This window comes from Eleutherodactylus coqui, chromosome 3, assembly GCF_035609145.1.
Source record: "Eleutherodactylus coqui strain aEleCoq1 chromosome 3, aEleCoq1.hap1, whole genome shotgun sequence".
NCBI classification, from domain to species: Eukaryota; Metazoa; Chordata; class Amphibia; order Anura; family Eleutherodactylidae; genus Eleutherodactylus; species Eleutherodactylus coqui.
In genome coordinates this window covers 242525539-242669717 of record NC_089839.1, presented here as the reverse complement: position 1 = coordinate 242669717, position 144179 = coordinate 242525539, and the positions used below count along the sequence as shown (strand labels likewise).

Below are 144179 nucleotides of genomic sequence, written 5' to 3'. Positions count from 1 at the left end.
GGCTAGCAGGAAATACCACACCCAGCCAGCTCAATCAATTAACCCTGTGAGGGCTGTGCTGCTAGGAAGCTTAGAACTACAGATCCCAGCAGCACACGTAACAACCATAGCCAGGTGGATGGTGGGAGGTGGCCTTAAGAACTCTCCTCTTCCTGTCCCAACAAGATCAAGAGGGGGCAACCTCCATGTGTGCTGTCATGATGGACTCATGGAAAAGGAATTAACAGTAAGAATTATTTCAAGGTTTCTTTTTGGAGGGAGGGAGGAATCGAAAAAATTGTCATTGCTTTTTAAGTTTGTTTTTTTGCATTTTGTTTTTACATTATTCATTGTGTGGTACAGATGACTTGTTAACTTTATTCCAGAAGTCGGTACAATTCTAGCAATACCAAACTTATGTTTTTTAACTACAGTACTTTTGCACAATAAAAAAAAAATTTTAAAATTTGTTTGTGCTGCTGCATTCTGATGCCCACAACGGTTTTTTATTATTCAGTCAATAAAGCTGTATGAGGAATTGTTTTTTGCAGGATGAGCTGCATTTTAGGATATAGAGCTTATTGATTCACTTGTATTCCTTTTTTGGAGAGAGATGATTAAAAAATATGCTATTCAACACTCCTTTTTACAGCATTCACTGTGCAGGATAAATAATGCATTAGTTTTATAGTATCGCTCATTACGGCTTAATAAAGCATGTTTTACAGAAGGAAAAAACATTTGTTTAGTGTTTCTTTGCCTTGTATTTTTATATATTTTGGAATATATTATTTAACTTTTTTACATATTTCGTAGTCTCCCAAGTGCATCATTCACTATCATTAGTTGTCAATCTGAGGAGTTATCATCAATTCCAGCCAATACAACAGTTTATCCAGTGCGGATAACGTAGGCAAAAGTCCTGTTCCTGCACCATCCCCATGCCTTATGTTTGATGCTAATAACTGTACATAGTGCTAGCACCGTTAATTAATGGTGTATGGCACTGAGGGTTGAATACCAAATTACTGGTTTAAATGACATAAAATGCAACATTTTTTCAATTGGAGTCATTTTAATCCCTTAAGGACCAGGCTGTTTAATACCTTAAGGACCAGACACTTTTTAGGAATTTTAGCCATGTGGTAATTTTACTGCCCTATTTTTTTCCTTTAGCTACCAAAATTATTTTTGCAGCTTTTTTGTTTTACCTTTCTCACTGACTTTTTTTTTCCGATTTTTAGTTTTATTGGGGGTAAAAAGCTAAAAAATGTTTTGTTTTTTTAACATTTCTACTTTTTTTTTTTAATTAGTATATTTACACTAAAATGAAGTATGGGAATGGGTTTCTCATTTTGTTTCAGACGTTTTGATATATAGTATGTATGGTTTTTGATTATAGGGCGCATATAGCGACGGTATTGGTTGGCGTCAGCTTTTGGTTATTTTCTTTCTTATGTATATATTGTTGTTTAATTCTGTAATTTTTTTAAATTGATGTATGTAATTATGTGTTTTACTATCTATGTTCCACATGACGTCATATAAGACCTCTGGGGGACATTCACGTGCTTTTGTTGTTTTTTTTTATACAACACTTTTTCACTGTAACTGGAGCATCCATGGGAGCCCCAGTTACAGGGGAAAACATCCCCTTGTAGTGACACTTGTTACTGGCAGAGCTTATCAGGGTCTACTACAACCTTGCAGCTCTGCTGTAGCAGGGAATTCCGGCAGTCACATGACCCCTGGGCTCGCATGGTGGAAAAAAAAACACCTACACTTTTAGTACATATCGCTCATTGAGATGTGTACTGAAGAAAGGAGAAGGCAGAAAGAGTTAAAACCCATTTCTCCCCCCTCCTCTGGGTTATCAGCTGTGACTAACAGCTGACAACCTGTCCTGCTTCTGATTAATTACAGAAACAGAAGGCTTTAATCCCCGACATAATTTTACATACGGCTGGGCTTTAACCCCCGAACCAAGCGCCGTAAATTTATAGCGCTTGGTCCTTAATTGGTTAAAGAAATGCTCATGTACATTGCTGTTACAAACTTATTATGGTGCTCCCCTGGATTTCTTTTGATTCTCAGAATGTGCATATCATGTGTTTGATGTATTTATAAGTGGGGTGCGCTGACAAGGATTGTTGGAGCACATAACCACCCTCTTCAAACAAATCGTATCCTTGACTTGTAACCAGCAGTGCATTAACAGCTACTTCCCAACGTATGAACAATGGAGGGACAACTTTTTTCATGCTAGGCCATGCCACTTTTACACTAAGCTATGTACTTTGTATCCCATGATAGTAATAATTGCTGCTAGTGACAGTAATAGTGACTCTCTTTGATGCTCTCACAGTAATAGTGCCTCTCAGTGACCCTCTCACAATGCTAGTATACTTCTAAATAATATTGAAATGCCAGTTCTACATAGTGATAATGATTATAATGCTCCAGTGATCACAGCTAGTGTCTTCTCAGACTGGTGTAGTCTGTTCTAGTTTTTCTTTTCTATGGCTCCAGTCCACCATTAAGACTTCTTCCAGCCACAACACATCTCTGCACAATTTTACCATCTTGCCACTACCCCCAAAGAATCTGTCAGTAACCCTCCCATAATACTAGTAACCCCTTTGTGGCCCCACTAAGTAATAATGTCCCTTCTGTGGCTTTTCTTACTAGTACTACCCCTTCTATAGCCCAACTTAGTTATAATTACTTCTCTGAGGTTCCACTTAGTTATGATGTGTCCAGAGTCTCCCCAGGCTCACACTTGGGCAGACTTACTATTGAAAATTTGATAGCTTTCTGGTGCAAATTGCACCAAAAAAAACTGTCTAACATACTTCTAACACATTGATCATGCATTTTTAGACTCTGTTTGACCCTTTTTTCACCATGTCTGACAAAGGGGCTTGATTTCATGGAAAAATGGGCATGCTCTAAATATGACCAAAGAGTGTGCCAACTAAAAGGTCATTTATTATCCAGCATGATGCAGTGTGATAGATTGACACATTTTAATACTGACTAGTCGAAGTTTGCATTGTCTAATCACTAGTCAGTATTAGTAAATGTGCATCAGTATGCTCAAAGCTGGAGGGAGGGGTAGTTAATGCACAGAACGGTAGTCTGTGACTGCTAAGTTCTATGTGAGGATGAAGAAAAATGATGGACTTCTGCTATTTGACTGAGGAGGGGAAGTGGGGTCTCAGTGGGGGCACAGAACATGCTTCTTGCCTTCTGGGATAGCGGTATAGCCCCCAAAATCCAAGACTGTCATGGCAAATCTGAGACAGTTGAGAGACAGAAGTATTACGGATAAGTGCTATATAAAGTGAGTGTGCGTGGCTGTCTTCTTAAGGGCTCTGTCTTCTTAAGTGTGTGTGACTTGGGATTAGTGACTGTGGATTAGGGAATTTGGAAGAGTCACTTGTATTTAATTACTGCTTATCCATTTGACCTTTTGCATATCCCCATTTAGATTGTGCTCCATGTTTGATAATGCCGTCCAGTGTAGATCTTGTGCCATGTATGCAGTCCTTGAACAGCCGTTTGAGGGTACATACTGCTGTATGAAATGTGAGTGCATTGTACATTTGAAAGCCCAGGTCCTGGATCTAAATGCTTTCTACACTGAGATCCTGAGATGCTGTCACAGTGTTCAGTAATGAGGGGACCTTCGTAAAGCAGCTGCGCTTCTCCATGCACAGCTGCTCCAGTGAACAGGCAAAGTTTCATGCGCTGTGTGTATGAAACTTTGCCCGTTCACACGTTTTCCACTCATGTGAGCAGCATGTTTTTTTCACGCACATAGGCGTGCAAAAAAACATGCTTGTCTGACCGAGTCCTAAAGCAAAATAATATCTGCTTCAGAAATTATATAACTGGAACCACTTATAGTGTAGCAGCCTGGGGACCCCACAGCAAAGTCCAAATCCCAACTTAGGGGTGGATGGGTGAAGACAGGGTTCCTCAGATGTCGCCTCTAGATTTGGCTCAAAGCCAAACCAGTGTGTGGTACAACAAATCCGCATCCACTGACTCTGACATATTAGTGTGTGTCTCAGCGTATGATGAATACCAATCCATTGTCCAATATATCAATGAAGATCAAACATCACAACTCTAATGATGTAGCATGTGGATGTTTGTTCCCAGGGAACTGACCACTTTGCCTTCCAAGTGCAAATCCTGATGAAAGTTAGAATGGCACTCCTTCAAAGGTTTGCTTCAAGTGGATTTCATTTCACCCATAAAAATCAGTTCTAACAAACACAACTTTTATGGATAGTGCAATAGATAGTATAAAATTTTGGGTAGTTGGATTGGTTCATATACAGTATAGGGGGGTACAGTTTATCGCTCTTTATAGTATGATGTTGTCTTCTTTGTAATGTCTCTTTAGGAGGGGTGGAATAGAGAAACAGAGTTGAGCAGGAAGAAGAAATGGGTAGTCAAAAGAGGGGTTTGGTGCAAGGCGGACTTGAAGCAGGAGTCTCCCCTAATGTACCATACCTCCCAACTTTGCAGGGAAGGAAAGTGGGGCAGGCAATGTTTCCAAGCCCTGTCCCCAACCAGACACCATCTCAGCCACACCCAGTACTCACCCCTGACCATGCCAAATCTAACAGGAAGAGGTACTTTTAGGGGTGGAACTCAAAAGTTTAATAAAACCTTCCCTACCTGGGTAATTGGGTTATGGATGTAAAATGCCTGCAATGTAGCACACCGTAGAAAACTATCCCTAAACTAGTAGTACAATAAAACAATTATAATGCTCCAAACATGTATTACTGTAATCATTTGTAGAAGAACAGTTCGGTGCATAAATACAGCACCAGAACTATGCTCAGTACATAAATACAGTACCAGAACCAAGATCAATAAAAAGATAAATTGTAAAGTCAAGTCAGCCCCTGCTATTTAAATTTGTACTTCCTAGTATGATTAGTATGATGGGAGTTGTCAGATCACAAGCAAGAATCATACTACCTGTCATCACTCTACAGACAATATGGTTAATATATGACTTATCAGAGGCAGCCAGTGTTAGAATAAACAATGACATTGTGACTCACATGTGCAATCATCTCTAATTAGCATTGTGATTTTCTTCTCTATCCAGTCCAGATCAACATGACAGCTTCTCTTGAACAAAGCTTGCCGCTTCAGAGGTTTACATACATATGTCTTTGGCTCTTTGCTTTTTCATATCCGTAATACCTATTGTGAGACATTGAAGGGGTTAATAATGGATGGTTGGTATATTTCACCTGGGTTCAGGTATTATGCCCAGTAGGTATGAAGGGAGTTCGTGTCTCACTACGTGAGACACGGGAAAAACCAGGGTGTAACGTGATCTCCTGCAAAGGTAGTTGCTGGAGATGCTTTTGTAAAACATGTTCAGGCCTGTTTTTTTTTTTGGAATGGATGGCAGGCTTGGTAGTGGGGCTGTCCATTCCACTCCCTCCACTCCAGGTCTTATTATGGGGAGGCAAGCTCCTCAGGTTCAGAGGCTGGGTAATTACCTAGCCCATAAAGTCTGCAAAGCTGCAGACAGAGTAGAGGCCGGTTGCAGCTAAGTTTGCTGGAAACTGCTGGTCTCAAAAGACGCTGTGTTTCTGACCAAGGTCACAAGAAACTGGACTTTGTACAAAAGTGCTTTATGTTCGTGCGGCTGCAGCTAGCCGTGTCGTATAGTCAGGGAAATGACTCTGTTTAGTTAGTGCTGGAAAAGCAGGATTTTGTTTATGCCTAAAGTTAAGGCTGTGTTTTATTTGATTTGTGAACTTTTTAATAAACGCAGGCCAAGTCTGTATTGGACTATATCTGTGTTCTGGTCTCTGACTGCCGTTTACACTGCAATCCTGCACTCTACCTGAACTGACTCTCCCACACTATATCAAGATAAACTTTTAATAATGTCATAGATGGTTTCCCATAAATAATGTATAACAGTGTATCTCACAGCACCCCCTGAGTAAAAAATAACAAGCCATACTGTCCTCCTTCAGTAGATAAGGAACCATACTATCTCCCTGTAATAATATATAGACATATGGTTCCTCTGTAGTAATATATAGCAATACTGCCCCCTGGAGTAAAATATAGTCCTACTGTCCACTTGTAGTTATAAATAGCCATACTGCGCCCTGTAGTAATATATAACCATACTGTTCCCCTTGACATGATGAGGATATTACACTGGGCACAGGAAGATGTGGCAGTGGCCAGAGCCAAGCAAGAGACACACCCAGGATAGCAAGATACTAGTTCAAAACCGGGACTATCCTGCCTAATCCAGGATGGTTGGGAGGTGTGGTGTACTGCAGTGTCACAGATAAAGTCCTAGGGACAATTCCACCGGGAAAAAGAGATATTTTAAGTCATTGAGAAACTTGCAGAGTGTGCAGAGAAGCTAAGCTGTGGACAGAGGGGAAAGGGAGTCTTGCCCAGTTTGTGCTGCAGTGTAACAGTAACAATCCCATGGGCAGTGTCCTCCAGGAAAAGAGTAACAGGCCAGTCAAAGGAAGTCAAGATGCTGAAGGTGCAGTTCCTCTATTTCCTCCTCTGAGATGATGCTGAATTCACACCAGCAGGCCTAGAAGAGAGTCATCCTTGGTCATCCAGGTGAAGAGTTTCTACATGTATGCCATGCTAGCAGGTCTGAAGACTGGTGAGAGAATTATCATTTATCACTGATTCTGGTCACCTGGACTAGGTCTCTGATAACAACTGTTCCTATGGACTCTTGAATTTTATTAATAGATTGAGACACCCCAGATTACTGGATCACAAGTTACTGTTTTGCAATTAATAATGCGTTATTTCTTCAGCAATGGCAACTCCTGCATCCTAGGTCCATCAGACTGACATCGACCCAGAAAACTGGAAAAGTCCCTAACCTGCTCCCTACTGTCCCTTACACATAAATGTCAATCATCACTCTTGCACCAATTCAATGTGGGAGGTCTCTACAACTTTTGTCCTCACCACAAGACTCATGCTTTCTATCAAGTACCAATTCTTGTGGCTGATGAAGGGTTACACACCCGAAACGTTGCTCTACCAATTGCACTATCCATAAAAGCTGTGTTTATTGGATCTGAATTTTATAAGTGAACTAAAACTTACTGGAAAGAGACTTTTGAAGCAGTGATATTCTAGTTTTTATCTGGATTTAATTCAATTTTCAAACATGTCTCAATGATATGGCACAAGCTCAATGAGATTTTACAACAGTATTTCATAACTACTGTATTCTAATAAAAGGAGAAATTCTAGGAAATGGTTTGTAATAGAGAAATAAATGCAAAACGATAAGATAAGGCAAAAACCACAGCATGGCATCAAAATATCTAGACTGTATTCTGGCATAGAAGAGCCCCGCATGGTGCAGAGTGCTAAGGCAGCAGAAATGCAGTCCTAAGCTCTCGCTCTCAACCTGAAGGTTGTCGGTTCAATCCCCACATGGCAGCCGGCTCAAGGTTGACTCAGCCTTCCATCCTTCTGAGGTCTGTAATATGAGTACCCAGCTTGGTGGAGGGTAATAAATAAATTAGGTGAAAATGATACAGAATAAGTTGGCACCATACAAATAACATGATTTATTTTTATTGATTTTTATTTTAAGAGCATGATCATTTCAAGCTATGTTAATAACTCAGTAGACAATGTGATAGCCCTTTGGCTATTTCATGTGACCATTGCCCCATTATGGTCGAGATTGTGCTTTGCCCTATGGAAAGCAATAATTGGCTTGGTTGGCCACTGGTTAAACATAGGTTACCAGGAACAATACAAGTGTCTACACATTTTGTGGAATTGCTACATGCCCCCAAAACCTATTATGATACGAAATAGCTGAAGCATTCCTTTTAATGTTACTGTGTAGCAAGCAGGTGCTGTATGGTATAGGAGTTAAACAAACGTCTCTTCCAACTCCATATAATTAATTGAAATGAAAGAATCTTGCAGGTCATGCCCTTGAGGGGTAAGATGAACAGACTCTAATATAGCACACATGACTTGTTAACATCACATAAGCCGGCTGTAGGTGATTATTTTTGCAGCCACTAAAGCAGGTAATATGCACAATATTTCACACATGAAATGACTACATAGACTATAGAAGAAGTAATAACCTGTTTGATATACACTCCTGTTAGCGTCTCACTAATCATAAATAATACATAGCCTCACCCTCAGTCAGGTAGAAAAGAAAATCACTTTGGAAATTCGTAATTGCAATGGAGCCTTGAGCATTAATAATTTGTTAATTAGGGAGTGCGCCGCCTTAATTTAAAAGGAGGCGGTGATGGTCACAGAGGGGTTAATGAAAATCAGTTTATTTCAAAGCTGTACGAATTGGCACAAAAAAATGATATTTTACAGATAAGGAAGAAAAAAAAACAAGTATAATTTGCATATGTATTACTGCAAAAACCACCTCTCGCAGCGAGGACTCTGAGTCATGTGATATAGAGACAGGATTTACTCAGAGAAAATGAAAAAGGTTTTATTGAGAGCACAGAGGCGTCACCTTTTAAATCTGACTTGAAATTACAAGTTATTGGCCCGTGAAGGAATGGTTTTCATATGCTCAGATGCTTTCGTACACCCGGCACATCTGTGTCATTTACTTCCAAAATCAGACGCGCTCATTCAGTTTAGTTCTAGCGATAGAGATTATTACTAATACCAGCCAGTTAATTTGTCTGATGTCTACTCTGTTACTGCCACCTGCTGGTCATCTAGTGATCATGTGCAGTACTACACCGACATTCTTTTTTTCCACTGTGATACTTTGATTTAAAAGGCAAGTGTAATAGAGGCTCATTTTCTCATCCATATTGCAGTCACAAATGTCAGCCAGACCGTGTGTCTAACTAACATCGTCATAGGCCCTTATAGACCTCTTGATAATAGCTCTGTCGTTAGAGGAATCCATACGCAGAAACAGATCTTTTTGCTGCAGTGCGAATACATGTCCAGAGTGCCATGCATTAATGAGGTTCTTCTCATAGGACAGTCCCTACTTGTAAGAAGGTTCGCTTGACAATAAGCTGATCACAGTGTTCCCCAGCTAGGACCCATAGCAATCAGCTGTTACCGGTGTGGGAGTCTGGCTTGCAATTTTCCTGCAGCACCAACCACAGTGAAAAATAAGCGTTACACAGTTCTTAGCATAGTAACATAGTATATTAGGCTGAAAGAAGACAATGTCCATCCAGTTCTGCCTGTTTCCACCCCTCTTGTTGATCCAGAGGAAGGCAAAAAAAAAAACAGTGACGCAGAAGCTAATTTTACCCTCATTCTAGAGTCCTTTCCGATTCCATAATGGCTGTCGGAATAATCTCTAGATCAACATTTGGTTATTTATAGAGATGAGCGAGCATGCTCGGTAAGGGCAGTTACTTGAGAGAGCAATGCTCCCCCTTGCCCCCTGCCCCCTGCGCCCACCCTGAATTTTCTCCGACGAGCATGCAGATACTCGAAAATAGTGTTGCTCTCTCGAGTAACTGCCCTTACCGAGCATTCTCGATCATCTCCAGTTATTTAATGTCTATATCCTGTAATGTTGTAGTGCTCTAAAAAGATGTCTATTCCACCTATCAATGGGTTATCTATGTAGTACAGGACAGGTCCTCCAAAGTGAAAGAAACACTCTTTGTAACCTCTCTTCTCTCTGGCTAACAGATGGGGATCCTGAAGTGCTGACTAACCTGTATTAACTCAGGATTTAATAAAAGGAAAAATTAAAGTAGGTTTTTTAAACTGGATTCCCCATTTTAAAAGCTTTAAAACTTTATCATTAAATGGTACAACGTTAATTCCTTTAAAAGAGATCAATGGGGAAATGTAAAGTAAGGAACACCTCAAATGGTCCCTAGCTTTGCAAACAACTCGTACTTATAGATCTGTTGTCTAGTGGGTCATTGGAGAAGGGAGGATTAGTCAATGGGATCATTGAAGTGTATAAAGAGCAGAGGGAAGGGTGGGAGAGAAAGAGAAACAGACATTGCCTGCAACTAATAAGTGACTATTTACTGTGTTTTAGCTAATGAAATCACATCTCTGCAGCTTAATACTGCTGTAGTGTCCTCTATGATGATGTTATGTCTCTGCATGTGTGTTACACACTATTAAGGGTCGGGAAAGGTATCATGTCTTCTTAAGGGGAGCAGCTGGAAGGTGTATGCGGAGACACCTAGGAGGTGAGTGATGAAGCTTAAAAGGCCATCCATTCTCCTCTGGGAATATGCAAATAAGGAGGTTAGAACAATATCTCTGCAGCACCACCTATTGGAAGCCAGCATTTCTGCAAGTCAATGTCAGTCTCTTTATACAAGCCTTTATAACCATGACTTGGAATTGAAAACCAAAAGCCAGAAAACCATACACAGACAGCTGTTTTGGAGTTTTTGCCCCACATCAGTGTGCAGTATGTTTCTGGCTTTGTCTAGTGAAAGGCCTATGATGTGGGTTGGGAAATGTATCCCCTCTCTGTTAGGTTGTGCTGCTGGAGTTTGTTGTTCTACAGGGTTCCAGGAGCACACCTGAACAGGTCAGGGTTAATTTGGCTGCTGGGTGTGGTTAGCTTTGTGCAGCCAATTCCCTGGATCTGGGTGTGTGTGTATGTATATATATATATATATATATATATATATATATATATATACTTCTGCTGTATACTGAGGAAGCTGTATGTCCTCAGTCTTGTCTGCCTGTTTTGGTGTCTGGTCAGCTTCCAGCTTGCTGTGTGTGTAGTGTCTGGTCAGCTTGCTTTGCCGCTTGCAGTGTGTTCTGTTGTGTTTGGGTTTCAGGCTGTGAACTGTGTCCTGTGCTGCCTGATCTGGTGTCTTGCTAGTGTAGGTAAAGCAAGACACAAGGAGCCTTGTCGCGCCCTTGCAGCTTAAATTCATTGGTCAATGCACAAACTAATCCCTCGTATTTATATTCAGCTTTACCTTCTACTTTAGTGTGTGAAGCAAAAGTATATCTCACCAGCAGCACTTTAGAATATCCCCATAGGGGTGGGACAATCCTGAGATGCAGCAGCCACCAGGACGTGGATCTAGCCCCAAAGCTTCATCTATATATATAAAAACGAAAGCCCTCACTGACTCACTGACTGACTGACTCGCCACTAATTCTCCAACTTCCTGATGTCATAGAAACATGAAATTTGGCACGAGCATAGATTATGTCCAAAATAGGAAAAGTAAAGAGGTCCCAACTCGATTATTCAATTCTAGCACAAAAGAATTGGCGTCCAAATTTTGCATACGTAATCTAATTCTCCAACTTCCTGATGTCGAAGAAACATGAAAATTGGCACAAGCATAGATTATGTCATAAGTAGGAAGACTAAAGAGGTCCCAACTAGATTATTCAATTCTAGCGCAAAAGAATTGGCGTCCAGATTTTACATACATAATCTAATTCTCCAACTTCCCGATGTCATAGAAACATGAAATTTGGCACGAGCATTGATTGTGTCATAAGTAGGAAAAGCTAATGGTTCCCAACTAGATTATTCAATTCTAGCGCAAAAGAACTAGCGTCCAAATTTTACATACAGAATCTAATTCTCCAACTTCCCAATGCCATAGAAATTTGAAATTTGGCACGAGCATTGATTATGTCATAAATAGGAAAAGTTGATGGGTCCCAACCCGGTTATTCAATTCTAGCCCAAAAGAATTAGCATCCAAATTTTTTGTACGGAATCTAATTCTCCCACTTCCCGATGTCATAGAAACATGAAATTCGGCATGAGCATTGATTGTGTCATAAATAGGAAAAGTTATTGGGTCTCAACTCAATTATTCAATTCTAAGCGCAAAAGAATTAGCGTCCAAATTTTACATGCGTAATCTAATTCTGTAACTTCCCGATGTCATAGAAACTTGAAATTTGGCACGAGCATTGATTATGTCATAAATAGGAAAAGTTAATGGGTCCCAACTCAATTATTTAATTCTAAGTGCAAAATAATTAGCGTTCAAATTTTACGTATGGAATATAATTCTCTCATTTCCTGATGTCATTTTATATAAAGGAAACATTGCATGGTTACCTCCACGTGTTGTTTTCTGGGTAACACAAAGAACCATGCAAAATGCTGAACATATTTTTTTCCCGGTATCTCTAAAGTAACCACGACTTCATAAGATTTTCCGTGTGAACACCAGATAAATACCACTACCAAATTAACTCGGACGAAGCTGGGTATATCAGCTAGTCAATAATAAAGATGAGGTGGCAGCATCAATTAGTGCAGAAAGATTTCAAATGTATTTATTTTTCCATTACAAGTAATACAGCGACGTTTCGACCAGCGGTTTGGTCTTGATAGAGACTTGATAAAGACCAAACCGCTGTTCGAAACATCGCTGTACTACTTGTTATGGGAAAATAAATACATTTGAAATCTTTTTGCACCAATTGATGATGCCACCTCATCTTTATTATTGATGCTTTAGTGTGTACTTTTGTGTGGTAAGTGAGCTTGTGCATTGGTTTTGTCTGTACTTGTCCTGGTTCTGTGTACCACCTATTTAGGGAGAGCCAGGGACGAGGTTCCAGGCTGGGACCGCCATTATTGAGGCAATCACTCTGCTTGTTAGGTAGGGCCTTGCCATCTTTCTTTCAGCACAACATTAGTTTCCCTTTCCGTGTTTTGTATGCCAGTCTGTCGGTATGTCAGTTGTTCCAAAACCCGTGTCTTCATGTCACGCTCGTGTGGGCCTGGTGATAAGTTGCCCACATGAACGTTACACTCTCCTTAAGGAGAGCACCTAGAAGTCCATGCATGCTCCTCTGGAAAATATGCAAATAATGAAGATGGAACAATGCCTCTGCAGAACCAAATATTGGAAGGCAGCATTCCTGCAAGTCAATGTCAGTCTCTTTATGCAAGCCTTTATAACAATGACTGAGAATTGAAAAGCAAAAGCCAGAATACCATACACAGACAGCTTCAGGGGTTTTGCTCCTTGTCAGGATTTAAGCTTAAGTTTACCTATTGGTATGTTTTTGGAGTGTGGAAGGAAACCAAAGTACACAGGAAAAACCCACACAGACACAAACCTACACAAATCCCAGATGTCATCCTTAGTTGGATTTGTACACAGGACCCCAGCAATGCAAATGCAACAGTGCTTACCACTGAGCCACCATGCTGCCCTTATTATCCCTCATGTCTGTACACCACAGCTTATTCTGAAAGTTGATTTTGAAAAGTCAGGTTGGTTTTACTTCTATAGCTAGTGGTGGCATTCATTTGTTAGTAAATTCTTGGTACTATGATAGTGCCAAGCTGGCTTTGGCATGAGATTTAGCAGTAACAGACCCACATAGGAATGGCACAGAAAGACAAGGCAGAAGCCTGTCTGTGATGTAAAACTGAAGTTTACTAACTCATTAGGCCCTGAGAGCATGGCGGTTCTCAAACTGAGGCACAGTCTTATATTTCAAGAACTAACCGATGGTCTCAGGAAGAGTCTTTATAATGATGCACATCTTATCACAGGTGTCAAGATGACAGCAGTCTCAGTGTTATGTCTATGCGGCACACTAAAGGACCACTCCTCAGCACAGATGCAAGAAGGTGTCTTAACAACACAGCAACAACTCTCATAATGTTACATAGACCAATCTGCACAGACATTCAGAACACGTCGCTGTTCACACCAACACACCCGGTAATGTACATCACACAGAACAGAACTGCACGTCACCACGTCTGGCCACCTACACAGACATACAAGACTAGTCACTGTTCACACCTATGCACACAGTAATGCATACCACATAGAACAGGAACCCCACCCAGAACTCACATGCATACAGATAGTAAACTATAGCTAATCTAAGTGTCCTCATACCAAGGGAATAGAGAGTCAGCCACCGTGCTGACAGGGGATAGTCCCAGGCATCACCCATCTGACACACACATAAGACATCAGATGTCTGGAGGCCGCACCTGTAAAGGGAAGGGAGAAACCTGCAGTGCATGCACCTGTGTGGTCACCATACAACACACACTACTCGATGCACACACCCCAGAACGCAAGGAGGGGAGGAACAACAGGTGTCCAGACCGTCCTTAGGGAAGGTGAGAGAGACACTACAGACAAGCATGCATAACACAAGCTCTGAGTGGGATTAACACAGAATGCAAGACAAAATAAAATGACCAGCATCTTCTACCAAGAGATGCTGGTATTTATGTGCAGCAGACCAAAGGGAATTAGCTGGAGAAACACAACACCCAGCCAGCTCAATTAACCCTCACCTGTGAAGCTGTGCTCATGGAAACCTGTAGAACCACAGGTCCCAGATGCACAGCCTAACACTCAGTAGATTTGTGTCTAACTGTTCTGTAGCTCCTCTTGCTGACCAGAGTTGCATGGCACACCGTCTTCAAGCTGCCAAGCATAGTCCTAGTAACATAGTATGTAAGGCCAAATGAAGACAATGTCCATCTAGTCCAGCCTGTTATCCTTCTGCGTTGTTGATCCAGAGGAAGGCAAAAAACCCCAAGAGCAGGAGCCAATTAGCCCTTTTGGGGGAAAAATTCCTTCCCTACTCCCTAATGGCAATGAGGGTGGCCATCCTATTTCTCTTCCTTCTCAGGGTGGCATCCTATACAGGCGTAATTACAGTACAGGTTTCTACTCTGCCCCTTTCTCAATAGCAAAGTTTGTTTCAAGCAGCGTGTATGACTGCAAACCCATGTATGTACCGCTGGGAAAATGAGATCTCAGATCAGATCACTCGGCACTGGTATAATGGGTCACAAGAGCTTCACAGCCCATCGCTCTGAAAGGACATCTGCTCATTTATGATCTGCTCAACATACAGTATCAAGCTACAGATACGATTTTTATTATGCGCTGCAGTTATAATACACAAATTACATTTCGTCTTCCATTTCAGATTTAACAGTCTTTTTAAAGCACTCAGTATTTGTCTAAATCAAAGATATGGATCTGGTTCATCCCTAATTAACATACCATGTCATACTGTGAAGCACTTGTTTAATTAAAAGTCCCAGAATACCCCACCAGCCATTGGGATGATTAAAAAGCAACTATGGCCTACAGACACATTCTTCCTTATTAACCCATTCAGACAAAGAAGTGGCATCCCTGGCACCATAATGTTTGCTAGGATTTGGCTTCCTGAAAATTTAAATTCTCCTGCCAGTGCGATCAGAATCAGGCTAATTTAATTGAATCAGTACATTTACACAAATTAAGTCAATTGATGATGCCACCCCAGGCTCACTGCAGGTCCAGCAGCAGCAATTTAATCAATGAATACATCTAACAAGACAAGGTCTAAACACGTTTGCATTCTCTGCACAAGATGCAGCCGAGGCATAAAAGCATCTGAGAATGGGGAGCGTTTCTAAAAAGGAAGGTAGGAGTTTATCTTTATAGCAGAATATCAAGGACAGCTGAGAATAGTTTGGTCATATATCCAACTTAATTCAAATCCATGTTATCGTCTATGATACACAATGCAAAAATATAGATACACAACTTCTAAATGGTAGGGTAGTGGGGTCTACTTTTATAGCCACACCCACTGCTATTAGGTCCATAACATCCATCGTACAGCCATCCAATTTCCAAAAACAAAAATTACCAGTAAATGGGTCACACGGAAGGCTTCAGACAGACATTTTCAGAATGGCATTTTCAGGATTCCATCTTTGAAGCAATGCCAGTCAACATAAGTGAAATCATAGTGAAGAGAAATTGAGTTTGAGCACCGGCAGACCAACCACAAAGTAATCAACCAAGAAGCTAAGGATGCATCAACCCTCTATAGTACGAGTGGATCCTGTGATTGACTCGGGTTCTGACACCGTAAGGCGAGATTCACACAGTGTTTCCTTGTAAGTTCAAAATCGTATGAAACATGTTTAGGGTTTTCTAAAGTTGTACCTGTTTTTTATCTGCATTTTTAGTGATTTACATTACCATTTCATATAATAGGGGTTCACTCAGTTTACAACACAGTTTAGGATGCTTTTAGTAGTAACATAGTATGTTAGGCTGAAAGGAGACAATGTCCATCCAGTACAGCCTGTTTCCACCCCCCCCCCCCCCCCTTGTTGATCCAGAGGAAGGCAAAAAAAAAACAATGAGGCAGAAACCAATTTAGCCCATGTGGGCGAACAAATTCCTTCCCGACTCCATAATAGCAGTCAGAATAATCCCACACATGTTCTGTGCAGATTTAGCCTTTTTTCGTTGGGCAACTCCATTTGTATATTTCCCAAAACAAAGTGTGATCGTTCTCAGTAAGAGAAACCAAGTAATCTTGTAGATATGATATCTTTTAATGGAAAATACATGATTTTATAGCTAGTTTTCAAACCTCCCGGGAGAGGCTATCACAGTACTAACTACTGGCTAACACGGTACTAAACTTTTTTGGTTTTCTCAAAACAGATTCTGTGTGACGTGTCAGTCGTAGACTATGCTGCAGATTCCCAGTGAAAGTAATGGGACGAGAATTTGTTGCAAGTTTCCGTGGAATCAGCATGAAGTTTGTGTCAAATCTGCAATGGTGATCATCTATGCGTGTAACTCCCTCTATTGAAGTTTATAGGAGTTGTGAAATGCTAGACTGCTACCACAACATTCATAATTTACAATGTAGAGCACTACATGCATGCTTTATCTCCTCCTCTTTGAGGTTCTGTTTGGGTTGAAAGTGGTTCCTCCTTTCCAGATAGATGGAAGACCTGGGAGTAAAACCTGCACTTATCAGACATTTATTGCTTATACTTATTCTGCCTAGCTTTGCTGACTGTGAATGGATGAGATCAGATTTCCTCCGCCTTCTGACATCGCCCATTGACAGCGAGTGGAGGAGACCGCCTCCTTGACAGATTTACAGCACGGGGAGCTAAAACATAAGTCTATGCAGGAGCAATGGGGGTGCACACACAAAAGACAAGCTGCACTAGAGTCAGCCGAGCTACAAAGGTATGTACTGTAGCTGGCTGACCTGAGAAAATGACAGGTCGTTTTTAAGCTTTAGTGTGGCACTTTGTAATGGTTCACTAAGAAAATGTTGCCCTTGAGCCAGAAAAAGTTGTACACCCCTGGGTGGTGGAGGTCAGAAGGAAACTTTATATCAGAGTCTACAGTATCAACTCTATAGACCCTTTTCACATGGTCAGTATTCTGTATGAATATTTGTAAGCCCAAACCAGCAGGGGTTAACCTTTTGCACAAAGTGACATGCATAACAAAATGTATTCAATGTTAATGTATAAGGTTATAGAATGTTCCAAGTCTACGTTGATGCAAAATTCTGGTATTCACATACTATTGCAATGCAGCTAAGCCCAAACTATGCATCATTACATGAAAATGTTCAAGGACTCTTGAAGTTTCAACTCAATGAAACTTAGTTTTTTTCATATGGCATGCCATTAGTTTAATACGTTGGTTTCTTTTTTATCTTCATTATGTAAAAGGTCTAGTGTAGACAAATGTATTAAGGCCTCCAGCTCACATGGAAAAGGAACAATACAACACAGATGATGCCTATACACAATGCCATTAACCTAAATGACACTGCAAAACATAATACATTAAAGTACTCTAAAGAAAATGTATGAAATGTATGAAGAAGGAATATGCATTCCATTCCTACTTAAACATGGTTACATTTTAAAAAATAATATATTTCAATGTCTGAAATTTGAAGTTATTATACATTTTTTTGTTAAAGGTTTTTTTAAGGGTTAAAAACATCCAAAAAGCCCTATCCTGCCTATCGATTGTCTAGTATTGCAGCTCAGCACCGTTGGAGTGGCGGGATGCAATGCCATACTAGATACAACCTTTGGCCAGGAGTGACCTTGTTGCTAGAAGAAAGTAACCATGTTTTTCCCATGGTGGACAACCCCTTTAAGGGCTACATATTTTATATTTAAGGATGAGCGAGTATACTCGCTAAGGCACTACTCGTTCCAGTAATGTGCCTTAGCCGAGTATCTCCCTGCTCGTCCTTAAAGATTCGGGGGCCAGCACGGGGCGGGGAGCTGTGGGGGAGAGCAGGGAGGAACGGAGGGGAGATCTCTCTCTCCCTCTTTCCCACCCGCTCTCCCCTGCTCCCCGCCGCGACTCGCCTGTCAGCTGCGGCGGCCCCCGAATCTTTAGGGAAGAGCAGGGAAATACTCGGCTAAGGCACATTACTCGAACGAGTAGTGCCTTAGCGAGTATACTCGCTCATCCTTATTTATATTCTTCCAAAACTGAAGTATTTCTAAAAGTTACAATTTTGAGTTTAAGCATCTGGCTTAATCTGTCGGTTTGGAAAAGCATAACATCAAAACAGAACAATTTACAAAAGAACAACCTTTTGACTTAATTATATGGAAATGATAAACATTTTATTTCTCCAAAATGTACAGCAGAAAATAAATAACCCATGAAGACCGCTGGAAATTGCCGCAATTCCTACCTAATTTGCACCGTTGAAGTTTTGTCTAAGAGGCCGGCAAGAAAAGGAAAACATCTGAGAGCACTTAAAGGATGAACAAAGAACTCAATGGGCAGCGGAGGTTGAACAGTGTCCTCAGGTTCAGGATTTCATTTGATGCAAGCACTATACTAGTATCAGGTCTATATACTTCTGTGCTGCAGAAAAAGTAGGATGGTTTGTTATAATGGTATTTAAGAAATAATTAGTTTTAATGGGTCTCAGGGCTCCACCTGGAACATTTACTAACCCAAAGTCTCAGAACAGCCATTAGACGTTCTTTGAGTCATCACACAATTTAATGAAAGCTGAAACTTCATCTCTTGTTGTCCTTGGAGACAAATGATGAGAAAGGTCTGTTTGACCCAAACCTTTCAAGTGTTCTTTACCAAGAAGGAGATTTTTTATTTCTTATTTCTATTATGGATTTCTTGGAACATTTTTTTAATGAAGCTCTCCCTAGGTCCTTTCTTCCTAGTATATTATATACTCATAGTGTATTTGTGTCTCTTTTTCAAAAGTTGGAAAACCCTAAAGTCGAGAATTAAGGAGAGTCTGTAAATTTCTGAATGGTTTGTAAAAATAGGGGACTTTTTCCAATGGATGTGTCTGTCATATTCTTTGAAGTTGGAGAAGCTTGTACAGGTTATTGTAATGTAGTTATCATCAGTTCACAGTGAAGTTTGCTTGCTACTGTGTTTATATCGGTACCCTGGCCTGTGGATATACAGTATATCACTCATAATCTGTATGATTTATTATGGTTTTCCAATTCCATTCCAATATTGGCTATCTGTGACTTTTGATGAGTTATCCAGATTTTGTCAGACTTCCTGTTGGTACTGTAGCTGACGGAAATAGCCAAGTATAAGTATTCAGCTATGTCTGGCAGTCCCATTGAAAATTAATAGAGGGGCACCGTGCATGCGCAACTGCCACTCCATTTAATCTCCTCCTCACTTTGGGTGGTACAGAAAGCCCCAGTAGAGGAGGAGAAGGAGGGGATACATGGGACCTTTGTTCTCAGAATTGGTGGAGCAGTGAGACCTCCGCCTATCAGACTTTTATCACCTATTCTATGGATAGGTAATAAAAGTCTATTCAACCACAACACCTTTAAGCTGACTTTTTGGGCATCAATCAACCAACATATACAACGATTAGCTATAATATTACAATTACCTTTGTAATATTGTATATGTCCTGCACAGGAAAATATGTTGGTGCTATATAAATAAAGATTATTATTAAATGCCCCTTGTGTCACTAAAACAGCTTGCACCCATCAAGACCTGGAGTCTACAAAAAAACTTGAAGGTGTCATGTCGTATCTGGTATCAAAATACTTCAAGTTCTGTACATTGCAAAGTGGGTCTCCATGTGTTGGCCATATTCTTCCAGCAGATCATACAGATGCTCAATCAGACTGCTATCTTGAGAATCTGAAGAGGAAGTCAAAACCTTGAATTCTTTTTCATGTTTCTTAAACCATTTCTGAACAATTTTCCCAGCACGGCAGGATGCATTAGTTTGCTGAAAGAAGCTAAAGCCAGTAGGGAATACCAAGGCCATAAAGGCATTCCTTTGTCTGCAACAATATTTAGGAAGGTGGTACTGTATATGTCAAAGTAACATTCACATGAATGCCAAGATGCAAAGTTTCCCAGCAGAACATTGCCCAGAGCATCACACTGCCTCCCTTGGCTTGTCTTCTTGCCGTAGTACATTTTGGTGTCATCTCTTCCCATATAAGCAATGCACATGCAAACAGTTGAAAACATGATGTAAAAGAAATGGATGAATCATCAGACCAGGCTTCCTTCTTCCATTGCTCCATGGTTCAGTTCTGATGCTCACTTATCAATCATAGGCACTTTGGTTGGTGAACAGAGGTCATCATGGCCACTCTTTGGTCTGCGATAGCACAGCAAGCTTCAATGCACTGTGTGTTCTGACACCTTTCTATCATAGCCAGTGTTAAGTTGGTCAGCAATGTGTGGTACAGTAGCTCTTCTGTAGGATCAGACCAGACAGGTTAGACTTAACCACGGCACACCCAAGTCTTGCTATTTTGTAGATTAACTAAAACAGTCCACTAGCTCTCACAATTTGTCCCTTGTAAAAGTCACCCAGATCCTTATACTGGTTCATTTTTCCAGCTTCTAATAAACCAACAGACTCTTCACATGCTTCGCTCTTCACTCACTGATATATCTCACCCCTGACAGGTGCCATTGTCACAAGATAATCAATATTATTCACTTCAATGGTTTTAATGTTAGAACTGACAGCTGTACATGGTCAATCAGGTGTGTTTTGAGATACAATAACCTAGCAAATTATTTTATTAAACTACAGTATAGTACTACTTTACCAGCATATCTAGCTTACCTTTAGGTTCTTTCGTGGATGGTCTACTGAGTTCTCTAGAATTCGAAGAATAACAAGGTGTCATACGCAATACAGGTTGGTAACAAAAGACATTGGAGCATAATAGAGAATTAGACAGAAGGATGTTGGCAGTGTGAAAATCAAGACAAGTTTCGGAATGTTATACATTGTACATGGGGGTCATCAGAGGTCAAAAAAATATACTATTCTACGGCTGTGGGATGTTCCATATACGGTCGGGCACACATGAATGCATCTGATTCTACATGAGGGGGGCCCATAGCGGATTCTGGCTGTGAGACCGGCCTGTGACCCTGCGCACCTCACTTAACTGTATCGTGGATGACCACGGAGGGTCGTAGGTGGTCATGTGCAGTACAGTTTTCTTCTGTTTGTTTGTATTTCTGATTAGTGATGATGCAGATACCTGCAGCCAGTACGCAATGGGCTGTGGCTCAGATGCCTCCATTAACATTAATGGACGCCGTCCACGAGGATTCCGCAGTAAAATAGAGCATGCTGTGATTTTTCTTTTACTTGTGGAATACGCAATTTGCATCCACGAGTGTTAAGGAAAAATCAAAAATACATGCCTTTCAATGCCGGCATTTTACCACGAATCGTCTGCGCAGAAAAAGAGCGCAGAATCCTCATATCAAATCGGGTTATGTGAGACCGGCCTAAGATATCATAATCTATGGACAGGATGGTTGTCATTCACCTTTTCCAAGAAACAAATATAACTAAGGGCTCTTCTAGATGAGCTGATTATCATTTGAATCAGTGAATGAGCGAGTGTCATCATCACTAGTTGTATAAGCAAATGTGAAAGATTGAACGAGCCCTGTTTAATCTGAATGATTAGTAAATGAGTCAACAATGACTTTTATGCATAAAATGAACAATGAACGAAAAGAGAATGACTATTCATCGTTCATTTGTTGAGTCGTGCTTAGACAGAAAGATTATCATTCATTTTCACTCGTTTGAATGATTTTTTTGAACGATTTCATCTAAAAACACCTAAAGAGAAGGCTGAAAATAAATTTAAATAGCTTGGTGGAAGCAAAATAAGTTATTGGGGGAGATTAACTTAGACTTGTTTTCTATACGTCCCTCTCGTAAATCCAAAATATGTTGGTGTAAGATGAGCCAAATTTACTAAGAGGTGGATTCATCTTAGAAACTGATTGATAGCAAAAAAAGACCACATGATCGCTCTAGTCTGTCCTTATCTCCTTTTTATGTCTCTCTTGTGATAGATATATGGTTTTCTCAGGAATGCCTCAATTCATTTGCTGTTGACTTGCGAACCACATCTGCTGGTAGTTTCTTCCAAGCATCTAATACTCTTTCAATAAAGTAATATTTTCTGAGATTCATTCAGAGATCAGAAACAATCTCAGATTGTGCCCCCCTGTTCTAGTGATTAGTTTATAAATAGAGATGAGCGAGTATACTCGCTAAAGGCAATTGCTCGAGCGAGCATTGCCTTTAGCGAGTATCTCCCCCGCTCAAGACAGAAGGTTCTGGTGCCGGCGCGGGGGAGCGGTGAGTAGCGGCTGTCAGCAGGAGGGAGCGGGACGGAGAGAGAGATCTCCCCTTCGTTCCGCCCCGCTCTCCCCCGCAGCTCCATGCCTGCTGCCGGCACCCGAACCTTCTGTCTCGAGCGGGCAGGTACTCGCTAAAGGCAATGCTCGCTCGAGCAATTGCCTTTAGCGAGTATACTCGCTCATCTATATTTATAAATACACTCCTCACTCTTGAACCTTATTTAAACTCTTATCATAGTTATAGGTTTTGATTATGTCCCCTCTTTCCCTTCAGGCAACACCAATTAAGTTCTTTATGTCTTCCCTTATAGTTCTCTGGTGTAAATCATGGTAATTCGGTTGGTTCGTGAAGGACTCAAACCTCTCGCAAAACCACACCCATTTTTCTCACCACTGTAGAAAATGGCAAAAGAAATGTATAAAAGCAAAAAGTCATAGATATGGCGTATGCACCATAATTTGTAACTTTTTATTCCAAAATTGTGGCACAGATTCACTGTCAAATTTCCCTCACTACGTCTAGTTGGTTGCCTTTATTCTAGGTGGAAATACTCTTTAATATAACTTTCTCTCATCCCAGGTTAACGAAGATGTGAAATGTCTCTTATACTGTACTACAAAACATAATGACTTCATACATATCTAGTAAGCCAAGGGCAAATACCCCATTGCTATTCATTAAGATGGTCCTGTCAGCACTAAAGATGAAAGCTCCAATTCCCCGATCTCCCTATTAGTTCACCTGCCCCATTTTTCAAAATCATGGTGATGTGTTGGTGATGTAGAAGACAATAAGTCAGCAATGATGTTAGAAAAATGCCTTTGGCTTACAATAAAATTACATAGCTTTTGTTCCCCCACTCGTTCCCAGTGTTCCCCACCGGGTGTCATTGACACTCCTTGTATTCTAGTCTTGAAGGTGATGCTATGAGAACATCCTGACATTTTACACAGCTTTTTTCTTGGTTTTCTGGATAAAAGAACCTCTTGTGATGAGTGTTGGCAGGTTTTATTGTCTCCAGTGAATCATTCATAAAGTGCATGGTCTTTGGAACAAATCCTTCATTTTCCAGCTGCCAAACTGATCATTTCAAAAGAAACACATAGATCTTAAGAGGCTTTAAATAATTCACAGCTTTGAGTGTCAGACCTCTTCACTCTGTGACTGCATTTTTGCAGTGTATGTGGCAGGCTATGACTTCATCCGAATTTGGTTGTGTGAATATTTGAAAAAGTTTTAATGTTTCATGATTGAATATAATGTAACCCATTCCATTCACACTCGTGTTTCCATTTTTTTATTGTATTTTGTATTAAAAAATAAAGAAAAATCAAATATCCTTTCTATAGAATAAAAAAAAAAACAAATCTATACTTCAAAGCCTGTAGTTTTTTAAACAGCCTTAAACAGTGAAACTCGCTATATAGTTTTCTCAAGAGTTAGGTTGGGAATCTGTTATGTATCAGTATGTTGCAGGTGATAAGCTTCAACCCGTACAAACTGACATTTCCAAGTATATTGACTGTACTTTGGAGAAGTATTTCAGTCAAGACATCAAGAGGATGCCGAGATGTAAGACTCCCTAGGCCACATTCATGTGGAACCTCCAAGATTGGCAGGAATGGGGCTCTGCAGATTCTGAATAGACGCAGGGAAAAAGAGCAGACCGATGTTTGCCCACAGCTAGAGTATTCGTCTCAACACTGGTGGTGGACTAGGCTTGCTCATAATGATGGTAATGGCACATTCCCTTTTGGGCGAATTAAGAGCAGTCACTCAACTCTTGTTGAGGAACTCATTGGAAAGGAAGACATGGCCAATGCATGTTTAAAACTCTTTAATAACAGTAGGAAGGTACACAGTCTCTGTCCATGTAGGCTGTGGGTGCAGAGTGAATATGCTGTCCCGGTAGTCAACAGTAATTTGTTTCAAGATTGGTGCTCTTTCAGAGGATCACTTTGAAGGTAATGCTTGTGGCCTGGTTCTACATGGCCCACTTCCCATACTTTCTCCCTGCTTTGCACACAATCAAGACGTTAAGATAGGTCCATGATCTGTTGGTCAGGTGAGTGTAAGGTGATGCTCACGACTGTTGCAGAAGGATAAATGCCTCGCCTTTTATCCTTCTGCAACAGTTGTCAGCTCACTAACAGATCATGGACCTATCTTAAAGAATCATCATTATGTGTAAAAACATAAGATACAATGTACATCTATACAACAGCACTTTGACTTAACTCAGTAAACATGATAAACTCTTTATACCCCTGTTATTTCCACATGCTGAGCATCCTGTCAGGATTTAGATTCCAAGTCTGAATGCTGACAGAATCTGCTAACCTTTTAACAGCGATGCATTGCAATGGGGCACTTTATACTCCGTTCACTCGCTCAGGAAAATATCCATGCTGAATAATGAATACACTGCAGATTTTAAAATCTACAGCATGTTCATTATTTCTGCAGATTCCACACTGAAAAGCCGAAGATTACTGCCATGGTTTATCTAAAAAGTCCAGAACACATTTGCACATTGCAGATCCCTGCCATGCAAGCACGGCTATTACTTATTTTCTTTCAGATCACAATTTCAGTTTGTAGGACTATTTTCTAGGTTTATATCAATGCCATACAGAGCAAAAATCTAATTCCTCACCCCTTAGAGAGTAAAGTAGGGCACATATTCTTGCCAGCCAGCAGGAAAGGGAATGACATCAATCAATGCTGGGCCCTTTTTCTCTCCAAGGCAGCCATATGGTTAAAATCATTTTAGCAAATAGGTCCAATCATTATTGGACTTGCAAAGAATTTGTTCCCATTCAATCACAGTTATATCCACAATTGTAACATGGAAGTAATCAACTGCTTAGAAAAACTTATACTATGAAGAATTGTATTTATTTGCCATCATATATATATATATATATATATATATATATATATATATATATATATATATCTTTCCTTTTCTTCTTATAACAGGGCCACATTCTCCAATCGCTCTGCTGCTGGACTCATATATCTGAGATCTATTAGACACATTGGTGATATGATTAGGTCACATAATCATTATGCTAAATCCTCTGTACTGTACTTTCCATGCATTGCATGGACCTGGCTATATACAGCTTACATACAGTATGGCTGCAAGACAGAACAAATGGATCTAAATCTTGATCACATTACATTGGTAAGTGACATTATTTAAAATGCCTTGCACATTTCTGTTCATAACCTGTTCAACCCCCTTAATTCTATGGCTGTTTGAAGGAAAGAACTAGAGATGAGCGAGCATACTCGCTAAAGGACAATTGCTCGATCGAGCATTGTCCTTAGCGAGTATCTCCCCGCTCGGAAGAAAAGGTTCGGCTGCCGGCGCGGGTGACAGGTGAGTTGCGGCCATGAGCAAGGGGAGAGACGGAGAGAGATCTCCCCTCCGTTCCGCCCCGCTCTCCCCCGCCGCTCCCCGCCTGCCGCCGGCAGCTGAATCTTTCCTCCCGAGTGGGCAGGTACTCGCTAAGGGCAATGCTTGATTGAGCAATTGCCCTTAGCGAGTATTCTCGCTCATCTCTAGAAAGAACGGTTTCAAAAAAAAGTTAATGACTTGTTTACAAGTTTAGATTGTCTGCATTGCTTGAGATGCAACCTAAAATGCAAATGTTTCACAGAGAACATTATATCAAAGAAAGCCTCTCGAACTAATGTCACTCACTACAAGCAAATCAGCAAGCGTATAGTTTCTCCTTAGGGAGAGGACCAAGAAAGTTAGAGGAGACGTATAGGCTTGCATGCTCCTCTGGGAAATTTATGAAAATGTAAGCTTGGAACAATGCCTCTACAGCGGCACCCATTGGAAAGCAGCATTCCTGCAAGTCAATGTCAGACCTTTTTACAAGCCTTGTAATAATGACTGGGAATATAAGCCAAAGTCGAGTCTTCTCCAGAAGAAAAATATAAGCATGTGCAAACAGAATGTTTCACGGTTTGTACCCCTCATCAGTGTGCAGTAGGTTGCTGGCTTGGCTGGGTGAAAAGCCTATGATATGGGTCGGGAAGAGTATAGTTTCTCCTTAGAGAACCTCCCTACAGGGAAATTATATCCTTCCCGACCTTTTATTCAGGGCCTTATTATTGTGTAGCATTTTATTTAGGGGAACAGTATGGAGGCACTTTTTTTTCAGGGGCACAGTGTGAGACATAATTTATCCAGGGGGACAGTGTGGGGTGTGTTTTATTTAGGGATCAAAGTGTGAGGAGTTTATTCACTAGTACAGTGTGGAACATGCTATACTGATGCAGCACAATTAGGGCAATATTGTATTCATGGGGCAATGTATGTGAAATTGTTATTTGCAAGCTCACAGTATGGAGATGTACTGCAAAATTTAGAAGCAGAATATATCTGGGCAACATGCTTTGTAGAGATGATTTGTGCCATGGGGAAGTCATCATGATGGTCTGGACTGGATGGAGAAGAAAATGATGAGAACAATTGCAATTAAAAATGGTCACCTTTGTGTTACTGAATGTAAATGTTTGTACTCCTGCTAACTGTCTGATCAATACTGTAGTCACTCATATAGTCTACAGTGTGATTTGGTGGTAAATTTTGGATAAGATCAGAAAAACTAGCAAGGCTCTGTTCACATCTGTAGTATGACTTCTGTTTATAATGAAAACCATAATACTCTAGCAGATGCCGTGCACAGTCAATTGAATTCATTACCTTAATAAATTAATTAATAAAGTGGTCTATTGGGATTCCATCAAAGGTTCCATCATTCTGATCCAAAGAATAATGAGCTCTTCTTGAATTCAAATATGACAAAATACCTGACTGAATCTCCAACAGAAGGGACAAACATAGGTGTGGACATACCCTAACTACGACAAATATAGTGGGTAAGTGGAAGAAGGCAAATGTTTTCTCCCAGCACTATACCAATATGGACTGGGTTGGATGGTTATCCCAGCTCTTCATTCCTGTGATACATGCTACATAATTTTTCTCAGCAGTGACACATTTATTAATATCTTTCTCGTAAATTTTGGCGTGGTCCATAAAATCACTGCTTCCACAAGACATGCATTTAATATGAAATCTATTAATTTATTTCATTTGTAAAAAATATGGTTCTAGAATTTATTTGTATTTCAACATTATCAGATTTCATGTTTTTCACTTAGTTTCATTTTACATGAGCTGCGCAAATGTTTCCAAATCAATTAATAAATGAGATGTTTCGCCACGCTTCTCGTAAACAGATTTATTAATGCAACTTCTTGCTTCAGTAAATTAATACAACATCGTGCTCTAAAATGAGATAATGATTTGCCTCCTGGGTAATATTTAACTCTTCCAAAGACAGAGTCAAAATTGTTTCCAGGGCTCAGCCTATACGGCTGTAGTAGCTACAACCATAAAATACTTCTTCTTGCTAACTAATAGGCTCGATTTAAAGCTAATGAGATACTAGATAATGAGAATATGATTATGTAATTTATTTTGCTACCAGTACTACTGAATGTTGGGGTGGCTTCACACGGGCCACTATCAGCCAAAAAGGAATTGACAATGGGCAATTTTCTGCAAAAGTTGGTATAAATGTGGTACCCAACAGTATACTGAATGAGAAGTCGCTCAGTATGTCGTGAATGGTGGTGCGACACAAGTTCAGGATGGCGCAGCACATGACAAACGGAAACGGAGGCCAGATTTTGTTTTTATAAAAGGAACTTTACTGAACTGTAACCGGATGAGCAACACTTTCGTTCCATAGTAAGGCTCTTTATAGTTTAACGTCATGAAAGTTCAACCAGAATCTCACAATAACAATATGTCTCCATCTCGGTCCGACTAGACACTTCAATCCCTCTTGTAACTGTCCTTCTTTATCATAGTACTGCATATTTCATCTCAGGAGGTCAGCGGCATTACAATATCATTGTGGCCTCAATGCACCATAGGTGACAGAGTACATTTTTCAAACCGCACAGAATGTGAATCCCAATTTCTTTCCATTTATTGTAACTTCTCCTTGTGCATCGCACCTTTGTAAAGTGCTTGGCTACCCTGGTACATGCATGTTACAAAATACATCATTTACTATTTCTAGTACTTCGACCCCGCATACCCAGTGTAACTTATCAACCCATATCACCTATCATCTCAATTTACCCAATGTGTCTTAAATTAATACTCAGGTCCATCTGTCATAGTCCGTAAAGTGTGCGCACACTTAGTCATCAGAGGCTGGCCTAACATGTCTGGCAGCTCTATCGCCATCCCAGGTCCATAGTGCCATTGAGCCCCATGTGGGAAGGCAGCCTCCCTCCACATGTAGTGATGTCAACTTCAGTCTAGGGGTCATCAAGGCTCCATTGGTTGTTTGGTGACTTGAGTCTAGGTTGCTCTCCAGCATGTTGAAGTGCTCGCTTCTACGGCTTGGCCATTTTCAGTCTGTTTAGGTAGCCTCTAGCCAACTCCTTACAAGGGCTGCAAGCCTATCCGAGGATTATCCCATTCCTGATAATGGCCACCACCATGTCTCAAGCTCTGTTGCTGGCTGCTACAGATATACTACAGGCTGCAGCTTTCCTCAGCTCTCTGCTGCTGCATCACTGCTGCTCTGCCAGTGACACAGTTCCAATTCTTTTAATGGCCAACATGGTTGCTGACTGCATCTCCATGGGTGGAGATCAGGAAGGGCCTAGCCCGGGATCATACATTATTCCTACTTAGACCGAATCTTCCCAGCAGTGATGTGCTAGCCACATCACCGCTGACCTCACTAGTAGGCAGAGCCTCCTCTCCTAATGCTTACTAGACTTTCAGTTTTCCTCTTCCCGGCTACCTCACTGACCAGAGGAAGGTGGGACAGTATTGGTGTTCAGAGTGCCTGATCCTCCTGGTGCCACCCCGGTCATAAAACAAGCCGAAACTCGGACCTTTTCACATCTAGTGCTATAAGTGCTCCAGTGCTAGTGCTAACAAGTGCCTTTCTTCCAATCTCCCCTCTCCTTGCTGAGTACCAGGCCAAAGGACTGTAGCATATGGCGCAGCCTCCTGGGTTGCATCAGACAGCAGCTAAGCCACTACTTACTGTAAAATGGGGTGTGAGGCACCGCTTCCCCCCTTACAAGTAGTCACTAGTCACTTTGTTTCAGCTTTCAGAAATGAAACAACTAGTAAGTTCGCACTCAGTGTAACCAGGCAGTCGTTCATCTTTGAACAACTGCCTGTTCAGAGCAAATGGAGGTGGGTGACTGATCAAGATCTCTGACTAGCCCAACAGTCATTCCATGTAAAACCAAACATAAAAAGTGACACTCTCAAACTAGTAGCCACCCCTCCTGGTTCCAGTCAACTTGTTGGAACAATTGGATGAATAAAAAGGATGATGTACATTTTTATGAAGAGAAAGAATATCAAAGTCATAAAAGTCCATAGAAATCAAATTTGCTGAAATCATATAAAATTACATACATATTTGTCTGGCTGTGAGCACTAGTCTGAGTAAATAAATATAGTACTGTGTAAAGGTTTTAGGCAGGTTTGGATGAATTCTGTAAAGTAAGAATTTTTTTCAAAAATACAGGGTGTCTGAATGACTTCACATGTATTCTGCAGCAGGACAACGACCCCCAAACATCCAGCCAATGTCATTAAGAACTATCTTCAGCATAAATAAGAACAAAGAGTCCTGGAAGTGAAGATTTGGACCCCGCAGAGCCCTGATCTCAACATTATCAAGTCAGTCAAAGACAGAAGGGTTTGAGCAAGCCGACCTCCACAGAAGACCTGTGGTTAGTTCTTCAAGGTTTTTGAAAAAAAAACCAGACGAGTTCCTTCAAAAAAACTGTAGGCAAGTGTACCTAGAAGAATTGATGGTGTCTTGAAGGCAAAGAATTGTCACACCAAATATTGATTTGATGTACATTTCTCTTTTGTTCATTCACTTTGCATTTTGTTAACTGACAAAAAAAAAACAAATATCACTATTTTTTTTAAAGCTTTTCTACTTTGTAGCATTTTTTCTATTCCTGACAAACACTTTTACACAGTACTACTATATATAATATTTTTATGATTTCTGCAAATTTTATTTCTTCTGTGGATTTATATGAATTTCCTTTCATTTTTTCTTAGATATGTGCATCTCAAAAAGTCTTCGGCATCACAAGGTTAGTATCTGGTGTGTTGGGCCCTGAAAAACCTAAGTTTAACATCTGACCTAAGAACAATGTAAGATCAGGCCAGGCATCTGGAGTGAATTTCAGCACCGAACCTGTTTGTAGGTCTCTGAATTTTAGTGATCTGATCGCACATTGTCCGAATACACTGTTAGAACATTTGGACACCGCTATTATGTTAAGAAACCATCCACATTAACAAAACTTCAGAAGACATTAATTTGTGTGTGGCATCACAAATTAAAGCAAGGGTACATCCAAAACCTTGTTCTCGTAATGACCAGTCAATGCAATGTCATCTTAAAGGCTAGAGAGGGGCCTACTAAATACTAAGAACCAGAAGCAGCTACTGTATCACTGTCTACCCTTTACATTGCCTGTTACAAAATGGATAGAATATATAAATTATTGCACAATATGCAATTTTGTAATCATTTTTTCATAGTCCGATAGGAGCTGGGTGCATATGCAGTTGTGTGTAATTTCAGAATATTCATTGTCTAATGAATTAATATTAGGCAGAATACCTCTATATTTATTCTTTCATTATCAAGTAAGGAACAAGATATTTGTTAACTATGTTTGGTTAATGCCACTTAATAGCTTATGCTAACATGACGTAATATTTTAGGGTTTTTTGGACCACCATATTTCTATTCCATCCTTCCATGAATGGGTCGTTTTTCTTGTGAGTAATATATGCTGCCTTTTTTATTTGTCATGACTAATCTCAATAAAGATTTATATTTTTGGCGTTGCTGTGGTATATACTGTACTTATTTTATAGGTGATATTTCTTTTATGGGTATATAATTCTCTCTCATTATTAATGAATAAAGCCCAATTTTGATAGGTGCAATATCTCTGGCTCTTGCAGTGTCCTTCTTGATGACAGTAATACTGTATTCTAGAGATGAGCGAACACCAAAATGTTCGGGTGTTCGTTATTCGGAACGAACTTCCCGCGATGCTCGAGGGTTCGTTTCGAACAACGAACCCCATTGAAGTCAATGGGCGACCAGAGCATTTTTGTATTTCGCCGATGCTCGCTAAGGTTTTCATGTGTGAAAATCTGGGCAATTCAACAAAGTGATGGGAATGACACAGAAACGGATAGGGCAGGCGAGGGGCTACATGTTGGGCTGCATCTCAAGTTCACAGGTCCCACTATTAAGCCACAATACCGGCAGGAGTGCCCCCCCCCCCCTCCCAACAACTTTTACTTCTGAAAAGCCCTCATTAGCATGGCATACCTTTGCTAAGCACCACACTAGCTACAACAAAGCACAATCACTGCCTGGATGACACTCCGCTGCCACTTCTCCTGGGTTACATGCTGCCCAACCGCCCCCCCTCCCCCCCTCAGCGCACACCAAAGTGTCCCTGCGCAGCCTTCAGCTGCCCTCATGCCACGCCACACTCATGTCTATTTAGAAGTGCGTCTGCCATGAGGAGAAACCGCAGGCACACACTGCAGAGGGTTGGCACGGCTAGGCAGCGACCCTCTTTAATAGGGGCGGGGCGATAGCCCACAATGCTGTACAGAAGCAATGAGAAATAGAATCCTGTGCCACCGCCATCAGGAGCTGCACACGTGGGCATAGCAATGGGGAAGCTATGTGCCACACACTATTCATTCTGTCAAGGTGTCTGCATGCCCCAGTCAGACTGGTAATATGCACCTTAACAGTAACCGCGTTGGTGGTAATGTGGTGGTGACTGCGGACCTAGTAGCACGGTTGTATTTTGTTGGTTTTCGGAATGTGGCCAGGATTAAGTGGGCCGTGGCGGGGGGATGGTGTGGGGGCTCTCTTGTTGTGTCGGTAAAGGTGAAATTCTTGGACTGCCACCAGACGAACCAATGCAAAGGCATTTGCCAACAATGTTTTCCCTGTTGGAGGAGGAGGGGGATGTTTTTGAGGCACTACGTGTCCTCTCCACGTGTCCGTGGTTATATGCACCTTAACAGTAACCGCGTTGGTGGTAATGTGGTGGTGACTGCGGACCTAGTAGCACGGTTGTATTTTGTTGGTTTTCGGAATGTGGCCAGGATTAAGTGGGCCGTGGCGGGGGGATGGTGTGGGGGCTCTCTTGTTGTGTCGGTAAAGGTGAAATTCTTGGACTGCCACCAGACGAACCAATGCAAAGGCATTTGCCAACAATGTTTTCCCTGTTGGAGGAGGAGGGGGATGTTTTTGAGGCACTACGTGTCCTCTCCACGTGTCCGTGGTTATATGCACCTTAACAGTAACCGCGTTGGTGGTAATGTGGTGGTGACTGCGGACCTAGTAGCACGGTTGTATTTTGTTGGTTTTCGGAATGTGGCCAGGATTAAGTGGGCCGTGGCGGGGGGATGGTGTGGGGGCTCTCTTGTTGTGTCGGTAAAGGTGAAATTCTTGGACTGCCACCAGACGAACCAATGCAAAGGCATTTGCCAACAATGTTTTCCCTGTTGGAGGAGGAGGGGGATGTTTTTGAGGCACTACGTGTCCTCTCCACGTGTCCGTTCCATGTCAGCAATAGTAGCACTCAGGACAGGCCCCATTAACAATTCTGAAGCAGCAGTATAGCGGGAGCGCAGTCTTCGTTCCATGTAAGCAATAGTAGCACTCAGGACAGGCCCCATTAACAATTCTGAAGCAGCAGTATAGCGGGAGCGCAGTCTTCATTCCATGTAAGCAATAGTAGCACTCAGGACAGGCCCCATTAACAATTCTGAAGCAGCAGTATAGCGGGAGCGCAGTCTTCGTTCCATTTCAGTAGCCTTAGTATAGCCAAGGCACAAGTTACATTTATGTAGCTAAACTGTAGGCCAACCCCACACACCTTTCTGTACCATGAGTGCAGGCGAAGAACATAGAAATTACTATGATTACACTGTAGGTGAGGGCCCCAAAAAATTGGTGTACCAACAGTACTAATGTACCTCAGTAAAAATTGGCCATGCCCAACCAAGATGGCAGGTGAATCGCTTTGGTTAATGTGGCTTAAGTGGTAACTAGGCCTGGAGGCAGCCCAGTGTAACGAAAAATTGGTTCAAGTTAAAGTTCCAACGCTTTTAAGCGCATTGAAACTTATAAAAATTGTTCTGAAAAATTATTTGAGTGAGCCTTGTGGCCCTAAGAAAAATTGCCCGTTCAGCGTGATTACGTGAGGTTTCAGGAGGAGGAGCAGGAGGAGGAGGAGGAGGAATATTAGACACAGATTGATGAAACAGAAATGTCCCCGTTTTGGATGGTGAGAGAGAACGTAGCTTCCATCCGCGGGTGCAGCCTACGTATTGCTTACGTATCGCTGCTGTCCGCTGGTGGAGAACAGAAGTCTGGGGAAATCCAGCCTTTGTTCATCTTAATGAGTGTTAGCCTGTCGGCACTGTCGGTTGACAAGCGGCTACGCTTATCTGTGATGATTCCCCCAGCCGCACTAAACACCCTCTCCGACAAGACGCTAGCCGCAGGACAAGCAAGCACCTCCAGGGCATACAGCGCTAGTTCAGGCCACGTGTCCAGCTTCGACACCCAGTAGTTGTAGGGGGCAGAGGCGTCACCAAGGATGGTCGTGCGATCCGCTACGTACTCCCTCACCATCCTTTTACAGTGCTCCCGCCGACTCAGCCGTGACTGGGGAGCGGTGACACAGTCTTGGTGGGGAGCCATAAAGCTGGCCAGGCCCTTAAAGACTGTTGCACTGCCTGGGATGTACATGCTGCTCGATCTACGCACATCCCCTGCTACCTTGCCCTCGGTACTGCGCCTTCTGCCACTAGCGCTGTCGGCTGGGAATTTTACCATCAGCTTGTCCGCAAGGGTCCTGTGGTATAGCAACACTCTCGAACCCCTTTCCTCTTCGGGAATCAGAGTGGGCAGGTTCTCCTTATACCGTGGATCGAGCAGTGTGTACACCCAGTAATCCGTCGTGGCCAGAATGCGTGAAACGCGAGGGTCACGAGAAAGGCATCCTAACATGAAGTCAGCCATGTGTGCCAGGGTACCTGTACGCAACACATGGCTGTCGTCACTAGGAAGATCACTTTCAGGATCCTCCTCCTCCTCCTCCTCCTCCTCAGGCCATACACGCTGAAAGGATGACAGGCAATCAGCCGGTGTACCGTCAGCAGCGGCCCAAGCTGTCTCTTCCCCCTCCTCCTCATCCTCCTCATGCTCCTCCTCCTCCTCCTGTACGCGCTGAGAAATAGACAGGAGGGTGCCCTGACTATCCAGCGGCATACTGTCTTCCCCCGCCCCCCGTTTCCGAGCGCAAAGCAGCTGCCTTTATGGTTTGCAGGGAATTTCTCAAGATGCATAGCAGAGGAATGGTGACGCTAATGATTGTAGCATCGCCGCTCACCACCTGGGTAGACTCCTCAAAATTACCAAGGACATGGCAGATGTCTGCCAACCAGGCCCACTCTGCTGAAAGGAATTGAGGAGGCTGACTCCCACTGCGCCGCCCATGTTGGAGTTGGTATTCGACTATAGCTCTACGCTGTTCATAGAGCCTGGCCAACATGTGGAGCGTAGAGTTCCACCGTGTGGGCACGTCGCACAGCAGTCAGTGCACTGGCAGCTTAAAGTGATGTTGCAGGGTGCGCAGGGTGGCAGCGTCCGTGTGGGACTTGCGGAAATGTGCGCAGAGCCGGCGCGCCTTTACGAGCAGGTCTGACAAGCGTGGGTAGCTTTTCAGAAACCGCTGAACCACCAAATTAAAGACGTGGGCCAGGCATGGCACGTGCGTGAGGCTGCCGAGCTGCAGAGCCGCCACCAGGTTACGCCCGTTGTCACACACGACCATGCCCGGTTGGAGGCTCAGCGGCGCAAGCCAGCGGTCGGTCTGCTGTGTCAGACCCTGCAGCAGTTCGTGGGCCGTGTGCCTCTTATCGCCTAAGCTGAGTAGTTTCAGCACGGCCTGCTGACGCTTGCCCACCGCTGTGCTGCCACACCGCGCGACACCGACTGCTGGCGACATGCTGCTGCTAACACATCTTGATTGCGAGACAGAGGAGGAGGAGGAGGAGGAGGGTGCTTTAGTGGAGGAAGCATACACCTCCGCAGATACCAGCACCGAGCTGGGGCCCGCAATTCTGGGGGTGGGTAGGACGTGAGCGGTCCCAGGCTCTGACTCTGTCCCAGCCTCCACTAAATTCACCCAATGTGCCGTCAGGGAGATGTAGTGGCCCTGCCCGCCTGTGCTTGTCCACGTGTCCGTAGTTAAGTGGACCGTGGCAGTAACCGCGTTGGTGAGGGCGCGCACAATGTTGCGGGAGACGTGGTCGTGCAGGGCTGGGACGGCACATCGGGAAAAGTAGTGGCGACTGGGAACTGAGTAGCGCGGGGCCGCCGCCTCCATGATACTTTTGAAGGACTCCGTTTCCACAACCCTATACGGCAGCATCTCAAGGCTGATGAATTTTGCTATGCGGACGGTTAACGTTTGAGCGTGCGGGTGCGTGGCGGCGTACTTGCGCTTGCGCTCCAACAGTTGCGCAAGCGACGGCTGGACGGTGCGCTGAACTACACTGCTGGATGGGGCCGAGGACAGCGGAGGTGAGGGTGTGGGTGCAGGCCAGGAGACGGTAGTGCCTGTGTCCTGAGAGGGGGGTTGCATCTCAGTGGCAGGTTGGGGCACAGGGGGAGAGGCAGGGGTGCAAACCGGAGGCGCTGAACGGCCTTCGTCCCACCTTGCGGGGTGCTTGGCCATCATATGTCTGCGCATGGTGGTGGTGGTGAGGCTGTTGGTGTTGGCTCCCCGGCTGAGCTTTGCGCGACAAAGGTTGCACACCACTGTTCGTCGGTCGTCAGGCGTCTCTGTGAAAAACTGCCAGACCTTAGAGCACCTCGGCCTCTGCAGGGTGGCATGGCGCGAGGGGGCGCTTTGGGAAACACTTGGTGGATTATTCGGTCTGGCCCTGCCTCTACCCCTGGCCACCGCACTGCCTCTTGCAACCTGCCCTGCTGATGCCCTTGACTCCCCCTCTGAAGACCTGTCCTCCTGAGTAAGCGTTGCACACCAGGTGGGGTCAGTCACCTCATCGTCCTGCTGCTCTTCCTCCGAATCCTCTGTGCGCTGCTCCCTCGGACTTACTGCCCTTACTACTACCTCACTGCAAGACAACTGTGTCTGATCGTCATCGTCCTCCTCACCCACAGAAAGTTGTTGAGACAGTTGGCGGAAGTCCCCAGCCTCTTCCCCCGGACCCCGGGAACTTTCGAATGGTTGGGCATCAGTGACGATAAACTTCTCAGGTGGGAGAGGAACCGCTGCTGCCCAATCTAAGCAGGGGCCCGAGAACAGTTCCTGGGAGTGTTCCCGCTCCTGAGCAGGTGTTATTGTAGTGGAGTGAGGAGGCTGGGAGGAAGGAGGAGCAGCAGACAGAGGATTCGGATTGGCAGCAGTGGACGGCGCAGAACTGCGGGTAGACGATAGGTTGCTCGAAGCACTTTCTGCCATCCAGGACAGGACCTGCTCACACTGCTCATTTTCTAATAACCGTCTCCCGCGTGGACCCATTAATTGGGCGATGAATGTGGGGACGCCAGAAACGTGCCTCTCTCCTAATCGCGCAGCAGTCGGCTGCGACACACCGGGATCAGGAGCTCGGGCTGTGCCCACACCCTGACTTGGCCCTCCGCGTCCTCGGCCGCGTCCACGTCCTCTAGGCCTACCCCTACCCCTCAGCATGCTGTATTACCAGTGATTTGATTTCACAGGCAGGAAATAAATTGGCGCAAGACTGCAGGCCAAATATAATTTTTGCCCTTTTTGGAAAACGAAAGGCCCCACTGCCTCTAGTGAATGAATTATCTAAGTTTAATAACTGTGCTGTGTCCCTGCTAATGTGTCACAGAACGTGAAGGTAGCAGAGTTATTATAACTCTTGGAGAGCAGGTATTTTTTTCCCAATTAAGGAAAGCAAATGGCGAAGCCAGCAGTAAAGCGTAGCTGGGTGCGTCTGATTTAGCAATGTTGTTCACGCAGCTCACACGTGTCCACCGCCCTTAGGACGGACAGAGGCTGGACAAATAGATTTGTTTTCAGTTTTTTTCCACCAAAAGGCAGCACTGCGTATATTCAATGAACATGAGAAGTTTAATAACTGTGCTGTGTCCCTGCTTATGTGTCACAGAACGTGAGGGTAGCAGAGTTATTATAACTCTTGGAGAGCAGGTATTTTTTTCCCAATTAAGGAAAGCAAATGGCGAAGCCAGCAGTAAAGCGTAGCTGGGTGCGTCTGATTTAGCAATGTTGTTCACGCAGCTCACACGTGTCCACCGCCCTTAGGACGGACAGAGGCTGGACAAATAGATTTGTTTTCAGTTTTTTTCCACCAAAAGGCAGCACTGCGTATATTCAATGAACATGAGAAGTTTAATAACTGTGCTGTGTCCCTGCTTATGTGTCACAGAACGTGAGGGTAGCAGAGTTATTATAACTCTTGGAGAGCAGGTATTTTTTTCCCAATTAAGGAAAGCAAATGGCGAAGACAGCAGTAAAGCGTAGCTGGGTGCGTCTGATTTAGCAATGTTGTTCACGCAGCTCACACGTGTCCACCGCCCTTAGGACGGACAGAGGCTGGACAAATAGATTTGTTTTCAGTTTTTTTCCACCAAAAGGCAGCACTGCGTATATTCAATGAACATGAGAAGTTTAATAACTGTGCTGTGTCCCTGCTTATGTGTCACAGAACGTGAGGGTAGCAGAGTTATTATAACTCTTGGAGAGCAGGTATTTTTTTCCCAATTAAGGAAAGCAAATGGTGAAGCCAGCAGTAAAGCGTAGCTGGGTGCGTCTGATTTAGCAATGTTGTTCACGCAGCTCACACGTGTCCACAGCCCTTAGGACGGACAGAGGCTGGACAAATAGATTTGTTTTCAGTTTTTTGGCACCAAAAGGCAGCACTGCGTATATTCAATGAATAACAACTGTGTTGTCGCCCTGCCTATACAATTCTTTCCCTGCAGTATCAATGGAGGGTGCAATGGTCTGCAGAGGCGATTTTGAGAAGCAAAAAAAAATGCAGCACAGCTAACAGCAGCCTGGACAGTACTGCACACGGATAAATATGGCCCTAGAAAGGACCGTTGAGGTTCTTGAAGGCTACACTCACTCCTAACACTCTCCCTGCCTATGCAGCACTTCTGTCCCTAATGCCAGGTGCAACGGTCTGCAGAGGCGATTTTGAGAAAAAAAAATTTGCCACTGCTAACAGCAGCCAACACACAGCTATCAGTGGCCCTAATAAGGACCTTTGGGGGGTCTTGAAGCCTACACTAACTACCAATTCTTTCCCTACAGCAGCTCCGGTACAAACAGCACTGTCCCTCATCTAACTCACACCGCATCTGAGGCGAACCGCGGGAGGGGCCGACTTTTATGTTCGGGTGACACCTGATCTTCCCAGCCACTCACAGCAGGGGGGTGGTATAGGGCTTGAACGTCACAGGGGGAAGTTGTAATGCCTTCCCTGTCTTTCAATTGGCCAGAAAAGCGCGCTAACGTCTCAGGGAAGGAAGTGAAAATAACCAGAACACCGCATGGTGTTCGTTACGAATAACGAACATCCCGAACACCCTAATATTCGCACGAATATCAAGCTCGGAAGAACACGTTCGCTCATCTCTACTGTATTCCATGTTCAGTTCTAGTTTCAGTGAAGGTCTTTTTTGTCAGTTTGGACTTGTTCCTCTAGTCGTGTCTAGTAGGTTTGCTATTCTCTGGTTTGTCTGCTCATTGCCCCTTTGTATCTGCCTTGATAAGTTTCATTATTCACTTGCTTGTTTGGCTGCTTTTCTGGGTCCTACTGACCAGTTGTTCTCAGGGACAGTATTTCATATAGGAATAACAGAGGGCTACTTAGGGACAGTGGTGTCTGGTGTTATGGTCAGTATCAGGGAGATATTAAGGAGAGTTAGCAATAGGGAAAGTTTTTTTTCTGATTGGAGCAGATGGTCTGGAACAGATATAACAATCTCTACTGCCAGTTTCATCACCATCTTCATTCTCATCATCAAGCTATCATCAGCTTATGCTCCTGTCATCTAATGGGTAGTCCTTAGTTTTCGATTAGTTTTACTATTGTATTGAGACATGTGTTTATTCTTGCTATGGTCCAGTTACACTGTTTGGCTCTATTGAAAGCCCTGGAGTTATCTGAATACTGGGAGACACTGATAGTACCAAGGAAAGGCAACTGCTAAAGATGAAGTTAAGTTCTACTGTTTAGTGTTCAGCCAGCGTTGTTACACATTATTAAGCTAAAATTATAGTTACTTTGGCTTTTGCATTACATTTTCTTCTTGGTAGATTAACTCTGATTAATATTGCCTTTCTCCAGTGAAAATTAATTGACTGGAGGACAATGTAAAATGTTATCTTTAGGGTTTGAATAGATTCTCCAGGTTTGAGATTCACTGCAAATCAGAGTAATTTAAATAAGTGGAGAGCACAATTTTTAAAGATTTGTTCATCTAAGGAGATGGCAAAATCAATGTGTCAAATTTGAAATGTGAAGCAAGTCTGCTATGCAGCAAATGTGACAAAGACACATGCAAAAACACAGATCATGGCACAGACGCATCTACTCAAAGAAACAGCACAACATTCAGTGCAACTCTATTGCCGTGATATCACCTATGAAGTAGCGGTACTATTTACTTCCACACCATCACCAGTCCTTGTGATCATACCCTTAAAAATAATTCAAAACCCCCATGCACCTATCCCCTCCAGTCCTCTGAAAGAGGGCATAACTTCTTCTTGATGGCGGTATATATAGTACAAGCTGCAGTTTTTTAGCTCTTTGCTATTTCTGCTGCCTTAGAACGGAGCTTTCCGAAGGTATAGTAGAGAACAAATCCCTCCGGGAGACCACTGCCTAAAAAGAATGCGAATTACTACACTAAGGCTACATTCAGTTTTGTGTTTTGCGGGACGTATAAAAATAGCGTGAATATGAACTCCATTCTTATGAACGGAGTCATACACATGAGCGTTTTTTTTCTCACAGCGATGCTGCGAGGTAAAATGTTGCTGCATGTCCTATTTTTTCACGGCCGTCTGGAAACATCGCCCATTGTGTTCAATGGGATAGTCATATTGCATGACGTGCGATGTGCAAGCTAGTGCGATGTGATGTTTGCCGATCATCCGATGCGTGTAAAACAAGCGCCGGACGATTGCAATTTCAGAGAAGTGATTCACGGGTAAAATGCAGATTTACAAGTTCATTATCGGACAGGTAGCCTTAACCCCTTAATGACACGGCCTATTTTGGGCTTAAGGACGCAACAATTTTTGGCGGATTTTCTTCTCCGTTTATCAAAAGCCATAACGTTTTTATTTTCCGTCGACGCGGCCGTATAAGGGCTTGTTTTTTGCGTGGCGAACTGTAGTTTTTATCGGCGTCATTTTCGGGTACATTAACTATATTGTAAAACTTTTATTTTTTTTTTTATGATAGCAGGGAGAGAAAACGCATCAATTCTGCCATAGATTTTTTAAATTTTTTTTACAGCGTTAATCATGCAGCATAAATGAGACATTCCATTTTTTCTGCGGGTCGGTACGGTTACAACGATACCAAAATGCTTACATTTTTTTTTTTTTTTTTACACTTTTCTGCAATAAAAACCCTATTTTTGGAAATCTTTTTTTTTTTTCTAAATTGCTGCATTCAAAGTCCTGTAACTTTTTTATTTTTTGATGTATGGAGCTTTGTGAGGGCTTATTTTTTGCAAGACGAGCTGTAGTTTTTACTGGTACCATTTTGGGGTACATACGGCTTTTTTGATCACTTTTATTGCATTTTTAGTGAGGCAAAATGCTAAAAATTAGCATTTTGCCTCAGTTTTTTAGCGTTTTTTTAAGCGTTTTTTTCCGTGCACAGTCAAAAGCATGTGCATTTTATTGTACGCGTCGTTACGGACGTGACAAAATACCAAGTATGTGGGGTTTTATTTTTTTTTTTACCTTTTTTTATGCTAATCTGAGAAAAAGCATAAAAAAATGGTTTTTTTACTCTTTTTTTACATTTTTTTTTTTTTCATTTTTTTAATCTTTGTTTTTTTTACACTGTTTGTGTCCCCCTGGGGGACTTTGACCACTGCCCTGATGATCGCTGTCATAAGGCATGGCAGAGCCACTGCTCTGCCATGCCTTATCGCTTATACAGCGATCATAGGCATAGGCAATACAGGACGCCAGTGTCTACTTAGATCGCGGCAGGGAAGGGGTTAACAGCGGGGGGCGCATCTCCGATCCCCCCCGGCTGTTGCAGCGGGACGCCGGCTGTGACTGACAGCCGTCTCCCGCTGCGGGATAGCGCGGGATCATATGTGATTGCGGGAGGTACCCGGCTCCCAGGACGTAAACTTACGCCCTGCAGCGGGATCGGGTTAAAGAATGTTATCAGTGCTGCCTGCAGATAACTCAGCATGCGGTCTCTCTTATCAGGGGCAACGGATTTGAAGCTAAGCTGAACTCAGCAATGGACGAAAAGTGCACGGAAAGTACACGATGGGCACACATTTACAAAGGAACGATTATCGCTCAAAAGATGGCTTTTGAAAGAATATTAAACGATAATTGTGTGTAAAAGGGCCTTTAGATTAGGCTGATAAAACATTCAGATTCCTGCATCCAGTGGAAATCTGAACGATTATCCTTCAGGGTAAATGCATGCCCCGACTGAACAATCAACGAGAATTTGTTCGCTTGTCATTTGTCATTCAGTTTCTGCATGCATGATACTGAGCGGCGGATCGGCCAATGCAAACAGGCAGTCGTCCATTGATAAATGACTGCCTGTTTACTGTGAATGGAGGATTCCCTGCCCGCTCTGCCTCCATTTACTGATGATGATTGTTCCAGTGTAAAAGTATTGGATGGATTATTTTTGTGATGAACTGTTAGACATTTGCCCCTGACAGGTCATCAAAGGCACCCTACAGTTTATGGAATGTGATTTCAGCCTTACAATATAGGATTGTAAAAAAGGAGGGGTCTTGGAGTCAAAACTTTCCATTCACTCTTTATTCATTGAAACCTGTTGATGGTCATGATGTGTTATTATTTAACACTGGCTACTGCTATATGTTGTGGTTTTTGTGTATTGTATGATAGTATTATTTATTCATTTTATAATATAGACATCGATTGTATCTTTCCATGAGTTGCATCTACTTGTAAGTATGTACAAAGTCATACTGCTGAATACTCACAATGCAACCTCCTCCTCTAAATATTTTGAGGTTTTTACCACTAGTGAAAATAACGGTCTGTAATGACTTTATATGGCAGTGGTGGTGAACTTGCGGCGTGCAGACTCCTCCCTGCTGGCTATCGTGAATACTAGCCAGGGTGCCATGGCTCCCACTCCGGTATTCATTCAGCGGTGCTGATCCCAAGCGCACACTGTGACAGCACATACTGACATCACAGTGTGCACCTGGGATCAGCAGCAGAGCCGAGCAGAGGAGCAGCGGCGATTCGATGAGGAGAAAGGGATAAGTATATGGATCTCAGGGGGACACTATTACTATTGGGGCTGATATAGGGGATACTATTAGTAATAGTGTCCCCTATATCGGTCCCAGTAGTAATAGCATTAGTACTGGGGCTACTGTGGAGGTCACTATTACTGCTAGGGCCACTGCGGAGGTCACTATTACTACTGGGGCCGCTACGGGATATCACTATTACTACTGGGGCCCCTGTGGAATGTCACTATTACTGCTTGGGCCGCTGTGGAATGTCACTATTACTGCTGGGGCCACTGTGGGGTGTCACTATTACTGCTGGGGGCCGCAGTGGGATGTCACTATTACTGCTGGGGCCACTGTGGGATGTCACTATTACTGCTGGGGCCACTGTGGGGTGTCACTATTACTGCTGGGGCCACTGTGGGATGTCACTATTACTGCTGGGGCCATTGTGGGGTGTCACTATTACTGCTGCGGCCGCTGTGGGGTGTCACTATTACTGCTGGGGGCCGCTGTGCGGTGTCACTATTACTGCTGGGGGCCGCTGTGGGGTGTCACTATTACTGCTGGGGCCGCTGTGGGATGTCACTATAACTGCTGGGGCCACTGTTTGATGTCACTATTACTGCTGGGGCCACTGTGGGATGTCACTATTACTGCTGGGACCACTGTGGGGTGTCACTATTACTGCTGGGGGCCGCTGTGGAGTGTCACTATTACTGCTGGGGGCCGCTGTGGGGTGTCACTATTACTGCTGGGGCCGCTGTGGGATGTCACTATAACTGCTGGGGCCACTGTTTGATGTAACTATTACTGCTGGGACCACTGTGGGGTGTCACTATTACTGCTGGGGCAACTGTGGGATGTCACTATTACAGCTAGGAGCCGCTGTGGGATGTCACTATTACTGCTAGGGGCCGCTGTGGGGTGTCACTATTACTACTGGGGCCACTGTGGGATGTCACTATTACTGCTGGGGCCACTGTGTGATGTCACTATTACTGCTGGGGCCACTGTGGGGTGTCACTATTACTACTGGGGTCCCTGTGGGGTGCCACTATTACTAGTGGGGTGTCACTATTACTACTGTGGTAGCGGTGTGGTGTCACTATTACTGCTGGGGCCACTCTGTGGGGTCACTATTACTGCTGGGGCCACTCTGGGTCACTATTGCTGATGGGGTAGGTTTACTCATGGCAAAAATGCTGCAGAATGTCCTCAGCGGAAATTTCCGTGGCAAATTTTGCTGCATGTCCCCAAACAAAAAGCAGTCAAAATCTGCACCCTGTCTATTTTGAAGCGGCCCTGCCCTTTTTATAATGACGGAGGTAAAATGCTAAGTCATGATAAGCCCCGCCCCTTGACATGTTGCCACTTTGCGATAAACAAGTGGGCTTTGGTTTGCAGTTCGGGCACTGGGGTCTCTCAAAGGTTCACCATCACTGTTATATGGTCTACAGCACATGTGTCAAACACAAGGCCCGCAGGCCGAGTCTGGCCCGCTGCCTCATGTTATGTGGCCCGCAGCGTGCCAACGCCACTCACCACTGCAGCGATTACCAGCTGGGGTGCTACAGTTCCCCGCTGGTAATCACGCTGTTACTGCTGATCCCGGAGCACACTGACGTCAGTGTGCAGCCGGGATCCTCCTCCCTGTGTTCTCTGCTCATCAGTTCCGCAGGAGAGGACTCAGTGAGGAAGCGTGCCAGGCTACACACTGACGTCAGTGTGCATCCGGGCTCAGCGCGAGCAGAGAGGGAGCGACGCTGACAGGAAGGAAGAGGTAAGTATATGGGTTGGGGGGGGGAGCTGCTCATTATTATTACGGGGAGGGACTTATTATTACCGAGGGGGCTTATTACTGAAGTGGGCTAATTATTACTACTAAGGGGGATTTATTACTGAGGGGTGGGCTTATTACTGAGTAGGGACTTATTATTACTGAGGGGGGGCTTATTACTGAGTGGGGGCTTATTATTATTACTGAGGGGGTGGTTAATGTTGCTATGGGGGTATTACTACTGAGGGGGTTAATATTACTAATTGGGCCACTGTGGGGGTCGTTATTTTTACTGGGGCCACTATCAGGGTCACTATTAGGGCTCGTTCACATGGGTGTAATTGTATTTCGGTCGCACAAATACGCTGCGTATTTGCGCAATCGAAAATCGCGTATTCCTTTATATTTGCGCATGCAAAAAGGAATGCAGATGGGCCCACTGAAATGGTGCGCAAATATGCAGTAAATACACAGGTTTCCCGCGCATTCGCCACGTATTTGCGCGGCCCATTCACTTCAATGGACTATTGGGGTGCGTAGTACACAACAAAATAGGTCATGCTCTGTGAAAATATACATTATGTGAACGAACTCATTTAAATCAATGGCTTCTATTCAAGGCATATTATGTACCCAAATACGCCTGTGTGAACAGGCCCTTACTGTACTGTCTTAGGCCCTGCACACGGGCGGAAATTCTGCGGCGGGATTTTCTGCAGAATTTCTGCCCATGGAAGCTGCCATAGGATTGCGTTAGAAAACGCAATCCTATGCAGACGGCCGCGATTTGTCTGCGCGGCATGCTCTATTTCTGTGCGGGGCTCACAGAGCCCCGCACAAAAATGTCACTCCCCGGTAGCTGGCTCCACTCTGCGCATGCGCCGGCTGGGCGGCAGCCGGTACATCACATAGCCAGAGCAGCGGGAGCAGGTGGGTGCCGCGATGGTCCCTGTAGGGGCTCGGGTCGGGTCCCGCTGTGAGAATTCTCACAGTGGGATCCGACCCGGCCGTCTGCAGGCAACCTTACAATCGGCCCTTTGAAGGTCACCATAAGCCTGATGTGGCCCTCGGTGAAAATGAGTTTGACACCCCTGGTATACAGCATTTAGTATGTTATTACTATAGCTACAGCTACTGAAGTCGTCATCAAAAACAGTTGAAAATGTTGAGCCCGCTTGACATATGGGGTGCACGGCTTCACCTTACAGGATATCTTATTATTACCCATATTAAACATGCAGTTACAAATCTAATTTAAATATTAATGAAGTTGACTGTAATATAAAAAGGTCAAAAGCGTACTAGAGGATGGATAACAGTCCACTATGGCCATTAAGGGATATTTTCAGTTATTTGTTCAGCTCCTTGTAGAAATGTGCAATGAATTGACTACTGAAAGACTTTCTCTACAGAACAAGGAACTGTCAGCCTATTATTGGGTTTAGCAGACAGGGTTAAAAAATGAAGGATTTTAGGATTATTTTTAAATATAGATTGTGATATTGAAAATTTGAAAACATCCAAAATGACTTTATCTAAATTATGTTTAATGGAAAAACTTAATTGATACAGTGGGACAATTTATGATGACACATTCCCTTTAAGGAGGATGAAAGACCTCTGGGCACATTGGAAGCACCACAGGAGTAGCATACATCAGTCAACATAAAGGGTCAGTCCTGCAAAAGATTCATCTGTTAGGGCTGAAAACCATATGATAGCACAAGCAAGAATGGGAGATACGGGCTACACAAGACAATCTGAATAGCTGGCATCAAGCAGAGCCATTGAATCCAAACAGTAGTGGGACCAAACTAATTAAAGGGGTTACATAGGGAACGAAATACTATCACATTTCCTCAAAATAATACAGCCCCTCTATGCCCCTCCCAGGTAAAAGTGCCCCTAATGTGGCCCCACAAAGTTACAAAGTATCTTCAGAAAGATTCTCTGTGCTCCCCAAGCAAAAGTGCTCCCGCAAAGTAACAGACACCTCCGTGCCCCCACAAAATAATACAGACCCTTCAAAGGAACAGAGCCCCCTCAGTGCCCCAAGTAAAAGCGCCTCCTTAAAGTAATAGAACTCCTCAAATAATAGAACGCCTATGAGTCTCCTCAAGTGGAGGCCCCTCAAAATACCCTCTGTGCTTCCCAGTAAAAGTGCCACATGAGCCTCCCTAAAGTTAATTTAGACCCCTGTGCTACCCCTCCCCATCAAGTAAAAGTACCGCACCTGAGCCCCTTTAAAGTAATAATGATGCGCACCTGCAAATATTGTATGCACCTCAAATGGATTACAACAGCAGTCAGCACTTAAATGTAGTCATGCAGTCTAGACTGCAGTTGATTTCGACTAAAGGGATGCCAGACTGCCTACCAGTATAGACTCCAGAGCTCAGACACAGGCTAGTAGGAGGTAAGGGTGCACCCAAACCTAAAATCGGTCCAGTTATCCGAGTCAGAGGGTGTTCTTATTCTATGTATAATCCTAGTCTGCTTGAGGAGTTTGAAAAGACTCTGCCCTTATACTGTATAATAAAGAACACAGACTGCACATAAGCTTGGGCTCTATCACCCTCTAGTGATAAAATATGGAACTACAAGTCCAGATGTTGCATTTGACTGGAAGGCTAGAATCACAGTCATTTCATTTTATGGCAGTTTTTGATGCAGTTTGAGTCAAAGCCAGGAGTAAATCCAAAAAGAAAAAGAGAGGGATATTTTTGTCTTTTGCATCCACTCCTGTCTTTGGTTCTAAAAGACTATTCCAAAATCTACCTGTGTGGTTACAGCCTTAGAATTGGAACATAAGCTTTCTGTAATTTTCTATTATTTAATCCAAACTGGTCCAGAATTCTGTGTTAAGGTCATAGTCAATTCTTATAGTGGTCAGAACCCTGTCTTTCAGATAAATAGTTGCCAATGACTTTGAGGAAGGGTCATTTCCAGAAGTACTGGAGGCTCTCTCAGGCAGGATGGGATCAGGGTTGAAATATTTTATAATTTGGGATTCAAATGTTAGTATGTTAATTTGGAGCTCTGCATACCCTGATTTAGTTTCCATAGGATAAAAGGGTGCTATAGACCGGGGATGTACAACCTGCGGCCCTGGATAGCCAACAGGAACGGATTGACCGCTTACTGCATCAGGAAAATTCACAATGGGCTGATTTCTCTATGATGTAGCCACTTTGCTTCATTATACACAGGGCCGGCTACTGTCAGTGACAACCTAACTGCATGCAGCCGGCCCTGTGTATAACAGCAGCAGTCCACCTGCCCAATTACTACTATGTGGGACTGTGAAGTAAAGAAGTACGGAGACACTGGCAGACAAGGGGGATGAGCCCAAGGGTGGGCACTTACAGTTCAACCACTGCTGTTGATGCTCTAAGTTGTAGAAGAGTCACTGTGGAAAGAGCCAAGAGAACCATGCATATCGAGTATAAATCAGCAAGCCCTCTCATTGGTCCAGCGCTCTCGAGCTGCAGCTAGGCCAGTGCGCCGTGCCCGACAGCAGTACTGCAAGTGAGTTTCTATGAGTTAATGAGCAGACAGCAGAATTTGTCTTTGTGTATTTAATGTATGACTCAAGACAACTCCCCTTCTTTCAGTGTGGCCCAGAGATGCTAAAAAGGTTGGACACCCCTGGTATTGATGTTGCAGAGAGCTCAGCAGATGTGACAGTTGAAGAGGCAACCTCAAACAGTCATTCCTAAAGCTATTCTTCAACCAAATCGTCATCTTCGTTGTCAACTTAAGGGTCATCTAGGGCATTGACATGCAGAAGGGCACATGTCTGCGAAAAGCGTCATTATCTTCCAGTCTGGGATGCAACCAATGGGCCATCATGAAGAGCCTCACCAGGTCCAGGTGTTGCCTAAGTGGACAACCTTCAGTTCCAGCCACAAAGGTGTGCCTACTGTTGACGGCAAATAGGTGGGATGGGGAGTTATTTTGCCTTGCAGCTTTGTCTAAACCTTCTGCTTCTATTTAGTCCCTTGTCTTGATTAGGCACATGACGGTCGACAAGGAGCTTACCTTTGAGAGGAGAGTGGATAAGAAGTCAAAAGGTAGCCAAGATCCTTAGTAATTAGTTGCAAGTATTCTTGGTGTTGCCTTATATTTTATGCCAATGCTTTTCTGAGAAAGAGCCGCAGCTTTTTTTTTTTTACATCGTGCGCAAAAGTGGCACAAAAGTTCTGCTTGGCGGTACAACAACATGGAAGAATTCCACTGTCGGTTGTCCACTAGCCAATTTGTTTGATTAGTCTTAAAGGCAACTGGGGTGCAGATTCAACTGATTCCAGCACAGCATCCTACCTAACTCCTTCAAGGGGGTAGGTCTCAGGATCTGCATCCAGGTCCTTAAGCCCAACAGATCATGTTGCTCGTACAAGGAGGGCTACTGCCATTTTTACGCTACATACAAGATTCAGGCAACCTTCTAAAAGTAGAGTTATCCAGCAGGTCAGTGAACCCCAGTGAGGGGCAGCACGATGCAGCAGTGGCTTGAACTGTATCCAAGATAAGAGAAGCAAGGTTAGTCAGTGAGATTTTTGATTTGGTTTTTATGTACCACATGAGCAATCTTCACTATGGCAGTTGTGTTCTAAGTCAGTGCAGGAAATGGTTGATTTGGCGATGGAAAAACTAAAGAAAGAAGTAGCTTGGGGAACAGATGACTAGGCCCTTTAGTTTGCAATGACCTCCAAATGTGAGGGTTTCCCCATTGGGTTTGGACATAAAAAGGAGATATGCAAGTTCTGTTTGATACACACTGTATTTTCCCTTCTGGGGTCTTGGTCAACGGCAGCATCACAAAGCAAAATGCAGTGGTTCTTTGTACCTTGTTTGACAGAATTTTTCGTGTGGTCCAGTGCGAGGTACTAGATGCAAAACTAACCAAATACAGTAAAATAGAGCCAGCTTTTAGACTTCTGCAAACAAATCGATGTTTTTATTTAGGCTTTATTTGGGAGGGACAATATTTCTGGGACACGCATTTGACTTTGACGAGCTTTTAACTTTTCAGTTCCATTCTGTGTAATCCATATCCCCATGTGCGGTATACCAAGGCAATACAAATGCATTGATTTTTGTTGTTACACTCACACTAACATTTTTTATTGTGTATAATATGCTTGTAGAAAAGAACGCATGTTCTATTTTACCGTGTATTACGCATGATAGAGCCCTATTGCTCTCTATGGGTATGTACAAAAATTACATTGCGTATATACTGCGTTTATACGCAATGTCACTAAGTGATACAACGGGAAATTAAAAAAACAAAATCAAACAGTAAATTTGTGCATGGCAGTGTGCGTGAGATACGCTGTCATGCACAGGCAAAAATTACTGCCATACGCGGGTCCACACCGCGGTAAAAGCCTGCATTATATACAAAGCATTTTACCACAAGCTCATGTGTGCCTGGCCTTACAAACAGATTGGAATTGTAAATATCTGAGAGTCAGAATATAACGAAGCACAAGAAATCCTCATTCTAATGACCCTATCTATGCAATTACAGTTGTACAAATAAAGGAAAACATACAGATGAAAAGAATCTGCAGATCCCACAGTGAAAAAAGAAAAAACAGAAAAGAGTGAAGAGCACACACATCTACCCACACATACACATAAACAAATACATATTGTCAGCTACACCCCCCGACCCCAACAGCATCACATACCGATTCCTTCCTAATGCAAAACAAGCGGTGACTCCACATCAAGGTTACTACTTAAACAGCTTTCACAGTGGAGTTGATCTATGTGGACCATATCTTCTCAAATTTTTGAGGACACTTCCGGTTTATATATAAAAGTTTGTACAGTTGGATATACGAATTAACCAAGCTGAGTCAATGGAGTAAAGTAGTCCAATTTGTGCTAAAATCTAAAATTAAAAAAAATGTAAAAAAGAGATTTTCGGGCTTCTTCTGTATTCCCTCTTCCCACTTTTCCAATGGGGCACATAACAGAGGGAAACCAAATTGCACTTGCAGAAAACTGAGGACGTTCAACCAAAAAGAAATTAGTACAGGGCAGGACCAAACGGAATGGAAGAGAAAACCACTATCTGCTTGACATGTGAAACAGATGTAGTGGCCCAGAACACCATCCTGGTCCTTTCCATAAATGTCATGCATGTTTCTCTGTAGATGTACCGTTCAAAGCTTGTCTTGTCATATTCAGTATGTGTGTTGCACAGCTGCGGCACTTGAGAGGTTAACAGTAATAAAATCGTTGCATGCATGTAAATGTATCAGTTTGTCATGTCATGTGGTGTGAGTGAAGGTATAAATAGGAATGCTTGAGAGCGGGAAGAGGTCTTCCATCTTGTCTTCAACCTGAGAGAGTGCTAATACAGAGCCACATGGCAGCACCTTCAGCTTCCATGTAGGTGAAGATGGAAGAGCAGGAGAGATATCCCATAGCGTTTGGAGTCTGGATGGGAATGAAGTGCGTCCCAAGATCCTAGAGAGAAAGAGCAATTCCCAATAGTTCTGTATAGAGGAACCACTGTACAGGTACAAATTCATACTACTCGGTTTTCCTGTGCAGCCGTCCAGAGTCAGGATCACCACACAGAGGTACACTACTAAGACGCACTCACGTGCCTGCCGTGTGGGGTGTTATTGCTAAGTCTTTCAAGTAAATAATTGTCTGCCAGAGAGTCTTCAGAGTGACCCCTACCCCCTTCCTCCTCTGGAGTGCTCCCAGTCGAGGAGCGGTACCGTACAGATAACATGGACTGTAGAACCAGTGTCATCCTGTGCATCCTCCCTGAACTCTGAGGTGTAGTCTACATAAGAGAATTGTACCTGCATGGCCTTGAATATTTGTTTATGAAAGTTTATTCTTCCAAGTAAAGTTATACCAGGCCTAGGGTATACCTGTTCCTCGGGACCCGAGGTACTATACACAAGCCTCTGTGTTTTATTCTCCGTCGAGTATTCTACTGGTGCGTGGGAACGGTGGCGTCACAAGTGATAACTACTACCCCCCTCATCCCATTTATTGGCATTCCCTATCCTAGGGGTGTCGAAGGTGGACTGCAATCCTGCTCTGGCCTTGGCTGCGTATCATCCCTCTAGGACCAGAGCCTAGTAAATGCAGTCATGACAAGCCAACACTTAACCCTGCTCTTCACGTTAGTCAAGTGTCTGGAGTACCCCTCTGGGGTGTTGCACAGATGTCAGGAAAGATTTTTAACTTAACAGATGTGTAATAAATGTGATGTAGGAATTTTATCTGAATCAGAAGGTCCCTAGCACTTACTACAGAAGAAAAGAAGGCATCTCCAACCTCTTCCCATTCCTCCTCAGAAAAATCTGGAAATCTACTTTCTGTCATTAGACTTGGTAAAGAGCCGAAGAGTTGTTGTTTGGAGAGGACAAGTGGCTTACACAGATTTGGAGTACTCGATAGGCTCTAGTTCACCAGGAGAGGAGGACAGGTATAAAGTACCTAATTGTGACTACAGACTAGAGCATGGCAGAGTTGAAAATACTGGAAGAAAGCATTTCCCAGGACTCCATAGCTGTCCGGTAGATGACCAAGAGAAAGAAATGTAATTGGGATAAACATGTGACAGAAAGTTTATTCCCTTCCATGCCTAGAACACTGCCTCAGGGTGATTCAGTAAGTGAGGTAAATAGGAGTTAGATCAGAGGAGCATCCTGGGGAAAAAGCCATTCTTTCTTTTCATGTTCACCCTCAACCTCCATCCTCTTTGCCCTTACCCATGTCAGTGCAAGAATTCTGAGATGGACCAAGTCTAAACCCCGAGATCTATATAATTGGTAGAGCAAACTAGTCAGACTTCCATAAGATCTCATCAACACTCCTGCCAGTGCCATAGCCACATTACTTAGTATATGCCCACTGGTGGCTAGACATATGTCTAACTGAAATGCCAAAAAATAAAAAGACATATTTAGAGCATCCAGAAACCCATGCTGGCTGGATGCTTGAAGAGTTGTGAGACTAAACTGAGCAGTTTTCCACTGCCAAAAAAGTACCTAAGAAGGCCATCTGGCATCGTAAAGAATTTTTTTGGATCACAACTGTTGAGATGTGGAAAATATAAGGATTTTGGAAGGTATATCACCTTAAAAATGTTTATATGTCCAAGTTACGATAGCAGGAACTCAATTTTGTTTGGGTGGAAAATAGCACAGTTGCAAATTAAGAGCAACAAATTGTCCCCACCTGGGTGATACTACCACCCTCCAACTATTTCATTTTTAGGCTTGTCTGCACACTGGCACACTTGTCTCCATTTCGTACTTAGGTCTCCGGGTTAACTGGAATAAATCAATTTTATTACAAGTGAGTCCTGAGAAGCTGCCAAATTCATCAACTAGATAAAGTAGTGAAGCCAGATAAGGACCAGCATTTGCCAAACAGACCAGTGTATCATCAACATATAGTGAAACTTTTTTCTGAAAGAATGCTGGTTAGACCAGTTATAATCAGCAGACTGACGGATTGCCAGAGCCAAAGACTCTATAAACCCAGGCAAACAGAAAAGAAGAAAGTTGGCATCCTCGCCTCATGCCCCTCCCTAATGAAATGGGTTCGGAGATGTCTAAATTAGTCCTAATCCAGCCACACAGAAGGAGGACCCATCTCTGGAAACGAGGACCGAAATTTAGTCTAGAAATGAGGTCCTGTAAGTATGTCCACTCTACTAAATCAAAAGCCTTACATATATTGGGGAGCCTGGGGAGATGTCAGAACAGGTTGCATGCGCCACACCCTTGATGTAGCTGTAGGGGCCAGTACAAATGGGGAGTTTAAGAGTTGAGTAATAGGATATTCCTGTAGCAGTTAACCCTATATTTTTAATGCGTGGGAGAATATCAGGTGAGGAGTTTATACATTTTATCAAAATTGGGGATGAAATGCAGAGGCTTAACCTAAATTTTGTGGATAGTGTTGAGAGTTTGTCGCTCTCTAAGTTTGCATGCCAAGAGTCTATCTGGTTTGTTAGGTTGGATGCAAGCACCTTATTTCCATTTAGCTATCACCTTTTTGACATTATGCATTACTATAGCATTCAATGCTAATCTGGCATCTCTAAATTGTTTTCTGCAAGTACAGTGATGGGTGTCCTGTATGAGTGGATTCTAATATCGCTATTTTGCATTCTAAGTTGGTTTGTGCCCATGTCCTTGCTTTCTTTAATCGTGAGGCAAGGAAAATGAAGACACCTCGGATCACTGGTTTGTGCGCTAGCCAGCGAATGTACGCGGTTGTCGTGTTAGAATCGTTCATGTAAAAATACTCCCCTAACTTATCTTTTACAGTGCTGGTCTAGGCAAGATTAGTAAGCAACCATCAAGTCTGCAAGAGTATGGAATCCCGGCATGGGGGTTAAACAGGAATTCTGTGAATACAACATCCGGATCTGATCAGGTACAAACCACGTGATGGGAATAGCTTAAGGCCCCGGGCGGGTTTCATGTGCAGAAGATCCGCAAATCAAGCCACCCATAGGGAAACATGGTCATCTGCAAACGAAATAAAGCATGCGGATTTGATTTGCAGACCTTTTGGTTCAGAAAACAATCGCGGCATGCTCCATTTCAGAGCTGATCCCACATGGACAACTTCCATTGAAGTCAATGGAAGCCATCCAATCAGAGGCCCAGGCCAGGGATTCCACAGGAAAGCAGGAGTTTAAAAAAAAAAGAAATACTGCGCATTCGCAGACCAAGAAATAGAAGACCTGAACAGGTAACACAGTGTCCTCGGCCACATGCAGGGTTGGATTCCACTGCGGGCTCCCACATGTGGAATCTGATCCCCCCCGTGGACATTGGGTCTAATAGTGGTAGCAAAACAATATTATTGAGATTCCAGTCTAGCCTGGACCCATGCCCATGTGCTGGAGAAAAATAAACTTAACTTTTTGTTAGACAGTTGAATTCCCTCCAAATATCAGCTAAAGAGAGAGTACAGAATAGTTTAGTGATCTCATCAGTCTGAATCTTCCCCCGAAGTGGGGAGGTAGTGGAAGTAGAGTAAACAGGAAGATAGTAGGTGAAGATGAAATCACGAGACCACACCAGTTTAGTATAATCTAGAGTAGTGAGAATATCCCATATTGAGTGGAAAAATAGCAATACGTGACTCATTTGGGGCATGCGTTTTAACTGAGAAAATCATATAAGTATATAATAGCGGCCTTGATCATCTGTGATGGTTTGCATAACATATAGGATTAAAGAGAAATATTAAAACTCCTGCTTTTGGGGGGAAAAAAAAAACCAGTGATAAGTGAAGTGAAAGCGTGAATTAATAAATTTGGGATGCGAGGTAGTAAAATGTGATTCTTGAATACAAATTAGGTCAGGTTTATGTCTTTCATATCCTGGAAGGCTTTCCTTCATTTTTGTAGTGAATTAAAGCTCATAACATTAAGACTCAAAATACGGCACATGACAACAGGTTTAGAATAACTAAGGGAAAACCAATTGTCTGCATTGTCCAGTAAAGCAGTATAGGACTAGTTGAGCCCATATTTATCGAAAACGAGAGAGTCTACACACACCAGGGATCCACTAAGCAAGAGCGTGTGCCTGCCATCTTTTAACTTATAGCTAATAAATATGGTTAACAGAACCATTGAAATATTAGGAAATTGATCTCTTTTTACCCCGATCCTTGGAGCGTGGAGTGTGTTATATTTTTCTTATATTGGGTTTTTGATTTAAGGCCATTGAAGACCAGTGAGCGGTTTTTCCTGGAGGTCTCTCCAGACAACCTGGACTAGGATGGGAAAAGTGTGATCAGCAATCTGGGACACGTAGCTGTTGGCGGGTTTTAACCCTTACAGAGATTTCCCACCCAGCACCAGGTAAGTGCATTTCTTTTTAATACACTTATGCACTATTCTATGCACTTTTATATAAAGAGACGAGGAGCTGTTCATCTATTCTCTGTATAGTATTGAAACTCTGAGGTTGAATCTGCATATTCAAAGGCCAGAGCGGAGGAGCTTACATCAGGGTTCATCGTATTCAGGGAGGATTGTACATGGAATAAATCTGAAATGATCTAGGAAGAGCTTAATGCTCTATGCTGTTTCCCGTATTTTGGCATACCATTACATATCAGGTCAGCTGGAGGGTGTTTATTATTATACAGTGTATCTGGAAGGTATCACGTCACCATTGGAATGGAGTGTAACGACTAGACCTAACGCCCAAATGTAACACCTGAGCAGGACAGGTGTGCTGCGTCTGAAGTATGCTGTGAGCGCTGCTCCCAGGTGATTCAGCATGCCTTCGCAAAGAGGAAGCTTCCTGTGCTGGTGAAGAGGGCTGCTGCGGATATCAGTGCCACAGGGTATGAGTGTAGCAGAGGTCCAGGGCAGCTGAAGGCTTTATTCACACAAGCGTTTTAATTGCGGCAATTTTGCCGCAATAAAACGCTGGCCGAAAATCGCGAGCATCTGATGCATTATATTCCAATGCATCTGTTCAGATGAGCGATTTTCCGGTGCGTAAAAACAGCTGTCCAGAAAAGATAGTGCATACGGAGCACATTTCAGCTGGCCACTTTTATGCCAGACGGAAAAGATAGGTCTGGACCCATCTTCTGGCCGGAATACACCAACCGGTCCCATAAACTCCTATGGGAGCAGCTGGAATAAGGAGGTGAGAGGGGGTTTAGCAGCGGCTCTGCTAGACTCCCTCACCTTCTTCGCCCCTTGCCGGCTGCTGAAAAGGGAGGGGGTGGGAGGTTAGCACACTAACTCCTGTCCCGTCCCCTCCCATTGCCGTCAGCCGGCAAGAGGCGGAGAGGGGGAGGCAGTTTATCAGAGTATACTCGTCCCAGCCGGCCATCTGAACGGGCGACAGAATGGAAGATGCAGCAGTGACTTGGTCACGGCTGCCTCCAATTTATGCCATTTCCTGCAAAACGCATCTCTTAAAAGCCTCAATAATATTTGCAATGAACTTAAAACTAAACATAGATTTTTCCTTTAAATCTGTATGAAAAATCTCTTACCAAGGCCACCATCTGACTCTAAGTACTGCAGAATTACTTAAAAAATACTTCTTAATATTCAGTTTATGCACATATGTGTTCACTGACACACACCAATGTCTGGGGTAAATTAGAGCTTGCATTTAATACAACTCTGTAGATCGACAAGATTCATTATACTCAAAAATTTCATCGAATTTAAAAATCAGGTTTCTTTGGGCTTATTGGTCTGAACCCCCCCCCCCCCCCCCCCTTCCTCTAGAAGGCCAAAAAACCTACCTACATTTAATGTGTTATATTATTAAATACATACACACAAATATATACACACAGCATATATAATCATGTAGGATTAGAGAATTATACCCCAATACTGAGATTATAAATGTGACCCCCTGCCCTCCTTTATAACCCTCTAACACATTGTTAGGAGCTAACTGAACGGATTCAGGTACAATCATAAAGGTTGACAGTTGCAGAGGATTTGCTGTGAACCTGAGACGGTTTCCATTCCAATAGTTCATCCTTGTCCTGGATATGTGTAATTCAATCATCAGGAGCTGCGCAGAGTCAGATAGGGTAATGGACTGCCCCCTCCTGTCTGTCAATTTCCGATCCCTTGCATTTAGAGAAGCAGCCATGCAGTCAGCCAAAAACCATTCTGCTTGGAATGTAACAATTTAGTAGTCTTCTTACCTTCTATATTACGCCTATTAAAGGTCCACTACTGATAGCATCTTTTATTATTAACATGGGCTAAGACACTGACGTATGCAGCAGGGAGATGCTATTATTCTGGTGTGTGCAGCCTATTTTAGGGAGAGGGCTACATAGTCACATTGGACAGTTTTAAATGGTCCCAATATAGCTAATAGTCACTGACAAGGATACATCCATAGTGATCAATAAACAGTGACAGCTAGTGTCCGTTTAGCAGTGCAACCCATCACAGTGACAGCCACAGAGCAGCAAATTGATGCTGCTCAGAGTAACCCTTGCCACAGACCGCCACCCGCACACGTAAATCCCAGCTCCCTTTCAAGACTTCGCAAAATAATATTCCACAAATGGCCGTTTGGCTAATAGGATTGGTCAAAGACTATACCTCCCATCCCTCTGCACAGGGATTGAAAGACTGCTATGTATAGGAGGTGCAAGCAGGGTCAGGTGAAGCGCTCCCTAGGAGTTCCCTGTATTCATCCAGCGCAATTTTTCTGGCGAATAGAATTCTGGACTGACAACTGGAACATGCTGCCATTACACGCACAGATCTGCCTCTAGTACAGCCTCTAGAAACATTTCAGTAGCCATCTCCTTACAAGTATGATTACCATGAAATATGTCATACAGGGGCGTAACTATAGGGGATGCAGTTGCACCCGGGCCCATGAGCCTTAGGGGGCCCATAAGGCCTCTCTTCTCCATATAGGGAGCCAAGTACTATGAATAAAGCATTATAGTTGGGGGCCTTGTTACAGGTTTTGCATTGGGGCCCAGGAGCTTCAAGTTACGCTTCTGCATATATAGGTAGCATAGGATCCATCATTTACAATAGGCGTTTGAGACCACTCACCTCCTCCTCCCTCCCTGCACAATGAACTTCACATAAGTCGCAGACTATGCCTAAAACAGCAGAGAATTCCATGCAGGAAAAAGTGTAATCCACGCTTGCTTGCAGAATAAAATATATAATCTTCCTTTATTTAGACATATTTAAGCAGTGGATCGTGAGATACATGAAGTGAGCAAGCTGACAGCACAGCACACCATTTTCAAGTGTCTATGCCTAAAACAGTCTCCTATAGACGTCAATAGGTCAGGTTCTGTCTACTGTGTGAATGGCCCAAGAGGCTACTGTAAGGTACATCTCTAATTTCAGCTCAGGCAAGATGGCCACCCCATAGTCATGCACTAAAGTTCCCATTTTCTCCGCATACACAGAGGAGTTATAGAAGATTAGCCCCATGTATGATCAGTTCTGTGGTATACTTACACACAATATAGTTCTATCGTTTTCTGTAAATACCTATGTTCTGGAACTTTTTCCCCTGCAGGGTTACACCAGTGGGACACGCAAGATACATTACACTTCACTTTCCAGGAGGCTGAAAAATTACAACATAAGGGTTATGTGATCCAAACAACTCTTGTAACCCAGGACACACATGCTGGGCTAGCGGTATGAACAAGAAACTACTGGCAGCATATTTATTGATGAACATGATTGAGGTATCTAGATCTATTCTAGTGCTCTTCAAAGAGAAGCCATATTGAACTACATCTAAGAAGTGTGTGGAGGTACTCCCCCGTGCAGGTGGAGTATGAGACAGATGATTCATTGTACAGTCACTTAATCAGGTTTTCCAGGACTATACTGCTGATGACCTATATTAAGCATAGGCCAATAACGGATTGATGGTGTGTCCACCATCGAGATCTGTCGATCAGCTGATTGAAGAGGCTGCGTTCTCGAGTAAGTGTCTTAGCATCTTCTCAGATCTGACATCACATACATTGTTACATGACCTGGCTACAGCTCAAGTGAATGGAATTGAGTTACAATACCAGGTACAGCTGCTATACAATATACGGCACTGTGCAGTGCAATCCTGCACTGAGCAGGGGGTTGGACCCAATGACCCTGGAGGACCTTTCCAACTCTACCATTCTATGACTCTATGCCCGGTATGGACTACCGTGATAGGCTAAAACCAAAGTGCTGTTGTCACTTCAATCAGCTGATCATCAGGGATTCCAAGCTGCAGACCCCCACGATCAACTATTGATGTCTGGTAATGACTAGTTCAGTCCCAGAAACCCCTTCAATAGAAACCTAGAACTCTTTAGCTTGTCCTGGCGAAGGCCACCTGAGCCTTTACAAAGTGGCTGAAGTCCACTTCACAAACATAGGCCCACTGCAAATTGGTATGTTTCTCAGATATGAAGTCAGTTATATCGCAGTCCACTTTATCTACAGTCTATTAAACACTATCAGGCCTCTCTTGGCTCCATGAGCGTTCAACACATCACATTGTACTTGAATACTCCTACTCATGGTTGGAAGCGTTCTAATCAGCAAAACAGTGGAAATGACCGCGACACTCACTTCTACAGTCATCCATCAAAAGCATTTATATAACAATTCCCTTTAGCCATCACACAACACTAAAACTGTAGTAGCTATCCCATCATGCATAACCTCTACATAATCAAGTATGACGGCATGTCCTTATATTACACTTTTCAAACAAGAACACTTTTACTTAAACTCTAAAGTATTACTCTTAACACGCTTTAGTGCTAGAATATTCTTGATGCTGCGAGATAGAAGAATTGCAGGATGTCCCATTTTTGGGTGATGTTACCCATTATTTCCTATGGGATGCAAAAAGTGCATCGCACTCGCGTGTCATGTGCGAGTGCAATGCGATTCTTACCATTATAAGTACTAGAGCAACATTAATTCTTTTTCACATGCATGAAACTCGCATAAACAGTGATGCAATTTTATTTTTCTCAGAAAACACATCAAATTCACAGAAAAATCGCAAGTTTGCAGTTGCGATATTGGTCCAAATTTCTCAAACATATATGGTGTTCGCCCATGTAACCCCCTTCCAAGTGTGCCCATCTCTTATAGAACACACAAACGGGCAATACATATGTGTAAAGAATGGACACCAAGGACTCATGAAAAAGAAATTTTATTTAGAAATTCTCCGTTGATACTTTTTTCTGTTGATACTTTGCAAACTATTTCATTTAGTTGATTTTTTTTCATTGTAAACAAAAACCAGTAGGTCAGATATACAGACTTCAATGCCTGATCAACGAGTGGCAATAAATGAGGCACAAAAGTTTCACAAGCTGTCACATTGGAAGAAATGCAAAATAAAATAACTACGTACCATCTCTAAAGGTCTTCATAAGGCCGGCCACAGATGACAGAAGAGGGTATTACATTTTCATTTCCGAGTCCGTAATACGAATGTGTATCGGCCTGATCGCGGGTTTACGGACCCGAACTACTAGTTTACGGACACTCGTCTGTGACCGGCCTAAGGCACGGGCAGCCTTCCAGTGAAGCCGAATTCTAGGCAATGGATTCCCATATGCAACCCCCCACTCACAATGGGTCCACTCACCTTTTTTCGTGTTGGGCACGACACCTCTGTAAACATAGATCATGTCTGCTTCAGCAGCTTGTATTCTGAGGCTCTCTGGTCCATTCACATGCAAACTGGGAGTATAGAAATAAAGGGCAATGGCTTTATGAAAAGATTCCAACAGGTCTGATGTTAAGTTCCAATAACTTAGTGTAAGAACCACCAGCACATTATGTGACCATACCGGTCTGCTCATCAGGATAATACACCAAAGTACATTGGTGTCCCCTATCCTGATGAAGACACTGTTATGGTCTCATAATTCGTTGGTTATTCTTACACCTAGTAAAGTTCTTGGGATTTGACACCAGAGCTATTGAAGTCTTTCCATGGAGCTGGGGGTATAGATCATTGGTTCTATACCCCCCGGATTGACTAGGCTGCGATGAAATCTGACTGTCATCCAATCACGGTCACTGGAGCCAGAGTGTGATGCACAGAAGAAGGCTTTTAAGAGGAACTACATTCAAATTGTTATAGGATTAAGAACTTTGAGGAAATCTATCAATTATTTCACATTATAGAACACATAAAAGAAAGAGGCACTGATGGTTTGGTGGTTTCATATCAAATATATGAATAGATTGTTTTGTTCTTATCACAAAGAGCAAACCAAAAAAAAGCATACATGTATATTGGAAACTCTTTTTTTTTGGTTTCTTATGCAACCCATGAGGAAAAAAGTACTTTTGTAATTTGGCTTTTAACTTCATAATTTGTTCAGTTTTGTTATTACAGCCATACTTACAAAAAGGACAACAGGAAGTGCAGCCATATTAGTTGATATTTTTGAGTGTGCTTCTCCACCACCGACGGTAATCTATGATTTTGTTATTGGTAGTATGGCACATGCTGACAAAATGACACTTTGCCATCATTTTCTGAGAAGCTAATGAAAAAAATCATCACCCAAGATCCCTACACTTCCTGCCATACAGGTGGCTCTTGTAACTTCCTTATCGCTAAACTACTTGGCCAGCATAACATTTGTAAAGTGCTGCTAGATACAGTAATTCCACTCTAAACATAAATGGATACAGCATGGAATGAACCTCTAACAGAAGAGGAAGTCTGGAAGACTGATGAGTGTCTCAAAGGCAATTTCAACACTTTTATGTACGTCATAATTAGTAAACATAATATAGCCGACATATAAACCATAGAATGTATCCTCCATACATACACTGATTATATGCCATAGTGAAACCAAACCGGTCTTGTATGCTGTAAATGTAATATAACAGCCCATGAAGTAATCATTACCATGTTGTGGACTGTGTGCTATACGCTATGTTCTGTATTCTCCATTATTCATAAGGAAGAATTGCTGTGACCTCTGAACAACCAATGACAGATTAAACAGGTGATAACATTGAAAATCATGCCTGCATGGGGATACAAAAGCTTCACAATTCTGTCTATAAGTTACTCAATCCGGCTGGTCCAATGGACATGGATGGTAGACCAACAGGCTGACTACTAACAATATACTGTAGGATCACAGTGGTTCCTTGCCTGCTCTTTTGAAATAAGGGACTAGCACAGGCCAACAATTATGATTTATGTGGATCGTTAAGGTGCTCATTTCCCAGAACATTGTCACATTGACAATATTCGCCTATATTGTATGTTGAGGAACTACAATATAGGATAATCTCTGCCTACTCTGGATTTAGGAGTCCAAGGGGTGGTCCTAGTTCTTGGAATAGAACCGGCTAGTGCAGTGTTCTCCAACTCCAGTCCTCAGGAACTTCCAACAGGTCATGCTTTCAGGATTTCCTCAGTGTTGCACAGGTGATGTAATTATCATCAGTGCCTCAGACATTGCCACAGGTGTTCTAACCATAGGATATCCTGAAAACATGACCTGTTGGTGGTCCCTGAGGACTGGAGTTGGGGACCCATGGGCTAGTGGACTCAGTAGCTTAGAATGAGCAAGAATCAGCTACCCCTCCAGTCCTTCCCACCGGGCTTAGATTATTTACTTGGCTATAGCAGCAATAATGTCCTACATGACTGATGGCACAAAACCACTGAGGCCAGTGATTGGCTACAGAGGTCACATGGAGTATATGGACACATTGTTGCTGCAGCCACATAAAGCCTGGTGGACAGGACAGTCTCTTGTTTTGACAATCTTTTAAAAGGGTAGAATTGAGATTAACAAGGAAACGACTGTTTTTACATCAAGAATGGAGATGCGTTTCCATGTCAAGAAATGACATCAGAATTCTGCATGCGGATTTTGCCTACCGGCAGAACTACAGCCACATGGAGATCCACGCCACAAACTTCGCCATAGCTTTTAGAAGTTGAATTCACGTAGAAAATTCTGCAGCATATTCCATCGTGTAAAAATACCCTTCGTATAATTTTTGGTAAATTTGATATTTTGAAAAAGATGTCCCTTGATTATTATAAAGTCTCTTTTTGGCATTGGTAATGGATATTGCAGTTCTCTTACTACATAATAAAATGCATATGTACTGTAGTTTACAACATAAAAAATTCATTAAAACCCTTAAACCAAATAAAAAAGAACAAAAAGAAAAAACAAAACTTTGGTTTGAAACTTTTGCATAATCTTCAACAAATTGGCTGACACAAAAATAGAAGTTGCCAGACTGAAATACAGCTGCCATAATCTTGATCTAGACTGGCAATGGCTCCATAGGTCCAGTGGGTCTTATCACATAGAAATGTGACAGCAGCCAAATTCATAGCCTGCTCTTCTCCAAGGAAATCACACAAGCACACTTATACGCACAATGGAGTTCCTGAGTGGAAATCTTGGCAGTTCAATATTTCTAGATCCCAAGTTGCACCTTCATCTTCTCATACACCACGTAGCTGATACTGACAGCAGGAAGAACTTTCAAAAAATTGGGAGCAATTCCTCTGTACAGCCCTAGAAAACCTTCCTTGGCTACAATCTTGCGGAAAAGGCCTCCCATGCTTAGTTGAGGAGCGCCCTCTATTGAAGCTGAAAGAGAAAGAGGATACCATGAACACTTAAGGATGGCTAACAATCGTAAAACTAAAAAAAGCGACTCCAAAAAGACAGAAGCATTTTAGGGACGTGCTATACGTATAATTCTATCACACACAAGGGCAGCGGATCCTAAACTAGAAGACCGTGAAGAACATGTTGATCAACAAGCTCATGTGAACACTAGGGAAAGGTATGTGCCATTAAATTAGAATTCAGCTTTCTTGTACAATAGACACCTTTGAGGCAGCTTACCTTGCGCTTGCATCCTAGTCCTGATAAGGGCTAATGGATAACTAGCCAGTTGGCCACAAGTACTAGAAACTGTGCCACAGCCTAGAAGGACCAAGACCCCTGGATTGGCTGAGTCTGTTGCGTATTTCTGAAGCCAAGCATTCTTAAGGGTCTGCCGGAGGAGAGAGAAGCATCCAAACTGTTACTTCCAAGCAAAACCAACAAGCCTCAATAACACAAATTTCATCCTAGTGATGGAAAGCCGTAATAATACTCATCTTTACGCTCTTTGCACACAGCTATATTACTGCGGCCTTATAAAAAATATATGCTCAAGGATGAAATCAGAGCACCTCTTGTAACTTGCTTGCTTATGGCTGTGAGCAAAGACTTAGACAAAAAATAAGGAAAACTAGGCAACATTGTAATGATCCACAGTGTTATATTAACCCCTTAGTGACCGGCCTATCGTGTTTTTACATCTCTCGCTCCATATATCACGGCTGCCGGCTGTTTCTTAGAGCTGACACCCGGTGGCAACAGCTCTGATAACAGCTCAGATGAACCACCCAGCTTAACGATTTAAATGCTGCTGTCAATTCTGACAGCAGCATTTAAATCCCCCGAACAATGTTTGGGGCCCTGTACGGCCCCCCCAATGATGAGATTGCAGAGAGCTATGCGGGTGTCATGGCAACCGGGGGCCTTCTGAAAGGTTCCAGGGATGTCATGGCAGAATACCTATCAAGCCATGCCCGTGGGATGGCTTGATAGAATGCCTGTCCGACTGCAGTATGATGTAATGCTATGGCATTACATCATACTACAGGAGCGATCAAAGCATCGCAAATTGTTGTCTCTTCCAGGGGCCAGAAAAAAAAAAAAAAAAGTAAAAATAAGATCAATAAAGTTTTACTAATTATTAAAAATAAAAGTTAAGAAAAAAAATAAAAATTACTTTCGCCATATTTATCTAAATAATATAACTAAAACAGATATTTTTGGTATAACTTACCGTAAAATCTCTTTCTCGTCGCGTTCATTGGGGGCCACAGCCTAGACCATGGGATATAGCCACTGCCCTAGGAGGCGACACTAAGCAAAAAAGTGTTAGCTCCTCCCCATCTGGCTATATCCCCCCTGCAGGCACTCAGCTAATTAGTCTGTCTGCAAGCAGTAGGAAGCCAGTGGGAGTAAAATTATACATATTATGTTTTATACATACCAAAACGAACTCTTTGGCACAATTTTCTGCCGAACCATGACCGAAGAACAGAAAGTTCCAGCAACCGCCTAAATAAATAAGGGGTGGGTGCTGTGGCCCCCAATGAACGCGACGAGAAAGAGATTTTACGGTAAGTTATACCAAAAATATCTGTTTCTCGTCCGTATCATTGGGGGCCACAGCCTAGACCATGGGACGTCCACAAGCAGTCCCGAAAACAATATATTGGGTGGGCATTCAAAGTTCGGCTGTGCGGTCAACGACCGCCGTCTGCAAGCTCTTCAGGCCAAGAGCGGCGTCAGATGATGCAGCTGTGTGGACCTTATAAAATTTTGAGAACATATGTAAGGAAGTCCAGGTGGCTGCCTTACCCTCCTGAAGGGCTGAGGCTCCGTGACGGACTGCCCGGTAGGCCCCTACCGCCCGTGTGGAGCGGGCCGTAACCCGACATGGCGGCAAGCGCCCTGAGGTGCGATACGTCTCTGTTATCAAGGACCTTATCCATTTGGATAGGGTGACTTTTGAGGCTGCCAAGCCCCCTCGGGTCCCCTTCGGAATAACGAAGAGGGTGTCGGTCCTTACGAAACGTCTTTGTTCTTTTCACATAGATCCTCAGCGCCCTTACCACGACCAAGGTGGTGCAGCATTTTTTAATTTTTTTTTTTTTTTTTCCTTTTTGCGTACTGGATCTGGACAAAAAGAAGGCAAGACAATTTTCTTCATTAGTCTGAAAACTGAGATACCACCTTTGGTAGTAACTCGGGTGATGGCCTCAGCACCACTTTATCCTGGTGGACGGTCCTATATGGCGCCTGTATAGACAAAGCCGCCAGCTCCGAGACCCTACGGATTGACGTAATGGCGACGAGGAATACCACCTTCCAGGTCAGTAGTCGCATAGAAATCTCCTTCAGCGGCTCAAACGGCTGGCCCGTCATAGTGTCCAACACGAGATTAAGGTCCCAAGTTTGGACCGGGGGTTTAAACGGGGGTGTCGTATGGGCGACTCCTTGCAGGAATGTACGTACTGCCATCCTCTTTGCGATTGGCTTTTGGAACAGTACCGTTAATGCCGACACCTGTCCCCTTAACGAGCCTACCCTCAATCCTACCTCGAGGCCTGATTGTAGGAATGCCCGAATTCTGGCCACCGACAATTGTATCGGTTGTACCCGCCCCTCCTCACACAGGTGAAGAAGCGCTTCTCAGACTCTACAATAAATTGCAGATGAGGCTGGTTTTCCGGCCCGTATCATAGTCTGGCTAACCTTCTCCGAATAGTCCTTCCTCCTCCACACCTCGGTCTCAACGGCCAAGCCGTCAAATGTAGAGACTTGGAATTTGGGTGTAGAAAAAAAGGCCCCTGAGATAGCAGGTCTCCTTGCTCTGGAGGATGCCACGGTGTGTCGAACCGCATTTCTATGATGGTCGCGTACCAGCTTCTTCTTGGCCAGTCTGGTGCTGTTAATATTGCTGATCATCCTTCCTGCTTGATTTTCCCTAGGATCCTCGGTATGAGAGGAATGGGTGGAAATAAGTATGAGCTTGTACTCCTCCCACGAAATGGTCAGCGCCTCTGCTGCCACTGCTTGTGGATCCCGCGCTCGGGACATAAACGAGCGTCGCTAGTAATTTAGTCGGGACGCCCTGAGGTCCACGTCTGGCGAGCCCCACTTCCGGCATATCGTCCGAATACTTCTGGGTGCAGCCCCCATTCGCCGGGATCCACTGTTTCTCGTCTTAGGTAATCCGCCACCCAGTTATCTCTATTCCGGGCAATGTAGACTGCGGACATCGAGCTCAGATGCTTCTCCGCCCACGTTAGTATGCCTGTTACCTCGCTCATTACCGACACGCTCCTTGTTCCTCCTTGTCGGTTGACATAGGCCACCGCTGTGGTGTTGTCCGTTTGAACGCGTACCTTTTTTCTCTTGAGATTGGGCCCGAAGTGTCGGAGAGTCAGGTAGATGGCCCGCAACTCTAGGATGTTCATATGTAGCCTTGTCTCTTTTTGAGACCACACTCCTTGAACAGACTGGTCCCCTAGTGTTCCGCCCCAACCTGAAAGGCTGGCGTCCGTTGTCACTACTGTCCAGCGACTTGGGCTCAAAGGCCATCCCGCCTGAAGCCTCCCAGGCTCCCGGCACCACTTCAGTGACTTTTGGACTTGAGGGGTTATCTGGATTCGCTGTTCCAGGGTCATCCGGAACCCCTTCCAGCGTGCCGATATCAAGTGTTGTAGTTTCCTTGACTGGAACTGGGCGAACGGAACCGCCTCGAATGCTGCCCCATCTGGCCCAGGGTAGCCATTCTGAGGGTTAACGGTTTCCCCTGTATTAGGGACCGGACCCCCTGCCGGAGCTTGTCTACCTTTGCTTGAGGTAGTCGGACCCGGTGCTGGCTGGTATCGAATATCATGCCCAATACTCCAAGTGTTGCGTCGGTATTCGGCATGATTTTTCGCGGTTCACTATCCAGCCGAATTCTTCTAGAATCTTCATCGTGACGTGTAAGCTTTTGATGTTGCCGTCCCCGACGGTGCCTTTATTAGTATATCGTCCAGGTATGGAATGGCTGATATACCTTCCGCCTGGAGCGGCGCCATCACTGCTGCTAGTACCTTCGTAAAGACCCTTTGAGAGGTAGACAGGCCGAATGGCAGCGCCGTAAACTGAAAATGCCTTCCCTGTGTTTCAAAACGAAGGAATTTTTGATGTGTTTCCCGAATCGGGATATGGAGATAAGCGTCCTTGATATCTATTGAGGACAGCAATTCGCCCGGTTGCATGGAGGTTATCACGGACTTGATTGGCTCCATCCGGAAATGTTTTGTTCTGATGAATTGGTTCAACCTCCTAACATCCAGCACCGGCCTTACTCTGCCGTCCTTTTTGGGTACAAGAAAAAAGATTCGAATAGAACCCTTGCCTCTCTTGTGCCCCCGGTACTGGTTTCACAACCCCCTGTGCCAGAAGGTTCCGCACTGCCTGCTGTCGGTTGGCTACTCCTTCCGGGGTGGTAGGCACTCCGGACCTGCAGAATGAATTCCGTGGGAGAGTCGTGAACTCGATTGCGTAACCGGATGTCACAATTTCCTGCACCCACTTGTTGCTCACGCGCCTCCCCTATGTCTCCCGAAATTGGGAGAGCCTGCCCCTCCCCCGTGGTGACACTGGGTGGGGGCAGCATCTCATGCCGCGCTCTCTGATCCCGCTGTTTTAGATGTTCCGGGTCGGGATCGCCAAGTTTGCCTTGTTTTTGAAAGAGGGGCCCCTCTTTGCGTCCGTCGGGGCTCTTGTAGACTGGGACCACTGCCCCGACCCTGGGCGGGATGAAAAAACGCCGAAAGGATCTACAACAACCGGTTTCCTTTTTAGTGGAACCTTCTCCTTTCTTGCCGGCATTTGTGGTAACGACGTGCTCTTGCCGCCTGTAGCGTCCTTTATCATGTCATCCAGTTTAGGTCCAAACAGCCTGTTTCCTTCGAATGGCAATTTGGTTAGGGCCATCTTGGATGCTGTATCTGCTGACCAGCTTTTTCAGCCAGAGAGTTCTCCTTGCCGCAACCGATGCAGCGGATGCCCGGGCGACGAACTTGGCTGCATCTAGTTCTGCTGCGCATACAGATTTGTTTGCCTGTATGACGTTGTCTGTCAGTTTGAGCAACTCATTTGGTGGAGCGCCTGCTACAGTGTCTCTCCGTAGCTGCTTGGCCCAGGCTATGGATGCCTTGCTGACCATGCGGCCGCAAACATCGTCTGTAAGGCGGTGCCTGTGGCTTAAAACACGGTTTTTGCCCACTCATCCAGCTTCCTGTCTTGAGAATTAGCCAGCATTGCTACCTCGGCTGTTGGCAGCGCTGAACTTCTAGACAGTCGCGACACTGGCGGGTCAACTACCGGAGGTACCGCCCAACCCTTTTTCAGGCCCCCTGGGAATGGATATGTACTTCCCTGAGTCTTCCCGGGTTGCCTAAATTTCTTATCCGGGTTCTGCCATTCCTTGTTTAAGGACCTCCGAAAAATCCGGATGGTCTGGGAAGACCTGTCGCTGTCTAAATGACACCGCGGAAGGAGGCGTCTCCACTGTTTCCTCCATTACTTGGAGGATTTCTCTTATGGATATTACCAGACCGTACATTAGGCTGGCTAGGCGCGACACCTGTTCCTCGTCTAGTTCCGAAACCGACGAGCCTGCAGAGTGGTCGTAGTCTTCAGACCCACTGCCCTTGCCTGCCGCTTGCGCCGTATCCCGGGGCGCCCATGAGCAAGATGCTCGAGGGGCCTCATGGCGAGCCCGGGCTGGTCTCGCAGAATACCGGGACCGTGAAGAATGCCTTAATCTATGATTAGTATGCACGGACTCCCTGGACCCATGAGAGCCATGATAGTCCCTGGATTGTCTGGACTTTGAGTGTCCAGACGACCTCCCGGTGTGGCGCGATCTATGGGGAGTGTCCTCGCTGCTACGGGACCTCCTCCTCTTGTGTGCCCTCCCTCGTGGATATTCCGAGGAGGACGCGTCTGAGCTGGATTCTGACCAGCGTAAAATCGCCGCAGAGAATGTGGCCCAGCCAGAAACGGCAGCGGCCAGGGACCTCGCCCGTTGGGGTTCGGGCCCTGGCTCCACAGGGGCGGCGGGGGGCACCGGGGTCCCTGGAGCTGCACGCACCATGGCACATCTAGCGCAGCGGGGGTCGACTTGACCGCAAGCGAACTTAACGCTGCAGGTAGTGCAAGCGTAACGCTTCACCCTCCCCTCGGCCGGGCTGGAACCCTCTGATCCAGGGTCAGACATGGCAACAGAAAAAAATTCCCAGGTAGCGGGTAAGCTAAGTACCGTTACAGGAATGCCTGCAGGGGGGACGGGGAGGGCAAGGGGAGAACACCGCAAAGTGCTGCCTTGGGCAGGGCTTACCCGGTCTAGCAGCTGTTTCTGCGGTTCCCCCGGTCCAGCTCGAGCCTCTGGTCCTGACGCTTGGATGCTGTCGGAAGTCGACGCTGGTGTACCATACGATCTCGCGGCGTTGGTGACCCGGCAGGTGCTGTGGCAGGGACTGCTGCGGAGTTGTTACTGCTGCTGGTGCCCGAGACAGGAGGTGCTGCTGCTGTCCGGGTGCTTTCTCCGTTGCAGAAGGAAACTGCAGAGGAAAACTGCAGGGCTGCAGGGCTGCACGGCTGGAAAGGCTGCTGTGTGCTTCAGAGAGCTGCAGGTGCTGGGCTCAGAGGTGTAGCAACTGAAGTGTCCCAGGAGCGCGGCCATTTCTCTGTCCGGCGGACTTTTTAACTCACCCCGGTCGGAGGGGGCGTGGCCTGGCCCGGAAGCGTCCCCGCGACCCGGAAGTGACGCTTTCCGGCCGTGACGACGGCGCTCCGCCCCCCGGAGCGCCGTGCCCGGAAGTGGTCTGCCGGCCGGCGCCCCGGCGTCCTGCAACACGCAAGCTTCTATCCCTGGGCGGGAGAGCTGCCGCTGCCGCCGCCTTTGCCGCTGCCATCGTCGCTGCCATCGCCGCTGCCGCTGCCACCGCCGTTGCCACCGCCGGCGTCCTGATGCTCCTTAAGGTATGCGCTGTCTGCGCCGGAATACTTGCCGCGCCGTCCATAGTCCCAAGGGGGGTGTCTTCCTGGGAGCCACAGCCTGCCTTGCGTCGACCACTCCAGCAGTGCTGCCCCCTACGCGTCACCGTTAGACAGTGCGCTACTCCAGGGAGGGGGAGCCCTATGGCTGGCGGGTAACCGACTCAGATGCGCATTGCATGGTCGGGCCCCTTTTTCTTCTCTGGGTGAGACGCCGCAGTAGTGGTGGAGACACCCCCTGCCTGCGTCTCCCCCGGGAGGCCAGTAGAGCCAGGGAAAAGCCCCGACTCCCCGGATTCCCGCGAATAGCTCTTTCCACGTCTGCCTCCTAGCAGACACTAAGCTAAAGACTAATTAGCTGAGTGCCTGCAGGGGGGATATAGCCAGATGGGGAGGAGCTAACACTTTTTTGCTTAGTGTCGCCTCCTAGGGCAGTGGCTATATCCCATGGTCTAGGCTGTGGCCCCCAATGATACGGACGAGAAATGCATATTTGGTATCGCTGCATCTGTAAAAGTCCAGTCTATCAAAGTAATGCATTACTTACTCCGCACGGTGAACATTGTCAGATTTTTTTTAAAAAAGCGCCAGAAATGCACTTTTTGGGTCACCCTGTCTCCAAGAACAAAATGCAACAAAAAGTGATCAAAAAGTCGTATGTAGAGACGAGCGAGCATACTCACTAAGGACAATTGCTCAAGCGAGTACCTGCCCGCTCGGAAGAAAAGGTTTGGGTGCCGGCTCGGGTGAGCGGTGAGTTGCGGTAGCGAGCAGGGGGAAGCGGGGGAAGAGGGAGAGAGAGATCTCCCCTCCATTCCCCCCTGCTCTTCCCCGCCGGCACCCGAACCTTTTCTTACGAGCGGGCAGGTACTCGCTAAGGACAATGCTCGCTCGAGCCATGGTCCTTAGCGAGTATGTTCGCTCATCTCTAGTTGTATGTATTCCAAAATGGTACCAAATAAAAACTACAGGAAGTCCCAGAAAAATGAGCCCTTGTACAACTATGTCGATGAAAAAATTAAAAAAAGCTATTGTCCACAGAAAATGGTGGCAGAAAATAATTACAAAATTTTAAATTAAATATATTCGGAAAAAAAAATAAAAATACAAGTAGTACAGCAGAAAAAAAAATTATACAAGTTTGGTATCGTAGTAATTGTACTGACCCATAGAATAAAGTTATCATGTCATTTTTGTTGGTTGAAATTTTTTTAAAGTTTTTCAGTACATTAAATAGTGCCCTTGAAAAATACAACTCGTCCCGCAAAAAAACAAGCCCTCATACAGCGACGTCGATGGAAAAATAAAGGAGTTCCGATTTTTTAAAAAGGGGGATGAAAAAAGACGAAAATATAAAAAAAATAAATAAAAAGGGCCTCATCATTAAGGGGTTAAGCATGGGATATAAAAATAATAATAAATTTATATACACGCACTAATATATATATTATATATTTTCCTTTGCAATATCCATATATAACCATTTTATTCTCCAGACTTGCGCAGAGCTGTGGAACTAGTTGCTGCTTGGTTAAAGGGGGAAACAAAAGAGAATATACAAGTCCGTAACAATGTGACAGCAAAAAGACAAGAGAAAAAAAATTAAATTACCTCATAGATGGCGAGGTCAATGCCAGCATAAGGAATAATACCCAGTATGTTGGGTACATAGCCTTTATAAAAGGCCAGCAGGCCTTCTTTTTTAAGAATCTGTTTTGCACAGTCAAACATCCCATGATATTGTCCAGTCTTTGATACAGCCAAACGAGTCTTCATAACCTAAAAAACACCACAAAGCATATAAAAGAGAAGTCAAGTCATTGTGCAGGAAGTTACAGCCATGAAGAGCTACCAACAATTAGTCTATTTTAATGATAAAATATACTAAAATATTAGATTTCAATCATTTTCATTCCAATTCCGGCAATAGAAATATGTTCAATAAAGGGGGAAAAAAACTAAATACATTGAATAAATAACTAGATTATAATTAGAGATGAGCGAGCATACTCGTTAAGGCGATTTACTGGAGAGAGCACCGCCTTTTTCAAGTACCTGCTGGCTCGTCCGTGAAGATTCGGGGGGGTTGCAGGGTGAAGAGTGATCTCTCCCTCTCCCCTCCCCCCTCCGGCAGCACCCCCCTTCCCCCCCGTATCTTCAGGGACGAGCCAGCAGGTACTCGAAAAAGGCGGTGCTCTCTCGAGTAAATCGCCTTAACGAGTATGCTTGCTCATCTCTAATTATAATTTATAAATCTTTATTATATCATTCCAAGTTGCTATTTTGCCTTGTGAAATACAGCAGCGTTTTTTCTTTGTTACATTTTGGAGATCCGCATTTCTTGTATCTTCATATTTACATGTGATGGATGTGAAATGTTGTGTGATAAATCTACATTTGTTTCTTTTAATACAGAAATACTTAAAGGTATAACTACACAGACCGCTGCTGACTGCTTCCCTTTAATAACCGGCTCAGTAAATATATGACACTCTGGTATAAGAAGAGACTTTAATACCTCCATAGGGTATATTGACGTCTGTGCTGTTGCTCCAGCCAGAGACCCAGCAATAAATCGTTCTGCTGTACCCAACTTGCCTCCCTCGGAGGTGAACATCTTCTTGTACTGAAAGATAAATAAGAACATGACATTATGAAAAACTGTTACATTGGAATGGGTAATAATATCTTGTAGAAAATGCATTCTATACAAATGACAAAGCCCAGAGACAGAACGTATATGGATCATCAGCTGTTCATGTAGCTGCAGTTACTGGCGTACAGTTAGGGGTCGCTGGGGTCGCAATGGCGACCCCGCCCTTGCATTTCCGGCTAGTCTCACTGCCAGCCACGTGATTGCTGTAGTGCGGCTGCCAGAGTGAGACGGAGAGCAGCAGAGAAGAGGAGGTGGGGGGGGGGGGGGAGGAGAGAACAGGCAGGCAGACACACACGGACTAGAGCAAGTTGATGAGGATGTAATCTCCCTGCGCTTCTGCACAGTGTACAGTGTCTCGTGCCCTGCTGGTCTCCTCACACAGAAGTGGTTCAGGGTATGCATGTATCTATTTTATCTCATATCTATATTATGCTATATCCATCTTCATATCTATCTATTTCTTATATCTATAAGATAGATATCTAATATCTGTCTCTGTCACAAATCTATATATGCTATATCCATTTTCATATCTATCCATGCTGGTATAAGTTATTAATCTCCCTGTAAATACTGTATATAATTGCACACTTTACTCAAAATTAAACAGGTAAAAATGCGCTAGTCAGACATAATACTGTATTACAGTGGTGGCGAACCTATGGCACGCGTGCCAGAGGCGGCACGCATAGCCCTTCCTGCTGGCACACGCCGCCTTCAGCTGCTCACCACTTTAGTGAATTCTGGCAGGGGCCACGGCTCCCCTGCCAGTATTCACTCAGCAGCACTGATCCCAGCGTACACTGTGACGTCAGTGCGCACCTGGGATCCTCCTCCCCCTTACACCCTCCTACCTGGTTCCGCGAGAGCAGGGGAGGAGGCAACTGGCAGCACACACTGACGTCACAATGTGCACCCGGGATCAGCGCCAGCAGCAGTGCCGAGCAGAGGAGGAGAGGGTAAGTATATGGGTTACGGGGGGGGGGGGGGGGGGGGCATTACTACTGGGGGTCGCTGTGGGATGTCACTATTACTACTGGGGCCACTGTGGGATGTCCCTAATGCTGCTATGGGATGTCACTATTATTGCTGCGGCCGCTGTGGGATGTCATTATTATCACTGGGGCTGCTCTACGGGGTCACCGTTACAGCTGGGGCTGCTCTAGGGGGTCACCATTACAGCTAGGTCCACTGTGGGGTGTCACTATTACCGCTGGGATATGTTTACACATGGTGGAAATACTGCAGAATGTCCTCAGCGGAAATCTCCGTGGCAAACTCTGCAGCATTTCCGCATCTAAAAAGCAGTAAAAATTTGCACCCTGTCTATTTTGAAACAGCCCTGTCCTTTTTAGAACTACAGGGGTAAAAATCATACGTCGTGATAAGCCCCGCCCCCTGACATGTTGGCACTTTGCAAAAAATAAGTGAGTTTTGGGCTGCAGTTTGGGCACTCGGTCTCTAAAAGGTTCGCCATAACTGCTGTATAACATCTATCTGGGATGATTTAGTGATCCTGCATTGAGCAGGGGGTTGGACCAGATGACCCTGGAGGTCCCTTCCAACTCTACCATTCTAGGATTGTATAACAGAATAGAGAGGTGCACTATGTGCCATATTTGGTGGGGCTGCTCAACCATCAAGGCATTTTGGATCTAGATTTGGTATGTCCGTCTTTGGTGCCTTCGTAAGGACATGGATTCGAAATAGCCCTCAAATAACTCTGCTCTCTATTTTACCTAGACCTCCAGCAATTGTTAGGATGGCACTCGCTTGCAGCGGCAGGATTAGTCATACCTAGACACAGGAAGACAAAAACAGTGCCCACTGTCTATGAATGGCTCTGAATTCTATTTAATTCTTTGAATGGAGGAACTAATAGTAGAAAGACAAAATTGGTTGGATGCTTCTCTCCCATTATGGTTTGCTTGGAAAGATTTTGAGGAAACTCCAAAGTTTTTCACTTTGGGTTCTTGCTGGCAAGTTGGCGTAGAGATACATATGCCCTCTCCCCTTCATTCCGACCCACTTCTCTTTATACTCTCCCTATTCTATCTATTCTCTTTTCTCCTTCTCTGTGTATTTATACAGATTATTTCCTTTGTTTGCTCCCTATTGTCCATTTGTATAGTTTAGGCATTTATTGTCCCTGGCATGGGAGCTAGTTTTATACTCATGCATAGGTTGATTTGCACTAGCTTTATGCCAAGAAAGTTACTGGTCCCGTTTGGGCATTATTTGATTTAGGGAGTCCGATGTTTGTTCTCTTTATACGATATAGCTTGGATTGGTTAGCAGTCATATATATTATATATATATGGTTTTGCATTGTATGAAGCAATACTGTATTTGTGACTTCTTATCGTGTGTTATAAATGTTGAAAACCTCAATAAAAAATGGATTATAAATAAAACCAAATACCAGAAGTCCTATAAGGACCAGGAGCACAACGATAGCAGATACAGAAACTGCAAGTGCAACTGGGCCCCATTATCAAAATGGCCCATTGGACCTCCTGCCACATAAAAATGCCGCAAGGCAAATCTCAATTGACAGTTGGGGAGTCATGGTACAGAATTTGTATCAGGGTTTAGGAGCTACAAGTTACACCTCTGACTGGGATCCCGCTAAGTATCTCAAATGATAGGAGAAGTGACCATCAATAATTAGAATCTGACACTTTGTAACAACATAATCCATTACCTGCTCGTATGCCCAGAACTTCATGGCTGTCTCAGGGGCAATTTTGATGACGTTCACTCCATTTCCTCTCCACAGGGAGCGCATGCCTCCTTCCTTCACCATTTGCTTCAGACCAGTGATGATATTTGTGTCTCCTTTGGATCCATGAACCTGGCGGATCGAGGAATTTAGTCATCAGGACACAATAAAAAATAACATTAATTTCATGTCACAAACTACATGTTGAGAAAAATCAGGGCAATCAGGAAACTTCTACAAAAAGAAAATCTGAATATATGTGACCCCTATAATAGGAAAAAAAAAATTAGCAAAAATTGAAACTAGTATGGATATTACCCGCTATTTGTTACCTTTGTCCTGCCCGAGGTTGATAGCTATAAAATACAAATCAATTAAATAAATCTGTTGACATTACTCAATCATTGTTAAAGGGGTTTTCCAGGCATTTACTATTGATGACATTGATGACCTATCCTCAAGATAAGTCATCAATAGTTGATAGGTAGGGATCCACGACTCAGGATTCCTACAAATCAGTTGATCATCAGTGCAGCCGAGGTGGAGGTTTGCATTGTCCACAATTGCTTCTTTCCAAAAAAAAAAGGAGGAGTCAAAATGATGTTCTTCAATCTTCCTTTATTATCTGTCCTTTTCTAATGTCTAATGTACAGTTTTAACCATATAGTATTAGACTCACTACTGAAACATCCTATACGAGTGAACCCACAGAGGCTAGACCCAATGCGTTTAAAGATACCTGCATCATGACTTTCAAACGATCGAGGGGAGCAGTTCCTGTACGGGACACAGCTCCAGCCATCCCCCCAGACAACAGTTGTTTCCACCATTGGCCAGTCTTCTTCTCTTCTTCAGTGAACTCATCAGGGATAGTAAGGCTGTCACCAATATCCAAGACCTAAGACATTCATATATTGCATGAGTTAAATTAGACACTCTATAAACAGGCGCTGCGGAATAAGTTGGCGCTATACAAATAAAGATTATTATATTATTATTATAAAACTTTAGAACTAGAGTTTTATATTAGTTTTATTCTTACGGTTGAATGTTTCCAGTAACGGACAATTTCTTCAATGTTATCAGCTGGGTTAAAAAGAAAATGGTCCCTCCACTCATTCCAGTCTACGGTAAGCGTTCCATCTGCATCCATACTATCAGAATAAGAAAAAATAAATTACTGCTGTGTATTTAATTACAAACGACATAATGGGGCAAATTTACTCAGTGATGTAAAATTAGAGCCCTTTTATAGAGCCAGATCATTGTTCAGACTCACTGGAATGCAGAAATCTGAATGATAATCATTCAGTGGAAATGCCTGTAATGACTGAACGACAAACAATAGCTCGTTCCTCGTTCAGTTGATGCAAGCATAAAGATCAATCAGTGATCAGCCTATGTAAAACAGACCGTCATTCATTTGTGAACAGCCCGATTACTGTGAATGGAGGCAGACAGTCTGGAGATCATTCCGACCTGCCACCTTCATTCACTGAGCGATCCTCAGTCCAATGGGAAAGCACAGGTGTGATAGTCAGTAGTGCCCGACGGTAGTCCCAAATAGAAATGTCCCTTAGACCTGATAAAACTAGGAGTATAGTGAACCGACACACATTGGCTATATATGTTGCAGTCCATGGCAAATGTAGAATAATACACTTGGTCAACTACTTAGAGGTATAAGGGTGGATAAGCACATAGTGGACATTTTCCGCATGTAAAGCCGAACAATATTCCCCAGATGATTCCACTGCAGATTTTGGTGCCGATTTTCACCATCAATTTCACAGCGAATCACTTTTGTCAATGTTGTACAAGTTATAGTAGTACATATGGAACTCTCCTAGGATTTAGGAGTTCGAGTGCACCAGACCTATGCAAGGCGAATTAATGAAGAACAGATAGGACTAGGGTAATCTTCGATGAATAGCTCTAGCGAGCCACTTTCCAAACTTGTCATATTCAAAATGACTGACTCTTTTCACAGCCGGCCGATATACGTTACCCATCTGATGCATTGGTTTCCAATGCATCAGTTCGGATGGGCGTATTCCCGATGCGAAAAAACTGACAGCTGGCAAAAATAGCGCATACGACATTCCATATAGACGTTTTTATGCCGGCCAGGAAAGATAATTCAGGAACCATCTTAGTCTGGAATACGTCGGCCGCTGCCATAGATTCCTATGATAGCTGCCAGAGAAGGGAGGTTGGAGGAAGTTTAGTAGTGTGACTGCTAAACTCTGTCCCCCTTCCCTTCCCCTCTCCAACTCTTGCTAATTGTCTGCAATGAGAGGGGTCAGGATGAGGCAGGAACTAGTAGACTGGAGCGGAGAGGGGGAGGGACTAGCTCTGCTGAGCTCCTGCCCCCTCCCCTTCCCATAAGCCATCAAGATGGGGAGAGGGGCTGGGACTTTGGCTTATATACAGGGTTTTTTCAAATGCGTTTGTTGCCACAAATAGACTATTACGTTGTAGCATTTTTAACGGTTTGATACTATCAAAGGGTTCGGCTGACTTTCATCTAATGGTTGAGGGCACCTTTTAACTACAATAGGTAAGATAGCAGCACAAATACCTGTAAAAACTAATGCTAAGGCCATTAGGTGCCCATACAGCTACAGCCAAGGTAACTGCACACAGATAACAGCCAATTGCCACAGTTTCAAGTTGCAAATCCAGGTGAAGCAGGGAAATTAGAGAAACCCAGGTATGATTAATGTGGCTTGACCGCCACTTGTGCAGACACCGTAATGCCAAAGGATAAAGTTGAGCATATCTGGTTTTATCCTCTGGCTACCCTTGAGATCTACTTTCAGCACATCCCTCAATAAACATGGCTGATCTGTATGCAAGCACGCTATACATCCTCTTACTAAATATTTATGAAAATTAACTGAACTTCAACAAAAAAACAGAAACTGAACGAAACAAATCACTAACTGCGCTGGGCTTGTAAATTCACATTACAACACACTTTTACTGACCTTTTAAGGATTTTATCTGCATGATCCAATGAAATGTTTATGCCCAAAGTTTTAAGTGAATTCATGATCTCAGCTGACTCGATCTTCCCTACAAAAGAAGAAAAAAAATTGAGAAAAATTGTAGTCATGATCAATGGGGTTCCAGAGGGTTAACATTCATCACTAGAGATGAGCGAACGTGCTCGTTTAGGGTGATTTCGCCATCGAGCACCGCTTTTTTAGAGTAACTGACTACTCGGGCGAAAAGATTCGGGGGGCGGCGTGGTGGAGTGGGGGTAGCAGTGGGGAACAGGGGGAGCTCTCCCCCCCCCTCCCGTCTGCAACCCCCTGCTCCCCCCGAATCTTTTCGCCCGAGTAGTCAGTTACTTGAAAAAAAGCAGTGCTCGATTGCAAAAATCGCCCTAAGCGAGTAGGTTCGCTCATCTCTATTCATCACTCATCCTATCAATAGGTGATAAACATTGCTGGAAAAGTCCTTTAATGTAGACTGAATAAATAAGGGTTTAGATGCAAGAGCTCTGCAAGGTTCCAATAATTATGATGATCACTAATGACTACAGCAGAAGACTATGGTCTGATACTGGGAGACCAGACACCTCTGGCAGCAGCTAATCTCCCGCGGAAATACCTGAGAGGCTCCTGTACAAATAAGATTGTTAGTTGAGAAATTGGTGGGTTTGGATGACTCAAGTGTATGACTAGCTTAAGAAAAGGTAATATAGCATCAGTGGTCCTACTGATTTCTTCTACCCGATATACTGCTGTTTTTTGAAGTCACAAACGAGTGGTTTACTTTCCCTGGACAAGGAGGAGCATCAAAGTGCTAATGATGACTTGTCCGTGTGTGAGTGCTTCTCATGCTCCGCCCTTGATCACATGATGGTGAGGTCATTGCAGGTTCTACAGCATAAAAAATGCAAAATGTGTTTTCACAGGACTTTTGATGATGTCCCAGTCATGTGATCATATACTAGAAAAAAAATTGTTCCCAGCAGCACACTTTAATCACTGAATCGGGTAGGATCACAGAAATGCATCAGCCACAACAGAACATGAACAGTGTCCACAAAATCAATCCAGAGCAAGGTAGCACAGCAGCATAAGTAGGTGCAAAAAGTTGTAAAAAAAAAAACTTTATTCTCCCATAACAAGCTTGACAAAGACCAATAGGTCAAAACGCAGCTGCAATTTTTGTTATGGGAGAATAAAGTTTTTTGGTTTTTTTTACAGCTTTTTGCACCTACGTATGTTGTTGTGCTAACTTTGCCCGTCATGTGATCATCACCTTGGCTCTGACCTCCATCCCTGATCACAGGATGCTGAGGTCATCACTGCTACTTCACTTTATTAAAAACCTGCACAGCCGGACAGCATCTGCGATGATGTTACCATCATGTGATCAGTCACCTGTTTGGGAGGAGGGCTTCACATGATCATCATCACAAATCCCAAACCAGCACAGGCTGACGAAATGTATGTAGCAGAGCTGTGTGTCTGTGACATTCCCATTTAACCCCTTCCCACTCCAGGACGTACATTTACTTCTTGGAGCGTCAGGGTATGTATGAAGAGAGGTCACGGGGTGACCTCTCTTCATACAGCGCAGGCGTCAGCTGTTTACTACAGCTGACACCCGCGGGCAATAGCGGCAATCAGCCATGCCGCCGATCGTGGCTATTAACCCTTTAAATGCTGCTGTCAATTGTGACAGCGGCATTTAAATCCCCCGTTACTATTGGGACAGCGGTCTTTAAAAGCTGCACACAATGCAAGATACCAATGATTGCTCAAGCTACAATGGTCTGAGGATACGACAATTTCAACATACTATAGTCTTTCTTGGACAATTGTAACTTGAAACCGGATTCAACATACAATCTCACAGACAGTCCAGATGTCTAGCACACACTTTTTTTCTTGTGTGTCCCCATGAAGTATAATGGCCATTTACATGGGATGAGTGTCGGGCAAACAATGCCCAACACTCATCCCAGTGTGTACTCACTCCTGTGCTCTTACACAGGAGCGAGTATCCCTGGATCACTCACAGCACGGCCAGCAGGGGGCGGCTAGAGGACAGTTCTATCCCCGCCCCTCTCCAATCACTGTCAGCAGCGGCCGTTCAGTACTGTACGGCTACTGTTTACACCGAATGATGTCGTTAAGGATTTTAAACATGCTTAAAACTGAACGACTAGACGATTCTCATCCAATCTTTCAGTTTCTGCATGCTTTTACATGGGCCGGTAATGATTGAAAACCCTGTGGGAGCGCAGGAGCCTGGACAACCAGAACGATAATCACACCGTGTAAAAGGGCCTTAAGGGCACACCATAAGGTCTATTACCATGTCAGGATAACAAATTATGGGGGAGGGGGGAGAACCCAAATTGTGTGTACAGCTGAGGATCCAAGACTTGGAACACATTCTGAAGGTCTCACCATCTTTATTTTTGTCCAGGCTTGTAAATGCAATTCTCATTTTTTTCTCATGGTCTTCCAAATATTTCATAAATTCTCCAAAATCCAGCTGTCCATCCTTGTTTGTATCACCAGCTGCAACAATTCTCTATTGGAAAAAACGATAGCCCTCAATTAAGAACAAAAAAAAAATTGTGCACAATTCATTGACATTTTAAAATATAAGACGTCAAATTACTGTGAGGGATCTACACAGGGCACAAAAGGGAGAATACAATTACTGTTCAGGGCACCAATAGGGGCATTATTAAAATCTTGGGCACTACAGTTGGGGAGATTGTTTTGAAAAGGCGGGTGCTGGAACAATCAAGAAGGAGGTTTAACAAAAAATAAATAAAAAACACTCCACTGCGCATGTGCATTGGTCGGCACTTCTGCACAGAAAGTGGAAGACCTGGACAGACGCGCAGAAGATCCGGTTAGGTAAGCAGCGTCCTCGCCATGGGCAGGGTTGGATTCTGCTGCGGACACCCACATGCAGAATCTGATCCGCCCATGGACAATGGGCCTTTAGACAAAGAGATTATCGTTCAAACGAAAGAAAGTGATGAGGGTTTCACATAGTGAATGTTAAACGCTGAACAAGAAGCAAACCATTCAACGATGAATCTGCCTATATAAACACGCTGCGCGAGAACGAACGGGCCGGCGAGGATGCCACCAGCTCAGATGCTAGTGCAAACGAGATTGTGCTGTCTAAAAGGAGCTTTAGGGTCCAATTTATTGTGATGTACTCTAGACAGGCAGACACATCCAAATGAGAAATCATTCAGTCTGTCACATTCATTGTATAAACCGAGGACTGAATATGCACTCCAAACGACCAGTGAATGAGCGAATGATTATCGTTTGTCATTCGGTCAGTTTAGGTTACCTGCAACATTATGCGGAGTCATTTAAAGGTTGTCTGCACATGAATCGTCGGATTCTGTATGTGGGGGCCCACAGTGGAATCAGTTCCTGTGCCCAGCTGGCGACCATGCGTACCCGTTTCTTGTCATTTCTCCCTGTACTGCGGATGGTCCGCACGGCTCCTCCTCGGACATGCGCAGTGCAGTTTGATTTTTTTTTTTTAAATCACTGCTTTTCCTGTGCCGTTGCTAGACGATGACGCAGGTATCCATAATATTTCCGCAATGTCATGGAGGTAGGGCCGCGGGTCATTGAGTTCAATGGAAGCCGTTGGTGCAGAGCCCTCACAAAAATGGAACATGCTGTGATTCTTCCTACACTCGCAGAAATTGCAATAGGTTTCCGCGAGTGTGCAGGAAGCAGCGGTTTTCCATAGGCTGTAATGAACGGTACTTGCTGCGGATCTGCGGTGCAGACAGACCACGGATTCTGCAATGCAAATCCATCCGTGTGCAGCTTGCCTTAGCCTTATGTGTCCACCATGTGTCTTTCACATAAAAGACTCGTGCACACTCCATCCAACTGTGTGCATGCAGATATTCTCTACTATAAGGAATCCCATGACCGCAGGTTAGGGACTTTTAGAAGAGCCAGTTTATCATTTGAATGAGTAACTAACGTCTTTGTTAGCTTGTTTACTCTGTTTATACAGGCAGATACATCGTTGGCTTGTTCACACAAGAAATCATTCAGCCTTTTACATTCGCTGCATAAGTGAATGTTGCATAAAATGAACGACGAGCAAAAAGTGACAGATTATACTTCGTTACTCGGTCAGTGTCTCGCATTTAGAGTGAAGGATTACCGATCCCTTTCGCTTATTTGAATGCGTTCCCTCTAAAAGCACCCTTCGTATACCACAATTTCTATAGTCAGATTCACACAGAGTCCAACAGACAAAAAAAACCTTTGTATGCGGTTATGAAATCTGAGGCATTAGAAAAAGCCAAACTTAAAGGGGTTGTCCGGCCATAAACATTAGGTCTCATTACTTCTGTTTGCCCAATACAATGCACTTTGTAATATACATTGTGCATTGTAAATTAGGCAAACAGAAGTTATTCACTTACCTCTTGGGCTGCCCCCCCCTGTGTTGCTCCTCGGTTGCCATGGGTTCCGACAAGTCTCTTGTCCTCTTCTTGTCGGGACGACGGGGACAAGCTTCTCCAGCACAGCTCTGCGCATGTGCAGAAGAACTTCAGCCGCTGGGAAGCTCAGTTCTGCCTGCAGGGGAGGCGTGGCTGCTGGCTCTTCATCTCCAAGGTAAGAATGAGTGGAGGGGTGGACTCTCGCGGGGGGGTGGGGGTGGGGGAGGGGGTGGAGAGGGAGAGATGGATGGATGTGTGGAGGGGGGGGGGGGGGGGGTGCAGTGATGTGTGTGTGTGTTAGTGGTGTCTGGAGACCCGGCTGTCAAAAGTCCCGGGGGAAGGGGGGGGGGGTGGAGAGGGAGAGATGGATGGATGTGTGCAAGGGGGGGGGGGGGTGCAGTGATGTGTGTGTGTGTGTGTGTGTGCAGGGACCCGGCTGACAGAAGTCGGGGGGGGGGGGGGGGGACATTGTGAGAGGGGTCGCTGTGGGAGGGGCACTATGAGGGCATGTGTGTGTGGGGAAATGTTTTGTTTTACTTTCCTTTAGCAGGGGGGGGGGGGCAGTAGGTAGCTTTGCAGTGGGGGGCTGCAGGAGAGTTCTCTCTCGGCTCTCCCCTGCCCCTCTCCATTCACTATACACTGTGCTGCTGCTTACACTCATGGTAGGATTTTATCGTGAACCATGAGAGTATAACAGTCTCCCCTGGCCACACCCCTTCTGATTATAATATGCAGCAGGGGGCAGGGCCTGGGCGGGGAGAGACTGTAGATCAGTTCAATAGAGGTGGGCGTGTCGTGGGCGGGGCTAGGACGTGAGCTGAGGGAAATCCTGCCTTTTCATGTCTTTTACTACCATCGAGAGCGCACACACAGAAGAGGGAGAGCGCAGAGCATTGTGGGAAGGCAGCACAGAGGCGCCATCTTTGAAAGCTGCAGTGAAGATCAGATTCTAAGGTAAGAAGCTGACATTCCAGCTGATCTGCTGGCCGGTTTGAGCCCCTGTATGCTGTCTGTTACTATCCTTACTGAAAGGAAAGCAGCAGCATTATAAAAAATTTTACCCTGTGTGGCCGGACAACCCCTTTAAGTGATTGCCACACACATACAGAGTCAAATGAGGCATAATATGAGAGTTTAAAGTTAGCCTTTATAAAAGGGTTGTCCCATTAGTTCACTAATATTTCACTCCATTAAGTATATTAAGAACATCCCGCCATTGGATTCTTCCTACAGTCTTCACTAAAATATGAGTTAACTAAAATCTGTCTTTCTGAAATCCAACCTTGAGGTCTGGGTCTTCTCAGGTCTTCCTCCCTTTTTATTCAGAATTCAATGATAACATGATCACTGCCTCCTAAGGTCCTAGCCACCCTTACTTCCTCAACCATTCTTGTTGGTAAGAATTAGGTCCAAGATTCCCTTGTTTTCTCTTCGACCTTTTTGGAAGATAAAATTGTCAGCAAGTGCAGATAAGAATTTGTTGGACCCATTACTTTTACCTGAAAGAGATTCCCAACAAATGTCTGGATAGTTAAAATCTCCCATGATCACTATGTTGTGCTTTTTTTGAGAGCTCGGCCATCTGATGTAAAAAGAGTTCATCAATATCTTCTGCTTGTCCAGGCAGCCTATAGTAAATGCCTACAATAGTGTCCTTTCTGATGTTCTCTCCTTGTATTCTTACCCAAACAGTTTCTACAGAACTACCACGCTCTGAAGCTTGAATCTCTGAGGAGATGAATGTTTTCCTAACATACAACGCAATACTTCCTCCACTTTTTTTTAGGTCTGTTTCTTATAAATACATTGTATCCTTCAAGCCTTGTATTCCAATCATGTGTATCATCCCACCAAGTTTCCGTGATGCCTATGACAACATATTTCTCTTCCTGTGTTAGGAGCTCCAATTCTCCTTGTTTGTTTCCCATGCTCTGTACATTTGTGTAAAAACATTTTAGTTTGTGATCGCTGTCTCTTGCTCCTCTACTTTCCTTTTGAATTCTTTGTACTTTAATTCTAATAGCAAGGTTGTCAAATTGCATTCATTATGTGTATATTTTTACCTGGCCTTTCACTTCCCTCCCATATTGTTCTAGTTTAAAGCTCTCCTAATGAGTAAAGCAAGGCGCCCACCAAATATATGCTTTCCTGTTTTTGTAAGGTGCAACCCATCTCTAGCAAGCAGTCCATCATATAGGAAATTCACTCCATGGTTTAGGAATCCAAATCTTTGCTGATGGCACCAACAATATAACTAGTAGTTCACCTCTAGAATCCTTTTCAATCTCCTTATTCCATGGCCATCCACTGGGAAGATGGATGAGAAAACTGCGTGTGCTCCTAGTTCCTTCACCTTCTTTCCGAGGTCTTCAAAATATCTGCAGATAGTGGCAAGGTCCTGATTTGCAGTGTCGTTGGTCCCTACATGTATTAGTAGAAATGGAACTGAAGAGTCATGATATCCTAATCGGACACATTCTTCATTTGTGCACCTGGAAGACAGCACACCTCTTGTGAAGCTATGTCAGGTCTACAGATAGCAGTCTCTGCTGCTTTCAATAAGGAATCCCCCACAACCACCACCTTCCTTTTCTTCTGCACAACGCCACTTCTTTTTATCCATCCTTGAGGACTCTGAGTGCTTACTAGACCGTTTGTGGTGGGCAGTCATTTCTTGATGTACCTTTTCATTGTTCTTCTGCGTGAGAACCTTGCTCCTGAGGAGTATGGGTGCTGACTGATTCCTGATCCTCCTGCTTCTTTGGGTCAATATGCTTCCATTCCTTTGCAGGTACAATGAAAATTACTTTTCTTTCAAACACTCTGAAGATTTACTTCTGCTCTGTCAAGGAAAGCCTCATCTTCCTTAATGTAGCTATTCTCTCCTGAAGACTTTGCATCTTTTCCTCCAATAAAGGCACGAGCTTGCATTTCTGGCAGGTGAAGTTTGGCTTTTCCTCTGCTAGTTCTGTAAACATATTGCCTTCTTTGCAACTCACCGTATCACTACTCTCTCTTTCCATGTTACATGTAATCAGTTGATGTCCACTTTGAGACTTCTAATAGCTGCTTTATTGGCCAAAAGGATACTGCTCTCTCCTAGTTCTTCTCCTACCTCTCTGACCACTCTTTCAGTGTCTCCTTTGCTGGCTCTATCTCCTCTCCACTTCCTCTCACTGTTGGGGTACCCCAGGGCCCGGTCCCCTTCTCTTCTCTATCTATACAGCCCCAACTGGACAAACCACCCTCAAATTCGGCCTCCAATACCATCTCTACGCTGCTGACACCCAACTATACACCTCTTCCCATGAGATCTCTGAACCATTCCTCCAAAATATCACCGACTGTCTGTCCACTGTCTCTAATACTATGTCCTCCTATTTTCTCAAACTTGACCTCTCGAAAACTGACCTTCTCGTATTTCCACCTTCCAACCAACCTCCTCGCAACATCTTCCAGTGTCTGGCACCATCATAACCCCCAGACAACACGCCCACTGCCTTGGGGGGGGGGGGTCACACTGGACTCTGACCTCTTCTTTACCCCTCACATCCAATCTCTGGCCCAAACATGCCACATGCACCTCAGAAATATTGCTAAAATCCGGCCATTCCTCACCATGGATATGCTAAAGACACTCGTTGTCACCCTCATCCACTCCCGACTCAACTACTGCAACTCGCTATTCATTGGCCTCCCCCACACCAGACTTGCTCCATTCCAATCCATACTAGATGCTCATTTTCTTATCCATTTATTACTCAGATGCCTCTGCACTATGCCCGTCGCTGCAGAACTAAATTTAAACTCCTCACCCTCAAAGCTCTCCATGGCACCGCGCCACTGTACATCGCCTCCTTCAATTCCATACAAACTTTCCATACAAGCCCACAAACTCCAATCCGCTAGCACACTCAAACGAAACACCCCTCTAGTACGAACATCACATGCTCACCTACAGGACTTCAGAGCAGCACCCATCCCCTGGAACACTCTACCCCAAGGCATCTGAACAATTCCCGATGCACAAAATTTCAGAAGCACCTTAAAAACTCACCTCTTCAAGGAGGCATACCAAATCTCCTGACCTAGTCTCCCTGCCCTCTTTATGGCTCCCCAAACCTTCCACCCTGCTTATCTCATTCGACCTCTACTCCTTCACCTCTATATCGCCCCCACACAGTTTACTTTCTAATAACCGATTTCCACATGTGATTCCCGTATTGCCTGTGTTCCCCCATGCCTCATCGCCCCCCCTTGTAGCTCCTGTACCACCCCTACCCTGTTTGTTTCAAACTGATAATATATATCACATATACTTGTTGCATGGTCCGTGTTTCTCCGATGCTTGAAAGTGCTGCAGAATAAGTTGGCGCTATACAAATAAAGATTGATATTATTAATTCTTGTAATTATATTTAACCTATAAGATGTTATGAAGTGTAAAAGTTTGCACACCTCGTAGGAGGAATATGCAAATTTTTGCTGGAGCTCCAATCCCTGGTCCATGCAAATGAGTGATGGAATAGTCCTCTACAGCGCCATCTATTGAAATGGTAGCTATCAAAAAGAACATAGGAATAACGAGGCAAAGAGGAGATGTATAGAGAACCATCAATACTGTATAAGGAAGGGAGTAAACCGTAGCAGTAGATAATTGGAAGAGTTCATCTGCTCCCTGGTTGAGATGCCCTCACAAGGTCTGAGGAGTACATTCTTTACGTGATGTAGAACAACATAAATTCACATGACTTGTTCCTCTTCAGAGCGTGTCAAAGGTTGTCATTAATTTGTACCAGTGATGGGAGAATCTGGGAGCAGAAATTAATTACAACCTTTGACTCTCAGAACAGATATGTACGTGTCACATAGATTTATGCCATTCTGTCCTCCTCAGGCCTCGTGAGGCCGTGACAACCATCTAAAACTATCTCAATCAACACCATCAAATTCAACTGCCCGATCCTTATCTCTTCCTGCATCTCTGGAGAGGTGGGAGGCCGCAAAACACAGAGGATCAGCTGGTGCCATCAAAGCTGGCAGGTTCGGCCCATCAATATGTAATGTGTATGGCCATCCTAACAGGCGTGCAAAATAGATTTTTAGGTTGTGAGCCCCATTGGGGACGGAGACGTCAGTGATAATCCCTGTACATCGTTATGGAATAAGTTAGCACTATAAGCAGCAGGAAAAATAAAAGTAAAGTGACTACAAAGTAAATGGAGTAAGAATTAGTCAGAACGTGGAGCATTTTCTATTTTTGTAATTAACAAATTTTAAAAAAACACTACCAACCATGAAATACGGCACATTTTTGAAGGTGCTAAAAAATGCCACCATCATATTCACTGATGGGCAGGATCTTGCTGACAGACTGTTAGGCCTCATGTCCACGGGCATAATACAGCTCGCATGGATATTTGATGCGGATTTTCGCAGCAGATGATCTTTACATTGTATTGTTTTCGGAGAGAGAGAGAGACCCCCCTGTTCCCCACTGCTACCCCCCACTCCACCACGCCGCCCCCCGAATCTTTTCGTCCGAGTAGTCAGTTACTCGGAAAAAGCGGTGCTCGAGTGCAAAAACACCCGAACCGAGTAGATTCGCTCATCTCTAATTATAATCGTACCGTGTAATACCACCTTTACGGTACATTCACACAGTCTCAGTTTACAGGAATTCATTCAGATCATGAAGATCGACAGTGAAAACAGAGGCTCATCAGTCCCACATCATAGCCAATGTATGTCCGCAGCGCAAGAACAAAAGCTTCTGTTCTGTCAACACAGACACACTGGCTGGAATAGAAGCATTAGCTTTATAATTTATACGCCCCCACCCAATTCATTAATAGACTCTACCATGACGTCTATGGCTTCAGAGCTGATAATCGGTTATTGGACATACCAGACGCAGCCGTCACCTACAAATCACAGGGATCTTGCAAGTTTGTCATCCTTTAATTAGAATGTCCATTGAGAGTTGCTGAAGGACCATTGAAAAGCTTTTAGCACTGACCAATATGCATTTAATAAATAATAAACTATAGTTTGGCATGACTGATGTATAGGATATCATCAACATTAAACACATACAACACTTTAAAAGCAAATGGTCCTTTGTCCTTTTTCCCCAAGGTTGCCATATCAGGCTCACCTACTCAGCCTGCCACTTGTCCCACACGTATAACCCCTTCTACTTTCCAGAATGTGATTATTAATGTCCGTTACCTTAAATTCATTCAAACCTTTCACAGGGTTTTCACTTTGGGGTTAGCAATAACACATCCTATAAAGCATCGCTCCTCTACCAGTGACCCACAAGATCCATGTGTGCCTCAGGCTTCCTACACGTGGCTCCTCAGCAGCTGGCAGCCTCAGATAGAGTATGCTAGTGGCACCAGATAGGTCATAGCATTACTAGCACTTGGTACCAGAAACAGGACTGGCAGTTAGTAGCAGTGTAATAAAGCTATATTACATGGTCATTAATTTAATAGACCATTCGCCTTTTAAAAAGTTAGCTCAACACCGCCTGCCCAGTAAAAGTGGCTGCAACCTACAAGAAGGTTGGGACCAGAGGCATAACTTGAAACTTCTGGTCCTCAATGCAAACTCTGTAACAGGGCCCTTCAATACAATGCTTTATTCATAGTACTGGGTGAGAAGAGAGGCCTTATGGGCCCGCTAAGGCTCCTGGGCCCGGGTGCAACCACATCCCCTGCATCCCCTATAGTTACGCCCCTGGTTGAGACCTCTGCTATAGGGAGTAGAATGGTAAAGAAAAAAAAAAAAAAGCTTCATCCCCACCCTTCCTGTATGTGATCTGTTCTCACTTGGTAAACATGAGCTACACATGAATGTACCAGTATATCTCTACAACAGGATTGGTGCCAGTTATCTGCAATTTGTACAAAACAAGAGCATTGTCCCATAGGAGGAAGATTGTCAAGAGGAAAAACCGTCACCGTCACCTAGTTTTCAGAAGAATGCTAGCAGAAACTATGAGGGGTTCACACAGGGCAGATTTGCCGCGGCTTTGCCGCAGATTGCCGTTGCATATCCGCACTGCAGCAAAACCACTGCGTTTGCAGTGCAATGCAGCACAAATGAGATTTGCCAAAAAGCTGTTTTCAGGGTGGATTTTTACCGCACAGCCGCAGTGCGGAAATGCAACTGCGGCGCGGTTTTAAAAGATGCAGCATGTTCATTCTTTGGTCTTTTCTGCAGCGCTTTTTTGTCCATAGACCTCTATGGACGCAGCCAAAACCGCACCAAATACGCGACAAAAAGTAAAAAAGCGCTGCGGAAAAAAACACGTGCGGATTTTTCCGCAGCAAAATCCGCAAGCCCAAATTAACCTTTGAAGTGGTTTTGCCGCAGAAGTAGTTCTTCTGCGGCAAAACCGCGACGGAAAAACCGCAGCAAATCTGCCCTGTGTGAACCCTGCCTAAGAGGTTCAAACAGGGACATGGAGTGGGGGGGGGGGGGGGTCTCCAAGATAATAGCATGCCATCCAGAGGTTACAGGTACAACAGGGGTACATTTCAGCTTCTAAAAAGCAAAATGCAAAGAACCATTGTGCCAGAAATGTGCTTTATATACTTGAGTTATAATGTCGGATTGTTTATCTTTGATGGCTGGGGTATTTACTAAACACAATCTCGGAGTGATCTCAGCCGAACTGTCAAACTCTCTCAGATCCATTTCTGCCTGTGATGAGGCGGTTCACACCTTTAAAATAAAAGTATCTCTTTGTAGATGTGGACTTGATACATTGCTGTTTGTGTAACGCCTCGCTCTGCTGAGTGGAAGCTTTCCTTACACATAGCAGCTCGTTAAATCAACAGGTTATTACAGAACTAGAAAGGCTACACACGCTAATGAAACATTCTGCAACAGATCTGCCACACGTCAATATAGTCTAATGGCTCCTTTCCGTGAACGTGTGGCGACCGCGTATTACACATGTAATCCGGTGCACCAATCTGCCATAGGCTCCCACGTTGCTGCTCACACATCTTGGCGTGTATTACATGAGCACACACGTCATGGTACTGCATGGCGGTTGGCGGTGCGCATCAAGCACTTGTTGTGGAGTCACACAACTGTCTTATGCATGTCGGACACAAATAACGCTTGTGTGAAGCCACCCCTAGGATTCACACAAAAGTATGCGTATTTGTGCCGGGGGCGTTGCGTATTTGTGCCCAGAGCAGTGTTTTTTTACTGTACTTTTTGCACATGCAAATAGTGTGTGTTTGCACACACAAAATCACTGAGCCGTCCATTGAAATGTAGTTTTAAATCTGCAGGAAAATAGAACTTCCTGCATATTTTTTTTTGCGCAAACAAAGTAAGCGCTTGTGAACGAAACCATTGTAATAAATGGGTTCTATTAACTGTATATTGCATGCGCAAATACAGTCGTGCTAATCCAACCTAAAAAGCTAGAAACCACTTTTTATGCATGTACTGATATTATTGTACGGCCTCAGACATGTATATTTAGCCTGCGTATTACATGCAGTTTTTACGTGAGTAATACGCAGTAAATACGTATGCAATATGTGTATTTACTGCGCATGTTATGCACCGGACTATGATAATGGTGTGTAATGCACAAAGTAGGACACTACTGTATTTCTGTACATCCCAGCCTGACCATCATACATTCCTATGACGCCGGAGTTCGGGTCAGGAGACCTGCGGTCAGGTGGGAACACAGTTCTTTATTATGGATGCAGAAACATGGCCGAAATACTCCTGGCCCAGTAAATGTAAATGTAAAAAATGTTTATAAAGTTATGGGCTGGATTCACCGAGAAGCAATGTTTTTGTGGGATGACCCCTTAAACACCAGAGTTAAGGCCCTCTTACAGGTGCAAAAATTGCCCAATTTGAATAATTCTTCACAATCACCGGGTAATTGTGTGCAGGGAGTGAAAGACGAACAGTTCATTCACCGCATCTTTTATGCTGGCTTCAAAAATATTGTTTGTCAGCAGTACATCCAATTGTGTAAAACAGACTATCATCAGAGGAGGAAAGATAAGCAACCGCCCCACCTGCCAGTCCACTCACTCTCCTCGTCACTGCGGGTGGGTGCAGCGAGCCTGCAGGGAGAAGAAGAGGGGGGACATGGGAGTCCAGTTCTCAGGATCAGGTGAAGTCTCAGTTGTGAGACCTACGGACAGTATATAAGAGTATCTTGGGATAAGCCCTTTAAGGCTCCCATAGATACATTTTTGGCCGAATCTGTAGTCAATTTAAAGAGGTTTTCCCAGGCAAAAAAGTATTGATGACCTATCCTCAGGACAGATCATCAATAATCACTGGGGACCCCCTGCTCAAGATCCACGGTGATCGGCTGATTGCCAGACTCGCTGTCAGTGCAGGTGGGTCGGACATAATCAAGGGGGACGGGAGAGAAAGTGTCATAGAGGGCTTCACTCCCATTGAAATCCTACTTTAACTACTTCCACTTCCAACATGGGGTCAGACACGAAAGTGTAATAGGAGACTTTAGCTCCCATTGATTTCAAGGGAAGTGAAGCCAACTTTTGCACTATCACCCCTGACGGGCGTCCCCGCAGACATCGGGCAGCCCACGGACGGGCGTCCCCGCAGACATCGGGCAGCCCACGGACGGGCGTCCCCGCAGACATCGGGCAGCCCACGGACGGGCGTCCCCGCAGACATCGGGCAGCCCACGGACGGGCGTCCCCGCAGACATCGGGCAGCCCACGGACGGGCGTCCCCGCAGACATCGGGCAGCCCACGGACGGGCGTCCCCGCAGACATCGGGCAGCCCACGGACGGGCGTCCCCGCAGACATCGGGCAGCCCACGGACGGGCGTCCATGGTTTGTCTGATGCAAGTTGCGGACGATAATCAGGCGACATTCAGCTGACTCAAAGTGGCCTGTGTGCTTTATTATTGTTGGGAAGGTGGGACCACCAGTCCGGGTATAAGATAAGACTTTATAAAGCCAAGATGAGGGCAGAGCAGCCAGCAGTGTACTTAGGGAATGTATTTACTTAAAGGTGTGCGAGGCGGCAGGTTGCTGCTTGCAGGTACAAGCGGCTCGTCTCCTGAGGCGGAGGGGCTGAACAGAAGAATGTCCTAAAGGGATTATGTAAGAAGGACCACAGTCCATTACTATTTAAAGGTGCAGACATATTAGTCTCTATAGTAATTAGTGTGCAGCATTTGGGTATTTATCCTCCCAGCATTTTACCAGGTTTTTCTTTTAATCGGGATACAATAGATTTAATTAACTGTAGGCTATAACGATGTCAAGAATTTCCTACTCTCTTGATTGACTAATAAAACGTATGTGCAGCAAGTTGTGTAGTAGTAAGTTTACTAACATACCTCATGACTACATGTAGAATGTGAAAAAGTAACTTTTCCCTAATAACTCAAACAAATGAAAATGCAGCATTTTGGGATCTCACGGGCAATGATCATTTTACAGACCCAATATGAATCTCACTGTAAAAAAAGACAATTCTCATCTAGTCTGCTTTATGTCACTGCACCAACCCTGTACGCAGTCTGGCGGTATGGTTTGTTGAGTTGGTAAAACTCTGAGGGCAGGATTGTTAACGTGGGACACTCTGATAGCACTATTTTATCGGGGGCACTCCATGGGGTGACTGTGATGGTGGCGTTAATGGAGGCATACAGGCTGTTGGGAAAGGGAATGCCGGATCCAATTTAAAAACACAAACAAATGGTGCCAAATCCCATTGGCTATAATGAGGTCTATCTGGCTTCCATCATATAGTCTGGTAAACCAACAAACAATAGAAATCGCAGAAAACGCTGCACTGTCTGGCATCTTGTGCCGGATCTACATCAAGGGCTAATGCAGATAAGACCATAGACTTCAAAGTAAGCATATATGAGTGAAGCTTGTAGAAATCGTTGCCGCAATCATTTACATATACGTATATGTGGAATTTATATAATAAGTATATTCTGGAGTTTTCAGAACTGTATACATGTCAGATGGAAGTACTGAGTGCAGAAGTTTTTTTATGACTTCTCACTAATTCCACTGAGAAGCACAATATTCCCTACACAAAGTGCCAATATGTAGCATTCACAAAGTAAATAGAAGTTGCCATACACTTTCATTTGCTACGAGTCCAACTTCACCAACAGCTATTCCTTCTAACTTCCCCATACACAATCGACTCGGCCAAGCAGGCATGGAAAAATGTGTAAAGATACCTTTATATAGGGCGCTGTGAACAGATATTTTTGGTGATAGCCACCAGAGAACTCGCTCAGTAGTCACAAGTCATTTTGTTTCAGACTAAATGACTAGCAAGCGACTCATATATGGGGGTTCATATATGAACAGGTATGAGCCTCGCTGGATTCATCTCCGGTACAGCGCTGCAAAGTTTCAAAAGTAACAAAGTATCTAGAGATGAGCGCGCATACTCGCTAAGGCACATTACTCGAGCGAGTAGTGCCTTAGTCGAGTATCTGCCCGCTCATCTCTAAAGATTCGGCTGCCGGCGGGGGACGGGGAAGAGCAGGGAGGAACGGAGGGGAGATCCCTCTCTCCCCCCGCTCCCCCCTGCTCACCGCCGCAACTCACCCGTCACCCGCTCCGGCAGCTGAATCTTTAGAGACGAGCGGGCAGGTACTCGCTTAGGGCAATGCTCGATTGAGTAATTGCCCTTAGCGAGTATGCGCGCTCATCTCTAATAGTATGTAAGACTGAAAAAAGACATCTGTCCATCCAGTTGAACCTATTACCCCCCAATGTTGATCCAGAAGAAAGCAATGAGGTAGTATGGTTTAGTAGTTTTGCAATCTATCGGTGGAGGCGACGGGCCACTGCAATCCGTGTGTCCATGACCGTACTGCCTGCAGCTTAGGGAACCCCATAAGTAACCTTTAGGCTAGGGTCACACAGGGCGGATTTTCGTCGGAAATCTCGCGGTTTGGCCGCAGCAAAAAACGCGAGATTTCCGCCGGGAGAACCGCCGCGGTTTAAGCCGCGGCGGCTGTGAAGCGGCCCGGCCGCGCGGCGGCCGGCGCTCCCATAGAGGAGAGCGCGGCCGCAGCGAAGAATGGACATGCTGCTTCTTTTGAAACTGCTGCTGCGGCCGCCGCAGCCGCGGTTTCAACCGGATTTACCGCAGTGGATTAGCCGTCCCGTGTGGACGAGATTTCTGAGAAATCTCATCCACATGGCTGGCTAATCCCGGGATTAGCGGCCGCGGGCGGTTTTGCCGCGGGTGGATCTGCTGCGGCAAAACCGCGGCAAATCCGCCCTGTGTGACCCTAGCCTTAAGGAGACTGCAGAGCCATACACCCTCCAGCCCAATTTTTTGCCTGTCGAATTCAGACATAATGTGAAAGTTGGATGGACATAGAAAAGCCCCAAACAACTTCTATAGCCGTCATATTACCACACTGTACAGCAGGAATAGTTTTACTGTATATGGATATCTGGGTGATCACACTGTGTAAGTCTGAGTATATAGAGAGTCCAGTCCCCTACCAAATCTTACAGGCCTTAAGCAACTTTGCCCTAGTAAAACCTGCAAAAGTCGCCACAAAGAATGCAAGTCTGGTCTCAATTACAGAGTGAGTCAGTAGTGAGCAGCGGGTCAGAATATGCAGCGGGATGTGGAATACGGCTGGGTCAAGGCTCTGGGTTCTATGAAGTGTATGGAAACAGGTCGTATGTCCGCATACACAAGAAGAGCACAGCATACCAATGTGTGATGTATAGCCAGTCAGTCCGTATACAGGGAGTATGCAAGTCCTACATAAGCAGAATTGTCTGACATGCAGGCTATACATGTGTATGAAAGATACCGCAAGCATACATTAAGTAACAAAAAAAATATCATCCCAATAAAACACTTCTCAAAAATGCATGAAAATTAATGTCTGTCTTTGCGAGCTTCAAAAAAAAAAAAAAGGGGGGCATAAGACGACTGGAAAAGATGCCTTTAACATTTTTTAAAAGTGTGTGCATATACAGCGCTTAAATTTACTTTAGGAAGTGAAAAACAAAATGTGCAGAAACAAAAAAAAAAAAAAAAAGATGAAGCCGTTCCTCTAATAAAGAAAAACGGAAAAGTTCTAAATATAGAGAGGAGCTCATTTACTCATTTCACGTGCGCCTGGCTACAAGCGATAAATGTATTAGGAGGCAGAAGCGATGACTAAGGCCTCATGCACACGGGCAGATCTCTGCTGCGGAATCCAAGCAGGGCTCCCGCCTCCAGATTCCGCAGCAATAACCCTCCATAGCATGCAATGCAAAAAAGATTCTTCATGCACACGAGCGGAAGCCAATTGCGGTTTGCGCTTGCGGATTTTAAAAAAAATAAAAAATAAAAAAAAAAGACGGACGGCTTCTAATGAAGTCATTCGCCCAGCGAATGTGTGGACCATCCACAGTACAGAGAAGCCAGAAGAAAAAAGGGCTGCATGGATGACGCCGCCTGTGCACACAGGTACGCAGAATCAACCGCCGGTCAGGGCCAGATTCCGGACCTGCCGTGTGCATGAGGCCTAAAGGCAGAATATAACTTTTTGAGCCTCATTTAGCAAAACTGTCTAACAGTAAGACTGTACTTGCTACCCATACCAACCAATCGCAGTGCAGCTTTCATTTTACATCAGCAACTTGAGAAATGAAAGCTGGGCTGTGATTGGCTGTTAGACAGTTTTGCTCTAGGACAATTTTTGACTTTGCTTCCATTGATATCACATTTATATATCGGAGTTTATGACATGTTGAGTTATGAGAGTATTAGGAACTGGGGTTGGTTTTTTTCTATAATCTACAGTAGTTTCTGGTGTAGATTATAGAAATGTGATTGGCTGTGCATGACCACGCCCCCTAAAGATGTGCTCCACTTTCGGACACCATAAAATAAATAAGCTCCAGTGTGTATAAAAAAATCAAGTTTCCTTGTAAAGGTGTGCGTAAGATCCGCAGCAGACGCTACATACGGCTCTTACTGCCGATTTGCCACAAAATTCTCCCCTATCCATTGCAAAACGGTGAAACCCGCAACATAGGTTACCAAGCGGCGGATCTGAAATCCCAGATGGTACGGTAAAATGCTGCGGATTTGAAAATCTACTGCGTATTCTCCACATCTAAACATCGTCTTAGGCCGGGCTCACACGCGTGTATCTGGCAGCGCGCAGATTTACATGAGCATCACACACTTAGTATGCAATTACATTGGCTGCGTGTCACTCCTCGCCATATGCTATCATGGCATCTATGCTCACCAGGGGCGTAACTATAGAGGATGCAGTTGCACCCGGGCCCACGGGCCTTGGGGGGCGCATAAGGCCTCTCTTCTCCATATAGGGAGCCCAGTACTATGAATAAAGCATTATAGTTGGGGGCCCCGATCCAGGTTGTGCTTTGGGGCCCAGGAGCTTCAAGTTACGCCTCTGATGCTCACGTAATACGCACATACGATAAGACATGCTGCGACTTTTCTTGTGCAATATGTGTAAGCGGTAGCATGACCGCCTAGGGCAGATTGGTACAGAGCATTACATGCGTAAGATCTGCACGTGGAATACGCAGTACCGACACGCTCATGTGAGCTGGGCCTTAAAGGAAGTCTGTTAGCTCAAACATACTGTCCAAACTGCGGTCCTATTGTATATACAAAGATAGCCGTCAATCACTGATGGCTCCGCCCATTGGACTGTTCAGGTCAGGATGTGCAGAGATATAAATGAATAAAGTACAAGTCCTACTGAATCTTTCCTATAAGAGTATATACCAATCTGCTCGGCTCCTCCTGTAGATTGGAGAGTATGTTTAAAGGAGATGTCCCGAGGCAGCAAGTGGGGTTATACACTTCTGTATGGCCATAATAATGCACTTTGTAATATACATTGTGCATTAATTATGAGCCATACAGAAGTTATAAAAAGTTTTTTACTTACCTGCTCCGTTGCTAGCGTCCTGGTCTCCATGGTGCCGACTAATTTTTGGCCTCCGATGGCCAAATTAGCCGCGCTTGCGCAGTCCGGGTCTTCTGCTGTTCTCTATGGGGCTCCGTGTAGCTCCGTGTAGCTCCGCCCCGTCACGTGCCGATTCCAGCCAATCAGGAGGCTGGAATCGGCAGTGGACCGCACAGAAGAGCTGCGGTCCACGAAGATAGAGGATCCCGGCGGCCATCTTCAGCGGTAAGTATTGAAGTCACCGGACCGCCGGGATTCAGGTAAGCGCTGTGCGGGTGGTTTTTTTAACCCCTGCATCGGGGTTGTCTCGCGCCGAACGGGGGGGGGGGTTTAAAAAAAAAAAAACCCGTTTCGGCGCGGGACATCTCCTTTAAGCTGACAGACTCCCTTTAACGAGCAGAGAGGGACTTGGGTCAAAACAGGAAAAGTCCATCCACAAGAGCGACACTTGGGAGCTACTGCTAATCCAATGCATATGCTTCTAAGCATGAGGCCTACATAACTAGAATGTCCACAAAGTCCCTGAGAAGCCACGTCACGCATGCTATACAATACACACTTATCAGTACAGTCTGCCGGGCTGGATTTATAGCCTGACAGGTTTAATACAGGGAGCAAAGTAACAAACTGGTTATCCTCATGACAGGCGTCACCACTACCTGCAGATATTGATCCTGGGAGGGTAAACCAACAGCTATGGGGGACACGGCGGAAAGAAAATGTTACATAATGTAGACGACAAACCCCAAGAGAAACCATGATCAAGGTCCGGAAAGTCTGTGGGTCCCTTCTACAATGGAAGCAGAATTTACAATGTTCAAGGGGTATTCAGATGATTGTGGGGGTCCCAGTGGTCGAACTCCCACCAATCTAGCATTTATTACTTTGTAGTGAACTAGAACACCCCTTTAATACATGTAACACGTTAAACCTGGCAAAGGGTCACCGGCATGGGGACAAGTGATGGGTACCATGATCCTTTGGCAGCACGTTTCCCTGTTTGCATGGATAGACGTGGCGCCAACGACCAAAAGACACAATCAGTCAACAAGCAAGCATTTGCTAGTTTGTCGGATGATCATGTGTATATTCAGACAGGCCAACGATTGGGGTACATGAACTCTCTCTCTGTAGAAGGGCCTTAAGCCTCCGTCCATGTTGGCATCATGGCTTCCATTCATACCAAGGTTTTTTAAGCTGACAGATCCTTTTGAATACATTTCCATCAGGGTGAGCTATTTTTGACAGCAGGAATAGTGCTGTACAGAGGCGTAACTTGAAGCTCCTGGGCCCCAATGCAAAACCTGTAATGGGGCCCCCAACTATAACGCTTTATTCATAGTACTGGGCTCCCTGTATGGAGAAGAGAGGCCTTATGGGCCCCCCAAGGCTCCTGGGCCCGGGTGCAACCGCATCCCCTGCATCCTCTATAGTTACGCCCCTGGTGCTGTAAATTTGCATACCATCCACATTAATGAATCCCTGATGGAACATGACAAATGCTGAGCCTTTAACCACTTAGTGGCATGGCCTACTGTGGGCCTAATGACGCAACACTTTTGTTGGGGATTTTCATCCCCACTTTTCAAAAGCCATAACCATTATTTTTCCGTTGACATGGCCATATGAGAGCTTGTTTCTGCGTGGCGAGCTGCAGTTTTCACTGGTATCAATTTTTTGGGTGCACAGAGTGCAGTGCTTAATTTTTATTAATTAAAGGGGTTGTCCCGCAAAAGCAAGTGGGGTTAAGCAGCCCCATTCAACTGGACAGAGAGGCAGACTGCGCAAGCGCTTCCAATCCAGGCAGAAGAAGGCTTCGGTCAGCGCCATGGAGACGGGGTGTATTACTTCTGTATGGCCAATATTTAATGCACGATGTATATTACAAACTGCATTAATATGGCCATACAGAAGTGTATAACCCCACTTGCTTTCGCGGGACAACCCCTTTAAGAAAAAAAAAATGTCAAGTCTGCCATTTTTTTTAATGACATGATAATGTTTCTTTGTCGGTTCGTACAATTATGACAATACCATCATATGGTATTTTTTTCGCGTTTTTCCACAATTAAAACCCTTTTTTTTTTTTAAATGTTTTGTTGCTTCTCTGCATTCAAAAGTACCATAACTAGAGATGAGTGAGTATACTCGCTAAGGCACATTGCTCGAGCGAGTAGTGCCTTAGCCGAGTATCTCCCCACTCGTCTCTAAAGATTCGGCTGCCGGCGCGGGTGACAGGCGAGTTGCGAGAGAGAGATCTCCCCTCCGTTCCTCCCCGCTCTCCCCCACCGCTCCCCGCCCCCCGAATCTTTAGAGACGAGCGGGGAGATACTCGGCTAAGGCACTACTCGCTCGAGTAATGTGCCTTAGCGAGTATACTCGCTCATCTCTAACCATAACCTATTTGGCTTTCCATGGACAAGCTCTGTGATGGCCTTTATTGTGTGACAAGCTATATTTTTTCTTTGTACTATTTTATTGCGCTTTTTTGGGGGGGGGGGGGGGGGCGAAATAAATTTTTTTTAAAGCGTTTTGGTTCTTTTTAAAAAAATTCTAAATAGTGTTCAACTTACTATATCGGTCGTTACAGACATGGCGATACCACACACACGTGGGTTTTTTTGCTTTAGTATTCAAGTTTCTACATTTTTGTTATGTCCCTGCAGGGGACTTGAACCTGTAATCCTATGATTGCATTGATAACACATTATCACTATTGGTACCGATCACAGGCCATGGCAACCCATCGGCTGTCTGCAATTTCATAGTGAAGGGCTGATGATGTCACAGAGGGAGCGCCCTCCTTATGTGAATCCTTTACATACCACAATCAATTTTGATTACAACACGTAAAGGGTTGACAGCGGGGTGTTGAGCCGGCACCATCCATAGGGTGTAAATGTATGGCCATTTATGGGAACTGCTTCTCACACTGAGTGTACATTTACACGTTGCGAGGGAAGGGGTCAAGGTTTTATATAAAATTATAATATAATCAGAAGTTATGTAAACTTTCTAATAATCAGGAACAGACAGTGAATGACATTTTAGCTCATCTCACATACACGGTGTAGAAACATCAGTGTGCTGCAGAGTTTAAGTTCACAGCTAGAGATGAGCGAGCGTACTCGTTAAGGCAAAATACTCAAGCGAGTATTACCGTTTTCGAGTACATGCCCGCTCGTGAGAAAAGATTTGGGGGGTGAGCGGTGAGTTGCGGAAGTGAGCATGGGGGAGCGAGAGATCTTCCCCCTGTTCCTCCCCGCTCTCCCCTGCAGCCCCCGAATCTTTTGGGACGAGCGGGCATGTACTCGAAAATGGCAATACTCACTCGAGTAATTTGCCTTAACGAGTACACTCGCTCATCTCTATTCACAGCATATCAATTGTTTGCGTGGCCCAATATCGCACTTTCCACCATGTGAAAGTCCCATGGATGCGAGGGAGTTCTCCCATTGCTTTCAATGGGGCCGGCGCTGCTGCCGACCCCATCGAAAACAATGGGCAACAATAACGCAAAAAGAGGTTTACAGTGAGTTTTTTCCCTGCTGCACCATGCGGTGCTTCCACATGAGACAAACCCCGTAAAACACAGCGGTGAGACTTGTAGCGTAATACTGATACGGCCGTGGGCATGATGCTTTACATTTTTCACACAAACGTAACAGGCAGCACTAAGGCTCCATGCATTTCAATAGGGTCTCTCACACGAGCGTTCTTGAGCAGCATGTTTAACGCGTGCAGAATTTTGCACTGCATGTTCTATTTTCGGCATTGTAGCGCCTATTTTACACACTACATGGCCCGTTGAAATGGATAGCTTGCGTAAAAAACCCAGTAAATACGCAATCATATGCGTAATACTGCTTTTTTTTAATTCTATGCAAGTTACTATGTCACCGGGAAAGGTAAAAAAAAAAAATTCTGACATCATCTGCTCGCTTGCGTTGTTACAGCACAAATATGCTGCAGGTAAATGCGAACAAAAACGCAATAAAATGCAGTTCTGCATGTAGTAAAACGCTGCATTTTTAATGCAGCATTTTTACAACTGCTTGTGCAAGAATGGCCCGAGGGTGGCAGCGCACTACAGTATCTCGGCTGCCATTTTGCGTCTGCAATACGGGAGAATATCCTGGCTCCTGATCCAAACTCCGAGCACCATAGGAAAGTATGACGCTCCCAGTTTAGGGCAGGAGAGCTGCGGTCAGGTCAGGACGCACTTCCGTATCGCAGATGCTAAAATGGCGCCAAAACATTGTTAGTGTGCACTTAGCCTTAGGTCAGTGGCAAACTAGTCATAGCTGCGAGTTGCACCAAAGCGACTGACAGCAGTCTGTGCGCCATCCGATATACACGGGCACAGCACATTCGCATGTGAGACTTCATGTCCGTGAGACACACAAGAATAGGACACGCTGTGAGTTTTTTCTCCCCGTGGGCTCTAATGGGGCTGTGCGGTCTGTGGAATTACGTGAGCGTCACATGACTACGTGCCAGAGGCTTATACGAACAGACTGCGGATTTAAAATGTGCGCTGCAGACCACATTTTTACCCCAATGTGTGGATGGCGTTTCTGGATTTTTCATCCCCTTGGCCCGTACTGTATATTCTCGCACACGCAAATCCGCAGCAGAAAACACGCAGCACGTGTGAACATACCCAACATGCCCGCAGTGCAGAGACGTGTGCCATGTGTAATCAGACTGACAGATATGCGCAGCGTTAACGAGACCACCGTGGGATTGACATCTAATATACTAACGATGGCGGAACAGATGATTGCGCTCCACATACATTCGTACATATTACTGTTCCTCAAAGCTTACCATCAAACAAGCTTACCTCTTCAGCGCCCACCCCGACCGCCATGCCCATCGCCTTGAGGCCCTGCTGCAGCTCCAGGATGTCTATCTTGCCATCTTTATTAACATCCAGTTTATTGAAGAGCTCGGCATACTTGGTGTTGGATCCGTCACAGGCAGCGCCGCTCAGCTTCTTCATGACTTCATACATCGTGGAGGTGCAGCACTTGGGAGAGAAGAGAAGGAATACGTTAAGGAAAGGCGAAGACTCTAGCAAGGAGCTGAAGACTGGAGGCCAAAATAAAAAAATGTAGAAAAGCAAGTAATGGATCAGTGACAGGACACCGCCCAGACTCAGGGAGGACTCCCCCACCGCTGGGAGGGGATTCCCTGCGCTGTGGGATGGGAGGGGGGGCAGCACTTTCTGCTTGTCTCCTCCCTGGCACTGCCTGCCTGCCTTCCTCTTCCTCCTCCACCCTTAGCAATTAGCTTGGATACTGTCTCTCAGTTTACTCTTTAACCCTTCCTACACCAGAGCACTGCTGGATTCATGCTGATGGCTGCGGGGCCATGTTTTGCAGCTGAGTTACATATAACAATTCTGCAACGTTCTAATCATATAAAGAATATACAATGTGAACGATTCCTTCAGGGGGGGGAAACCAAAAAGTTTTTGTTGAAGTTTTTGAGGCTGTTTTTTTTAGCCAAAGCCAGAAGTGGATTCAAATGGAATGGGAACTATAAATGAAGGGCTTCTACTTCTGCTTCTGCCGGACCCACTTCTGGCTTTGGCGCAGAAAACTGCAGCTTTAAAAGAAATTAGGAATAAAAACTGCGTATGAAATCACCCTCATTAGCGTTTTTTTATGGACTCCATGTGGACAGCATATGGACTACATTAGGTTGCAACACACCACACAGTGTTTTCCACGCAGGAAGAAATTGCATGAAAAACCTCATTGCATGCGCTATTCCAATCTGTTTAACAGACATTAAAGGCAATGGGGATAGGAAAATAATGGGCAGCACTCAAATGCCATCTGTGTGCAGTGCGTGCGCTGTCTCTCTTCTTGAGAGACGCAGAAAAAAAAAATGTGATCTGTTTCATGGGGGTTTTTTTGCAGACGTGAAAAACGGATGGCGTATGGAAGTAAAAAAAACTGATATACGGATGGAATATGGAGCTGTACTTGAAAGAACGGTGTTTTTTTCTAGACGTAATAGAGATGATGTTTTAACACAAGTGTGCACTTGATCTTGGGCCGGCTTCACACGGGAGTCAAAATTGCGCAAGATTTATGCGTTGCGAGCTGCACAAATATGAACCCCATTCTTTTGTATACATAAGCGATGTTTTACTGCATCGGAGGAGGATCCCTGCATACCCGCAGTGATGCAAGGCTGTTCTCATATGAAAACCCCTTGAATCCACAGGGCTTTTACATAAATGGCGAGCGCGATATGGGGGCGGGATTCACGGTGCCATATCGTGCTCGCCCATGTGAAGTTAGCATTAGGCCCAATGCACATGGGTGGATTTGCATCGCAGAATTCGGAGCGGGCATCCACCGCAAATACTATCCATAGCATGCTATGGAAAACCGAGCAGAAATCAATTGCGATTTTCCACCCGCGGAGGGGGGGGGGGAGGGGGATGCATCATGGTCAATTTTTAGGCGGATTCCGTGCAGACGGCTTGTATTGAAATCAATGAAAGTCATCTGACCCGCAGCCCTTCCGCAATCATCATTGCAGAAAGGTCGTGGAATGCGTATTATCGCCTAGCGAATGTGCGGCATACTATGTACAGTGCGTGTGCGCCGGCGTGACAGCCAGCACATCGCAGTACAGAAGGAAGAAGAAGCCGGACAACTACGCAGGGTCAATGGCGGGGCACGGGGTCAGATTCCGCTGCGGGATCCCACATGGAATCCGGCCTTGTGGTGTGCAGGCAGCCTTAATACATGCTCACTAGTGTATTTTCAGGCCATGTGCCGTCCGTGTAATTCTGCAGACAGCACATCGCCCTATTATAGCCTATGAGGCTCTACACACTGACTTCTCACATGCAAACCCATGATCGGCGTGATAGAAGCATGCTATGGAAAAGTGATTCTTCATGCACACAAGCGGAAACCAATTGCATGCTCCATTTTTGCGTGGATTCTGCGCGGATGGCTTCCATTGAATGGAAGCCGTCCGATCTGTGGCCCTTCCATAACTGACATTGTGGAAAGGTCATTTGCAGTACAAATGAAATACAGAAAGTCAACCAATCACAGCGCAGCTTTCATTACTTATACTACTGAGGTAAAATGAAAGCTGTGCTGTGATTGGTTGCTATGGGCAACACAGATTTTCTTTTGGACAGCTTTCATAAGACTGCGGTGCTGGCCTCCTTTTTGTGACCCACTTCCAGGACGCTATTTATAAAATCACGGTACAACACACGGGTATATCACATAGTAAGTGATAAACTACTAAACCGTGATAAGAGTACGTAACGTCAGCCACCTACGGATAACTGCAATTTATCATTTTGTCCACTGGATGTCGCTGTGGCGAAGACCTCCTCTTGCTCGGTTTTAATCCTCTGCAATACCCAGGGTGGTCACTAGATGTCGGTGTATGACAGATATACGAAACACTTGAACGGATGGGGAAAAAATGTAACATTTGTACTTTGCAACCCTACATCTCTCCAGCAGAGGTCACTAGTGAGACAACGCCTTCTATATGACACACAGACAGGTACGGAAGCCGAGGAAGGACAGAAGGAGAAGAGGGCGATACGGGTGGGACACGGAGAAAACGTCTTCGGCAAGGACGGGGTGCCGCAGAGACTATAAAATCCCGGGGAACTGGGGAGCTACTGGATGCCACGTGCAGAGTGCCGCCATTGTAGCGGGGAGGGTGCCGGCAGGGCTGCGGAACGAGGCACCATATAAACAGCTGGAGCTCCACGGCATAGAAATAGTGCAGAGAGCCGGGGCCACAGGTACCGTGCCAGGAGTGGTTGTAGAGGGTCCTCCCAGAGTCTACATCCTGATCTGTGAAGGGGCTTGTGCCTGCAGCCGGACTGGGAAGAAGGGCGGATTAGCGGTGGTCCCCGCGGGACGGGGGCTGCGCTGCGCTGGAATACCGCTAGTCTTCGGGGGAAATACTGGAATTTCATTTATTTTATTTTTTTTCCCTCTTTTTGGTTGAAGCTTTTTCTTTTTCCTCCTTGCCCGGACCTCCGGAGCTGCGCTCCCTGCAGCGGACTAGTCCTTCTAAGGCGTTGATGACTGCGGACCCCTCGGGGATATTTGTATGACCCCCGTCCCCCGCCATCACCCTGCGGAGCCCCGTTTATGGCTTTCATGATGATGAAGAAGAAGAAGTTTAAGTTCCGGGTGGACTTTGAGTTGGATGAACTTTCGTCGGTCCCCTTTGTGAACGGGATCTTGTTCTGTAAGATCCGCCTGCTGGACGGCGGCAGCTTCAGCGTGGAGTCCACCAGGTAAGATGGCGTGTCATGGCGGCCGGCGCTGGAAGGTGTCCTCCCCTTCCTGATGGAGGGGCTGTCCTTATACATGGTGGACCACAGAAGTAGTCCTCTCCAGTTCTAGCCCTGCACTCCTGGGGAGCGTTGCTAGGTAACCGTTTGTGGCTGAGACTCCTCCTCATTGTCCACGCAGACACTGCTTTGCCGATAATGTTGGCAGGTCTGTGCGGCTGTTGACCGCCATGATGCCTGGCAGAGTCTCGGCTCCAAGGAGCTTTGGTTACGGGGGAACGCACCCTTATATAAGCTAATAGAAAATGTGTGTTGCCCCTAGCAACCAATCGCAGCGCAGCTTTCATCTTACCTCAGCAGTATAAGAAATGTGATTGGTTGCTATGGGCAACACAGATCTTCTTTCAGACATTGGTCTGGATTCACACGGGTGAGTGCGATAGCGGGCATACAATCTTGGCATATCATGGCGGGGGGGGGGGGTCGCTCATGTAAAGAAGTCCATTCAAAAGTCTCAACACAAAACCCGTGTGCGGTTCTCGCCCGTGTGAATGTAACCTGAGTGCGGTGCCTACTTATCCGTGGCCGCCATGTATAGCAGATACTCCCAGTCATCTTCTAGGGGTCCACCCATAAGTAGTCCGCTCCTGGGGACTATCTTGTATCCTGGCAAGCTCTCCCACCTTATCTGGCACAGGCCGGGGGAGACTCAACCGGTGCCTAGGCAACCGCCCAACGAGTGTCGAACACGGACCCTATTAATTGGGACAAGACTTGCCAGGCGTCATAGGATTGTACCACCCAGCATGCATTTGTCTCCATGCCCAATGTTGGCTTGAACAAGTGGTATTCCTGGACAGCCCCTGTAAAAACTGCCAAAGACAAAATGGCCTCGTCAACAAGTGTGGGGTCACCACTGGGAATACTTGGCCTGATATTTGGGGTCCTCTGAACGCCGCCCAATAGAAGTAGTCTCTCTGTGCTGGCAATAATATGACTTTATAGACCTCTGGGGTCCGTGCCACAGACTTGGTTGTCTGTCAAGAGGGGATAGAAGATCTAATGTGGCCTCTGAAATTAATGGGCCTCACGGCTGCATGACATAAAGGTAATGAGCCAATATACGGGGGACAGACTAGTGGAGGACACTTTGGGACTCCTTACTGTGGAGGACCAGCTACATGAGGATTGAAGTAGTCATAGAAGTGCTTCGGCAGAGGATTAATAATGCCTCTTTCCTCCATACTGCGCCTTAATCTGCCTTACTAATGGCGGAGGGGTTGGTGGCATTGTTCTTGAAGCTGATGGGAAAGACAGTCCAGAATTCTCCAACTCAAGATCTTGGGGTTGAAGAGTTTTACCTTTTTGTTGAGTTTTGTCCTGAAGGGGTGTGACACATAACTTTACCTTTGGACTATTCCAGCACAAAGGATTTCCATATCTCAGTACCGTTTCATTCATTGTCCACAGGTGTGTTTGACATAAGTCAGCTGCTCCCCACATATGTCGGCACTACACCGAGACCAGAGGAGGGCAGGTTGTTAGCGGTTATGCAATTCTTCCTATCAGCCTGCATTATTAATGGGGTTGTGTTGCAAGAAAGACTTTATCCTCTAGGCACAGAATAGGGACTGAATGTTGGGGATCCGATTGCTGGGATCCCTCATCGATCACAGGGGTCCTGAGTATCTCCCCAATATGTATAGAATGCTTCAATCATTTCAATGAACTGATGGCGCCAGTGACGAGGTGACTGACTACATGTTTGGCCTGGCCACCATGTGAGCGGTCTTGGTGCATCGGATTGCCCTGTTTTGATTAGTTTATGGTGAGCCTGCACTTGTGTCCCCTAAATGTAGGATTGAAGGAGGTAGTTTAGCCAGGGGCCCACTACTGGCTTTTGTCAGGTATGGCCAGTAAGCAAGTAGTCTTAAAGGGAGCCTGACATAAGGGTTTAGGCCCCCAGACTACCACCGATCAGCTATCCAGCATGCTAACAGGCTCTCATTGATCTACATTCTGGGAAGTTCTGTATACAGAAATGAGTTTGACCGCTGTATTCATATGTATGGGGCCATAGGGTCGCCACCCGTCCTCAGAAGGGTCAGGCTGGCCAGTCCGCCTCTGGCTTGGCTGATGGTCCACCAGTCGGGTATAATATTAGCCAGCAGCATCCGGTTACATGCAGAGGAATTCAAGGCCAGTACATTGCATATGCACCAAATGCTACTGGAGGCAGGATGTCAATTAAGCCAGGAGGCGGGCCAACCATCATGACTCTTCAGAGGAGCAGCTCCACCTCTCGGACTCCTTACAGGTATTTGAATAATGGATTCAAATATTACTTTTCTGCATTTTCTTAACTCTCCAAGAACATAGGACATCGTTGTGCGCACTCTGGGTGCTTAGATCCTTATAACTGGTATCTTTTAACAAAGCCCAGCTATCCTGCCTTCCAGGAGATAATAGAAAGACGGCTGGGCGAGTTTAAAGGAAACCTGTGAAGTCTGTGGGGGAAGCATGCAAGAGGCAATCTAAAGAGTCAGATGTGCGTGCCGCACACAGACTTCACAGATGCACGCCACGGGAACGAATGAGCGAAGGATTATTAAAAAATACATTTACCGTATAAGCCAACCTGAATATAAGCTGAGGCACTGAAGTTTACCACAAAAAACTGGAAAACCTTAGTGACTCACGTATAAGCCTAGGGTGGGAAATGCAGCAGCTACTGGTACTGCATATGTGGGAATATTCCCAGCAGGGGGGGTCCCCTTGTTACTGAACACTGATGGCACTGTCAGTGTTCAGTGCCAAGGGTAATCCCCGCGAGGAGTAAAGAATCCCCTGCCACAGCTGTGGCAGAGGATCACAAAGCTCTCCCATTGATTTTAATGAGGATGCCGCTGCCGGTGGCCCCATTGAAAGCACTAGGATGTCAGCACCCCCCACAGTGATTTTCGAGGGAAGGGCTTTAAACATAAGCCCTTCCCTGAAAATCATCCCTAGCTGTAGTAAGAAATAAAAAAAACATATATACTCGCCTGTCTGCTGCTGCCGGGGCTCAGGTGTGTCTGGCCGCTTGTCATCCCGTCACTGTAATGAAGTTCTTTCAGAAGGTGGGAATTTTAAATCCCCGCTTGCTCAAAAGGACTGCGCCTGATTGGCTGAGTACTCGGCCATTCATTGAATTACGGCTGAGCGCTGCTTGTGATTGGTCACAGCACTCAAACAATCACAACCAGCACTCGGCCATTTAGTTAATTCAATGAATGGCCAAGTGCGGCCTGTGATTGGCTGAGAGCTGTGACCAGTCACAGGCAGTGCTTAGCTGTCATTTAATGAATGGCTGAGCTCTGCCTGTGATTGGCTGAGCGCTCAGCCAATCAGATGCAGCCCTATTTGAACCCTTTCCTGTAAATCACTGCAGGGGTTGCCGGCAGACTATTGCTTTCAATAGGGCTGCCGCCAACAGCCGCGGCCCCATTGAAAGCAATGGTGCATGGGAACCTCACTCGAGGATAAGCCGAGGGGGGGGGGGGGGGGGCTTTTTCAGCATAAAAATTGTGCTGAAAAGGTCATCTTATACTCGAGTATATACGGTATTCCCTGGCATGTTTTTGTGTTTGTGCGGTCCTGTTCACTTCATGTAACTGAAAAACACGTGGAAAACACGCATGTAAATATCTACTGATATCAATGAGCTCTAGCCACTCCGTATTATGCGCATATCTTCTATGCATGTAATATGGTGTGATTGGTCATAAATCTGTCCCTTTGGGTCTTCGCAGAGGAGCAAGACGTCTCAGCCATATTCGTGATGAAGCCTATGGGTAAAGGAGTAGAACCCCCTGTACGTCACTGGCAGGACTTGTGGCACGGGGCCCACAGTAGGGTGATTAGTCAGCCTGATGATCTCAAGCCCAGCTCTGACTATTAAGAAGGAACCAATCTGCTCCGGTCTGAGGAAGCGTTGAGTCAGATTGTCAGGAAGCGATGGTCTGCGGCGAGCCGTTCTGTTTAGTTGTCATGGGCAACCAAAGCTGCCAAAACCTCACATGTAACCAGCATACATGTATGTGAGCGCCGACCCTGATCACTAGTGGCCTAGAAGACCTCTTCTACTGAAGGAGTCAGCAGGAAGTCTCAAGAAGTCCAACTTGTCACTTCCCGGCTTTGTCACTGGGGTGAAAAAAACCCAGACTGCAATTACAAGTTTTCTGAGGCCTCTGAAAACTTCCTATCAAGAGGGCTTCATAATCTAAAAAAAACCAAGTGATCTTCATTAAAAACGGAGGAAATAGAAGCCATATCCCTTTAAGCCATCAGTGGAAAGGTGTTGTCTGAGATCAGAGAAAAGGGTCTTCTAGAAATGGCGCCACTTCATATATATTGTACCGTCCAACATTGTAGCGGAGGGCCGCTTCCTTTAAAGTATCAATTTTGCTTCTTTGTGTTTGTAGTAACTTTTTTTTTTTTTTTCTTTTGTAGGGAGGTTGTCCAAGCGAACAGCGTTCACTGGAGGAAATGTTTTTCTTTCATGTGCAAGATGAGTGCAAGTGCGGCCTCTGGTATCCTGGATCCATGTGTGTGCAGAGTGTCTGTGCGCAAGGTAAGCCTACAGGGAAGGACGGAACGGAACATGGAAAGCTGAAAAGACTCACTCAGCCTATAACACCCCACCACCACCACCACTCCTCCAATGTTGATCCAGAGGAAGGCAAAAAAAAACCATGAGGGAAGAGCAGATTCTTATTTAATCCCTAAATCACCGACCCTTCTGGAATAATCGGTGATCTAACATGTAATATTGTATCGCCCAAGAAAGCCATCCAGGCCCCTCTTGTACTCTGTAACCTGTCACTGAGACCTTCCTGACTTAATAAGATCTGCCAAGATTCCATTGTGGTTTCTGTCGTTCAAACGGCAAGAATGCTGAACAATCTTGTTTCTCTGAAAATAAGACACTGTCTTATATTTTTTTGCCCCCAAAAGAAGCAGTGTCCTATTTTAGGGGGTGGTCTTGTACTTTTCACCTAGTAGACAGCGTTCGGTTCCCTTGCACTGGTCTCCAGCGCTGCTGTGGACTTCCATGTACTCCTAAACGCCGAGAGAGCATTTCTTCCTGATAGCAGGGCTTGAATATTCCGCCTCCAGCAAGCGATTGCTCTGATTGGCTGATGCAGCACTCAATTAACCAATCGGAGCCGGTGCTCAATTAAATAAAATAATGTTTCAAGCCCCCACACACTGAAAAACAGCGTAGGGCCTATTATCAGGGTGGGGTTTATTTTCAGAGAAACACTGTAGTACTTACATCAGAGGTGACAGATCCCCAGCAGAATGTGCTGATACACGTGTCAATAAGGCCTTGCTACACCCACATGGAATATATTTTTTTGCAAAAATTGTTTGCATTAATTTGGATTTTGATGCAAATTTTCCTGGGGCCTCACTGAGCATTGTAAAGGGTGGAATCCATAGATCAATTCACGCTGCAGATTGTTTTTGCAGCCTGCGGATGAGGTTTAGTAACCCTCCTGCGCTGTTAATGCTGCAGATGTTCTGCACAGGAGTCCGCAGCATTCCCACCCAGTGACATCTTACTGCCCCCTGCAATGTGTTGGTAAAGAGTTTACATCACTGATGCTTCTCTTATCTGTTTTAGGAGCTGAAAGGCGGGAAAGCTTTTGCTAAGGTAAAAACCTTTACTAACAATCAAAAATTGCATTGTGTATATGGATGTAGAAACAAAGGCAGAGAGATCTCATCTATGTATGCCTAGGAGCAGGCATGTAACTATAGTAGGGTCAGAGGCTGTAGTTACACCTGAGCCCTGAAGCTCAAGGGGGTGCAAAAGATCCCTTTGCAACATGGAAGGACACCAATACTATAAATTATGTTTGTTTGCAGAGCCCCGGACAGATGTTGCATTGGAGGAGTTTCAAGTCTCTCCTTTTATATAGCAGCAATGTGTTTAGAACTTTGCTGGTATTTAAATTTTTAATTTTTGTGTGTTTTTTGTTAGTTTTGCTAACCCTTTTTGGTTATTGCAGCTCGGCTTTGCAGACTTGAACCTTGCAGAGTTTGCTGGATCTGGCAACACCGTGCGGAGATGTCTCTTGGAAGGATATGACACCAAAAACACAAGACAAGATAACTCTATCTTAAAGGTCAGAACAAGTCTGTTGTCATGGTAATTGTACTATTCTGCTGGTTGAATGGATGAAGGACTGGACAAACTGCAGGAGACGGCCAATAAACCTTGAAACCTGCTGTACGTACTTTATGGAATTAGCATAAACAAAGGCTAAGAAAAATCCTCATATATTCTACCTATGAAGAAACCTATTTAACATCAGTTCTCTTATAACCGATTTTGTCAGGTTTTAATGAGTACCCTACACAAAAAATGTGGACCCCCATAGAAGTATAATCTGCTCCAAACATTTTCTAGAGCAAAGGAATTTCTCAATGTAGGGCAAACAATGCCACATGTGCCTACCATGCCAATGAAGAAGAGTGGTGGACATCAGTAAAGTGCAGTACCAATATCTGGGTGTGGTACTCATGGTTACCATGTATCATCTTGTGTTACCACCATGCCAGTAGGACAGGGGTGTGAATGGAATGATCGCCCTGAAGAGGGTCACTCCCACAATTGATGACTGTCCACTGTTAAATTCCTATTACGTCTGATAGAGAAGACCTAGAGGCATCCACCATAATAGTCCAAAACATCCCAACTGTCCAAATGCCCCTAGCCCAATGGTGACGAACCTATGGCACGCATGCCAGAGGCGGCACTCAGAGCCCTCCCTACTGGCACGCGCCGCCATCGGCCGCCCACCACTTGTAAATACCAGCACGGGCCGCGGCTCCACTGCCGGCATTCACTCAGCTACTGTGCTAACATTGCCGATCCCGGGACGTCGCTTTTATGCGCTGGGGGGGCCGCTGTGGGGTGTCGCTTTTATGCGCTGGGGGGGCCGCTGTGGGGTGCCGCTTTCATGCACTGGGGTGGGGATCACTATTATTGCTGGGGTCGGTGATGGGTGTCACTATTACTGCCGGGGGGGTGTCACTATTACCACTGGCGTATGTTTACATTTGGCGGAAATGGGCAGGGCCGCTTCAAGGGTGCAGATTTTTGGATGTGGAAATGCTGCAAAATTTGCAACAGAAATTTTCGCTGAGGACATTTTCGCTGAGGACATTCTGCAGTATTTCCGCATCCAAAAAGCAGTTAAAATCTGCACCCCGTCTATTTTGAAGCGGCCCGGTCCTTTTTAGAACGGAGGTAAAATCATATGCCGTGATAAGCCCTGCCCCCCTGGCGTGTTGGCACTTCGCGATAAATATGTGGGTTTTGGATTGCAGTTTGGGCACTTGGGCTCTAAAAGGTTCGCCATCACTGCCCTAGCCTAACACAAGTATTGTACCTCAGATATGGTAAGTGCACAATGTCAAGCATTTTAGTGAGGCTAAAATACCCAAGATGGCTCACTTCTGTCCGTGTGTCTGCACACTTTTTACACTGGGAACCGCCGCTGGCATTGTCTGCCCTGATGCTTCTTATTGGATGATCCGTGATGCTCTGGAACACATTCAGAAGGATCACAATGCTGAAAATATACTGCAACCTTCTAAGGTGACACAGCATTGTAATAAGATGCCCTTCAAGATCCTCACCCACTTAGTAGCTAAATACAATTTTGGCATAGACTGACTGACTAGCCCTAAATCTGAGAGCTGTTCTGTATTTGCTGCAGCCCAAACCTCCTGTAGCATATTTTCCATCATCACTGGGATAGTAATCGCAGCCGTCAGAGGAGGTCGTGGTGAATTATTAAATCTGCTTCTTCCTGGCTAATGCACTCCCTCCAGCTCTGGGATATAAACACGTTTGCGGCGGCTGATGTCTCGCTGCTGCCGCTGTTATAGATCTCACTGCCAGGAAGGATTGGATCAGAAGGTATTATTCCTGAAAGCTCTGGGCGGACAGCGAGAGAATACAGCGGTTTTCCATTGTTTCATCGCCTTGTTTTCATTCCATTTACTAGAAGAATAACAGGATGTGAGGCCGTTCATAGATAGCACTGGATTTTATAGAGAAAGCTGAACCTCTGGTGAACCTATGAAAAAATAGAATTCTGTAATTCCCAACAGCTGCCCTTTTTGTTTGACAGGTGGAAGATTCTAACTAACTTTTTTTTTTGTTTTGTTTTTTTTGGGGGGTGGAGGGTTAGTAAGAATTAGGGCAGCGATGGCTATGCATAGGAGTTGCAAATACAAAGATTGGAGATTTACATCACCTGGTCCTGGGCTTTAATCCTGACCGATTGCAGAAATACAGTGCAGGAGCAGGTCAGGTTGTCAGCTGTTCACAGATGAGAACCCAGAGGAGAAGCTGTCTTTAACTGCTTCTGCCTTCCTACTTCCCTGGTACATAGCGCTATGTACTAAAAAATGGAAGTGATTCTTCCACTATGCAAGCCGGCAGTCATGTGACCACCAGGATACCCTGGTACAGCAGAGCTGCAAGGTCCAAGTAGACCCTGATCAGCTCTGTTAGTGACTATTGTTACTACAGGGGGATCTACAACAAAACCCCGTCCACCTGCTCAGCCCAGCCAAAAAAAATAAGACAAACTCTACTGTCCTGACGCAGCTGAGAGCCGGTACCAGCAGCGACTTCCGGGTTGACGGCCTGGCAGAGGTCAGGTGTTGTCTGCTGCCAGTCATAGGCTGCAGCAGCGGCGCATCAGCGGTTTTATTGTAATGACAAAACCCCTTTAAGGGGTTTTCCAGGGAGGCAAAATTTTTACCCAGATCTGTGGTGTCATACCTTCCACTGCTAAAAGAAGAAAAAAAAAAAGGTTCCGACACTGGGTAATGTGGTATGGACCCACTCTGCACCCATCTCATCACAGGGGCTCATCTTAATATCTAAGCCAACCCCCTTCTGTAACAGCTAGTGAAGAGACTGGAAAAGGACTGGCTTAGTTGTTAAGATGAGCTAAACGGCCCCCCCCCCCCCCCCCCCCTGTGGTTACATGACTGCAAAAGAGGGTCCATAACACCCAGAGTCAGAACTGGGCCTGGAAGGGGGTTTGATACTGCAGGCCCCAATAAGGATTTAGCCTCCCTGGGCAACTATTGGATTATTTGCAAAGTTCTCCCCACTCCCTCCCAAATTGATATGTTAGAAAAAAATGAGAAGGTGAACCCCTCCCTTAAAACAATTCTTATTAGGGCATTCTTGGTTACTAGAGTCGATCACCTGCTTGGTCCCCCCCCCCCCCCCTCTATTAGCCAGAGAGTACAGAAATGTGTCTTATACTAATCTTGACACATGAAGATGATTGTGTGTTTTCACTTATCTTTTGTTTACTGAAGTTAAATCCGTCACACTCTTGTGGAGTTTACATGATTTTATAAGGAATCTTTTTTTGTCTTTAGGTGGGGATCAGTATGCAGCTCATGTCAGGAGACCCCTGCTTTAAAACGTGAGTGACTTGTTACTTGGCTCCACCCCATAACCTCCCTTTGCAAACAGCAGCAAGGGGCAGAGAGGAGAGGGAATGGAGTTTAGCAGTCACACTGCTAAGCTCCCTCCCACCTCCCTGCTCCAGCCGCTGTCATAGGCTCCCATAGGGATTTCATGGGAGTGATGCACATCTGTGGGTAAAATGCGCGCTATCTGTCTGGGTTTCTCAGTCTGATAGACTACAGTTGCACTAGTGAGTGCACTAAGTTGGGTACCCTGATAATAAACTGATTACAGGCTGTCTTGTTGTGGGGATCCTCAGCAATCGCCTGTAATCAGTTGGGGATCTGGTAGTTCTTCTGCAGGGTCACCGCAGACAAAGGGGCAGAAAACAGATCCCATTAAAACCAGTGAACTGACGGTGTAATGCCTGGGTGTGTTGGGCTCTCCACAATGAGAGATGCTGCGTCTGCCTACGCTCTACTCTGGCTGAATGATGAGGATCCTGATTTTCAGGTCCACCTTTATGAGCAATCGATCCCTGTTTTAAGAGGGTATTTAAAAAAAAAAAAATCTCCATTCCCTACTTGTATACTAGTCTGTCTAGCAGTGCTAAACCACTAAGGCGTCTCCCTCTGCTCCCAGGGCGCCCTCCACGGCCACCTCTATTGCATTCCCTGGAGATCCTGACTCATTGCATGAAGACCGGAAAGGACGTGAGACCGTGAAGCTGCACTTGGGAGTTGCTGGTAGGTACACTTGTTCTTCTAATATCCGCTCACTAATATTCTCTGACTACATGGCTTGTGTGCACGGTGTATTCTCTTTAATGGAATGTATATCTATTATTTTTGAGACCTTTCATCGAAGAGCGCCTCCGTCCCTGATGAGCTTGGAGCGTGTGGACATTCCAGGACGTCAAGTTACGCCAGTCAGCAGTCTAAAGCATCAGGTATGAGTTCTGTAACTCCTGACAAGGAAGCTTCTGCCTTATATGCTAAGGAATACATTAAACGTGTTCAACCTGCTGATTCTGTGGTTGAGCCTGTAGGGTGGGTGTGAGATGACTAGGAGAACAGTAGGCGGCTGATAAGAGGCATCCCTTTAGGCTAGGGCTACACTGACTTCTCATAGCTGTACTGATTGGTTTTAACTAATAAGCTATAGCTGTAGTCTCAAGGAGTACATTGAGATAAATACAATCTGTAGATCTACGAGCTGTCTTGGTGTAGCCTTGAGATGGCAAGGATAGAATCCAGCGCTCAAAGTGTGGGTCTTAAAAATCAATTAAATGAACTTAGAAGTATCCCCCCCGACATACACATTTTCCCATACAGACATGATGGTCTACAGGTTGAGCTGAAATTGACCAGTTCAGATACCTTTTTTTTCATGTGTATGGAGGCCTAAAGTTGCATCCAATTGATAAGGTTGTTCACCCTTAGGGCTCATGTCCATGGGCAGGTTGGATTCTGCATGCGGGAGCCCACAATGAAACCTCACCCTGCCCATGGACGAGGACCCTGCTTACCTGTCCGGGTCTTCTCTCAAAATCTTTATTATCCACAGCAACCAATCGCAGCGCAGCTTTTATATTAGCTCAGCAGTATAACAAATGAAAGCTGTGCTGTGATTGTTTATGGGCAACAAAGAGGGGTTTCAATAGGACACTCTGTCAAAAATCAAGCACCTACTAAAAGTTGTTAGAATGGAATGAAACTTTGATAGAAGTGATTACAATATCCGAGAGAAGGATAATTTATTGCAGAAAACCTGAGGGGAGGCTCTAGTACACTGGTGGTCTGCCTCTAGCTTGGATACAAGATGATGTGTGGGCATTGAGGCATACAGGTTCCATATGGTATCCTGTGGCATATCTGTCCATATTTGCTGTAACCGAGCCTCAAGGTTGTGCACAACCATAGGCTGTTAAGGTTGACGTCACAGGTTGTTCCAAGCATGTTCTATTGGTGATAAGGTAGACCACAAAAGTGTTGCAATGTTGTGGGGGCATTCCTGTGATGATCCTCACTCTGGATGGCAGACAATGAAATGGTAGCTGCTCGTGCCTTTCAGGCAATCCTCTCTGCTAGAGATCTGTCGAGGGTATCCTGAGCCCAGTGGCCCTCTTGCATGCCCTCACGCATCCACTATCCCAACACCTCCTAACAGCCTGGTCAGAATGGTACAGGTGGTTGGTACTTGGTCGATCCAGCTTCTCACATTCCAATAATGCACCCCTCTCAGACTGAGTTGTGGTCAACAAGCTCTACACACATGGGAAAAAGAGATCTACTGCACACCAGTAGCCTCTGAGAGCCTTTTATAGACCAAGAGGGGAACCACTTTTGGGGCCTCAGGTGGCAAGACCGTTCATCTAATCATTTGCATATCTCCTTGAGATGTAACTGCATGCTGAGTTTTGCAACAAAATGACAAAAAAAAATCAAGCTCCCAGAAGTTATCTTTTTTGAAAGTGTATAAAACTCAGACCAAAAGTGCATATTTTCAGCCACAAAAAACCTCAAAAATTCGTCTTGTATGATTGTGTGATGCCCAAGGTGCCAGCTCGTCGATGTGCCAGTTATCACCACTTGTTGCAAACTGAGAGGGAAGGAATCCCGAGAGACCTTTGTCTATCAGTCCGGCAGATCGCTATGTATATAGGCCAAAGTGTCAGCACTGTTTAACACTGTGTCCCAGTGGTTGGGAGAACAAGGATTAACTGGAACACTACGAAGAGGTGCAGAGGAAAACCTGCACAGGTGAATTGTCAGACTAGAAGAATGGCACAGTTAACTTTTGCAAGTAAAATTGTGAATGAGACACCAGCGACCGGTGTTACATTGACTTCAGGCCAGTCTATCATGGTGCAGAGCAAGATTGCAATAGAGGTCTATGGCCTTCAGCGATGAGCCCTGCTTAGGGGAGACACCATATAAAATGCTGTAAAATTACCATGCAGTAAATTTTATAGAAGTGGGGGGAGGGGGGGGGATGCCCAGCATAAAGGAACTGCAACAAAAATGGTAACTTCGTGAACTCTGCACAAAATCCGGCCACGTAGAGCATTTAATTATCCGATTTGGCTCTTATCTCTTATGCAGAAAGTGAAGGAGTGTCCCGTATGAAGGCTCCTTGCTACACATTTCTTGGGCAACAAGTCTGCATTCCGATGACTCATGGCTTAACATCGCAGTAGCTCCGCCAAATATTGTGGCAGGTTGCTAATGACCAGTAATTCTATATCTGTATTCCATAGACCAAATGAGCCGAGCACCAAAGACTGACATAAAAGACCTTTCTCTTAGTGTATTACTGTATATAAACGAAATCTGCCCAAATGACAGCGCTCCGAGGCTTTCCTGTGGTCCCATACTTGCTCCAGGACTGGCGCCTTTGTTCTGCCACGTGCTGGAACACAATTGCCTCGAGCTTATACTTCTTACAGATTACACATAACATATTTAGACAGTTTATGCCAATGGCAAGTGCCAACTACTGCTGGACTTGATCGCCTCTAGCACTTTTTAAATGCCCATGAAAGGACCAATCTGTTTATCATAACTTTCTACCAAGGTGTTAATATACAAAAGCCGATTCCAGTATTACCAAATATGCTTGACTTTGATCGCATTGCAATATATAACATGACAGGCGAAAGTGTTTGTTTTTCTATTGCCCAAATAGTGTGTTAAAAAGCCTGGCTGGCTTCACACAGGGCGGATTTGCAGCGCAAATTCCATCTCCAATTTTGCTGCAGCGAATCCGCCGGCAGCCTCTAATCCCAGAGTTAGCCAGCCATGTGGGCGAGATTTGTCAAAAATCTCATCCACACGGGACGGCCAATCTCTCGCGGCAAAGCCGGCGCGGATTCCACAGCATGTCCAGTTTTTTTTGGTTTTCCGTTGCCGCCGCGCTCTCCTCTACGGGAGCGCCAGCCGCAACGGAAAAGCATGTGGCTAAGCTGCTCCAAAACCCACGCCTAAGTGCCGCGGGTTCTGAAGCAGTGCTTTCCCAGCGGAAATCTGTTTTTCGCTGCGGCCAAACCGTGAGATTTCCGCCAGGATTCCGCCCTGTGGGAACCCAGCCTTGGTGATTCTCTGGCTTTCAACAGATGGCCACACCGCTTCTGACTACCTGATACATACTGTATTAGTATACATCATTGGTCTAACACTACACCTGCTGTGATTGATCAGTGGACTACCGATGCATACTAATACACAGCGTGCATCAGGTAGGCAGAGAAGCGGCAAGGCCATCTTCTGTTTGTCCATGCCCGGTGGGTCGCTTTAACGATATTGTGAATGAAGCCTGGCTTCTTCTACAAAGGGGCTTTAAGTATCTGGACCACAACTGGCCTGTCGCTTCTTCCCACCTGAGAATCGCACTTCTGAACACCTAGCAGATCTCTGCTGTAGAAGGCTGCAGTCTTCAGAAGATACTTGTGTGCGGACATCCGGAAGGAGCGCAGTCCTCAGTAGTGAGTTATGTCTGACTTTTAGGAATGTCTCTCCTATATTTTTATTTTCCCATAATTCTTCATTGTAACAGTCCCAGCTATTTGTATGTGTCAGAAAGCAAACCTTTGCTCCTTACCTTGTACATACCAGGCCGGTGGCTAATGCCTGTGTAAACCTTCTTAAACACAGACCAATACATGTATTAGAACAGTTATAGCCGAAACACTCTGGTTGCAAAATATTTCCCATGCTGACATGTGTGTTTGTACCCATGAGGTTCACACAGAGGTTATGGCACGGCTGCCTGTTTTTCTGGTTTTCTATTGCTAATGTTGTATTCCTCTCAAATAAAAGAACAGCTCTCCCTTAGGCTTCCTACACACGGGCGTGCCAACTTACCGTTTACCCACGAATGCAAGGTGTGTTTTTTTTGTTTTTTTTTTTGTTTTGTCAGACTCCTTCCACCACTTCAGATAAAGTAGCGCTCCTCTGGTGATGCGGGAAGAAATTGTTCCTGTATATGACCTCATTCGAAAGAATGGGGTTCACGTTCGTGAGTGTTTTCTTTTGGCAATGTGAATGCTGCTTTAGGCTGCCTGTCCACGGATGCTACTGCATTGGGTTCCCCGCGGCAATAATCCGGCCGTAAGGAACGCAGTGCACGTTTTTCATAGCTTTTGCTATGGAAAGCGCATATCCCACCCCCCTTGCAGATTGCCGTGATTCTCCGCGGTGAGCCTGTCTGCTGACTCCTGGGCGGCGTATCCGCCACAGGATTTCGCAACGACCGTGGACAGGCAGCCTTAGGTCGGGCTCTTATGTTGCCTAAAGCTGCACCTTTGGATGCAAAAAACAAACCCTCTTAACCCTTTGCAATCCAATTTTGAATTCAGTGTTTCCTAGGGGGCTTTCTTTCTGCCATTTTACAATGGCACCATCTGCTGGCTAGAGCCAGTACTGCAGTATGGGACATGCTGGAGAGGCCCCCCCCCCCGACAACAGAGCAGCCAGTAATACAGTAAGAATACCCTGCCGGACGGGCGCGTAGCTAGAGGCTCATGGGCCCGGGTGCAAAAGTTTAGCTTGGGGGGGGCCCCCCTACAGACCCCTCCAACCCCCACTCCTTTTCACAGCTACTACTTCATCACTTTTAGCTACATTACTATTTTATTTTTTTTTTAAATGGCCCATCAATAGATCATTAGTAATCAGGGGTTTTAGCAGAGTTTTAAAACATCCAGAACACAAGCCTCAAGGCATGCTTTGCCTCCTCAGGAAAGAAAGGAGAGAAAAAAAAAAAAAATTATATATATATATATACTGGAGACAGCATAATAATAATACATACAATAGAGACAACATAAGCTAACTTTATATAACATGTTAGGGCTCATGTCCACGGCCAGGTTTTCACCACCTATTATGCGTGCGTTGCGCACACACACGTGGTGCGCAGTGAACGGAGTCAATGAAAGTCAATGGACTGCGTGTAGATATGCAAGAGAAATAAATCCCAGCATGCTCTTTCTTTGTGTACCATACAACGTGAGCGCTATACACTTGTATGGGCTGCATGTGATACACCGCCCATACGCAATACATTGTTTCAATACGCATTGACACTCTAAACACTCCCCATCACATGGAATACCCCTTGTCGTTGTATCCCCCACTCCCCATTACACAGAACGCCCCTTGTTTTCCCCCCACACACTCCCCATCACACAGGATCCCTCTCGTTCTCCCCCCTCCCCCCATCACACAGGGTGCCCCTCGTGCTCCCCACCCCCGTCACACAGGGTCCCGCACACTGACCGCAGTTTCAGCCCCCTTCAGTAGCCTTGAGTACTTCCAGCAACCTCATTGGTTGTTGGGGACACACCTTCCTTTCAGATGTGCCCGAGGATACATTTACATAGAGCTGTGCACGAGAAGCAGGTGCTGACAGGAGTACAGTACACAGATCTGCGGTGTATTCAGAGCTGTGGAAGCACGAGAAGCAGTGAATACACCGCAGATCTGTGGACTGTACTCCTGTCAGCACCTGCTTCTCGTGCACAGCTCTGTGTAACTGTATCCTTGGGCACATCTGAAAGGAAGGTGTGTCCCCAACAACCAATGAGGTTGCTGGAAGTACTCAAGGCTACTGAAGTGGGGCTGAAAAGAAACATGCGCGTGGGCCGGCAGCTTCGCCTGCAGAGGGGAGGATACTGAGCGGAGGTCCGGGAGGAAGCGCCGGCGTGCAGGAGAAGCTGCCGGCCGGCGCAGAGACCTTAATGAAAGTAACTGCGGTCAGTCCATGTGAAAGAGGGCCCCCTGGGGCTCAGGGGCCGGGTCGCAACTGCGACCCCAGCACCCCCTATATGTACGCCTATGCTGCTGGACGTCTTTCAACATCAGAAGCTTTACAGCCTTCAATCAGAATGTCTTCAGATGTCAGACAGTGGATTGGAAAGGGTTCAATTGACATTGTTCATTTGGTGGATCTGAGACTGACACACTGTATAAGACCCCTTTTACACTGATGGATCGCTCAAAACTGTCACTCACTGTTTGAGTGACCATCTTTGCATAGTCTATAGATCCTACTTAAGAGCTATCAAGGCAGAGTGGGACACCACTGCTATCACTCAGCAAACAATACAGCTTTCTGCATAAGCAAACAGCTGTATTGTTTGCGATTACAGCTCGCATCCCGCTGTGAACTACCAGCGGGACACAAGCTGTAAGAATCTTATCAGTGCTGCCAACTGTGATAAGTCTGTACCGCTGATGAGTTCATTGCTCAATTCAAGAAAACTAGAATTGAGCGTGAAACAACTCATGCATGAAAACTGCACTATTTCCGTGCATTTAGACCCAACGATTCACACTCAAAATATGGCTTTAAGCGAATTTTGAGCCAGAAACGTTGGGTCTAAATGGGCCTTAACATAAGCTTGAATGTCCTGTATATGATGCTGCTAACATTCACCTTTTTATTGCTTCTTTGAAAAACCGTATTTGAGTACCACCTGTTAGACCGGGATTACTGTGTCATTGACCTTCTAGGCGAAAAACCGTATGTGAAAATAAAGTGAGAAGCGCTAACTCGACTCGTACGTGCATTGGTGTGGGAGTGACTGCCTGCATCTCATGTGCTCCATTCACCCATCTGTCCCAGGTCCTCTAGTGACAGTGAAAACTGGATACTTGGCTATATACTGAGATCATTTAGAGGCTTTGACCCAAAGGGAGGTGTCTTTAAAGATAGGAACCCATCCGATAAGGTTCGTGTGGACATGGCGGGTGGGCCCATATGTTTTTATAAAAATGAGCTAAGAAGCCTACATTGTTGGTGTGGTCAGTATGAGCAGTTGTGTACCTTTATTCAGATACTGTGTGAGTGCTGAGGCTCGTTGCTGTAAAAATTGGGACTGAGGGACGCAACGTGGCTCGCTTTTTTTTCTTTCTATTGATGACCGACAGCTCATCAATAGATTGGCTCAGATCCACACAAATCAGCTGCGCCCCTGCCATTACAGTCGGGAGGAAACCAAGCGCTGACCATAGCGCAGCGGTCCGATAGGTTTTGCAGTGCAGTTCATGGCGAATTCAACCATAAAGGTAACAGCGCTTGATGTCAGCTGATCAGCAGGGGTCCGAACTGAGGGTCCCTGTTGGTTGATAGAAAAGATAACAACATCTCAGAATAACCCTTTTTAACCTTGTTTAAACATGGCCGTACTATGAAGCCGAGCTTACTGGAGGTGCGTGTGTTGGCAGATTCCATCTTTTATCAGGAAGCTTCAGATTTAATGTTTGCGGATTACCCAATAAGCCGCTTACATTTCTGTCAAGTGAACAACTAAAGACGTGTTTTTATGCAGCATCACCGACCATCTGCGGAATGTCTTCATTGTATGTTAAAGGGCTGATCCCATCTCAGGGTTTATGGTATATCCATAGGATAAGTGGTACGTTAGATGGGTGCAGGACCTGCACCCGCCTCTAGTTCTGGCCCCCACTGCTCTTGGCCCTACAGCACAAAGTGTCACAGATTGTGGAAACAGCTATGTATGAAAGCTCTGCCCATATGCAATGTATTGTCCGCTGCCTTTACCAATGTACAGGGCTTACGCAGCATGATATACGCAGAGAAATGGCGCATGCTGCGATTATTCTCATGCGTATCGACATGCAGTGTCTACCCACTCGTGTGCATAGATTGGTGATAATCCATCGACTCCATTTACTGCATATTGCATGCCCTGGCAACACGTGTAATATGCGGTGAACCGCCCGTGGACACGAGCTCTCGCTGTGCGACGCTGTTTGCACAACTCCTATTTGATTTATTTTGGAGTTACAGAAACTGCATGGCCCAACTGCTTGTAGTGGTTATCTCCGTCCTCCTATCAAATGGTGTTTCCATCACCACCATTTACAGTAGGTGATGATCACAGTTCACCTCTTCCCCTACCCTGCACAAGTCACACAGCATACCTAGAACACTCTCCCATAGAAGTCAGTGGGTCCCTTCTTCCTATTGTGTCTATGGCCCATGATTTAACAGATCTTTAAATGCTGCTAACTGCAGCTCTGGCAAGATGGCCGCTCCATAGTCCTATGCAGACAATGGAATAAAAAAACTAATCCGGAAATAAAACCTTATAAAATAGAACACTTTCACAATGTGTTTTAATTGGATGGGGGTATAAATGATGCATATGGAGCAGTAAGTCGCTGTCCACGTGTCGTCCAAGCCGTTCTGTATAGTCGGGTGATGCACAATGCTCTCATCTGACAGCAGTCGGCACTTATAAGCAGATGAAGCCTGAAGACTGCAGTGTGTTAATTGCCTAAAACCTCTTAGTATCTAGCGAATGAACCTTTTTCTGGCTAATGTTATGGCCATGTAGTAAATGCCTGATATTCGGGCCGTGGTGTCGGCACGCTCGCTGATTGCGTAAGGGACATGTCTGATGGCCACCTGTCACACTTGTGCCGTACCTGTCATCAGGTAGAAGTGTCCTGTGCCATCCTACAGCTGCACCAATGTGACTTCTGTACCTTTCCATCCAGCCCTCATTTACATGATTTTGACTGGAAAATGGGCTGCCAAGCCAACAAGCAGCGTAGTGATGTCTCCGTAGTAAAATTACTGAACGCTACGGATTATCTGTTTCTCTGAAGCCTCATATAACAAGGCTGCAGTATTGTTGGCCTTGCCCACCTCTTACCCTGTAGTGGAGGAAGCCATCCGCAAAACTGAATGGTGTGACCGTCTCTATCCATAACGAATCCCGGCACCATTAATCCTGTGACTAGGGAACATGGGCATTAGCCAAGTGCTGAGTCACTATAGACCCTCCACTCTTACATATCACAGCCCCTAAGGCCGGCTGCACACTCGGGATCCAGCTGTGAGCCCGGCCGGCGACCTTGCATACCTGCATTATTTGCTCCCCATCGGTCATGCGCAGTACAGATTTTTTTTTTTTCTTAAATATTTTGTTTCCCACCCTGTTGCTAGACAATGACGTGGGTACCCGGCCCATATGCAATGTTAATTGTGTATGGGCTGCAAGTCGGATGGCCTCTGACTTCAATGGAGGCCGTCCATGCGGAGTCTGTAGCAAAATGGAGCATGCAATTTTTGTTTTCCCTCCACTCGTGGAATACGTGATTCATATCAGAGTGTAAAGGAAAGAACGTAACTCTTCAATGTGGATCCTCTGCGTAGAAGCTGATCACAGATTCTGCACAAGGAATCTGGTCGTGTGAAGCCGGCCTAATATCGGTGAGGGGGGCAGTTTAGTGGTTTTCTGTGATTGCTCAAAATCCCTGCAAAACTGCTGCAGCTTGTAATTTTGAAACAGAAAGGTACAACTTGACTACAATGTAGGTATATATCCCACAACTAGTTGGTGACTAGTTCCAAAAAATGGTTCCAAATTAGTTTTGGATACCAAAATGCCTTTTATTTAAAAAATCTGGGGGTCCAACTCCATAAGCAAGTAGCTATCGCCCCTGCACAGGTAGGTTGTTCTGTAGTGTATCTAGTTCAGTACACTGTAATGTAAATGGGGGGGGGGGGGGGGAGATGAGCGCACACAATTTGCTGAAACGGTCTCCTTAGAACATCCCACTCATGTAGCAGATATATATTCTGTGTATCTCTGCAGGATTTGTTATATTTTTAATGCTATTTTTTTTCTCCTGTGTATTACATTTCGGGTGAAGTAGATGAAATTTCAATAAGTCTCATTCTCACAGAACAGAAATAATCTGCTGCACAAGTTGACCCATGCTCCAGTTTTTAACTTCCCCAGCATATGGATTTATGCCACAGATCTCACCTTGTCACTTGAGGGTGTGAAACTTGTGGCAAATCCACCCCACGGCCTGATATAGCCCTCACGATGCATGTGAAAGCCCCAGGCATTTTCATCTGAAAACAGCCTCTCATCACTTCGGGGATGGAGGGAATCCCCCGCCATGACTGTCAGAGCTGCTGTAGAGGATCGCAGAGTTTTCCCATTGCTTTCAATGAGGTTGGCGCTGCTGCTGCTGGCCCCATTGACAGCAATGGGCGATATTGCAGGAAGACAGAACGTGCTGCGATGTGTTTCCCGCATAGCTTCGCATCACAGTCATGCAGGAAAACCTCGCTGAGATGTAGAACTACCAGAGGAACCCATCCTATATTTTTTTTATTTTTTTTTTTTTCAGATGACTATTGTGTATGGAGAACTTTTTGAAGCAAAAAGTTAAAGGGGTTTTCCAGGGAGAATACTACTGATGACATATCCTCAGCATAGGTCTTCAATAGTCGATCGTCCAGGGTCCATCGCTTGGGACCCCGACCAATCAGCTGAGCAGGCGCTTGCTGTTGGAGCCGAAGCAGCAGAACTCTTCACGCCCTCCTCTAAAGTGGCCTGACTTCAATGAGAGCCATGCCTGCAGTTGCAAGCGCCGGCCACTACATGGAGGTCGGTGCAGAGACTTCTGCTCCGACGTCTGTATGTACAGCGCTGACAGCATGCACCGGCTCAGCTGACCCCAAGCAACAGACCCCAGCCAATCAGCTGATAGGTCAGCAGTGGTATTTTCCACAGAAAACCCCCTTAAACTGGGGAAGAAAAAAAACTGTCACCCAAGCAACCACCAATCGCATTGCAGCTTTCATTTTTTTTGTAGAAAGCTTGTAAATGAAAAAGAATTGATATCTTCTACTGTTAGTTTTACTTTCCTCCTTTATTGGCTGGTCAATGTTCCACAACAGCGTGTACAAAGGGAGAGCTTTCACTACTGAAAACTCAGGTTTTCATGGCACAAATTGCGGCACCACTGTTGCACATGGTTTCTATCACATTTACCATGTGCTTTAGACCCTTTCGGATACCTCTTTTATGACTTGTCTAACAAAATTCCTTTGTGGAGAAGGGGGCGTAGTCTAAATAGAATGTTGGGCTTCAAAGTTTATGCCAAATGTAGGTATAAACTGAGCCAACTGATAGGTGGTATAAAGCCCTTTTACGTGGGATGATCAGGTGCAGAAGAGCCCAACAATCGTCCCTACAATTGGGTCTCCTGTGTTTTTATGCAGGAGCAATGATCACTCAGCGAACACAGGCGGAGTTGCCGGGGATCTCTTCAGCTGCCGCCTCCGTTCACAGTAAACAGGCAGGCGTTCATAGACTAACAGCTACCTGTTCACACAGGCAGATTGTCTGCAGAAACTGAGTAACGATAAGTGAACAAATTCATCGTTCAGTCGCTGCCGGCATTTACACTCAACAATTGTCCATATTCCCGTGATCCAGCGAGGATCGGAATGATTGGCGTCTGTAAAAGGTCCCGTATACTAGATGGTCTAGAGATTCCGTTTTTTTTTTTGTTTTTTTTTTATCTTTTAGGATATGTTACACTTTTTTCCCTCTAGTTTTAAATTTGACTTAGAGGAAAAACCCTAAAATATTTATATAGGAATTTCCATTTTAATTGCAACCTTGGTGTAACTCATGAGTCAGATTCCTAGAAGTGCAACTATTTCACAATTATATTTTTTTTACCATGAATATCTATTGAAGTCTGAGAAGTTACAACATGTGACTTGGCTCATGTGACTACATGGTTGTAGCGCTGGGCTTCTGCCTCTAATCCACTACTATAGAGCAGTGTTCCCCAACTCCAGTCCTCAGGGACCGCCAACAGGTCATGTTTTCAGGATTTCCTCAGTGTTGCACAGGTGATGTAATTACTGTCAGTGCCTCAGACATTGCTACAGGTGGTCTTACTATAGGATATCCTGAAAACATGACCTGTTGGTGGTCCCTGAGGACTGGAGTTGGGGACCCCTGCTATAGAGTGTAGCGCACATCTCTAGAGTTTTGTGAACTTTGCCAGATATAATGCAACATGTGAGAAGAGCTTCTCTGATAGAACCTTTGTATTGTGTGATGGTCTACAAGTAGCATCAACCCTATAGTAAAGCATTTTGTTATACTTTAGAATGCTATCTTATGTTGCTTCCGGTTTGAACAAACGGCAAATTCGATTAGAAGGATTCACTTATTAGGACACTTTTGGCTTATGTCAACAAATGTGGCATCTGTTATGTGTATCAGGTCATAAACTCTGATCTCTGAATTTTATTTATTTTTTTTTCTGACTGAAAATCCCCAAAAATTCATATTGCACATTTTCCTTTAATTCAGGATATAGCACAGGGCACTCGCGGTCTTCCAGTCTGTCTGAGTTGAGCCATCGGAGGAACACCTCAGTAGGCAGCGCTTCCACTGGTATTGGGAGTATTCCAGAACCAATCGAAGACGGCAGCAAGACTCTGACCTTCAACCAGGATATAAAGGAAGAGGGATCTTCCTCTGAAAAGCTGAGCAGGTACAGTATGAGACGTTCTTATGATGGGACTGCTTATTGCAAGCTGTACACATGATAGATGTAAAACCAATTAGCACTGCGTCTACATAGAAAATAGGAGCAAGCCGCAGAGACCTCGTCCCAGCCATCTCCTCTGCAGGAAGTCTAAAAGGAAGTGGGTAGCACTCCGACATCTAAATAAAGGCTGGTTCCATTAGTTCCTCATGTTGTAATGTGTCAGCGACTAAATAAAACCCTAATATATATAATGGCGCGCTGCCTGCTTCCCTTTTTTAACATTCAATTAAATACATTAATAGCGGTGTTCAGTAATACCATCTCTTCGGCTGTAGGCCTCCGGTGAAACAAGACTCTGTTGAGTCTCAGTTGAAAAGGGTGGATGCTACCCGAGTCAATGCAGATGATGTAATAGAAACCATTCTCCAAAGCCAGGACTTTACCCTTGACTCAAGTGCAGAAGGTAAGTGTTACCAAGTACCACTTAGAGGGGTTACAGTTTTTCTCCGTTGCACTCTAAATATCATAACTTTTGCTCCCTCTACTGTGATAACTTAGATAGGGCATTGTTTTTTGTGAGACTAGGTGTATCTTATGTAGCTGACCTTTTTGTTACACATACATTAGCATTTATATTCACTTTTAGTTTGGCCAAAAAAAATCCCTTTTTAATTTTTAAGCCTTGCATTGGTTGCTATGGCCATGGCAGTACTAAATAACCTAATGAATGGGTCATGCTAATGGGTCTGAATTTGGCACAGAGAGCATGACTCGACGAACCCTTGTCATTTGTACCTCCATCTAATCTGTGACAATGGCAAGAAGCTTCTTATCCACATGAAATCCTTTTGTAGGCATGGCAGCCCAACACCTGGTGGAATCTATGCCTCAGTGAATTGCTGTAGTTCTTAAGGCCAACAGAGGTCCAATGTGGTACTAGCTGGAGCATCTCTAAAGTGGCCATTTCTGTGTATGCATCTACATGCCATTACATTACCCCATGTACTAATAGGGCAGGTTTAGGTATTGTACTAACAAGTGACAATATGACCAGAAAACACTAACGTTTTTCAGTGGGCCATGACCATATCACAGGGAATTCTTATCGTGATCGAAAGGGTTAAACCTGGTGATCGAAGGCTCCTCTTGATCCCTGCCGTTAGCACGGGGCGGTGACTATTAGTGTTTCCACATTCCTGATATTTGCTATGCCCATGCGATCAACATGACAAGTCTGCTTATCAGAATGCAGCATCTGCCTGCCACTCGTGACCAGCAGACTCGCTGGTTCTTAATGTGGTCAAATCACTACTTTCTGTTTGTATTAATATCCCTCCTCTTGGTTTCTTGTAGAAGAAGGTCTAAGGCTGTTTGTAGGACCCGGAGGGAGCACTGCTTTTGGAAGTCATCACTTACCAAACAGGTAAATGCTGCGTGACTCGATCAGGATGTCAGGGGGTAGAAAGCCTCTGTTTATGTAGACTCATTTGCCTCGGTAGATGTGGCGATCACTCACTGTTACAATACACTCTATCACTGGTGATGGAGATGTTGTTCTCCACCAGTCCCATGGATTAAGAATGGATCAGCAATGTGCATGCTCGACTGCCTCTCCATATAAACTCCTCATTGCCGTCACCCCCACTTTAGTGTTTGGTGAAGCCCCCAATGATCACCGATCCTGTTCCAGATTATAAGTGTTTGGTGGAAAGCCCTTTAATGTCTTCCCACTATATGATGTACATTTACGTAATGCAGCGTCGGGGCATGTATGAAGAGAGATCACAGGGCGACCTCTCTTCATACAGCATGGACATTAGCTGTTTACTACAGCTGACACCCGCGGGCAATAACTGCAATCAGCTGCACGGCCGATCACTACTAATAACCCTTTTAAATGACACTGTCAATTCTGACAGCGGCATTTAAATCCCCCCCCCCCCCCCCCCCCCATTTCCCCTGCGATGAGATTGCAGAGAGATGTGCGGGTGTCATGGCAGCCGGAGGCCCTCTGAAATGCTCCAGGACTGTCTTAGCAGACTGCCTATAAAGCCATCCCATGGGGTGGCTTGATAGACGGCTTGTCAGATTGCAGTATGATGTAATGCTATTGCATTATATCATACTGTAGGAGTGATCAAAGCATTGCTAGTTGGGGTCCCTTAGTGGGGGCTAAAAAAAAAAGTAAAAAATAAGATCAATCGAGTTTTTACTATTTGTGAAAAGAAAGTAAGCTTTTAAATCACCCCCCCCCCCCCCCCACTGCCATATCTATAGTGAAAAAATAAATCTAAATCGTGAAACAAAACTACAAATTTGGTATCGCTGCTTCCATAAAAGTCCGATCTAAGTCACCAATTGTTGATCGGCAGGCGTCTGCTGTCCAAAGCCCCCACAATCTGCTGATCGCTGGACAATACGGTGCCATTGTGTTGCTGACGGCACACAACTGTGTGCACACTGCAGTGAATGGAGACTGCCTGCAATACCATCCCAGGCCACTACAGTGTACTCCGGCAGGGATACACTGCATAGAATCTCCACCTATCAACTATTGACTTGCCCTGAGGATAGATCATAAATGGTTCAGTGCTGGAAAACCCCTTTAACGAATAAGAGGACTGACTTTCTTTAATCTCCTTGCTATTGCCTTAACATGAAGATCAAAAAGTTCTTGCGTTGTCCATGTCTCACCACCTCCTCTACATTCCTTTTTAGGGTTGGTGCCGGACCATATGAACAGGTTGTCATAAAGCGCTGAGAAGACAAGACTGGATTGTGGGTGGCATATTTCTGCCCAGCCTGTATGGTTTAAATATTTGCAGACTTTTATGGAAAGAATAAACAGGTTTTTAATTTTCCAGCTGAGGATGCATGCTGTGCTGCGCAGGTCCAGGAGGGGTTCTTAGGTCTTCGTGAATATGAACATTCATTGTTTTCTTGGCAGAGGTCGAGCCTACACAACATCCTGTAGCATCCCAGTAATCAGATCTGCCACCAATCTCCGCAGTACATGGATTGTAAGGGCACTTGTACTGATGTACACTTCTTCTCTTTGACTGGGATGGACATCTTAATTAAATTAGCCGCATTCGTTGCAGAGACTTGCTGCAAAGGACATAGAAGGCCAAGTCTTATCAAATGCATTGTGTTCAAGCGCTAGTGTCAGTTCCACAGATAGGATGGGCTATGATGTATTGTAGCTATAAGGCACATATTAGATGGCTGTCTAAAATACTTACTCAACCATCAGCTAACATGATCACTCCCATACATGTGTGCGCCTGGATCGGCATGCATGTGTATGGGGAGAAAGACGCTGCCAGACTCGCCACAGCGCTCGATTATTTTTTTGGGGAAAAAAAAAGGATTGGGCAGTTAAAGTCCAACTGTCCGATCTTCATGTTCCTGGATATCCTCCATTAGGTGAAATCGGTAGGTATGGCCAATCTACATCTAGTGTGTCTGAGACCAACAAGGGTTATTTGTTTTAGATATGACTTATGATAGATTAATGAGAAGTAACCAAACTAGAGTAAAACTCATAAGCCACATCAGCTGTGCAACTAAATATAATATAGCATAAAAGCTGAGATATAATTATATGCGCAGTGCTGTTGAGATGCCTATAGTATGTAGTTTTTACAGCTCAGTTGGTCGCATCTACCGAAGTCTACAATAAGCCTACAGCAGTTGGCGTGGCTGCAGCTTGGGCCCCCTACCCATCAGCCGTTCTCTGGCCACTGCACTCTGGCATGGAGCTGACTTCTGCTGAAGCAGACAACTCCTTCCCTATTGCAATGGCCCAACTTGCTGATGCAGACCAAAATCCAACTGTAATGAATGGGAACTTGAAATGCACTACCCACGCCTGAGTGCCACAGCCTGACAAACATCTGGACCCCCACCGGTCTGCTATTGCTGGCCCTTCCTGAGACTGGGTCATCAATAGCTCATAACTGCTGCCAAAAGTCTAACTTTAACGGGAGTCGAGCGGGCAGTTTTTCTGATGCAAACTGCTGACCCCATTGTGTAGATGTATGGGAACAGGGCTAAAGCATAGCTTTAACACCACCATCACTGATGAAATCAGCCTTGATTCTCTGGCATGCACCGACACTCAGGAGGTGGGACAGCCTTATGAAAGGCGCTCTCCTGTCCAATGAGCTCCTCTGCAACATCCAATGAAGAAACTAACACAACTCTCCATTGGAGCTGTCCAGTAGCTCATTGGATAGAAAAGCCCCGCGTCAAGAGCATTTGTGGCTGCATGCACTGAGGAATAAAAGTTGACTAATCAGTGATGGGCATCACATCCTTAATAAAGCCCTACACCATGCAGTGACAAAACTGCTGCCAAACTCTCTTAACTCCCCAGCCAGTCTGCTTACTGCATCTTCTCCAGCCCTCTGGGTCACCTCATCTAAAGCAGTTTTTTTTTTTTTACTGATCCCCTTCAAGTGCTCGTTTGCAGATTCACAGACCGAAATCTGCAATGTATTGATGGGTCCATTGTTTGGCCCTATTGGCCAAATAGGCAGATGGGCCCATTGTTTTTGATGTGCAAATATGCAGTGAATACCTTTCATGTCTGTTCACGGTGTACTTGTACTGGCCTGTTCACTTCTATGGCTTATTTTGGTGAGTAAGGCGCACCCAACTAGGACACGCTGTGTATTTTTTCGCATGCCATAAAATCGTGTGAAAATGCACTCATCTGAATACTCCAATGTACATGAATGCGGATATAGCACAGTGTAATATGCTGTGTAACTATCCCCATGTGAGTGAAACCTAAGGCACCTTGCAAAAAGTTGTGGAAAGAATGAATCTTGCCAAAGAGTTTACTGTTTTATTTAGCATTATTAAAGCTCTGTGCACAAAGCCTGTATGACTCTAGTATGGAGTCACAGCTTCCATATAGCGCCGTACCCACTGAGCCTGCTGCTCTACGACATCTGATAGAGCATTGGCTTCATGTGGACAAAAATAACCCTCCCTGCTGCCATAGGCCCACAGCTATACCGTAGATGCTCCTTCCACATCTGGAGCCCTCCTATGTAACGGAGCTGTCATAGTTATCTGCATGAGGCCTAAAATTACTGTTCTTGGAATTGGGTGGGAAACCTTTTCACCAGCCACTCTTGTAGAAGACCAAGAAGAGATTATCGGTGCCAACTGCCCCGTGAAAGGTGGTTGTGCTGTAGAGAATATTACTACCCTTATTAACGCCGTCACCTCAGTGACTTTTGACCAAAAAAATTAAATAAAAATAAGGAAACCCCCAGTGGTAAGTGTTCATGTTAAAAATGCAGCATCCACATCACCATGTCACTTCCCAGCATCCATGCATTGTCCACTTTGAACCAACTTTTCAGATTTGGTTCCTATGCGTCTCTGCAGGAACAAGCCATCCCAGAGCTTTAGTCCAGGGCAGAGATGGGTCTCAGGTTTAGCTAATAGGATGTCCAAAGTGGTATTTGACAAAGACTTGTCATATAGTATATATCTTTCTATAAAAACATGCTAGAACTCCAATCAAAGTGCAATAGAGTTGTTCTCCAAGACAATCATAGGACTGAATCCAGTGCGAGGCTTCCATGCTGTCAGGTCAGCTGCAGCTTTCTCCAAGGTTGGTGCATTGTAGGAGAGGTGTAACTTGAAGATTCGAGCCCCCAACAATAATGCTTTATTCATAGTACTGGGCTCCCTATATGGAGAAGAGAGGCCTTATGGGCCCTTGTGCAGCCACAAGGAACCCAGTAGACACTTTTACTTCTGTGCATAGTTCCAACAAAACTAATTAAATCTCCTCAATCTGATGTTATTTCACTCACTATATACAGAAGTTTCTTGGCATATCATGTACCATCTCTATCCATGTGTATTTATACCAGCCTCTTCTCTAAACCATCTATAGCATTTCACCCCCCCCCTTCATTATAACTACGGCTCCCCATTAATTCCCTGTGGCATGCATCTCCATTATCAGACCAGAATGTAGAGTTGAATTCATGTATTGTACTGAAGAGGGTGAATAAAATAATCCTTGTATGGGAACGTAAGATCGAAGGACCTAGCCCGGGTCTTCCAGTAACTCTGCTCTATGTTGTACATTACACTACCTATAACCTGTCTCCACCCATATTGTATAGCAGTGCTGACCACCTAACTCGCTCATGTTTACACTATATTTGGCAGGGGGTTCTGTGGTAGGGACTTCATGATGAAGAATATCACATGTTGTGTTTATGTGTATAGTAAATCTATAAACTTTTATGGAAAGAATGAAGAAGCATTGGCTAGAACCTACAGGGAAACGACCTATTTTGATGCGAAGCAAGCCTTTCATTTATGGTGCAATCTTGAATTTGGTTTGTAAAATAGTATTTTTATATATATAGCCGTTATTGTTATTATACGTGTTTATTTTATGACCCTTTCTAAAAAGCAGTACTCTCGTGACGCTTCATTGGCACCAGTGACTTTGCAGTAAATATATTTGATCTAGATATTTTGTACCAGCTGCTCTCCAAAATAAATCTGTCTTTGGGATTCGGACTGCGGTGATCTATACTGTGGTGGGACAAAGTTTTTTATATATTGTGAATGATGGCATTTGATGGGACTCTGGGGCACAGTGCAATTTTTGATTAACTTTATACTCCCCTATAGAATTAGCCTAATGAAATTATCTCAATCCAGCTAATTTAAGAGTTGTTAAAATGGGCTCATAGAGTGGCTCAAATTTATCAAGGTGCTGGAGGAGGGGCTTTGTTTGACCGATATTAACCAGATTCCCTAAACAGTGTTTTTTTTTCCATGAGCCCACTAGCCCTACGTAAGGTGCTGTTTCTACCTTCCAAGAAAAGACTGTCATGGCATGTATATTCCAGGGTGTGGCATGTTCCGTACAGCTTTGCTATGTATCGGTGTCTAATGACAGAATTCCATCAACAAGGGATGACTATTAGGGTGCATTCACACGAACGTATATCGGCTCGGTTTTCACGCCGAGCCGATATACGTTGTCCTCGGGTGCAGAGGGGGGAGGATGGAAGAGCCAGGGCCACGAACTGAGGCTCCCGCCCCCTCTCTGCCTCCTCTCCGCCCCTCTGCACTATTTGCAATGGGGAGAGGCGGGACGGGGGCGGGGCTAAAGGCCGGTAATTGGCCCCGCCCCCGATATACATTCGTGTGAATGCACCCTTACTGTGACACTCAACCTCTAGCCCCTGCTCCTGCCAACAGTTTTCGTTAGGGGTGGGAGATGCAGTATTGGCTTCAGATGATGCTAAACAGTTATCTCACTAGCCAGACTTTCCTTTAAATAACTTGCAGTGAAATTTACCAACAAAATTTGAATTGACTTGAAGGATGGCCTTAAATGATTGTCAGTATATCCCAGCGATAATACGAGGATTGGCCGAAATGTTCATAGCCTGACCCCTTTTCTGAGTTGTGTACAAAATGCCATTGTTGCTAAAAAAGTGTATTCTTTTATAGGCTTACCTGCTAATTTTCAGGATAATAGGGATAACATACAGGCCTGGTGACCCCATAACACCAATTTAGAGACCCTAAAACGTTCACATCCTTAGTGAACTAATTATTTACTCCTCCACTGATCTTGTTCTGGTATTATCTTAAGTGCAAATTAATCACACCATGTCTGTGCCTTTTTATATGTATAGATGTTTCTTCGGATCTATTCGATTAAACCTGAGTAAGAACCCTGAGTAGGTTCAAAAGCTCGCTAGAACATCACGTCTTTGTTAGCCATTAAAAAGGTATATCTGCAGGATTATTTTGCCATTCTTTTATGTAGTTCTCAGTAAGAGGAACAGAAAAATATGAAATTTTAAACCCCCCTCACATAATGTTCCGGGAAGAAACCCAGGACTCCTATGTCTATTGTCAGAGAACAGAAACATCCAGCATTTTGGGTTTGAGTGACCAATGCTCTGTTCTCCTGAGAGATCAGTGCTATCAAAAGGGTCAGCCATTGGGTTATGACACTCTCCTTGTTCATAGGGGAGTCGGGGTAGATAACATTTGGCCGTAAGCCATTTTCAGTGAATGGCCAATTTAAGGCAAGTCAAAAGTAGACACATGCAAACAAAAGTGAGCTAATTAGACAATAGCGGGTGGTCTGTTCTCTCAATACTTTCCTTTTGTGCTGCCACGGGGTTGACAGCTGAGGCAATGTTATCAGCGCTCCATGTGGAGAACACAACGTGAAGTCCCTGCTATCAGCTCTTCTGCCGAACAATGGATTTTAGGCCAAACGTAAAATCATCATACGACAGAAAAGTGAAAGATGGGCACATTTACACAAAATGATTATCGCTCAAAAGATGGCTTTTGAGCTATAATTGTTGTGTGTAAAAGGGCCACAACTGGGAAATCTGTGGATTGGCCAAATCAATTTGAAGCAGATAATCGAATTTAATGAGCCTAATAATAATCTCTGCAAGTTCATTCACTTCAAATTTCCTAATTTTGAATCAGATGGATTGTTTCTCTTGCTTTTTAAAGCAACCCTCCGGACCTGGACAAAGATGGCCGCACCACTTCTCTGATGGACACTCTGTACTTGTATGCAACATTAGTCTAAGACACTTCACCTGCTAGGATTGGCCAGTGGTGCTCATACAAGCAGCATTTAGTATCTTAGTACAATAGCTTGCATTGGTAGTCTAATTTCTCAATTATTTGGGACCTGTTCTGTGTTTAAAGTGACCCTCCATCCAGGAGCTCAAAATTAATAGTTTAGTACCTACAGGAAGTGATAACCTGCTATTTCTCTTCCTCTGATCTTGCCCTTTGGCTGCTTTTTGCTCAGCTCTATTAGGGCAGATCTGTGTTCTTTGACTACAGTGCCTAAGGGCTCTTTTGTACAGGAATACCGGTCGGGTGCAGATGCCCAACAAGTTGCCCTAGAGGTGATCGTTCATGTGCTTTTACACAGGAACTATCATTGTCCAATGAATGGGGGTGGAGTGAGACAGGGAAAGGTCCGGTCCGCTAGCCTCCATTCACAGTAAACAGGTAGTCGACCATAGACTGCCTGTTTACTTGGGCCAATTGTAGTTCAGTCTGTTTTTATTAAGTTTAGTAGAGTAATAGGATGAGTGGCATGCACATCCCAATTGTTGGGTCAGTTTTGTTTTTTCCCAAGTAATTGAATTATTAATTAAAAGGGGAGTTTTAAAAAAAAATGGGTTAAATTGGTGAAGTCATTTAAGGTAAATGTCGCACATGTTGGTTATACTGCATTTCCTTCTAAAATAGTGGGGAAAATGGGTCGTTCCACACAGACATTCTTGTGATGAAGGATGTACTTTGATTAAAAGGTGATTGGAGAAGGAAAAACATGTAGAGAAGTGCAGTAAATTACAGGCGGCTCAGATAAAGTGATCTCAGATACCTTGATGTAACAACCCAAATCTGAAAGATGCAAAAGAAAGTACTGTACAAATGGATCAAAGAATAGCCAAAATGGCAAAGCGAATGATCACCCCCAGAAAGATCAAGATCAAAGAAGATCTGAACTTACCAGAGAGTACTGCTAGAAGCAGAAGACGAAGTGAAGCCAAGTTCCCGCCAAACAAAAAACGACATGTCCCGAGTAGGTCAAAATTTGATTTGCAAAAGGAACACATTGACTGGTCCAGGGAGAAATGGCGCAACATTTTGTGGACTGATAAAAGAACGATTGTTCTTTTTGGGTCTAGTGGCCACAGACAGCATGTTAGACGACCCCCAAGCACTGAATTGAAGCCACAGTACACTGTGAAGACAGTCAAGCATTGTGATATGGGGAAGTTCCTCATAACATGGTGTTTGATCTATGATCCCTCATATGGTCCGTTTAAATATATCAAAAGAGGGCAGGGCGTGTGCATGCCGGACAGGACACGACACACACAAGCTCCTACTACTCCTTAGATTAAAACCCTCACCAGACTCAGAAATACAGCTAAAGAAATCCCCAGGGAGAATATAGGGCGAGAGAAAGGCCAAACAAAAACAACCAGTGGATGCAGAGGAAGATCTAAGCGCTCCTTCATCCACTGCCCTGACTTCCAAGATGGTGCCGCTACATGTCTCCTTGAACCCACCGCACAGCGGTGTTAAAGGAGAGTGTGATAGAACCTCCAACTTTGGCCCTGAAATCATGGCATTTGAGGGAAAACAGAGGCAGGACAGAAGGGGAGATCTCCTTCAACACCGTCACACCATAAGCGCCTTGCATTCAGGACTAGCCATTTCCTGACAGGCTGAGGGAATCCCCCCTCCGCGGCTCTCCAGTCACCAGCGCAGATACAGGATGCTACAAGGGTTAACCAGCTGGATTTTCTGAGTGACCCAAGGGGGCCCCAGGAGAGGCGAGAACCCACCATAACAATGGAGCTGAACCATCCCAGCACTCAGGAATGGCGCTGCGGCGTGCCTGCTCTTCCCTGCCACAGGAAAGAACACAGGAGTCCGCTAACAACTTCATGCTACAGGGTACCGGTAATGAAAGAGCAAGAACAGCTGAGAAGAAAAGGAGATTACTCCAACTACCATTACATCAACCCTCAATTAGAGCCCCAACACTCTGCTAACACTCGGGCCCTTCTCTGAACGAACCGAAATGGGACTTCAAAGCTCACATGAGAGTGGTGCCCACCAAAAGCGAGCCTGCGTCTAGAAATTTCAACAATTTGAGACATCACATAAACAGGCGCTAACACTTAACCAAGCAACAGCAACGCCAAGAGCCTTAATAACCCGTGAAGAAACATATTTCTGAGATGCTAATATTTCTAAATGTACGTCCCACAACTACACAACGTGGCATCATAATCCTCACCCTACTAACAAGAGATGTTGCGTATCAATAGCCTTTCATAAACAACTTCCCCCACCAAACGATCCCTACAGAAACAGACGAGCGGCTGTATATATTCCTTAAGGTAGCTGTAGGTACAAACAAACTGATTTGGGAAATAATCATTTGCTATCATTAATCTCAGGTACCCTTTGGACTCAAGATGCTGGAGGCCCCACAGCCATACTGGGAGGATACTTCAGCCTTTGCTTTGATCCATTGCTAGATTTGTCTATGGATAGGTCCCGCCTCTTTTCTGCCACAGTGCATAGATTAAAGGGGTTGTCTCACGCCGAAACGGGTTTTTTTTTTTATTCAATAGGCCCCCCGTTCGGCGCGAGACAAACCCGATGCATGTGTTAAAAAAAAAAAATGGGTAGTACTTACCCGAATCCCCGCGCTGCGGCAACTTCTTCCTTCTTCTTACTTACCTTAGTAAGATGGCCGCCGGGATCTTCACTGTGCAGTCCATTGCCGTGACGGGGCGGAGCTACAAGGAGCCGCTCTCCGGCACGAGCGGCCCCATTCAGAAGGGAGAAGACCGCACAGCGCAAGCGTGTCTAAAATCGCCAGAAGAGGCGATTTTAGACGGATCCATGGAGACGAGGACGCCAGCAATGGAGCAGGTAAGTGAATAACTTCTGTATGGCTCATAATTAATGCACAATGTACATTACAAAGTGCATTAATATGGCCATACAGAAGTGCTTAACCCCACATGCTTTCATGAGAAAACCCCTTTAAGGAGGGCTCTCGTTTCCTTGAAATTCATTGACCTATGGAGGCTTCTGCACCCTGGGATAAAGGAGTTTATTCTTCATTTCTCGTCTCACAACAGCTATAGTCGAATAGATTCCTTCTTTATCTCCCAGTTAGGTAGACTTAAGCCCCAAGCGTTCGCTAGACCTCTATATGGTCGGAGCATGCCACGGCATATGGCGATCTAAAAGGTTTTGTACACTGGAAGAAACCGCATATGGAGACTAAATGACAACCTGTTAAAAGGCCCAGACTGTTTAACCCCTTAGTGACGGAGCTTTTTTGCTTTTTTCCATTTTTGTTTTTTCCTACTCCCTTTTAAAAAATTGTAGCTCCTTTATTTATCCGTCGACATCGCTGTGTGAGGGCTTTTTTTTTTTTGCGGGATGAGTTGTATTTTTCAATGGCACTATTTATTGTACCATATAATGTACTGAAAAACTTTTTAAAAATTCTAAGCAGAGAGAAATGGAAAAAAAAACGACATTCCACCATCTTTCGGTGCGTCCTGTTTCTACGGCGCACAAACTGCAACAAAAACGACCTGATATTTTTATTCTATGGGTCAGTACGATTACTACGATACCAAACGTATATAGTTTTTTTTTGCTGTAGTACTTGTATTTTTTTTAAAGATATTTAATTTTTTTCAATTATTTTCTGCGGTCATTTTCTGCACGCAATAACTTTATTTTTCTGTTGACGTAGTTGAGCAAGGGCTCATTTTTTGCGGGATGTCCTGTAGTTTCCGATAGTATCAATTTGGAATACATACAACTTTTTGATCGCTTTTTATTGCGTTTTTTCTGGGAGACAGGGTAACTAAAAAAGTGTATTTCTGGCATTCTTTATTTTATTTTTTTCGGACGACGTTCACCGTGCAGGAAAAATAATGCACTACTTTGATAGATCGGACTTTTACGGACACGGCGATACCAAATACATATTTTTATTTTATGATTTAGATTTTTTAATAATTGATATGGCAAAAGGGGGGGTGATTTAAACTTTTATAGCTTTTTTTTTTTTTTACAATTTAAAAAACTTTATTGATCTTTTTTCTTACTTTACTTTGAAGTCCCCCTGGGGGACTTTAACATGCGATTCTTTGATCGCTCCTGCAGTATGACGTAATGCTATAGCATTACGTCATACTGCTTTTTGACAGGCAGTCCATCAAGCCACCCTGTTTAGATGGCTTGATAGGCAGTCTGCTAAGGCAGCCCTGGGGCCATTCATTAGGCCCCCGGCTGCCATGACACCTGCACGGCTCCCCCGATCTCACCGCGGGGGGGCCGTGCGGAACCCCCAAATAGCGTTCGGGGGATTTAAATGCCGCTGTCAGAATTGACAGCGTCATTTAAAGGCTTAATAGTCGCGATCGGCCGAGCGCGGCTATTGCCCGCGGGTGTCAGCTGTAATAAACAGCTGACGCCCGGCGCTGTATGGAGGGAGATAGCGGCGCTACCTCCCTCCATACACGTCCTGCAACAGCAGGATATAGTTTTACGATAGCGCCGTCACTAAGGGGTTAAAGTCTGTAAGACTAGCAATACAACATTTTTACAGTGACCATGAAGCGGATACCTCAATGGTGCCTATACAGTGGGAGGCCCTAAAATGTGTAATCAGGGAAATTTTTATCTTACATGGCTCCAGATCTTCAATCGAGAGGCCTGCTTAGTAGATTGGACTCTCTAGAGACTTCTAACAACGGTCCCAGTCAGACCAATTACGGGCAGAAATCTCTAGTATTCATCAACAGGTCTTTTCAGTCTTAGACCGGGCATCACTATGTTACAGAAATAAAGAGGTTTCTACCAATATGGAAGTAGATGTAGCAGCTGGTTAGCTAGAGCCTTTCACCCATAATCCACTTCTCCCTCCATATTCTCGTATTAACTCCCCCACCAAAGGCCTGGTCCATTCAACCACTGACATTGTAGATAGCTTCCGATCATATGATATAAAATTATATAATCTTTCAGGGATGGAACAGAAATCGAAACTCTGAGAACATTGAGGCATATCTGTGCAGATACGTTCCGGGTCAGCGATGACAGCAGATCCCCTGTCTACTATACATGGGCCCCTTGGATTATGTATCGCTCCTCCCCTAATTTGCAAACTTGGCTCCTCAATTGTGTTTGGCCTCCATAAACACACTTATTCATGTCGTTATTTATGACATTCCCAGAAACAATGGTTAGGCCACTAAATATTCGTTAAATGAAATCTTAAACATTTTTGCAGTTTCTACATGACATTTGAGTTTTTATAGGACAATGCTGGCACTGGTCATTAACAGACAAATTATTTTTTCTTTACTTTCTATAAAGAATTAACACAAACTGGATAAATGTTATGGTTTTGATTTGGAATTGAATGCATAGTATTTCCAGTGCATTTGTATATATGGAAATAAAGGTTATAATGATTTTTCGCTTCCATCTTACAACAGGGTCT

The 144179-nt window shown here is 44.8% G+C and overlaps 2 protein-coding genes across 2 annotated transcripts; one reads left to right on the top strand and one right to left on the bottom strand.

Annotated features, from left to right (window-relative positions):
* Positions 1-60601: 60601 nt before the first annotated feature.
* SLC25A24 (solute carrier family 25 member 24) lies at positions 60602-104063 on the bottom strand. The gene is made up of 10 exons (XM_066597200.1): positions 103778-104063; positions 81914-82040; positions 79472-79559; positions 77524-77635; positions 77221-77379; positions 76464-76613; positions 73622-73729; positions 72715-72882; positions 64324-64474; positions 60602-64062 (listed from the first exon to the last, which is right to left on the bottom strand). Exons 1-10 carry the CDS (start codon positions 103946-103948, stop codon positions 63887-63889), a joined length of 1410 nt encoding a protein of 469 aa, XP_066453297.1. The 5' UTR covers positions 103949-104063; the 3' UTR covers positions 60602-63886.
* Positions 104064-106483: 2420 nt separating this feature from the next.
* EEIG2 (EEIG family member 2) lies at positions 106484-136636 on the top strand. The gene is made up of 11 exons (XM_066597198.1): positions 106484-107239; positions 111728-111848; positions 112905-112934; positions 113293-113409; positions 116699-116745; positions 117372-117475; positions 117583-117678; positions 129895-130078; positions 130411-130538; positions 131429-131498; positions 132794-136636. The coding sequence occupies exons 1-11, from the start codon at positions 107091-107093 to the stop codon at positions 132834-132836; spliced, it is 1089 nt and encodes a 362-aa protein (XP_066453295.1). The 5' UTR covers positions 106484-107090; the 3' UTR covers positions 132837-136636.
* The last annotated feature ends 7543 nt before the right edge of the window (positions 136637-144179 follow it).

Bases quoted from the DNA above. Each gene is read 5' to 3' on its own strand.
- SLC25A24 (XM_066597200.1), bottom strand. From the start codon at position 103,948: ATGTATGAAGTCATGAAGAAGCTGAGCGGCGCTGCCTGTGACGGATCC. The intron at 82,041-103,777 runs GTAAGCTTGTTT...TTTTTCCAATAG, and splicing joins TCGGGGTGGGCGCTGAAGAG to AGAATTGTTGCAGCTGGTGA. The intron at 76,614-77,220 runs GTATCTTTAAAC...TCGATCCGCCAG, and splicing joins GTTTGAAAGTCATGATGCAG to GTTCATGGATCCAAAGGAGA.
- EEIG2 (XM_066597198.1), top strand. From the start codon at position 107,091: ATGGCTTTCATGATGATGAAGAAGAAGAAGTTTAAGTTCCGGGTGGAC. The intron at 111,849-112,904 runs GTAAGCCTACAG...TATCTGTTTTAG, and splicing joins GCAGAGTGTCTGTGCGCAAG to GAGCTGAAAGGCGGGAAAGC. The intron at 116,746-117,371 runs GTGAGTGACTTG...CTCTGCTCCCAG, and splicing joins GGAGACCCCTGCTTTAAAAC to GGCGCCCTCCACGGCCACCT.